This window comes from Apodemus sylvaticus, chromosome 22 (assembly GCF_947179515.1).
Source record: "Apodemus sylvaticus chromosome 22, mApoSyl1.1, whole genome shotgun sequence".
Taxonomy (NCBI): Eukaryota; Metazoa; Chordata; class Mammalia; order Rodentia; family Muridae; genus Apodemus; species Apodemus sylvaticus.
This window is the reverse complement of record NC_067493.1, coordinates 9,701,753-9,845,931: the sequence shown is the minus strand read 5'-3', so window position 1 is coordinate 9,845,931 and position 144,179 is coordinate 9,701,753. Positions and strand designations below refer to the sequence as shown.

Below are 144,179 nucleotides of genomic sequence, written 5' to 3'. Positions count from 1 at the left end.
TACTCTGGCTCGTTTCCTGAGACCATTGGCTTGTAAAATTGTCTTCCAGCCTTTTACTCTAAGATAATTTTTGTCTTTGACATTTAGGTGTGTTTCCTGTATGCAGCAAAATGTAGGGTCCTGTTTCCTTATCTAGTCTGTTAGTCTATGTCTTTTTATTGGGGAATTGAATCCATTGATGTTAAGAGATATTAAAGAATAGTGATTATTACTTCCTGTCATTTTTGATGTTATTTTTATATTTGAATGGTTATCTTCTTTTGGGTTTGATGAAGGAAGGTTACTATCTTACTTTTTCCAGGGTGTAGTTTCCCTCCTTGTATTGGAATTTTCTCCTATTATTCTTTGCAGAGCTGGGTTTGTGGAAAGATATTGTGTAAATTTCGTTTTGTCATGGAATGTCTTGGTTTCTCCATCTATTGTGATTGAGAGTTTTGCTGGGTATAGTAGTCTTGCTGACATTTGTGTTCTCTTAGAGTCTGCATGAGATCTGCCCAGGATCTTCTAGCTTTCATGGTCTCTGGTGAGAAGTCTGGTGTGATTCTGATAGGTCTTCCTTTATAAGTTACTTGGCCTTTTTCTCTTACTGCCTTTTATATTCTTTCTTTGTTTAGTGCATTTGGGGTTTTAATTATTATGTGGTGAGAGGTATTTCTGCTCAGGTCCAGTCTGTTTGGAGTTGTGTCGGCTTCTTGTATATTCATAGGCCCCTCTCTCTTTAAGTTGGGAAAGTTTTCTTCCATAATTTTGTTGAAGATATTTTCTGGCCCTTTCAGTTGTAAATCTTCACTCTCATCTATACATATAATCCTTAGGTTTGGTCTTGTCATTGTATCCTGGATATCCTGGATGTTCTGGGATACAAGCTTTTTGCATTTTGCATTTTCTTTGACTGTTGAGTCAATGGTTTCTATGGTATCTTCGGCATCTGAGATTCTTTCTTCCATCTCTTGTATTCTGTTGTTTATATTTGCATCTGATTTCTTCTCAAGGTTTTCTATCTCCAAAGTTGTCTCCCTTTGTGATTTCTTAGTTGTTTCTACTTCTGTTTTTAGATCCGGGATGGTTTTGCTCAGTTCCATCATTTGTTTGTTTGTGTTTTCCTGTAATTCTTTTTTTTTTTATTCGATATAATTTATTTACATTTCAAATGATTTCCCCTTTTCTAGCCCCCCCACTCCCCGAAAGTCCCGCAAACCCCCTTCTCTTCCCCTGTCCTCCCACCCACCCCTTCACACTTCCCCGTTCTGGTTTTGCTGAATACTGTTTCACTGAGTCTTTCCAGAACCAGGGGCCACTCCTCCTTTGTTCTTGTACCTCATTTGATGTGTGGATTATGTTTTGGGTATTCCAGTTTTATAGGTTAATATCCACTTATTAGTGAGTGCATACCATGATTCACCTTTTGAGTCTGGGTTACCTCACTTAGTATGATATTCTCTAGCTCCATCCATTTGCCTAAGAATTTCATAAATTCATTGTTTCTAATGGCTGAATAGTACTCCATTGTGTAGATATACCACATTTTTTGCATCCACTCTTCTGTTGAGGGATACCTGGGTTCTTTCCAGCATCTGGCAATTACAAATAGGGCTGCTATGAACATAGTAGAACATGTATCCTTATTACATGGTGGGGAGTCTTCTGGGTATATGCCCAGGAGTGGTATAGCAGGATCTTCTGGAAGTGAGGTGCCCAGTTTTCGGAGGAACCGCCAGACTGATTTCCAGAGTGGTTGTACCAATTTGCAACCCCACCAGCAGTGGAGGAGTGTTCCTCTTTCTCCACACCCTCTCCAACACCTGCTGTCTCCTGAATTTTTAATCTTAACCATTCTGACTGGTGTAAGATGAAATCTTAGGGTTGTTTTGATTTGCATTTCCCTAATGACTAATGAAGTTGAGCATTTTTTAAGATGTTTCTCCGCCATCCGAAGTTCTTCAGGTGAGAATTCTTTGTTTAACTCTGTACCCCATTTTTTAATAGGGTTGTTTGGTTTTCTGGAGTCTAACTTCTTGAGTTCTTTATATATATTGGATATTAGCCCTCTATCTGATGTAGGATTGGTGAAGATCTTTTCCCAATTTGTTGGTTGCCGATTTGTCCTCTTGATGGTGTCCTTTGCCTTACAGAAACTTTGTAATTTTATGAGGTCCCATTTGTCAATTCTTGCTCTTAGAGCATACGCTATTGGTGTTCTGTTCAGAAACTTTCTCCCTGTACCGATGTCCTCAAGGGTCTTCCCCAATTTCTTTTCTATTAGCTTCAGAGTGTCTGGCTTTATGTGGAGGTCCTTGATCCATTTGGATTTGAGCTTAGTACAAGGAGACAAGGATGGATCAATTCGCATTCTTCTGCATGCTGACCTCCAGTTGAACCAGCACCATTTGTTGAAAAGGCTATCTTTTTTCCATTGGATATTTTCAGCCTCTTTGTCGAGGATCAAGTGGCCATAGGTGTGTGGGTTCATTTCTGGATCTTCAATCCTGTTCCATTGATCCTCCTGCCTGTCACTGTACCAATACCATGCAGTTTTTAACACTATTGCTCTGTAGTATTGCTTGAGGTCAGGGATACTGATTCCCCCAGATTTTCTTTTGTTGCTGAGAATAGTTTTAGCTATCCTGGGTTTTTTGTTGTTCCAGATGAATTTGATAATTGCTCTTTCTAACTCTGTGAAGAATTGAGTTGGGATTTTGATGGGTATTGCATTGAATCTGTATAGTGCTTTAGGCAAAATGGCCATTTTAACTATATTGATTCTACCAATCCATGAGCATGGGAGGTTTTCCCATTTTTTGAGGTCTTCTTCCATTTCCTTCTTCAGAGTCTTGATGTTCTTGTCATACAGATCTTTCACATGTTTGGTAAGAGTCACCCCAAGATACTTTATACTGTTTGTGGCTATTGTGAAGGGGGTCATTTCCCTAATTTCTTTCTCAGCCTGCTTATCCTTTGAGTATAGGAAGGCCACTGATTTGCTTGAGTTGATTTTATAACCTGCCACTTTGCTGAAGTTGTTTATCAGCTGTAGGAGCTCTCTAGTGGAGTTCTTTGGGTCACTTAGGTAGACGATCATGTCGTCTGCAAATAATGATAGTTTGACTTCTTCCTTTCCAATTTGTATCCCTTTGACCTCCTTATGTTGTCGAATTGCCCGAGCTAGTGCCTCAAGTACAATATTGAAAAGATAAGGAGAAAGGGGGCAGCCTTGTCTGGTCCCTGATTTCAGTGGGATTGCTTCAAGTTTCTCTCCATTTAGTTTGATGCTGGCTACCGGTTTGCTGTATATTGCTTTTACTATGTTTAGGTATGGGCCTTGAATTCCTGTTCTCTCCAAGACTTTAAGCATGAAGGGATGCTGAATTTTGTCAAATGCTTTTTCAGCATCCAATGAAATGACCATGTGGTTTTGTTCTTTGAGTTTGTTTATGTAGTGGATTGTATTGATGGATTTCCGTATATTGAACCAACCCTGCATTCCCGGGATAAAGCCTACTTGATCATGGTGGATGATCGTTTTGATGTGTTCTTGGATTCGGTTGGCAAGAATTTTATTGAGTATTTTTGCATCGATGTTCATAAGGGAAATTGGTCTGAAGTTCTCTTTCTTTGTTGGATCTTTGTGTGGCTTTGGTATCAGCGTAATTGTGGCTTCGTAGAAGGAATTGGGTAGTGTTCCTTCTGTTTCTATTTTGTGGAATAGTTTGAAGAGTATTGGTGTTAACTCTTCTTTGAAGGTCTGGTAGAATTCTGCACTGAAGCCATCTGGTCCTGTGCTTTTTTTGGTTGGAAGACTTTCTATGACTCCTTCTATTTCTTTAGGCATTATGGGACTGTTTAGATGGTCTAGTTGGTCCTGATTTAATTTTGGTATTTGGTATTTGTCAAGGAAATTGTCCATTTCCTCCAGATTCTCCAGTTGTGTTGAGTATAGGCTCTTGTAGTAGGATCTGATGATTTTTTGGATTTCCTCAGTTTCCGTTGTTATATCTCCCTTTTCATTTCTAAGTTTGTTAATTTGGATACTTTCTCTGTGCCCTTTGGTCAGTCTGGCTAAGGGTTTATCTATCTTGTTGATTTTCTCAAAGAACCAGCTCCTGGTATTGTTGATTTTTTGTATGGTTTTCTTTGTTTCTACTTGATTGATTTCGGCCCTGAGTTTGATGATTTCCTGCCTTCTACTCCTCCTGGGCGAAATAGCTTCTTTTTGTTCTAAGGCTTTCAGGTGTGTCATTAAGCTGGTAATGTATGCTCTCTCCATTTTCTTTTTGGAGGCACTCAGGGCTATGAGTTTTCCTCTTAGCACTGCTTTCATTGTGTCCCATAGATTTGGGTATGTTGTGTTTTCATTTTCATTGTGTTCTAAAAAGTCTTTAATTTCTTTCTTTATTTCTTCCTTGACCAAGGTATCATTGAGTAGAGTATTGTTCAGTTTCCACGTGTATGTGGGCTTTCTGTTGTTTCTGTTGCTATTGAAGACCACTTTTACTCCATAGTGATCAGATAGGAGGCATGGGATTAGTTTGATCTTCTTATATTTGTTGAGGTCTGTCTTGTGACCAATTATATGGTCGATTTTGGAGAAGGTACCATGAGGTGCTGAGAAAAAGGTATATTCTTTTGTTTTAGGATAGAATGTTCTATATATATCTGTTAAATCTAATTGGTCCAAAGCTTCAATTAGTTTCATTGTGTCCCTGTTTAGTTTCTGTTTTCCTGAGCGGTCCATTGAGGAAAGTGCAGTGTTGAAGTCACCCACAATTATTGTGTTAGGTGCAATGTGTGCTTTTAGTTTTAATAAAGTTTCTTTTACGAAAGAGGGTGCCCTTGCATTTGGTGCATAGATGTTCAGGATTGACAGTTCTTCTTTTTGTATTTTTCCTTTGACCAGCAAGAAGTGTCCCTCAGGGTCTCTTTTGATGACTTTGGGTTGAAAGTCAATTTTATCTGATATTAAAATGGCTACTCCAGCTTGTTTCCTGAGACCATTTGCTTGTAAAATTGTCTTCCAGCCTTTTACTCTAAGGTAGTGTTTGTCTTTGACCCTGAGGTGTGTTTCCTGTAAGCAGCAAAATGTAGGGTCCTGTTTACGTATCCATTCAGTTAGTCTGTGTATTTTTATTGGGGCATTAAGTCCATTGATGTTAAGAGATATTAAGGAATAGTGATTGTTACTTCCTATCATTTTTGACGTTATTTTTTAAATTTGAATGCTTAACTTCTTTTGGGTTTGATGAAAGGTTACTATCTTGCTTTTTCCAGGGTGAAGTTTCCCTCCTTGTATTGGTGTTGTCCTCCTATTATCCTTTTTAGGGCCGGGTTTGTGGATAGATATTGGGTAAACTTGGTTTTGTCATGAAATATCTTAGTTTCTCCCTCTATGGTGATTGAGAGTTTTGCTGGATATAGTAGTTTTGTTTGGCATTTGTGTTCTCTTAGAGTCTGTATGAGATCTGCCCAGGACCTTCTAGCCTTCATAGTCTCAGGTGAAAAGTCTGCTGTGATTCTGATAGGTCTTCCTTTATATGTTACTTGGCCTTTTTCTCTTACTGCCTTTAGTATTCTTTCTTTGTTTAGAACATTTGGTGTTTTGATTATTATGTGACGGGAAGTATTTCTGTTCTGGTCCAGTCTGTTTGGAGTTCTGTAGGCTTCTTGTATATTCATGGGCATCTCTCTCTTTAGGTTAGGGAAGTTTTCTTCCATAATTTTATTGAAGATGTTTGCTGGCCCTTTAAGTTGTAAATCTTCACTCTCATCTATGCCTATAATCCTTAGGTTTGGTCTTCACATTGTGTCCTGGATTTCCTGGATATTTTGGGTTACAAGCTTTTTGCATTTTGCATTTTCTTTAACTGTTGAGTCCATGGTTTCTATGGAATCTTCAGCATCTGAGATTCTTTCTTCTATCTCTTGTATTCTGTTGTTGATATTTGCATCTCTGTCCCCTGATTTCTTCCCAAGGCTTTCTATCTCCAAAGTTGTCTCCCTTTGAGTTTTCTTAGTTGTTTCTACTTCTGATTTTAGATCCTGGATGGTTTTGCTTAGCTCCTTCACTTGCATGTTTGTGTTTTCCTGTAATTCTTTAAGAGATTTTTGTGTTTCCTCTTTCATGACCTCATCCTGTTGACCAAAGTTCTCCTGTATTTCTTTAAGAGATTTTTGTGTTTCGTCTTTCATGACCTCAGCCTGTGGACCAAAGTTCTCCTGTATTTCTTTAAGTGTTTTTTGCATTTCCTCCTTGTTGGCTTTTGTATTCTCCTGGTTTTCTTTCAATGATTTTTGTGTTTCCCTTGCAAGGGCTTCTAACTTTTGATCCATTTTCTCCTGAATTTCTTTATGTATGACCTTCATGTGTTCCTGTACCAGCATCATGACCAGTGATTTTAAATCCAAATCTTGTTTTACTGGTGTGCTGGGGTATCCAGGACATGTTGGTAGAGGAGAATTGGGTTCAGATGTTGCCATATTGCCTTGATTTCTGTTAGTGACGTTCCTACATTTGCCTTTTGCCATCTAGTTCTCACTGGTGTTAGTTTATCTTCTCAGTGCTGGACTCACCAGTGCAAGCTGCCCCTTCCCAGTTGGCCTCTGGTGCACAGCTTACCTCCTGCACTGCTTGTAGACAGGGTGCTGCTGCCCAGGCTGTTCTGATCCCAAAGCAGGCACCCGACGCTCCCGCTGGGGCCCGCTGGATTCACTGGAGCACACTGACTTCTCCCAGCTGGCCGCCCGGAAGCCCAGCTAGCCACTTGCAGGACTTGGAGATGTAATGCTGCCGCCCAGACTGATCTGGATCCGGAAGCGGAGAGAGTAGAGCTAAGGGCTTCTGCCTGAGGCCTTGCCCCAGATTGTGTCTGTGGAGCAGATGGAGCCCGTGTGCACTCCCAGGGAGTGCCGACGGTGTATGCTACTGTGACCTCCCCTGTGTTCCGCTCACTCTGCTGGGCAGCCGATCTGCCAACCGGGCTGTCGCACACAAGGTTAGCCTGGCCGCCCAGTCCCTGAGTCCAGGCAAAAGCCTGGGAGGCCAAGGTCCGAGCAAAGTTCCCCTAGGGCTATGACTGTTAATTGGGTCTGCCAGGTGACTAGGATGGCGGGCGTGCGCGCCCGCGCTCCCTGAAAGCGCCGGGAGAGTCTGCTTTGCTAACAATCACCTGGGCGGGTTGACTCACAGATGGCCCACCAAGCCGCCCAGTTCTTGGGGTCAGTCCTGTGCCTTTTGGGGCCTGGACCCCCGCTTTGTTAGCCTTAGGCTATGCCTGTTACAGGTCTGCCCGCCTGAGCTCTCTGTCGTCCTGCAGGCAAAATGGCGGCGGCGCGCTTGCAGGCCTGGGCAAAAACCTCCTGGCTGGGTTGGCACCCCGATGGCCCCCCGACCCGCCCAGGGCCTGGGTGCAGGCCAACGCCCGTCGGGCTCAGACCACCGTGGTGTTGGCCTCGGATTATGTTTGTGTACCTCAGTCCGATCCCTGGAGTATGGAGCCAAGATGGATGCACCTCTCCTGACAGGTGGGAGGCCGAGTTCTGAAGTGGCCTCCGTGCAGGAAAGGCGCCGCACAACTGCAGCTGCTTGCTGCCCGGCTGGTCAGCGAAGGTCAGTGGTCGTGGGCGCAGGGCCTAACTGGTCCCTGTGACGCCTTGGTTCCACTGCTGATGGCCCTTCAGCTGGAGCAGCCACTGCTGCCGCTGCCGCTGCCGCCGCCGCCGCCGAAATCCGAAAGACTCCTGTAATTCTTTTAAGAGATTTTTGTGTTTCCTCTTTCATGACTTCTGCCTATTGACTCAAGTTCTCCTGCATTTAAGTTTTTTTTTTTTTTTTTTTGTTTTGTTTTTTGCATTTCTTCTTTACTGGCTTCTATCTCTTGAGCCTTATTCTCCTGCATTTCTTTTATGATTTTTGTGTTTCCATTATATGGGTTTCTAACTTATTCATGTTCTCCTGTATTTTTTTTTTAATTTTTTTTATTCGATATAATTTATTTACATTTCAAATGATTTCCCCTTTTCTAGCCCCCCCCTCCCCGAAAGTCCCGTAAGCCCCCTTCTCTTCCCCTGTCCTCCCATCCACCCCTTCCCACTTCCCCGTTCTGGTTTTGCTGAATACTGTTTCACTGAGTCTTTCCAGAACCAGGGGCCACTCCTCCTTTCTTCTTGTACCTCATTTGATGTGTGGATTATGTTTTGGGTATTCCAGTTTTCTAGGTTAATATCCACTTATTAGTGAGTTCATACCATGATTCACCTTTTGAGTCTGGGTTACCTCACTGAGTATGATATTCTCTAGCTCCATCCATTTGCCTAAGAATTTCATGAATTCATTGTTTCTAATAGCTGAATAGTACTCCATTGTGTAGATATACCACATTTTTTGTATCCACTCTTCTGTTGAGGGATACCTGGGTTCTTTCCAGCATCTGGCAATTATAAATAGGGCTGCTATGAACATAGTAGAACATGTATCCTTATTACATGGTGGGGAGTCTTCTGGGTATATGCCCAGGAGTGGTATAGCAGGATCTTCTGGAAGTGAGGTGCCCAGTTTTCGGAGGAACCGCCAGACTGATTTCCAGAGTGGTTGTACCAATTTGCAACCCCACCAGCAGTGGGGGAGTGTTCCTCTTTCTCCTCTCTCTTTCTTTTATGATTTTTGTGTTTCCATTATACGGGTTTCTAGCTTATTCATGTTCTCCTGTATTTTTTTAAGAGATTCATTTATGTCCTTTTTGTGTTCTTCTAGCAGCATTATGACCTGTGATTTTAAATCCAAATCTTGTTTCTCTGGTGTGTTGGCACAACCAGGACTTGCTGATGTTGGAGAGTTTGGTTCAGATGTTGCCATATTGCCTAGATTTCTTTTAGCATTCCTGCATTTGCCCTTTGCCATCTTGTTCTCTGGAGTTAGTTGGTCTTGTCTCTGGCTGGTGTTTGAGCGTCCTGAGGGTCTCTGGGGCTATTTCTGCAACACTGGATGGCTGGGTTTCCTCTGTAGCGGATTCCTCTTGGATGCCCTTGTAGCTCTAGTGTGCTTTGCCCCAGAATGTGTCTGTGAACCAGATGGTGCCCGTTTGCTCCCTCAGGGAGTGCTGACTGGTGTATGCTGCGGGGACGTTTTTTGTGTGTTGATCACTCTGCTGGGCAGCCAATCTCCCAACCGGGTTGGTGCACACAAGGCTAGCCTTGCTGCTCAGGCCCTGAGTCTGGGCAAAAGCCTGGGAGGCCAAGGTCCTAGCAAGGTTCCCCTCAGGCTATGACTGTTAATTGGGTCTGTCAGGTGGTCAGATTGGCGGGCGTGCATGCGCTCCCTGAAAGTGCCGGGAGAGTCTGCTGGGCTAACAACCTCCTGGCCGGGTTCACACACAGATGACCCACCGAGCAGCCCAGTTCTTGGGGTCAGTCCTGGGCCTGTTGGGGCCTAGACCCCTGTTATGTTAGCCTCGGGCTATGCCTGTTAGCTGGCTTTGCCTGCTAGAACTCTCTGGCGTCCTGTAGGTAAAATGGTGGCGGCGTGCCAGGCCCGGGCAAAAATACCTCCTGGCTGGGTTGGCACCCCGATTGTCCCCCAAACAACCCAGGGCCTGGTTGCAGGCCAACACCCATTGGGCTTAGTCCCCGGCGATGTTGGCCTCAGGTTATATTTGAGTACCTCAGTCTGTCTGATCTCTCTGGAGTCTGAGAACCAATATGGAGGCGAGTCTCTCGTGACTGGTGGGAGCTAGAGTTCTGAAGTGGCTTCTGTGCGGTGAAAGGCACTGTAAATCCGCCACTGCTTGCAGCCCGGCTGGCCAGCGATGGCCAGTGGTAGTGGGCGCAGGGCCTGCCTGGACCCTGTCACCTTGGTTCCACTGCTGATGGCCCTTCAGCTGGACCAGCCACTCCTGCCCTCTCCTGTATTTCTTTAAGTGATTTTTGCATTTCCTCCTTATTGGCTACTATCTTTTGACCCATATTCTCCTGAATTTCTTTAAGTGATTTTCGTGTTTCCTTTGTAAGGGCTTCTAGCTTTTGATCATTTTTGTCCTGAATTTCTTTAAGAGATTTATTTATGTCCTTCATGTGTTCCTCTAACAGCATCATGACCAATGATTTTAAATCCAACTCTTGCTTTTCTGGTATGTTGGGGGTATCCAGGACTTGCTGTTGTTGGAGAATTGGGTTCAGATGCTCCCATAATGCTTTGGTTTCTGTTAGTAATGTTCCTACGTTTGCCTTTAGCCATCTAGTTCTCACTAGTGTTAGATGGTCTTATTGTCACTGGCTGGTGCTTCAACCTCCTGTGGACCTTTTAGGCTATTTCTGCGACACTGGATACCTGGGTTTCCTCTGGCCCAGATTGCTGATGTGCTGCCTACCTCTTTTGTGCCGTTGGAACCCTGTTGAGTCTTGCCCCAAGTAATGTTATACTTGAGTTGTCTCAGTGAACTAGTTGCTCCCGACTGCTCTGTCATGAAGATAGCAGTGGAGAGTCACTCCCTCTGCTGATCCCCACTTAGGACACAGGCCCCATGACAGGCTGGCTGGTAGATGAACCGCCTATGTGCTCAGGTCCTGGGTGCAGGCAGACCCCTGGCGGTTTGCACCCCCAGAGATCTAACCTCTGGATATCTCAGTACCTGGCGCTGCTTTTCTGCCCCGGCAGGCAGAGAAGATGGCAGCGGGGAGTCACCCCCTCTGCTGATCTCCACGTAGGACACAGGTCCCACGACAGGACAGCTGGCAGATGAACCGCCTATGTGCTCAGGTCCTGGGCATAGGTAGACCTCTGGCAGTTTGTGCCCCCAGAGATCTTAAACTCAGGGTATCTCAGTACCTGGGGCTGCTTTTCTGCCCTGGCAGGCAGGGAATATGGCAGCGGGGAATCACCCCCTCTGCTGATCTCCATGTAGGACACAGGCCCAACCCCACCCCCATTTTAGCCCTTTGTTCTAGGTTTTTAAACAGTGTTTGTTACAGGGCTTCAGTTCTGGGGGCAGAATGAGGAAATACTCAAGTAAAGTTGCATGCTTTATCTAGGAGAGTTTTGACTGCCTGTATGTTAATCAAACCTAGCAGGGTATGATTAAAGGTTCTACAGACTTCAGACTCCATATTTTTAAGGGCAAGTTTTGCTTCCAAGTGTTGTGACATCCTAGAACCCTTATGTGGGTGTGTAGACCTGGAGACTATCCATGTTTTAGATAACGTTTAAGTCATGGTTTTATTTTCACAATACATTCTGCCTTCTAACATGGTTTTTATCTTTTTTTTTTCTAGTGCTTTTAAGATCCTGTGGTACTAGTTCCTTTATTCTTACTTTTGTCCCTTTCCCTGCCCTAACTATCTTTAGGCAGTTAACTGTCATCTCCCACCCCTTTTACCTGTGAATTTTTTACTTCTTTTCATCCATTTCTCATCTTACAGAAATCTGCTTATGTATTCTGTGCTCAGCTACTTTCTGTCTGTAAAGATTCTCAAATATTTATAATGGCATTTATTCATCAGACTGTTTATAATCTTTAAAGAGAATGACAATTATCTCTTCTGTTTTAGCAGATTATATTTGATCAGATCTCAATTTTTAGCCACTCAGGAGGATAACTATGAGGATGAATCAATAGAAACATTTAACAGATGTTTGTATAGTTACAGTGATAAAAGTGTGTGGTGTGATGTGGGGTCAATTTCTGACCTTTATCATTAGAAGTCAAGGACTTTCATTTTTTAGAAATGTGTTCTCTGTTTTTTGGCAAATTCAGAATATTCTTAACTAGAAAACAAGTTAATTCTGTTTGCATATATTTGCAATTATATCATTTGCAAAGTAATAGCAGCCAATGGAAAAATGCATCTTTTAATACTAATTTCTCAAACACACCAAGAGTCAGTAAACTTAACACTATATGTCTTTTTAATTAAGTGTTTTCTTGTTTATAATATCTTCCCTGGAGTACTATGTATTAATACGGCCAATGCATGTATCTTCTAGCTACTTATAGTGATTTACTTACAGTGGTTTTAAAACTATTATTTATTGAATGAAAAATGGTTGATATTTGACTAGTGATTGTTTACAATCATGCTTTTCTTCTTATAACAATATTACATGGGGAAAGATTACAGATTTATTTTATATTATATTAAGTTATTATTGGTTGAGTTTAATATAATGGACTATGCACAGATACCATAAAATTGCAATCAGGTAGCAGAAGATAGTAGGGAAATATATAATTCATAAATATAAAAATAAGTATAAGAAAAAGCATAAAGTTGGTAAATTTAAGGTGAAAAGTGGATCATGCTAGTATATATTTTCAGGAAGAACTTTAAGTAAGTGTCATGTGTTATAGCTATACTGGGTCAACAACTTCCATGATTGGAGAACTAGGTGACTAAACATAGAGGATAAACTATGCGGTTTGGTGAGAATGTTCTTCAGACTTTGAGTTTATGTCAGTGTGAGGAATGCATCTTTGCCACACTATGTAAATCAGAAATCATGGAAATCAAACCTGATGCTACCAATAAGTTACCACAATTAAATTGCACTGTGTCAATCCAGTCACAACAAACTTTTATAAACATACACTTTTATATAAAACATCGAACAAACTTATTTAAGATGGATAGCCTAAATCTGTTGGATTATTAAAAATTCTTATTATTATAATAAAACAGATTAATATGGGTTGTGTAAGGCATCAGTAATGACTAGTAACTGCTTGCATACCTTTATCTATGGAAAATGTTTTTTTTCCCTATATTTTGTTTACATTCCAAATGATTTCCCTTTTCCAGTTTCCCCCTCCCCATAAGTCCCATAAGCCCTCTTAACTCCGCCTGTTCCCCAATCAACCCCCTCCCACTTCTCTGTTCTGGTAATCCTCTACATTGCTGTATCAAGCGTATGGAAAATGTTTTTGTGTCTATCAAGGCCATGTCCTCTCCTTGACAGTATGAATTTTGTTAGGATGAGAAACAGTTTATCAATGATACATGTTAAATATTTACTCCTTGATGAGGATTTTCTTTTTTTCTTAGATATATTCTTTATTTGCATTTCAAATAATTTTCCCTTTCCTGGTTCCCCCTTCCCCAAAAGTCCCATAAGCCCCCTTCCCTCCCGTGCTCCCCAATCAACCCCGCCTGTCTCCCTATCCTGGTATTCCCCTATACTGCTGCATCAAGCCTTTCCAGGACCAGGGGCCTCTCCTTCCTTCTTCTTGGACATCATTTGATATATGAATTGTGTCTTGGGTATTCCAAGCTTCTGGGCTAATATCCACTTATCAGTGAGTGCATACCATGTGTGTTCTTTTGTGATTTGGTTACTTCATTTAGGATGATATTTTCCAGTTCCAACCATTTGCCTAAGGATTTCAGGAATTCATTGTTTTTAATAGCTGAGTAGTATTCCATAGTGTAAATATACCACATTTTCTGTATCCATTCCTCCACTGAGGGACATTTGTATTTTCTAACTATTGCAATACAGCATAAAGTTGGACTCATGTTAGGAATGAAGCAGTCAAGACCTCGGCCTTTCCTATTCCAGGTGCTATTTATTTCCATACACAGAGCATCAGTATTGGAAGGATTGCCATCATTAAAATCAACTAGAACACACTTGTCTCAGCTAGGGGTTCCATTGCTGTGAAGAGAAACTATGAGCAAGGTATCTCTTTAAAAGGCAAACATTTAATTGGGGTTGGCTTACACATTGAGAGGCTTAGTCCATTATCATCATAGAGGAAGAATGGCAGATCCAGGCAGACAGGGTGCTGGGGAAGAAGCTGAGAGTTCTATATCTTGGTCCAAAGGCAGTCAGGAGAGGACTGTCTTCCAGGCGGCTAGGAGGAGGTTCTTAAAGTCCACCTCCACACTGACACACTTCTTTCAAGAAGGCCACACCTAATCTAACCTCCTAATAGTTCCACTCCATGGACCAAGCATATTCAAACTACCACAGCACTGAACAAGGAGGGGCATATGGGAGGGTTTAGAGGGGCAAAGAAATTATAATCTCAAAATATAAAAGAAATAATTTAATAAAACTGAATGACAAGAAACATGTTTTTTAGATTTATTTTTATAGATTTTTTAAAAAGATTTATTTATTATATATACAGAGTTCTGCTTGCATGTATGCCTACATACCAGAAGAGGACACCGGATCTCATTATAGAAGGTTATGAGCAATCATGTGGTTGCAGGGAACTAAATTTAGTACCTCTGGAAGAGCACCCAGTGCTTTTAACCTCTGCGTTATCATTCTAAGTCTGAAGATGGCTAGAGTATATATGTATATATGTGTATATATGTATACACATAGTAAAGAATACCTCATTTTTGTGTTATTTTCAAGGAATAGATTTTTTCATTCATAAAAGGATGCAAGTAGATAAAAAAAAACTACCAACTGGGTTAGAAATATTAGTTGATACAATAAAACATGTTAAGCATAAGTATACCACTAGTATTATAATCATAAAAGTACAAGTTAGAAAATATGGTATTTATTTGTCATTTAGTATGAAATATGTTGGTTATCATAAAGATGAATGTTAGTTTTTAAATCATAACTCAGTATGGAAATGAAGATTTGACTAAATCTGCACAAGCTTAGAAAAGAAATAGTGGAGTTATAATCCCAAGTCTGTAGTTTAACTTCCCCAATGTTTTCTGCAATATCAGTGGTGATGTTTGCTGTAAAGATGGGAAAAGTTGCTTTCTTGGATTATTAGAATATTCCTGGGCAGGAACATGCTTTTTTTTTTTTTTGTTGTTGTTGTTGTTTTGTTTTGTTTTCAGAGACAAGATTTCTTTGTATGGTTCTGGCTGTCCTGGAACTTACTCTGTAGAACAGGCTGGCCTCAAACTTAGAAATCAACCTGCCTCTGCCTCCCAATTGCTGGGATTAAAGGCATGAGCCACCACTGCTTGGCTGGGGAGGGACATGCTATGGAGCATTATGGTAATGTTTGTGCGTTCATATACAGAGGAGAAAAAGAAAGTAGGGAAGGGACAATCAGAGTATGAGAAACAGAAGAATCTCTGACATCCAGGGATGTGGGGAAATGTGACCTCTTCTGGGTCCCAAAATATCCTGAATAGAGACTGAGAAGACAGTCTTGAGGCCAAGTGCATTGCAGCACTGGCAAAACATGTAGTGTGCTTCATAGGCTAAGATGATTCTAGCACAAGATTATATGATAATATGTTCAGGATCTTCTAGTCATAAAGTCCTGTCACTATGTGCTCTGCTTCATTTGCATACTTCAGAGGCTCTATTGAAGAGCAGTCTCAGAGCTCTTTTCACCTCCTTGTTCCTCAGTGGGTAAATGAGAGGATTAAGGAATGGGGTCATGACAGTATAGAAGAGAGAAATGAACTTTTCATTTGTGTAGCATATGACTGTTTGGATGAAAATGGCTGTGATGATCCTGTAGAAGAGGGATACCACCATCAAGTGGACTCCGCATGTACCCAGGCTCTGCACCAAGCCTGGAATGACTTGATTCTGATAACTGCCTTGGGTATATTTCTACAGGACATCAGTATCAGTGAGGGAAGCAAGACCAATGAGGTTTCAAAGACTTGGACCTCATTGGAGTGAATGTCCACACAGGCAAACTTAATTATGGTGAGGAACTCACAGAAGAAATGATGGAGCCACAGGTGGCCACAATGTGGGAGCCAAAGAGTGATTGTTCCTTGGTATGAGAGCATTTCCTGTTCCACTGGGCCAAGAGATTCCTTTCATGTGCTTGCTATATCAAAACATCCTTTCACTTGTGTCTGCCTCAGGAAAAAAATTCTTTTCACATGCTTTAGCAAAACATCATTTCACCTGTGTGCCCCAGCAAACATCATTTGACATAACGAACTTTCCAAAGAAACTAGAAGTTTACACTTCAATACTCTTTTACCCACATTACTTGCGAATGTGTATTGCAATGACTCATTGGTCTGGTATGAATCTACTGGTTTCTGCTACTCTATCAATAGTAAAACCTCATTGGGACACCTCTTGGATATCCTAATATTGCCCCGTGTCATGGAGATCCTGTAGTTCTGGAAATATACCTTTGTCCTGTTCATGAACCCAGGCATTCATCAATGGGGTAGGTATTGAAGTGGGTCAATTCAAAGTCCTGGATCTGGGACTGAAAGGTATATGAGCTGGTTAGCTCACTGGATCTCCTGCTCTCATCACCTCAGAACCAGCTCATCAACAGCACCTGCAACCAGGGTCAGCTTTATCCTGCTGCCCTGGCAAGGTATAAGGTCTTCTATCTGAGTGCTGCAACAGGTGAGTGACAGGGACAGTTCTCCTGCTTTCATGGCCTTATTGGGGTCAGCATTTCCATCCACTGCTGGAAAAGAAGGTAAAAGGGAGGGGAGGGACTCTCTCTTGCAGATGACACAACCTATTGGATAAAAGGCAGTGCTGGCTCTCCCACACTCCCTTGGGGCCGGCTAACTGGAAACCCACGCATTCAGGACAGCTCTACTGTGCTGCCCAGGTTAGGTGTAGGGCCTGTTCTCCTGAGCCCTGCAACAGATGAGGGACTTGGAGAGCTCTCTTGTTTTCATGCCCCTAGGGATGCCTCTCCCATGGTGTCATGGAGAGGGGTGGGGCCAGTTCTGTACAGCCCTCAGCCAGCAACATATCTCAAGGGTGGCTGCCCAGTCATGGATATCCATCTGTTCTTTGGTGATAAGAGATCCCTGATGCAGTAGAGTCATAGACCAAGACATGGACCCTGTTGGCAGCACAGGCCAGAAACCTACCACGGTCTTAGGTGGCATTACTAGCTACTCTCACTCAGGCTGTTTGACACTACCCTTAAATTTCCAATTCTGCCTCTTTTTATTGTGCCCACATCCTTATATTTCTTTTTCTTTTTTATTTCTCTACCACTTACTTGTCTCCTTTAGTGGTACCTGGGGTCTCTGGGTGTCTGTGGTCATCTCAGGAGTGATCTCAGGATTGCTATACCCTGCTTGTGCCCCATGGCTCCTGGAATGGGTCATCTGGGACATGATCTGTCCCTGCTCAGACTGCTGGTCATCTCAGGCTAGCTCCCTAAGCAAGACCCATGGCACTTGTCTGATGATTTTCTCAGGCTCTCTTTTTGTTCTAGGAATGTTAGGCTACTAATTATTCAGATGTTTGTAGGTCTTTCCTTTTTTCCCCCTTCTGATGCACATGTTATAGAGCAGCCACACCTGCAATGATTCTAGGGCCAGATCTTTTAACTTTCCTTCACCCAACAGCTGACAGAAACAAATGTTGCAATCCACAACCAACGTTAGCTGGAGATTGGGAAATCTTTTGGAAGAGAGAGGGGGAGGAATTGAGGACTGGATGAGATTAGGAATTCCACAGGAAGACCAATAGAGTCAACTAACCTTGACATTTAGCAGTTCCCAGAGACTGAACCACAAACCAGAGAGTGAACATGGACTGGACCTAAGCCCCATGACATATGTAACAAATGTGTAGCTTTGTCTTTATGGGAGTTCCCCAAGAATGAGTGTTACTTTCCCTGAATCTGTTGCCTGTCTGTGGACTCTGTTCCCTAAATAGGACTCACCTCAGTGAGAGAGGTTCCACTAAGTCTTGTAGTTACTGAAGTGCCAGGAGGAAGAGGGCATTATGATACCCAGAGGGTAGGAAGTGGGGGAGAACTTTATTAGGAGAAGAGGGAGCACTGATATTGGGATGTAAATTGAGTTAATAACTAAACAAACACATTTTAAAAAGACAGAGATAATCCATCTAAAGACAAGTTTTGGGATGGTCTCCACTCCAGTTGTTCAGGACCCACATGAAGACAAAGTTTCACATCTGCTACATAGGTGCTGGGAGGCCCAGGTCCAACCTATTTATGTTCTTTGATTGGTGGTTCAGTCTCTGAGAGCCCCAGTAGTCAAGGTTAGTTCTCTGTGGTCCTCCTGTGGAACTTCTATCCCCTTAGAGGCCACAATCCTTTTCTTTCTGTTCTTCCATAAGAGTCCTAAGCTCCATCCATGGTTTGGATGTGAGTGTCTGCATCTGACTGACTTAGCTGCTGAGTAGAGCCTCTAATAGGGAAGCTATGCTACATTCCTGTCTGCAAGCTTAACAGAGTGTCATTAATAGTGTCAGGGATTGGTGCTTGTCCATGGGATGGGTTTCAAGGTGGGCTGGTTACAGGTTGGCCATTCCTTAAGTCTCTGCTCCATCCCCTGTTCCTGAATTTCTTGTTGGCAGGATAAATTTTGGGTCAAATGGTGTCCCTATCATTCCATTAGGGTCCCTGCCTGGCTACAGGTGGTGGCCTCTTCAGGTTTTATATAATCAATGCTGTGAATCACAGCGAAGGAAATTCCCATTTATTCTTGGGCATCTTCCTTATCCCAGGTCTCTGTCTCTTCCTGGATATGTTCCCTACCTCCCCACCCCTCTATCTAGGCTGCCTTGTCTGGCCTCAGTAGCAGAGGATGTGATTAGCATCACAGAGACTTGATATGCAAGGTGGGCTCCAACCTACACAGAGGAGAAGATGGTGGGGGAATGTTGGGAACCAGAGAGCTTGGCCTCAACACCCCCAGCTGAGCTTTTTGTACAGGTTTCTTGAGAGCAAAACATTCCATGGCTTAGCTTGATTCCTGCCTTCCTGCCCAGTGTGGTATGGACTTCCCAGGTGCCTGACCTATGACTATAATTGTTTTTTCCTGTTCCCTTCCCTGGCCTCTAGTATATATATTGCTGGTCTCTCAGTAAAGCTTTGGCATTCTCCTTGCAGAATGACCCATGTCTGTGTTTTTTGTTAATCCCCCAGGCCTACGCCCGATACTCGGTACCGTGGCAGCGCAGGCGCTGTCAAATGGAGGTCCCACCGAGATCGGGAAAAAGAGGAGCACCTGACAGGATCGTTCCAAGAAAAACCGGCCGGCGAAAGGAAGAGGAACGTATTGGGGAATATATGTTGCAAGAAACAAAGTAAAAGTGACTTCAGGATGGCGTCATGGGGATAACAAGTTCTACCTTAAAATTGGTGGATCAACTGGTGGTTCTGCTTAGGTAACAGGTATTGGGTTCAAGGTTAAAACAGCTAGGGTGTGAAAGCAAATTGGGATGGTGAATTTTATTAGGCAAATTGTCAGCAGTCTAAAACTGCATCAGGTAAGAGGAATGGGACATAAAATAAAATAAAATGAAATGAAATATAAAATATAAAATATAAAATATATAAAATATAAAATATATAAAATAAAAAATAAAAAATAAAAGAGTAAAAAACAAAAAACAGATTTTAGAAACATGGAAGAGAAAGAGAGAGAAGGAAAATGGATTCAAAACTCTCTTGGAGACAAGGGGAAACATGGAGACGTCCTGTTTCCTATATGGACCCTACTGGAGATATTATTAGTACTGGTTACAAGTGCTCTTTCCTCTCTATGTATTGTCTTTGGTGCACCAATTTGTCCACATGTGTCTGTCCTTGTTTCGTTGTTTGAATGATTGTCCTATGTTTCATGTTGAAAATAAAAAATGGTAAAAACTTTATTTCATGTTGAAAAGAAAAATTGGTAAAAACTATCTACTGGAGGTCCATCTCTTGATCCAGTCTCAGTTTACACAGCAGAGGCTGATTTAAGCTGCCCTGCATTTAGCTAGGAGTCAAGCACTGCTAGAGAAAAGCTGCTTTTTAAAGGGCCAGCAGCTTCTCAAGTTCTAGGGCAAGTAGGCTGATGGTTATTTCTCCTATTGGGTACAAAGTGCTTTTTCTCTTGAAATTGCAGCTAGAAAAAAAAGGTTGGTTTAAATTTATAAGAGTTGTGTAGTTGCTTCATTTTTGTTTCTGAATGGTCTTAAAGATATAAGTACAGTGGCCCCTTTCTAAGGAGAAAATGGAGGCAGCTCATCACCTAGTACAAGAACAACTTAAGGTAGAACAATATTACCTTAAATCTTACATTAGAGAATAGTTTATGCTAGATAGAACTTAATTTTTTGACTCCTGTCTTGTACTTTGCAATGATTCCTTGAATACTAAACTATGTGTTTTAGTCCAATTCTTCTGTAGTTTGAAAAGTCTGTAATGAACGGAAAGAAGACAAGAAGAAATTGAATTGTTCTAGCAGATTGTGTGTACTGACAAACTACTGAGAGTATGAAGATGCTGCTGTGGTTGAAGAGTTTCTGGAATTGTGTCTATGCCTCTAAGTAATGAAGGGAGATTCCCTGTCACCATGTATTACCATCAGAGAGACTTTGGCATTATTGCTACCCCTAATTAAAAAAGGTCTGGGTCTATGGCACTGGGGTTTTTGGCTTGTGGAGCTGCCACATTGGGATTATTCCTGCTAAACTATATGCGCAAACAACAAAACCAGTCCAGAGCAGTAATTGAACAAGTTCTTAGGCACAGGATAATACATCTGCTCAAATTTGGCTCAGCCTGTAGTGAGAATAGTTAGTCTATGATGGGCAACTCCTTTGCAGTCCACACCAACCTAAGACAGGGGCTCTGGGACCGGCAGAGATTCCCAGAGATGGGTAATGGGAGTTGGACGGAAGGTGTCCTAAGACAGCTGCTATTCATTCTTAAAAAAATAAAAAAGGGGGAGTTGTTGGGAACCAGAGAGCTTGGCTCAACACCCTCAGGTGAGCTTTTTGCACAGGTTTGTGAGAGCAAAACATCCCATGGCTTAGCTTGATTCCTGCCTTCCTGCCTGGTGTGGTATGGACTTCCCAGGTGCCTGACCTATGACTATAATTGTTTTTTCCTGTTCCCTTCCCTGGCCTCTAGTATATATATTGCTGGTCTCTCAGTAAAGCTTTGGCATTCTCCTTGCAGAATGACCCGTGTCTGTGTTTTTTGTTAATCCCCCAGGCCTACGCCCGATACTTGGTACCGTGGCAGTGCAGGCGCTGACAGGGGAAGGATTTGGGAGGGGTGAACTTGAGGGGGCAGTCTGTAAAGCGAATTAAATAAATACTAAATTAATATCAACATAAATCTACGTGAAGGTAAGAAGCAGTTGTGTGTGTTTAATATTATCATATTAGAGAAAAAAGTTGTCTATGTAGAAGACCGGTCAACTTAAGCACTATATTTATAAAAATAGCATTTACTGGAGATGAATAAATGGCTCAGTGATTAAGAGCACTGTCTGTTCTTCCAGAGAAGCTGGGACCAATTCACAACTCCCATGTCACAGCTCATAACTGGTTGCAATTTCAGTCTCAGGGGATCTGACTCCCCCTTCAGCCTCCTGGGCACTAGGCATATATGTGGTACACAGATATACATGCAACTAAAACACTCATACATATTAAACAAAAACTATAAAAACAAAATGACAGCACTTGGTCCATATAATTTGATTTACATTAATATTTAAAATGATTATCAAGTCAAATAAACATTTATTGTTCTTTAATGCAATCAAATACATGAAAGTGATATCACCACAAAATATATCTAATATCACTTAAAATCTATCTAAAATGCACTATATGTACAAATTAATGAACATTAGTATATTCACATATTGCTTAAAAATAGTACTTTCCACATACTTCTTAAGGTTTTATAAATATTGTAGCTTGTGCTTAGTTTGTTGTTGCTTTGTACATATGTCCTTTTGCAGGTATTACCCAATAAACTCATACAGAATACACTACAGGAGCTCAGGGTCTGTTCTGTTGGCTCTCTTTAGTTGAATATAGGCAGGTTCCTATTTGGTTTTGTTCTTATCTGATCATTTTTCCTTATGTATGTTTCAAGGATAGTTTTGCTCTTACAGTGTTTTATGTTTTTTATATGCATATGAGTTCTCTTGGGAAGAATCTTGCATTAAATTTCTTGTTTATAATATGCAATGGTATGGTGGGTAAGAAGGGATTCTAGTTTTAACAATATTTTATTTTTGAAGATAATTTTTGAAGCTATTTCCTGATACCAGCACTATCACTGTTGTAGGTTTTCCAATTGTCCAAATGAACAGAAACTATTCAGGGACAAAGCATGCCTTGCCATTTCACTATGTTATTTGGTCTCTTTGAAGGAAGAAATCAGGAGAAGGGAATGTAGGAAGGGGTACTCTGTAAGGGGAGTTAGGAAGGGGCACAGCGTTTGGCACATAAGTAAATTAATAAAATATATAAGTAAATAAACAAATATAAAAATAAAAAAGCAGAAATCAAACTGTACAGGAAAGTCAGATTTAATTAATAAGAAATAGTACTAATGTTCTACATCTTACCCCAATTCCTGAATTTTGTATTCTATCATCTAATGACTATCAAAATCAGGAAATTGAAAAAAGTACATTACAAGTCCTATGTTATGTTGGCCTAATTATGACAGCAGGGTTTCTAGTACTGTACATCTTCTATTCCAGTATCCAATCCAGAAATCCAGTTGACATTTAATTATTATATATCCTAATTTATTCTAGTCTGTTATAGTTCATTAGCATTTTTATCTTCTGTGACCACACCTTTAAAGAGAAATAATTACCAATTTTGCTAGACTGTCACTGAATTTGGATTCATCAAGTGATTCTCTTTTTTATATTGAGGTTGTAACTATTTGGCAAGTACTAAAGAGTGTTTCCTGCTTTGCTTATTTCAGTTCAAAATTAGGGGGATGTTCTGTATCTTAAACTACTGGAGCAATTAAATTATTTTAAACTATTTTCCTTTTGTATTTACAAATATTTTAAAGTATTTTTCTTTTGTAATTCCTTTAAAAGTAATAGAAGTCATAAGAGAAGTACTTAGAGACTATAGAAATATTCTGTGTCTCTTCAAAACATTAGGCACTGTATTCAGCATCTCAGTGAATTTTCCCCAACACTTTGGCCTTAAAGGTCTTGACTATGTGTAATTAGGCTCAGAACAATGCTTCTCAGGAGTAGATAATTATTGCCCTTCCGTTTAGGTGAATCCTGCCTACAGCAGTACTGCAGTTTTAGTGTAATGGAATTTTTTATTATTTCTTTAAAACTTACTGCACACTTAATTGAAATTTTATCTTCCCTTCATTATACACATATTCAAGATTATAATTTTATTTTGTGCATTACAATAACTTCTACCATTAATTATGCTCAAAGTGCTTCAACTTTGGCCACTGAAAACTCTTCCAAGTTGGCTCCTGTGTGTTTTCAGCATGTTGCACGTACTTCATGATTTTGATGGCTTGTTGTCTTATTTTTGAGATGACCCTACTCCTTCTCCAAGGAACTCTGTTTTTTTTTCATGGAATGACAACCAGAATCCCATTATCTGATGCTAACTGACCTTTTATATTAGCCTTCCATCACTTATAAACCCACTTCAATTACTCTAATGCGCGTGCACGTGTGTGTGCGTGTGTGTGTGTGTGTGTGTGTGTGTGTGTGTTTATCATTAACTATGATGTTGAGAATCACCTGGCTGGAGTTCTTTTCTCCTACCCTGCTAGAAATCATATATTGGGGGTGGGAACTACAACTGTAGCCACAATTTTAGGCCCTGGGTGCTCAAAGCCTTGAGTGTGGACTGATCTAATGGTACACAGAGCAGAAGTAACAATTCACTGCCCTGAGAACTACTTAGCTCTTCCAGTTCAATGCAATGGGTTTACATGTGTTGAGGAATATGGAATTGTCACATAATGAGCTGAGATCACTTAGAAGTAATTTGTCAGAAGATCTCCAAATGTATGTTGATTCATCTGCATATACATAAACTTATAAGTTTTATAAAAATCTTGCAAATATATACCAATAAATATTTGTTTGCCTTTGTTTCTTCTCCTGTAATATCACTAATATTTCCTTTGAAATCATACATCTTAGAAAATACTGATAATTAATTCTCATACTTTTTCTTTAATGGTTTGTAGCATGTAGTTACAAAAGTTGACATTTTGCATTATTGGAATGTTTACATATTCTGCAAATATAATCCACAAAAGATCTATGTAATTCTACATTACATGTGTATATAATTACATCTGAAGAATTTAATGACTTTTATGAGAAGAAATACCCTGCCTTATAAAACTATTAAGGTGTTAAGTAACCATGTTTTGAGAACCTGTGTAGAGTGCAGAGTTAACAGGCATATCAGGGGCTCAACAATAGCTAAGAATGGATACAGAAAAATTTTAAGACTCCTGATAAATTAGCATGTGATTTTCAACTCTGCCCAGATGAAAATGTTTGAGTACTGGACTAACCTACTAAAGTTATTTAGCAGCAATCATACTTTTTTAATTGCATTATTTCCAATTAAAAATATTGTCAAGTACAGAGAATACTCTAAAACAAAGTTCTGTTTCTAAAAGATTGTTTTAAGACAGCCAGGAAGATCACAGTGGTTTTCTTTGTTTGCTTTGACAGACTGTGCACTTGTTCAGGAGCACTTTGGGATCCTCAGTTACTTATTGTCAGAACTTTCTTCAGGCCCAGAGTTCTTCTCAGTGCTCCCTTTACTTCCTTGTTCCTTAAGCTATAGATGATGGGGTTCAGCATGGATGTCACTGCTGTATAGAAGAGGGCCAAGAGTTTATCAATTTCTGGTGAGTGGCTAGATTTGGGCCTCAAATAGTTAATAGATCCTGAGCCATAAAAGAGTGTGACTACAAGTAGGTGGGAGGAACATGTGGAGAGAGCTTTATGGCGCCCCTCAGGGGAAGGCATCACCAGCACTACAACCAGAATTCTGACATAGGAATAAATGATAAGCAAAAATGGACTAGATATACAGAGGATTGCCACCACAAAAATGGCAGCCTCATTTTGGGATGTATCTCCACAGACAAGTGCCAGGACAGGTGGAAGGTCACAGAAGAAGTGATCTATCTCACAGGGTCCACAGAAGTTCAAGGAAAAAATAAAATTGGTTTGTCCTAACCCGACAATGCAACCTGTTCCCCATGAAACTATTGCCAAATGGGCACATACACCACGACTCATTTGGGTAGCATAGTGGAGTGGGGAGCATATGGCCATGCATCGGTCCAAGGCCATGGCTGCCAATAGGAAGCACTCAGTTATACCAATAATTGTGAAGAAAAACATCTGTGTAGCACATCCCTCCTGAGAGATCCCTCAGACCTCACTTACAAGGCTCTGCAGCATCTTGGGTATGACAGAGCAAGTGTAGCCAATTTCCAGGAGAGACAAGTTGGCCAGAAAGAAGTACATGGGTGTGTGTAGGACTGGACTGGTGCAGATGGCAAGTGTTATGAGTGCATTTCCTGTCAGTGATACTAAGAACATGAGGAGGATGAGGGTGAACAGGAGGAAGCATTCTCCAGGGACCTCAGAGAACTTGGCAAATGCAAAGTGTTTGACAGACAAACCGTTCTCTTGCCACAGAGAGCAGTTGACACTCATCTGGAAGACAGAATAGTAAGTCATTAGAAGGTTTCTTGCAGATGAGGGAAATTTATCCTTGTAATACTTTTAGATCCTCAGTTACATCAGAGACAGAATCTTTAACTGCAGTCATAAAATCAAAACTTAGAAATGATTTATCCTCACAGATTTTCACATCTAATACTTTCTCTCTTCACATTAGTTGATATTCCAAAGTGTACTGAGCATTGAGCAAAGTGTAAAAATATTTACAGAAGATGATGGAAACTTATAGTCCTGGCACTGATGAAGCTCAGGCAGAAGGCTTACCATGGGTATAAGTTCAGCTCACGTGTTGTGTAAGCTATCATTCAAATAAAAGAAAAGGAAAAGTATTAATTGTATCTCAATTCTTTACACATTTTTTCTCATTAACTAGTTATCAATGTTACACAGAAAAATTCATGAACTCACAGTCATCTCTATGATTTCCTGTTGTCTCATATACAGTCACTTCAACCATTCTCTGTGTGTATTGGGCCCAGATTATTCTGTGATTGCTATTTCTAGTATTCATATCCATGCATTAAAAGTATTGTTTCCCCCAGACTCATAGTTTTTGAAGGGAAAGTAAAAGCAAATAACAATTCAATAAATGATTACTGTTTTTAGTGAATAGTAAAGACATGGCACATACTGATGTCTGGGCAGTAATGAAATGGTCAGAGAAGCTTCTGAAGATTCATAAGCTGAGACATGAGAGAGAAGGATAAATTAAACAACACAATAGCCCTTCATGCCATAATCCTCAACATGGCAGCTGATTTCTGTAACTTAATAGTTCCTATCTCTATAGAACATGTTTTCTTAGTAAGGGTATCACTGCTTATGCCTTATTTCTGTTTTCTTAACAGAGTTCATTATATTCCATGGATCAGACCACTGAGTTAAATAAAGAAAGAAAAAGAGTAAAAGAGATGGTGTCTTCGTATGTAGTCCAGGCTAACCTGAAATTCCTAGTTCTTCTGTTGCATTCTCCTGAATGCTAGAATTCTAAGAGTAAGACATGGTGCCTGGCTTGATAGAAAGTTCTTTCTAACCTTCCATTTCAACAGACCTTACATTACAATTCCATCAAACTATCTATATTTCTCTATACTTATTATCTATACACTTCATTCCTCTTTGCTCATTTTTGCACAGGGTAGCAGCCGTGTGCTTGGTTGGTTGCTTACATGAAAAACTGTTTATTCCCAGCATAGCCTTGTCTGTTTTCTGGATTCTACCCATCTTTTCTGCCTATAGTTGCACTCGGTTTTTCACACTATAACTGCTAAAGTAGCCTTTAGTATTCTAGTGGTGACTACTCATCTCTTTCATAGTGTAGCCTTATACAGAGATTGAGTATGGACTTCCATGTTCTTATCATTATGTTTACCATCTTTACCAGTCCATGAGTTCTCATGTAATGAGAATTTCCAGTGTTTAGCTTATTCTGGCTCCTTAGGTATTCTACCTGTCTCTGCCCATTTTATTATCTGAAGTTCAGTCTCATGACCCTCAAATACTGGAGATGTAGTGAACTTATTTTTCTTTCAGTCTGATAACATTTTCTTTCAAATGAGATGACCTTTATTGTTTTGTGGGGTGTATGTGTCTTTGCTGAAGTTTGGGTCTTCTTGCCAAAAATCTGAATATATCATATTTTTCCTGACAAGACAGGACATATCACCAACTTCTATTCATTTGATAGAATGAAATGCCACAGGTTATGCTATAGTGTATGTGAGTAGATCAGCTCATGGTTGATCTACAAATCAAATGTGGGCTTCAGTATTTCCAAATTATAAATAAACATGCTACCCATATTCATTAACACACATTAGACATATACATATATACAAGCCTCAAACAGGTGTGTGCCTGTGTATTCATGCAGAAACACAGACACAGGGAAGCACAATAGAGTAGAGCAAGGCAAGATTGTGTGTGATTTAAAATGTTATTATTAACAACAGTGCCGGGAACAGCATTTATTCATACTCTGCTTCTCCATTTGGTCACTTATAAAAGGGGTTAAGAAAAAAAGGTGTTCCGCATGAGGTTGCTAGAGTGATTATTAAGTTAATTTTCCAAATCACTTAAGTTGATCAGGTACTGAATGCTTATCAGCTATATAGGACATGAACATGTGTGTGTGTCTACCCATAACCACTTGAGATTTACCTTTGTGTATACTCTGCTTTGGGGAACTTCTCACCATAATACATAAGTTTTGTTCCTATTAACTAATTGATCACCAGATTATTTTTCTATAGGGGATAATGAAAAACACTCCCCCCAAAATAAAAGAAAAGAAAACAAAAAAACCCCTCAAAACAATACATAGTTTTTGTATCCTGGGTGGTATGTAGTTGTATATACTAGCTTATTATAACTATTAGATTAGATATGTACCCATTCATGCAAAACTTCTAAAACTCTAAGTATAGAGAACACAGGTCTGACTTAAAGCTCTGACCACTATGAAGCAGGAAGTTTGCTGTACTTACTTGATGTCTCTGTGGACTCTGCTCTAAAAATTTGCTGAAATGCTGAGGATTCTATTGTGAAGCATTTTACACTTATTTTAATGTACTGTAAACATTTCTCTGTATTAAATTAAAACAAAACAAAATAAAACCCCAAATGGATAGCTCTTCCAAAGCCAACATAGAAATGGCTATTTTTTAACCTGAAATATTTTTCAAGCACGTCGCCTTTCATTACTAGTTTCTGCATTCTGTATAGGTAGCTCTGTAGTTAGAGAGTAAGGCTTGCTTCTCTGTTAAATTTCCAGAAACTCAGCTCAAGACCCAGAATGTTATATTTCCATTTAAATTTGTATCATAAGAATGATTTTCTCAGAAAAAGTATCAAGATTCTTGAGAAACAAGTGTCACAATACTCTGATGTAGATATCTCATCTGCCTCTCATTTCTTATATTTTCTTGACCTAAATTGTGGGTGCACTATTTCCTTGTAAGCTCCACATGATGTAATCATCCCCATCTTTCTAGTTGAGCTGTTTGAACTGGTTTCCTATCAACAGTCAGCTATATTTTATACATAGATTTTCAGGGTTATAAAAATCAAGTGTGTGCTAAGCTCTGGTAAGATTCTGGTAATAAGAATATCATATTACAAACATTTTATTGGCAATTGTATCTATGCAAGACATGGTGTATGATATGAGAGGACACTGAACTCTTACTGTCTTGGTTTTGCATCCCCTGACCTCCCAGGCTCCTCCTATTCACTCACCATTTATTAGCACAACACAATAGAAACAGTGGGATCACTTGACTAGATTACAATGTACAGTATAACTTGAGTATTACAGAATTAAGTGAATTCTAATTTACGATGATATAAGTGATTAACACAATACACAGCTGTTTTTGGAGAGGGATACTGGAGTCTGCCTGAACTTTAACAGTCTTCAAAGGAAGAGACAATAATTACTTAGAATAACAAGAATGGAAAATGTTTTGAGTATCAGATATCCTTTTATATCCTTTAATTCACTCTCCTCATGCTTAATCTTGAAAAATTAATTATGGCACCTAACTCAAATCACAGTAAATGAAGAGATAATAAGATAATTTCTATTTCTGATTAGCCACTTCAAGGTTTCTCTTCATCCTCTCCTTACAACATACATGGAACACACAGCATTCCCATCTTCTTCTCTACATTGTTTTGAAAAGCTTTTGTTATAGTCAGATACCATGCCTGAGGTCAAGAAGATTGCTTCTCTTAGGAGAGAACACCATGTCCTTCCAGGCAATGTCCAATATCACACACACACACACACACACACACACACACACACACACACACACACACACACACACATTCCCCATACTCTCTACACACTTACTTTACTATCTCCATTATATGCATTTTCTTCTTTCCTGGAAAACAATGAGCTATAAACATATTATACAAAAATCTTGTCTTCTGAGTCCTTCCTATTACTCTCCCCAGGAGACTCACAATCTCGTCTCACTGGTGAGTTTCAGGAGGCTTCTTGTTGTCCTCCTGAGAGTCCTTATGGACAGGACAATAGCTCTGTGCAGGGGAGCAGAATTCTGCAACAGCCCTTTCTCCTGAGAAAAAGTTCCATCACAGAACATCTGAATCATTCCATCTACAAAGCAATATTGCAATAAGTTAATTATCTTTCTACTGAATCAAAATTGCCACACTGATTACAAAGATCCAACATAAGGTCTCCTGCAGAAAAAGTCATATAAACCACAGCTCTTGTTCATGTTTGGGCACTCTGAGTTTTGTGTTTATATGATGAATATTATATTCTTATCTTGTTAGTGATAGCTGAGTAAAATTTTCATTCACATCATAGTATGTTTCATCATACTGTGGGTTTGCTGTGGATGCTAATTATTTTTTGTTACTAATTATCATTTGTTTTTTTAAAAAAATCATGAACATATTTTTGATTTTATGAAATGAATTTTTCATTATCTACAATAATTTTTGTCACTGATATTATATACTTACTGATTTCTAAGAAAAATTATTCTACTAATACTGAGTCCCTACTATTGTGTGGTAGGTGATTGTTGTTCTTATTACCTCATCTTTGTTACAGTGAGGTTGGTTTAAGTTTTATTCCTGGATGGAGGAACAAGTGACCTTATTTGGGCAACAGAAATAGAGGCATTGTTCCATGTTCTACTATGTTCTACTATATTTTAGAAGAGTTTGAGTGTTATTGTTTATTCTGTATTAAGTGGTTGACAGAATCCATCAAAATGTGTGGGATGGAAGCCAGATGAGGGAATATAGAGTGCTGACCATATCCTAGACACTATCCTAATAGGGCAAGAGTGGAGCCACTCTCTACTCAAATAAACCTTGAGTCTTCTCAACCACATAGAGACTACAGCCAGGTCTTAATAGCACCAGTTAGGCTTCTATTTCCCCAACAGAGGACTGGCTTCTCAGAAATCATATGATGGCAGTCCTTCTAACTGATAGGCTCGGAAAATTCCTGCCTCCTCCAGAGTGCCTTTGCATTTGAACTGCCATGCAGCATTTGCAGTTGCAGGTCTTCAATCTGGTCTACATGTGTAAATTAGGTGCATTGTCTTTCCCGTCCCTTTTTATCTCCCCTAGCCCCTGTCTCCAGCTTTATGAACTAGCCCTGTCATTTCACTTCACAAGCTGTCCTCTGATACAGTCTCCTGGAATTTTTTACCAACCATACCCACCACCACCAAGAGCCTGATCCTAGCTCCTCTAAGCTCCCAGAGACCACTGGGTAAGGACCCACAAAAAAACTTAGCTGTTCAAAGATTTTACTTCATGAGCATCATTTTAGGTAAATACAGATCTTGTGTTTCTACATCAATCCGTTTCAGGTAGGTTTTATTTCAAGGACTTTGCACATATAATGACATAAGGGAAATACTACAACAAAAGAATGAAATTAATTTATTTTTATATCATATCATATCTCATATCATATTTTATCTCATATCGTATATCATATCATATCTATCATATCATATCATATCATATAGTGTAAGACTCTACCAGTCTTAACTTACCAGACACCCTGAGTGGACCACACATAGAGGAAATCATTGCAAAACACAAGAGTAATTTAATCAAATCCAGCATGCTGGGTCACCCTGAACACAGAGACAGAACAACCCTGCACCTAGTGCTGGGAGAGCCTTTATACCCTCCTCAGGTCTGCTGCCATTAAGCACAATGTGATTGACAGAACAGTGTTACATTTAAACTAATTATCTGTTAAGTGATAAGGTAGCTGGGCAGTGGTCAATCCTTCAGAATGTGTCCCCATCCTTAAGTCCGTCTCCCTCTCCCCTTTGTGGTCTGAGGAATATAACTTAGCCTCTGACTGTTTTAAAGTTCCTGTATTAATCCTTTACATAGTATATTAAAACTAGAAATCAGTCGGAGAATACAGAGGCTACAAAATCATTTGGATTCAAACAAGACACATTTGGGAGACTAGCCAATCATTGAAAGGATCAGGAAGTAATTTGAAAGTCCCTAGACTTAAATTCAAGTTAACATATAACTTTCACAATTTTACACAAACACATAAATGCACTCCTGAGAGGAAATTCTGAGATGGAACTTGCATAAGAATAACTGATATTAAATCAATCATGGGACTTCTGTTAGGCTGTCAGGGTGATACTCCCCAAAAGTGTTTGAGTTGAGAATATCTACGAATGAGCCTTAGCTGATGTTCATCAAGCCTTGTGATAGGGAGGTCTGGCTCAAGTTGATTGAGGAAGCCAAGGCTGAGAGAGTCCCTTCTGGAGCTGATATTTTATTTCAACAGTAACTAGATGTAGTTTTTTGTGACTTCCTCAAGACATCAGTGTTTGCAACATCCGGTTCTGACATGATGGCTGTCCAGTTGGTTTCATGCCTTATATTCTTTGCCTTAGTTAGGTTCCTAGTGCTAAAATCAAACACTTGGACCATTAGCAACTTAGGGAAGTGGAGGTTTATTTTATCTTACAATTTTTAGTCATTCAACCAAATCATTCAACCAAATCAGGGAAGGAAGTCAAAGCAAGAATCTGAAAGTAAGAATAGATACAGGGGGCCTGACTTACTCAATCATGGTTTGCTCAGTGTGCACCCAGGACCACCATACAAGAAGTGATACCACCCATTTTTTTTCTGGACTATTGGTTTTTTTTTTTTTTTTTTTGTTTTGTTTTGTTTTTTGTTTTTTTGTTTTTGTTTTACTACATTCTTTATTTACATTACAAATTCTTTACACTTTCCAGTTTCCCCTCCCCATATGTCCCATAAGCCCTCTTCTCTCCACCCATTCCCCATTCACCCCCCCTCCCATTTCTCTGTCCTGGTATTCCCCTCCAATGCTGGATCAAGCCTTTCCAGGACCAGGTCCCTCTCCTTCCTTTTCATGGGAAACATTTGATATGCTAATTGTGTCTTAAGTATTCAGAGCTTCTGGGCTAATTAATATCCACTTATCAGTGATTGCATTCCATGTGTATTCTTTTGTGATTGGGTTACCTCACTTAGTTGGAACCTTACAGTTCCAACCATTTCCCTAAAAATTTCATGAGTTCACTGTTTTTAATTGCTGAATAGTATTTCATTGTGTAAATATACCACATTTTCTGTAACCATTCCTCCATTGAGGGACATCTGGGTTCTTTCCAGATTCTGGCTATTATACATAAGGTTTCTATGAACATAGTGGAGCATGTATCCTTATTGCCTGCCAGGTAATCCTCTGGGAATATGCCCAGGAGTGGTATAGATGGGTCCTCCAGAAGTGTCATGCCCAGTTTTCTGAGGACCCACCAGACTGATATCTAGAGTGGTTGTATCATCTTACAATCCCACCAGCAGTGGAGGAGTGCTCCTCTATCTCCTCATCTTCCCCAATACCTGCTGTCTCCTGAGTTTTTAACCTTAGCCATTCTGACTGGTGTGAGGTGAAATCTCAGTGTTGTTTTGATTTGCATTTTGCTAATGACTAATGATGTTGAAGATTTCTTAAGGTGCTTCTCAGCCATCCAGATTTCATTAGGTGAAAATTCTTTGTTAAGCTCTGTACCCCATTTTTAATAAGGTTATTTTGTTCTCTGGGGTCTAACGTCTTGAGTTTTTGGTATATATTGGATATTAGCCCTCTGTCTGATGTAGGGTTGGTGAAGATCTTTTCCTAATTTGTTGGTTGCTGTTTTGTCCTTTTGACAGTGTCCTTTGCCTTACAGAAACTTTCTAATTTTATGAGGTCCCATTTGTCAATTCTTGATCTTAGAGCATAAGCTATTGGTGTTCTGTTCAGTAACTTTTCCCCTGTGCCCAGGTCCTCAAGGGTCTTCCCCAGTTTCTTTTCTATTAGTTTCAGTGTGTCTGGTTTTATGTGGAGGTCCTTGATCCACTTGGGAGTTGAGCTTAGTATGAGGAGATAACAATGGATCAATTTGCATTTTTCTGTATGCTGATCTCCAATTGAACCAGCACCATTTGTTGAAAAGGTTATCTTTTTTCCACTGGATGTTTTCAGCTCCTTTCTCGAAGATCAAGAGGTCATAGGTGTGTGGGTTCATTTCTGGGTCTTCAATCCTATTCCATTGGTCCACTTGCCTGTCACTGTACCAATACCATGCAGTTCTTAACACTATTGCTCTGTAGTATTGCTTGAGGTCTGGGATACTGATTTCCCCAGAAGTTCTTTTACTGCTGAGAATAGTTTTAGTTATCCTGGTTTTTTTTTTTTTTTTTTTTTTTTTTTTTTTTTGTTATTCCAGCTAAATTTAAGAATTGCTCTTTCTAACTCTATGAAGAACTGAGTTGGGATTTTGATGGGGATTGCGTTGAATCTGTAGATCGCTTTTGGCAAGATGGCCATTTTAACTATATTAATCCTGCCGATCCACGAGCATGGCAGATTTTTCCATTTTCTGAGGTCTTCTTCGATTTCCTTCTTCGGAGACCTGAAGTTCTTGTCGTTTAGATCTTTCACTTGTTTGGTTAGAGTCACACCAAGATACTTTATATTGTTTGTGGCTATTGTGAAGGGTGTCATTTCCCTAACTTCTTTCTCAGCCTGTTTATTCTTTGAGTATAGGAAGGCTACTGACTTGTTTGAGTTGATTTTATAACCAGCCACTTTGCTGAAGTTGTTTATCAGCTGTAGGAATTCTCTGGGTTTTTTTTGTTTGTTTGTTTGTTTGTTTGTTTGTTTTTTGTCACTTAAGTATACTATCATATCATCTGCAAATAATGATAGTTTGACTTCTTTCCAATTTGTATCCTTTTGACCTCCTTATGCTGTCTAATTGCTCTAACTAGAACTTCAAGAACTATATTGAAAAGATGTGGAGAAAGAGGGCAGCATTGTCTAGTCCCTGATTTTAGTGTGATTGCTTCAAGTTTCTCTCCATTTAGTTTGATGTTTGCTACTGGTTTGCTGTATATTGCTTTAACTATGTTTAGCTATGGGCCTTGAATTTCTGTTCTTTACAAGACTTTTAGCATGAAAGGATACTGAATTTTGTCAAATGCTTTTTCAGCATCTAATAAAATGACCATGTAGTTTTTTTCTTTGAGTTTGTTTATGTAGTGGATAGCACTGATGGACTTCCGTATATTGAACCATCCCTGCATCCCTGGGATGGAGCCTACTTGATCATGGTGGATGATCGTTTTGATGTGTTCTTGGATTCGGTTGGCAAGAGTTTTATTGAGTATTTTTGCATTGATATTCATAAGGGATATCGGCCTGTAATTCTCTTTCTTTCTCGGATCTTTGTGTGGTTTTGTTATCAGCTGGGTAGTATTCCTTCTGTTTCTATTTGGTGGAATAGTTTGAAGAGTATTGGTGTTGAGTCTTCTTTGAAGGTCTGATAGAACTCTGCACTAGAACCATCTGGTCCTGTGCTTTTTTTGGTTGGAAGGCTTTCTATGATCCCTTTTATTTCTTTAGGGGTTATTGGACTGTTTAGATGATCTATTTGATCCTGATTTAATTTTGGTGTTTGGTATCCATCTAGGAAATGGTCCATTTCCTCAAGATTCTCCAGTTGTTTTGAATATAGACTTTTGAAGTAAGATCTGATGATTTTTTGAATTTCCTCAGTTTCTGTTCTTATATCTACCTTTTCATTTATAATTTTGTTAATTTGGATACTTTCTCTGTGTCCTTTGGTCAGTCTGGTTAAGGGTTTATCTATCTTGTTGATTTTCTCAAAGAACCAGCCCCTGTTTTGTTGATTCTTTGTATGGTTCTCTTTGTTTCTACTTGATTGATTTCAGCTTTGAGTTTGATGATTTCCTGTCTTCTTCTCCTCCTGGGTGAAGTAGCTTCTTTTTGTTCTAAGGCTTTCAGTTGTGCCATTAAGCTGCTAGTGTATGCTCTCTCCAATTTCTTTTTGGAGGCACTCAGGGCTATGAGTTTTCCTCTTAGCATTGCTTTCATTGTGTCCCATAGATTTGTGTATGTTGTGTCTTCGTTTTCCTTAAATTCTAAAAATTGTTTGATTTTTTTCTTTTTCTTCCTTGACCAAGGTATTATTGATTCTTGTTCAGTTTCCATGTATATGTGGGCTTTCTGTTGTTTTTGTTGCTATTGAAGACCACGATCACTCCATAGTGATCTGATAGGAGGCATGGGATTGTTTCGATCTTCTTATAATTGTTGAGGTCTGTCTTGTGACCAATTATATGATCAATTTTGGAGAAGGTACCATGAGGTGCTGAGAAAAAGGTATATTCTTTTGCTTTATGGTGAAATGTTCTATAAATATGGCTATATTCAATTGGTCCAAAACTTCAATTAATTTCACTGTGTCCCTGTTTAGTTCCTGTTTTCCTGATTGGTCCATTGAGGAGAGTGGAGTGTTGAAGTCACCCACAATTATTGTGTTAGGTGCAATGTGTTCTTTGAGCTTTAGTAAAGTTTCTTTGACAAATGAGGGTGCCCTTGCATTTGGAGCATAGATGTTCAGGATTGAGAGTTCTTCTTAGTGAATTTTTCCTCTGACCAGCATGGAGTGTCCTTTTGTGTCTCTTTTGATGACTTTAGGGTGAAAGTCTATTTCATCTGATATTAGAGTGGCTACTCCTACTTGTTTCCGGCTTGTAAAATTGTCTTCCAGCCTTTTACTCTAAGGTAGTGTTTTCCTTGACACTGAGGTGTGTTTTCTGTATGTAGCAAAATATGGGGTCCTGTTTATGTATCCAGTCTCTTAGTCTATGTCTTTTTAGTGGGGAATGGAGTACATTGATGCTAAGAAATATTAAGGAATAGTGATTATTACTTCCTGTCCTTTTTGATGTTATTTTTTATATTTGATTGGTTATCTTCTTTTGGGTTTGATGAAAGAAGGCTACTATCTTGCTCTTTCCAGGGTGTAGTTTCCCTCCTTGTATTGGTGTTTTTCCCCCTACTATCCTTTGTAGGGCTGGGTTTGTGCAAAGATATTGTGTAAATTTGCTTTTGTCATAGAATATCTTGATTTCTCCATCTATGGTGCTTGAGAGTTTTGCTGGGTATAATAATTTGGCTGGCATTTGTGTTCTCTTAGAGTCTGCATGAGCTCTGCCCAGGATCTTCTAGCTTTCATGGCCTCTGGTGAGAAGTCTGGTGTAATCCTGATAGGTCTTCCTTTATATGTTACTTGGCCTTTTTCTCTTACTGCCTTTTATATTCTTTCTTTGTTTAGTACATTTGGGGTTTTGATTATTATGTGATAGGAGGTATTTAAGTTCTGGCCCAATCTGTTTGGAGTTCTGTAGGCTTCTTGTATATTCATGGGCATCTCTCTCTTTTTAGGTTAGGGAAGTTTTCTTCCATAATTTTGTTGAAGATATTTGCTGGCCCTTTAAGTTGTAAATCTTCACTCTCATCTATACCTATAATCCTTAGGTCTCGTCTTCTCATTGTGCCCTGGATTTCCTGGATGTTTTGGGTTACAAGCTTTTTGCATTTTGCATTTTCTTTCAATGTTGAGTTCATGGTTTCTATGGTATCTTCGGCATCTGAGATTTTTTCTTCTATCTCTTGTATTCTGTTGTTGATATTTGCATCTATGGCCCCTTATTTCTTCCCAAGGTTTTCTATCTCCAAAATTGTCTCTCTTTGCGATTTCTTCCTTGTTTCTACTTCTGTTTTTAGATCCTGGATGGTTTTGCTCAGGTCCTTCACTTGTTTGTGTTTTCCTGTAATTCTTTAAGAGACCTTTGTGTTTCCTTTTTTTTTTTAATGACTTCTGCCTGTTGATGCAAGTTCTCCTGCATTTCTTTAAGTGATTTTTGCATTTCCTCTTTATTGGCATTCTATCTTTTGAGCCATTTTCTTCTGAATTTCTTTAAGTGATTTTTGTGTTTCCCTTGTAAGACTTCTAACTTTTGGTCCATTTTCTCCTGTATTTCTTTAAGAGATTCATTTATGTCCTTCTTGTGTTCTTCTAATAGCATCATGACTAGTGATTTTCAATCGAAATCTTTTTTTTTCTGGTGGGTTGGGGGTATCCAGAACTTGCTATTGTTAGAGAATTGGGTTCAGATGCTGCCATATTGCCTTGATTTCTGTTAGTGATGTTCCTACATTTGCCTTTTGTTATCTGGTTATCTCTGGCGTTAGTTGGTCCTGGTGCCATTGGCTGGTGCTTGACCCTCCTATGAGCCCATAGGGCTATTTCTGTGCCACTGGATGACTGGGTTTCCCCTGGCACAGATTGCTGATGTGCTGCTCTCCTCTGCGGCCCTGGTGTGTCCTGCCCCAAGCAATGTTATACTTGGGTTTTCTCTGTGAATCAAACCTGGTGCTGCCAATCTGCTCCGTCAGGGAGGGAACATGACAGCAGGGATCCAGCAGGCACCCCTCATGGCACAGGACCCATGCCTGGCTGGCACACAGAAGAACCTTAGATCTACCCAGGTCCTGGGTGTAGGCAGCAGCCTGCAGCTTGGCGGTCTTCTTCCCCAGAGAACTTAGACTCTGAATATCTCGGTACCTGGGGAGCTTGTTCTGTCCGATCGGGAGCAAAGATGGTGGTGGGGGGCACCTCCACGCTCCGACTTCCCAGTAGGGCACAGGACCCACGTCTGTCTGGCCCCAAAAGAACTGCCCATCTGCCCAGGTCCTGGGTGCAGGTAGCAGCTCACAGCTTGGTGGGCTGCATTCCCAGAGATCTTAGACTCAGAATATCTTGGTACCTGGGGCCGCTTGTCCTGTCTGACTAGGAGCGAAAATCGTGGCAGGGGAGGTGATATTACTCATAAGGAGATGAGTCCTCCCACACCACTTAATCAAGAAAAAAAAAAAAACCAAGTTTGCCCACAGTTAATCTGGTAGGCACATTTTCTCAATAGAGGATCCCTCTTTCCAAATAACTATAGCTTGTGTTAAGTTGACATAAAACTCACCAACATAGTTTTTACTCAAGGAACCCTGGGCATCAGGAGCATATCTAACAGCTATGATTTAATAATTTAAGAATGTGGATAACACTGTCAGTATACCTACTCTTATTTCTCTCCAACAGATTCCACATATGAAAATATATCCCTGTGATATTCAGGTTATGGGACCTTTAAATTATGCTCTGATTATATACAGACTACAAATTATATCAATAAAGGCAACTATATCCATGAGAATCAGGCCTTTAGTCTTGCTCAGAGTGAGAAATTTATTTTCATTTGCTTCACAGTCCTAGTTCAGAATGTGACTTGATAGCCTCATATTAAAGACCTACCTGTACAGAAACAGTGATTATAATGCAGTTTCCCAGAAGATTTTGCTCTTGGTCACTCTCATGCCTGATGATAATTGCCCTATTAGGAATATAGGGATCCCTAGGCCCCAGTTTAGACTGATATCATTTCCTGGGGCAGTGACACACTTCAGTGTGCCAGGGCTCTGGACAAAGCACTAACATATGATATTTGGCCTTAAATTCTAAGATTCTTTTTAAGAATCTAATTTCTGGAAATCATCATCTTCTCAGCCTGGGAAAGTAAATGAAAGGATGAGGGGACAAAAGCTTCAGAGGTGAGGAAATAATAGCCATACATTTTTCTTTTGCTCATCTGTCTGTACTACAAAATCACTAGCTAAGAAACCAATATTATTTTCATTAACTGCCAAGTCAGCTTTCTTTAAATGATTCAGCTAATGATTAACATGTCTCTTATGCTAAGCATTTAAAGTGTTTAAAGTGTTTCTGATTAATATAGCAAATTACATTTGACTATAAAATTGGATTTGAAATACTTCATATTTTATAGTTACCTTTAATCTGAAAAATATACATTCAGCAATATATCTCTATCTCTATCTCTATCTCTATATCTACATATATAACTCCTATATTTGGAAGGATTTCTTTGTGGCTTATATTTCTTCAATTCTTTCCAATTTTACATTTTTCTGAAGAACAAAAAATGTGAAGTTCTTTCTGATACTGCAATAGTGTTGGATGTGTATGGGCTACTGAAGAGACAGTCTATGGTTCATTGTGCTCATGTATATGTACAGTAACTATATTCCCTGGAGTTTGAATGATTGTCTTTTTGGAAAAATATAAAGAATAAAACACATTGCATTCTTATTAAATACTTACATTTAAAATGTGAGTAAAATAAGATGTTCATGCCCTCGAGTTTATCTACAAGGTTGTGTTAAATAAATATATTTGGACATGATGACCATATCAGAGGAAAAACTTGAAAATATGATATATAGTAGTTGCTATTCAAACAAATACTCTAACATATCTATGAAATTTTATTTTACATCACTATAATATTAAAATATGGTTTTACACCATTTTTGAGGACATTCAAGTACACTGACTGAAGAATGTGGAGAGCACAAAGTTAGGGACGAAACACATTTGTTTTTCTTTCTTTCTTTTCTTTTCTTTTTTTTTTCTTCAAGACAGGGTTTTTCTGTTTAGCCCTGGCTGTCCTGGAACTCACTCTGTAGACAAGGCTAGCCTCGAACTCAGAAATTCACCTGCCTCTGCCTCTCAAGTACTGGGGTTAAAGGCATGTGCCACCACCACCCAGCACACATTTGCTTTTCAACAAAAATGTATTAATGAATGAGTTCAGGTTCTCGAATCTGAATTCTGTGAATGTATGACATGCAAACTATTGTCCAGGGATGAATTTTCATATGTAGATTCTGTTGGAGAGAAATTAGTGTTGCTACTTTAATAGTGTTAGCCACATTCTTCGATTTTTATATATTTAATTAAAATTTTTACATTTTAAGTTTATTTTTCAATAAATGTGAATATATATATATATATTTTATATATAAATTTTTTTATTCGATATAATTTATTTAATTTCAAATGATTTCCCCTTTTTCTAGCCCCCCACCCCCACTCCCCGAAAGTCCCTTAAGCCCCCTTCTCTTCCCCTGTCCTCCCTCCCACCCCTTCCCAGTTCCCCGTTCTGGTTTTGCCAAATACTGTTTCACTGAGTCTTTCCAGAACCAGGGACCACTCCTGCTTTCTTCTTGTATCTTATTTGATGTGTGGATTATGTTTTGGGTATTCCAGTTTTCTAGGTTAATAACCACTTATTAGTGAGTGCATACCATGATTCACCTTTTGAGTCTGGGTTACCTCACTTAGTATGATGTTCTCTAGCTCCATCCATTTGCCTAAGAATTTCATGAATTCATTGTTTCTAATGGCTGAATAGTACTCCATTGTGTAGATATACCACATTTTTTGTATCCACTCTTCTGTTGAGGGATACCTGGGTTCTTTCCAGCATCTGGCAATTATAAATAGGGCTGCTATGAACATAGTAGAGCATGTATCCTTATTACATGGTGGGGAATCCTCTGGGTATATGCCCAGGAGTGGTATAGCAGGATCTTCTGGAAGTGAGGTGCCCAGTTTTCGGAGGAACCGCCAGACTGCTTTCCAGAGTGGTTGTACCAATTTGCAACCCCACCAGCAGTGGAGGAGTGTTCTTCTTTCTCCGCACCCTCTCCAACACCTGCTGTCTCCTGAATTTTTAAACTTAGCCATTCTGACTGGTGTAAGATGAAATCTTAGGGTTGTTTTGATTTGCATTTCCCTAATGACTAATGAAGTTGAGCATTTTTTAAGATGCTTCTCCGCCACCCGAAGTTCTTCAGGTGAGAATTCTTTGTTTAACTCTGAACCCCATTTTTTAATAGGGTTGTTCGGTTTTCTGGAGTCTAACTTCTTGAGTTCTTTATATATATTGGATATTAGCCCTCTATCTGATGTAGGATTGGTGAAGATCTTTTCCCAATTTGTTGGTTGCCGATCTGTCCTCTTGATGGTGTCCTTTGCCTTACAGAAACTCTAACCTTATGAGGTCCCATTTGTCAATTCTTGCTCTTAGAGCATACGCTATTGGTGTTCTGTTCAGAAACTTTCTCCCTGTACCGATGTCCTCAAGGGTCTTCCCCAGTTTCTTTTCTATTAGCTTCAGAGTGTCTGGCTTTATGTGGAGGTCCTTGATCCATTTGGATTTGAGCTTAGTACAAGGAGACAAGGATGGATCAATTCGCATTCTTCTGCATGCTGACCTCCAGTTGAACCAGCACCATTTGTTGAAATGGCTATCTTTTTTCCATTGGATGTTTTCAGCCTCTTTGTCGAGGATCAAGTGGCCATAGGTGTGTGGGTTCATTTCTGGATCTTCAATCCTGTTCCATTGATCCTCCTGCCTGTCACTGTACCAATACCATGCAGTTTTTAACACTATTGCTCTGTAGTATTGCTTGAGGTCAGGGATACTGATTCCCCCAGATTTTCTTTTGTTGCTGAGAATAGTTTTAGCTATCCTGGGTTTTTTATTGTTCCAGATGAATTTGATAATTGCTCTTTCTAACTCTGTGAAGAATTGAGTTGGGATTTTGATGGGTATTGCATTGAATCTGTATAGTGCTTTAGGCAAAATGGCCATTTTAACTATATTGATTCTACCGATCCATGAGCATGGGAGGTTTTCCCATTTTTTGAGGTCTTCTTCCATTTCCTTCTTTAGAGTCTTGAAGTTCTTGTCATACAGATCTTTCGCATGTTTGGTAAGAGTCACCCCAAGATACTTTATACTGTTTGTGGCTATTGTGAAGGGGGTCATTTCCCTAATTTCTTTCTCAGCCTGCTTATCCTTTGAGTATAGGAAGGCCACTGATTTGCTTGAGTTGATTTTATAACCTGCCACTTTGCTGAAGTTGTTTATCAGCTGTAGGAGCTCTCTAGTGGAGTTTTTTGGGTCACTTAGGTAGACGATCATGTCGTCTGCAAATAATGATAGTTTGACTTCTTCCTTTCCAATTTGTATCCCTTTGACCTCCTTATGTTGTCGAATTGCCCGAGCTAGTACCTCAAGTACAATATTGAAAAGATAAGGAGAAAGGGGGCAGCCTTGTCTGGTCCCTGATTTCAGTGGGATTGCTTCAAGTTTCTCTCCATTTAGTTTGATGCTGGCTACCGGTTTGCTGTATATTGCTTTTACTATGTTTAGGTATGGGCCTTGAATTCCTGTTCTCTCCAAGACTTTAAGCATGAAAGGATGCTGAATTTTGTCAAATGCTTTTTCAGCATCCAATGAAATGACCATGTGGTTTTCTTCTTTGAGTTTGTTTATGTAGTGGATTGTATTGATGGATTTCCGTATATTGAACCAACCCTGCATTCCTGGGATAAAGCCTACTTGATCATGGTGGATGATCGTTTTGATGTGTTCTTGGATTCGGTTGGCAAGAATTTTATTGAGTATTTTTGCATCGATGTTCATAAGGGAAATTGGTCTGAAGTTCTCTTTCTTTGTTGGATCTTTGTGTGGCTTTGGTATCAGCGTAATTGTGGCTTCGTAGAAGGAATTGGGTAGTGTTCCTTCTGTTTCTATTTTGTGGAATAGTTTGAAGAGTATTGGTGTTAACTCTTCTTTGAAGGTCTGGTAGAATTCTGCACTGAAACCATCTGGTCCTGTGCTTTTTTTGGTTGGAAGACTTTCTATGACTCCTTCTATTTCTTTAGGCTTTATGGGGCTGTTCAGATGGTCTAGTTGGTCCTGATTTAATTTTGGTATTTGGTATCTGTCAAGAAAATTGTCCATTTCCTCCAGATTCTCCAGTTGTGTTGAGTACAGGCTCTTGTAGTAGGATCTGATGATTTTTTGGATTTCCTCAGTTTCCGTTGTTATGTCTCCCTTTTCATTTCTAAGTTTGTTAATTTGGATACTTTCTCTGTGCCCTTTGGTCAGTCTGGCTAAGGGTTTATCTATCTTGTTGATTTTCTCAAAGAACCAGCTCCTGGTTTTGTTGATTTTTTGTATGGTTCTCTTTGTTTCTACTTGATTGATTTCGGCCCTGAGTTTGATGATTTCCTGCCTTCTACTCCTCCTGGGTGAAATAGCTTCTTTTTGTTCTAGGGCTTTCAGGTGTGTCATTAAGTTGGTAATGTATGCTCTCTCCATTTTCTTTTTGGAGGCACTCAGGGCTATGAGTTTTCCTCTTAGCACTGCTTTCATTGTGTCCCATAGATTTGGGTATGTTGTGTTTTCATTTTCATTGTGTTCTAAAAAGTCTTTAATTTCTTTCTTTATTTCTTCCTTGACCAAGGTATCATTGAGTAGAGTATTGTTCAATTTCCACGTGTATGTGGGTTTTCTGTTGTTTCTGTTGCTATTGAAGACCACTTTTATTCCATAGTGATCAGATAGGAGGCATGGGATTAGTTCTATCTTCTTATATTTGTTGAGGTCTGTCTTGTGACCAATTATATGGTCGATTTTGGAGAAGGTACCATGAGGTGCTGAAAAAAAGGTATATTCTTTTGTTTTAGGATAGAATGTTCTATATATATCAGTTAAATCTAATTGGTCCAAAGCTTCAATTAGTTTCATTGTGTCCTTGTTTAGTTTCTGTTTTCCTGATCGGTCCATTGAGGAAAGTGCAGTGTTGAAGTCACCCACAATTATTGTGTTAGGTGCAATGTGTGCTTTGAGTTTTAATAAAGTTTCTTTTATGAAAGAGGGTGCCCTTGCATTTGGAGCATAGATGTTCAGGATTGAGAGTTCTTCTTGTTGTATTTTTCCTTTGACCAGCAAGAAGTGTCCCTCAGAGTCTCTTTTGATGACTTTGGGTTGAAAGTCAATTTTATCTGATATTAAAATGGCTACTCCAGCTTGTTTCCTGAGACCATTTGCTTGTAAAATTGTCTTCCAGCCTTTTACTCTGAGGTAGTGTTTGTCTTTGACCCTGAGGTGTGTTTCCTGTAAGCAGCAAAATGTAGGGTCCTGTTTACGTATCCAGTCAGTTAGTCTGTGTCTTTTTATTGGGGCATTGAGTCCATTGATGTTAAGAGATATTAAGGAATAGTGATTGTTACTTCCTATCATTTTTGACGTTATTTTTTTAAATTTGATTGCTTAACTTCTTTTGGGTTTGATGAAAGGTTACTATCTTGCTTTTTTCAGGGTGAAGTTTCCCTCCTTGTATTGGTGTTGTCCTCCTATTATCCTTTTTAGGGCTGGGTTTGTGGATAGATATTGGGTGAACTTGGTTTTGTCGTGAAATATCTTAGTTTCTCCATCTATGGTGATTGAGAGTTTTGCTGGATATAGTAGTTTTGGTTGGCATTTGTGTTCTCTTAGAGTCTGCATGAGATCTGCCCAGGACCTTCTAGCCTTCATAGTCTCAGGTGAAAAGTCTGCTGTGATTCTGATAGGTCTTCCTTTATATGTTACTTGGCCTTTTTCTCTTACTGCCTTTAATATTCTTTCTTTGTTTAGAACATTTGGTGTTTTGATTATTATGTGACGGGAAGTATTTCTGTTCTGGTCCAGTCTGTTTGGAGTTCTGTAGGCTTCTTGTATATTCATGGGCATCTCTCTCTTTAGGTTAGGGAAGTTTTCTTCCATAATTTTATTGAAGATATTTGCTGGCCCTTTAAGTTGTAAATCTTCACTCTCATCTATGCCTATAATCCTTAGGTTTGGTCTTCTCATTGTGTCCTGGATTTCCTGGATATTTTGGGTTACAAGCTTTTTGCATTTTGCATTTTCTTTAACTGTTGAGTCCATGGTTTCTATGGAATCTTCAGCATCTGAGATTCTTTCTTCTATTTCTTGTATTCTGTTGTTGATATTTGCATCTCTGTCCCCTGATTTCTTCCCAAGGCTTTCTATCTCCAAAGTTGTCTCCTTTTGAGTTTTCTTAGTTGTTTCTACTTCTGATTTTAGATCCTGGATGGTTTTGCTTAGCTCCTTCACTTGCTTGTTTGTGCTTTCCTGTAATTCTTTAAGAGATTTTTGTGTTTTTTCTTTCATGACCTCAGCTTGTTGACCAAAGTTCTCCTGTATTTCTTTAAGAGATTTTTGTGTTTCGTCTTTCATGACCTCAGCCTGTTGACCAAAGTTCTCCTGTATTTCTTTAAGTGTTTTTTGCATTTCCTCCTTGTTGGCTTTTGTATTCTCCTGGATTTCTTTCAATGATTTTTGTGTTTCCCTTGCAAGGGCTTCTAACTTTTGATCCATTTTCTCCTGAATGTCCTTCATGTGTTCCTGTACCAGCATCATGACCAGTGATTTTAAATCTAAATCTTGTTTTACTGGTGTGATGGGGTATCCAGGACTTGCTGGTAGAGGAGAATTGGGTTCAGATGTTGCCATATTGCCTTGATTTCTGTTAGTGACGTTCCTGCATTTACCTTTTGCCATCTAGCTCTCACTGGTGTTACTTGGTCTTGTCAGTGCTGGACTCACCAGTGCAAGCTGCCCCTTCCCCGTTGGCCTCTGGTGCACAGCTTACACTCTGCACTGCCTGTAGACAGGGTGCTGTTGTCCAGGCTGTTCAGATCCCGAAGCAGGCACCTGAAGGCTCCCGCTGGGGCCCGCAGGATTTATTGGAGCACACCGACTTCTCCCAGCTGGCCGCCCGGAAGCCCCCACTAGCCTCTTGAGGGACCTGGAGATGTGGTGCGGCCACCCAGGCTGATCTGAAGCGGAGAGAGTTGACCTGAGGGCTTCTGCCTGAAGCCTTGCCCCAGATTGTGTCTGTGGGCCAGATGGAACCCGTGTGCACCCCCAGGGAGCTCCGAAGGTGTATGCTGCTGTGACCTCCCCTGTGTTCCACTCACTCCGCTGGGATAGCCGATTTCCCCAACCGGGCTGGCGCATACTAGGTTAGCCTTGTCGCCCGGGCCCTGAGTCCAGGCAAAAGCCTGGGAGGCCAAGGTCCGAGCAAAGTTCCCCTAGGGCTATGACTGTTATTTGGGTCCGCCAGGTGACCCGGATGGCGGGCGTGTGCGTCTGCGCTCCCCGAAAGCACCGGGAGAGTCTGTTGTGCTAATAACCTCCTGGGCGGGTTGACACACAGATGGCCCACGAAGCCGCCCAGTTCTTGGGGTCAGTCCTGTGCCTTTTGGGGCCTAGACCCCCGTTTTGTTAGCCTCAGGCTACGCTTGTTAGCAGCCTCTGCCCTCCCGAGCACTCTGGGTCCTGTAGGCAAAATGGCGGTGCGTGCGCCGGCCAGGGCAAAAAAAACTCCTGGCTGGGTTGGCGCCCCGATGGCCACTCGAACAGCCCAGGGCCTGGGTGCAGGCCAACGCCCGTCAGGCTCAGACCCCTGCGGTGTTGGGCCTAGGATTATGTTTGTGTACCTCAGTCTGACCGATCTCTGGAGCCCGGAATCAAGATGGAGGTGAGTCTCTCCTGACTGGCGGGAAGCCGAGTTCTGAAGTGGCTTCCGTGCAGCGAAAGGCTCCGCAGAACCGCAGCTGCTTGCCGCCCGGCTGGTCAGCGAAGGTCAGTGGTCGTGGGCGCAGGGCCTAACTGGACCCTGTGTTGCCTTGGTTCCACCGCTGATGGCCCTTCAGCTGGACCAGCTACTGCTACCGCCGCCGCCACCGCCGCCGCCGCCGCCGCCGCCGCCACCCTCCTTCAAATGTGAATATATTAACATATAAATGTAAGCTTTGAATTAGATAATTTATGAAACATTATGTTATCACACAGTATATTTATTTAATAGATGCCTTTAGCAACATTTGCTAGTTAAGAAAGGAAAGTGAGAAAGGGTAAGAATTTAATAAAATAGTAAAGATATCAGCTTATTAAAAGTACATTTATGTCTATTCTGTTGTTTTAAAATAATCATTCATTTTAGATAACAAGAAAAGGATTAAAAATAACATTTATGCTCATTAAATGTTTCCTTCCCCTGTTAAGACATGTGGTCTACTCTGTGAAAGTGGGCTCATGCGCAAATTTGCATGGTTACAAACAAAGCAACTGAGGTTTCAGGAGGGATGCTTAGTGGTTGACAGTGCTGCTAGGCAGATGTTCATGTGGAAATAGTACTGACATGTGGGTAGAAGTTGGCAGGTATAACTGAAATAGTTTTAGGGAGAGACACAGGATGAATAAAGAAGTTAAAACTTGATTTGGTAAGAAGTAACACAAGTGGGATATCATTCTGAGAACAGAAAGGAAGACAAATATTTTACAAAACCCTGAATTGATTGATAGTGTATGAAGTTGATTACTTTTTATAAATAATTTTACATTGCTGAACGTCCTATTTTTATGACTATAAGAGGTTAAGTAATGAAGAGTTATAGCCAAAAGATAAGTGATCACCTATAAGGCTTCCTATCTACGATAGTCATGAAAAATCTTAGATAAATAATCAAATTAAATAGGAAATTAAGGGTTTTAATCCAGATACAATGTACATTTCTATGAAAATGGTATCATGTAGCACAGAATCATGTACAATGTAAACACAAATATTTAAAGGATCTATGTAAAGTAAGAAATCCATTAGACTTATATCCCCTGTTGCTTGTATACTATGAAACTAAAATAATAAGGGAAATAGTTAATAAAGCACAAGTTCAAAGAGAGCTATTAAAAATGAAAAATTGAGTCATAGGTACTGTATCCTAAAAAGAAAATGCACAATGCTGACACAATTTTACAACACTCTAAAATTATTCAAAACTAACAAGAATACTCTACATTGATTGTTAAAATACTCCAGACTGCCTGTTACCATATTATAAGAAAAATTCTGGCAAAAAAACAGTCCATACATGATATCTAACAGTTAAGTCATTACGGTTGTGCACTTTGTTCTTAGCATGGTGCTTTTTAAAATATAAATGTAAGGTAGAGAAATAGAATAGCTTACAAATTCTCATTTAAGGTAGAGAAGTACAGTATCATGTCCTTTTATTTTTTTTCCTCCCCAAATGCACCTTTGTTACTTTTCCTATGGACACAATTGGATACCTCCAAAGACCTTGTTTATATCTTTGCAATCTCTCTTTCTACCTGTTGCTGATAGTCTTACAAGGTGGGGAAGAAAAAGGCAAATTTCCTGAAAGAACAATTGAGGCAACTTAGAAGAATTGGGCAATCATTGATTGTTGAGTGTTTTCTACATGTTCTGTTTTATAGCTCTGAGCCTTTCTGGAACATTTTTTTCTTTACTTTTTGAGATTGTAATATAATTAGATCATTTACCCATTCTCTTTCCTTCCTCCATATCCTCCAATATACTCCTCTTATTCTCTTTCCAATCCATGGCTTTTCTTCATTAATTATTACATGTATACCTACATTTACAAATGTCTATGTGTGTGTGTGAGTGTGTGTGTGAGTATGTGTATCCTGCTCAGTCTGTATAATGTTACTCCTATGTGTTTTTAGGACTGGACATTTGGAATTGCTTAACCAATTGGTGTCCACTTCCCTGGGTAAGACAATTTCTCTCACCTCATTCCTTTGTCGTTTGTAGTTCTATGTGTAGCTCTGTACCTTTAATAGTTCTCAGTGTACTCTGTATTCTTTGACTTTCCTCCTTGAAGAACCTCAGTCTCTCTCTCTCTCTCTCTCTCTCTCTCTCTCTCTCTCTCTCTCTCTCTCTCTCTCTCTCTGTGTCTCTCCTTCCTGCCTTTCCCCTGTATAGAACATATCCCATCTTCTACTTCCTTTAGAGTCCATGTCCCTCAAGAGGATTTCTGATCACATTACATTGCTCTTTATCTAACATGTATTTCTGCACTTGTTACCCTCCTTTTCGTGAGTAGAGTGATGACAATTAACAAGAGCTCGGGTGGTGATTTCATCCTGGTGGGCTTCTCTGATCAGCCACAACTTGAGAAGATCCTCTTTGTGGTGGTGCTGATCTCCTACCTCCTGACACTGGTAGGCAACACTGCGATCATCCTCATTTCCTGTTTGGATTCTGCGCTCCAAACGCCCATGTACTATTTCCTTACCAACCTCTCTTTCATTGATATCTGCTTTTCAACCAGCATTGTTCCTCAGCTGCTGTGGAACCTCCATGGCCCAGCCAAGACAATTACTGCCACAGGCTGCGCTATTCAGCTTTATGTGTCTCTGGCTCTGGGGTCCACTGAATGTGTCCTCCTCGCAGTTATGGCATTTGATCGCTATGCTGCTGTTTGCCGACCACTTCACTATGCTACAGTTATGCACCCACGGCTCTGCCAGTGTCTTGCAGGTGTGGCATGGTTGAGTGGAGTGGGCAACACACTGATTCAGGGCACCATCACCCTCCGCCTGCCTCGCTGTGGGAACCACAGGATTTATCACTTCATCTGTGAAGTTCCTGCCATGATCAAGTTGGCCTGTGTAGACATTCATACCAATGAAGTGCAGCTATTCATGGCTTCCTTGGTGTTACTCCTCCTTCCCCTGACACTCATCTTGGTGTCATATGGATACATTGCCCAAGCATTGATGAGGTTAAGGGCAGCTCTAACCTGGGGTAAAGCTCTTGGAACCTGTGGATCCCACCTGGTGGTAGTAGTACTATTTTATGGCACAATCACTGCTATCTATATCCAGCCTAACAGCTCCTATGCATACAGTCAGGGAAAGTTTATCACCCTTTTGTATACCGTGGTTATTCCTACTCTAAACCCCCTCATTTATACTTTAAGAAACAAAGATGTAAAGGGAGCTTTGAAGAGGTTGGTAAGGAAAGATAACAGCACTGGAAAGAAAATTCTTTCCAGGTAGAGATGTAGATCTGTCTGTCCTCACAAAAATAAAGGTGCTGATCTAGATGCATTACCCAGGGTCACCATGAGACCCATGCTCTAAAACTAAACTCACCAGCCTCTCTGGATTGCTCCAAGCCAGGAAACTACTCCCTTAATTATCATACTCAGAGATGCCCCATCTAGACCTGACAATCAGATTAACTAATAAATTGAAAACAACATTTGCTGTTGTCAAGACTCCTGCAATTCTTTTCTTTTACTTTCTTAATGATCACTCTTTTATTAAGAATTTTCGTTCTTATTAGATTAAGTATGTCTACTAGTTTATCTCTCTCATATAAAGATAAAGTATATTCACAGCTAGCTAGAAGTCGTTGAGGTATTCTTTCCTAGGATATTTTTGTGAACCCAGTGAAATATGGCCTCCTATATCCTTGGACCAATGTCCTTTGTTAATGTTCTAATCTAAAATAGACACTTGGGTTTTCCCTCACTGGTCTACTCCAGTGGCTCTATTAGTGGAGTTTTGTTAATTTTTACATCCAGTGCTTTTGCTAAGTGAGATTTTCAATAACATTTCAATTTTTTTCTACCTAAGTATTTTCATTGGATGGTGCTTCCTGAGCTTTGATTTCTTAGATTTTATTCAGAATATTAGGTGATTCTTATCATATGATCTTAGGAATCCAATTCATCCTAGGCTAAACCAGACATGAAATTTGAGCCTAATCTGTTTGGAGAGAGAGAGGGAGAGAGAGAGAGAGAGAGAGAGAGAGAGAGAGAGAGAGAGAGAGAGAGAGAGAGAGACCCTTTGAATATTCTAATGTCTGTAGTGAATATAATTTTCCTATGGAAAATGTAGGATGGAGAGAGTCTGAGTTATTTGTGCTTATGATTTTTAATGGAATCTGCTTCATGCTTCTGTGTTTCCACTATGATTAATCTTACTGATAGTGAAAATCTTCACAGTTTCACAGCATTCTGATTTTTTTTAAAAAAATAAATATCTGTTGTAGGCCCAATATTTTTCAATATCTGAGAAAACAAATTGATGTAATAAAGTCAATCTACTACACCATTATTTCCGGTGGGTATTTTTCACTTTTATAAAACATGTACTCAAGAGGAAATAGAAAGGGTTCATGAATTCTGAGGTTCTCAGATTCAGTTTTCCCTAGTTAGTTTTTAAAAGTCTTTAAGTGTCTACATAATGTGAAATCCATGTTCTTTTCTATTTGTATAGTTAGGCTAAGCAAAGGAGACATGAAAACCTTATAGAATTATAAGATGAGCAAATTAAGGAGAAAATGTAGCTCTTAAAACCATATGAACTTAAAAGTCACACCAATTATCTTTATTTTTGTCTTATTGACATTCAAATGTTAAATGAAATAATCTATTAATATAAATTATTAATATAATGTATTAAATCTATAAATCCATTAATATAAATCTAATATATAAGTCAAGCTTGATTATTAAAATTGATTGAATAGCTTTCATAGCACTGTCATGTTTATAGTGAAATTGCTAATGTGCTGGTAATTTCATTTACATCTACAATAGAGTTTACCCAATATTTAGTGCTTCTATCCTATTCCAAGGCTCCAGATATTGCTACACAGCCAACACTATTAACTAAAATCAAAGGAAAGATACACTAGTATGATCCTAATAGATAAACATATTTCAAATAAAAATCAAGCATTTTCACTTCTGATTTAATATAAATACAAAGATCTAGAAATTGAGAGTGTGAAGTATTCAATATTAAGAAAGCAGGATAGATCAGTGGTTCAAAATGGAGGGTCAACCATGAATAGTTGACATTCATTGTATCTCTTTCATTGGTTCTTTAATTTTTGATGTATCCACATTTAATATATGTAATATATTTTATTGATGCATATGTGTGTGTATGTGCACATGTCTACAGATGCCAGAAGAGTTACTGGTCTCCCTAGAACTGGAATTGTCCAGTATGTGCACTGAGAACAATGTGAACAAAACTCATCCCTTGATGAAATTTGGTATTATCAACTTCCCTCTTAAGAAATATTTTTGATAAACCCCTAAGGTTTTGTTATATTTTGCTTTCATCTTTATTGTTGCTATTTTGGATAACAAGAATTGTTTTTATGATTAAATTTGTTTTAGACCATTTTGCACATGTATTAATGCACATTAACTACTCTCATTCATTGTAATTTTCATTGGCAATGGAGGAATATGCAGCTTAAATTCCATGTGTTACTAAATATTAGAAAGCTTTTCCTTCTATTGATTCCTAGTGCTATGCCATTGTGATCAGAGAAGATATTTAAATAATTTTAACACAGTTTTTATTAGTCAAGACATAGCTTCTGTCCTAAATTTTATTTATTCTGGCTAATATTTGTGCTAGTCAGTTTTTATAAATTTTAAGCAAACTTGAAACACCTGGGAAGAAATTATATCAGTAGAGAAGTTGCCTCCATCATACTAGCCCATGGCATATTTGTGGGGAATTTTCTTGATTTTAATTTTTGGAGGAGGACCAAGAGTACATAGCTGGTACCATTCTAGGCAGATGAGTCTACGTTTTGTACTAAATATATCTGAATATGGGCCCAGAAAGAAGCCAACAAGCAATGTGCTTCTGGAGTTTGTTTTAGTCCCTGTCTATAGGTTCCAGCTCTGAATTCCCACTATGGCTTCCTTTGATGACTGTTAGCTTGAAGAGTAAGATGATATAAAAGACGTAAATGATACTTTTATTTCCTCAGATTATGAGATAAGATGAGCAGTGTACCCAAGCTGTTTGGAAACATTGCTTGGGTTGAGCCCAGAGCATTTCCTTCTCTGTCCTAACTATCCCTAGGTCTAGGCCTGAAAGCTTCTACCTCCATATGATCTAATCTTCCAAGCTGACTGATTAAATACACCTTCTCTTGGCTTCTACTGAATTGCTCTCTTGACCCCATATTAATTTTAGCCATGTGTTCTAACCTTCTGTCTCCTTTTCATTCTCTGGTTCACTCTGTCTTCACCTGTGTCTATCTTCTTCTCTCTGGAACCTGTCTTTGTGAAACTGTCCTGCTGAAACTCTTTATGCACACACTTTACCACGACACCACTACCTTTCTTTTTTCCCCATTAATTTATTTATACACTTTACATCCTGATACAGACCCTGCCTTCTCCCAATGCTCCCCTCACATGCCCCCTCCTCCATCTCTTCTTTTCTTTACCCCTGTCTCTTGCTGCTCTTAAACAGCCTCTCCTTCTTGTCTGTTCTCATGAGAGTTTGGTAAATCTTATTTCTGACTTATTCTGTCAAAATTTTCTCTGATTCGTCACTTTGTCTTCCCCTCAATTAGACTTAGTGTCACTTTCAGACATGACCACTTCCTTCTATAAAATGATCTTATTTTCATTCTTGTGGATAAAAGGTGTTCAGTCTATATTATAGCAAGATCACATGGTAATCCAAGGCATTTCTGTATTCCACCTATGTCATGTAGACCTAAAAAAATCTTTGGATGTTTTTTCCCTTGCCATATGAGTTATGTTGCTGAATTAAAATTCCTCCACTTCTTCCCCCTATCAATCCCACAAACTTAACACTCTGAATATCTTCATGAAGATCAGTAGATGAAATAACCCGTCAAAAGTGAAATCCAGATAATCTTTCATTCAGCAAATGTCTACTTCAGCATTAAGGTTTTCCAGTCTTCAAGGTTTTCCAGCATCAAGGTCTGCCAGTTTAATGAAAAATCTGTTAGTTTTTAGACAGTTTGTTGAGCTATTCTATGATCAGTTGATGGAATTGTGGGGTGATTGTGATCAGCTTTATGTGTCACCTGCATTGCTGTCTTTCTGTGTCTCTTTCTTCTTTGAGTTTGTGGTATCACTGGAAATTTCTCTTATTCAGGTTGGATCTTTATCAATTTTGATGGAACCCATAGTCTTTCATCACTTGTGGAAATACAAAACCTCTTCCCCAATGTTACATATTCCCTGACTCCCATTTTGAGGGTAAAACAGCTTTAAAGTACGCAAATTGATCTAATTAAGTATTTTCTTCTATAATCCACTGTCTTTCAGCAGCTTCTTATACAGCAGTTGTTCCTGCCTCACTGGCATTTAAAAATTAATAAAATAGTTAATTAAAAAGTTAATAAAGCATTATTCAATCTATTTCTGGGAGTTCCTCTTCCCCTTTTCTGTTTATCAAGCATCTCCTTTAGGTACAGTTTGATCCTTATGAATCCACACATATCAAGAGGTAGCATTTTTTTTATCCTTTAAAATAGACAGGCACTCACATTCTATGCCTATCTCCATACATCTCAAGCCACATTTCTTATCTATTTAAATACAGAAACAATCCATAAATCAATTAAAATAGATATCTATTTAAGGAATATTAACCTGAGCTCCCATTATTGCAGTAGTGCTCCTCCCCTTAGGTTTATGGTTATATCTGACACATAAGGTTGTAATCTTTCTATTTGACTTTCTGGACCCACACATTTAACTTGTCTTATGCTTCATTTTACTTAGAACAGTGTTCCAATCCCAACAAACTGTGTAGATACTTTCTGAAAGGACCAATGTGGATTTCAAGATTTTTGTGAAATTAAAGTTACACCAGCTCCTATCAAAACCTTCAATTTCAATAGCGTTTAATTTTAATTTTTCTCTTATCATTGATAAGTTAGCAAAACCAAAAACCAAAAACCAAAAAACAACAACAACACCAAACCCTATCTTTTAGTACTTTCAAATCCTCCTGTTCTTTGTTTTGTGGTTTCTTTGCCTTTGACCTAAACAAGCAATAGAAGCTGAGCAGTCTTGTCTTCCACTTTAAGCTATGAATTTTTCTTTATATAAATGATAATCTCAGTTTCTCCTTTGAAGTCTTCATCTATGATTCCTGGATGCACAATGAATCCTTGAGATGTTAGGCTACTTCTTCCTATAACTATTCCAACTGTCTTTGGGGGTAGAGGTCCATGAACTCCAGTGAGTATTTTACAGCATTGAGTGTGTAGATAGTGTGAGATAGTGTGAGGTTTTTACTTATTGCTAAGTCTAGAGCAGCATGCATTAGATCTCCAAGACATAGTTTAGTTTTCTCTAGGTCTGTGGATTGCTGACAGGAAATACCTGGCTCCTGTTGTTTGTTGCTGGGATATGGGTGAACCCTCTTAGGGACTTTGCAATATTTAAAAGATTATCTTATAGAGAATTAACCGTCAGTAAGGAATTGCTTTACATATCTCTTGCTGATCTGCATTCATTAGTCCAATTCCTACCCTTAGCACACCTATAAGTCCAGGAATGCTGAGGTCTTCTAGGGAAGTCTCTAAGAACCATTGATTACAATCCCTTTTCAAATGACCTCATATTCCACAGTTAAAACAATGGACTTTTTTACATGTAAGATTATTAGCCATTGCTTGTCCAATTACATAGTCATTATTATCAATATCAGCAATAGTCCTAATCCATTTATCCATAGGTGCTGATCAAACTTTTAAAGATCTAAGATTTTTTTTACATTCTGCATTTGCATTTTTAAAAGCTAAAATTTCAATTAATACCTGTCCCCATTTGGATCTGACATTTCCTTGTTTATAGTGGTTATTAATCTATGTAAGAAATCAGTAAAGTCTCTCTGGGCTTTTCACAATCTTCGGGAATAACAGGGACCTTTCCCCCTTATTCCTCGACCTTATCTCAGGCTCTTAAACCTACTAAAATATAATAGAGTCATCAAATTGCATTTGCTTTCATAAATCAGCATATTGAACTTCACCTAACAATGATATTTCACAATATTAACACCTGTAGAGCAATTAAGATTTTCCATAATTTCTGCTTCTTCTCACTATGAGTTCAGTCATTATAATTGAAAGTGAGGTAATTTTTCTTGTTGTATATCTACTTTTTCTTATCGTACAGTTTTCAAGCTTTTTTTTTGAGGTGAAATATATAGAGATTGTAATTGTAAGTAGGGAGGGATTGACTCCAGTGGTCACAGTTTCAATAAGTATTGTGGTGCCTTTTTCATGTTAAGTTTCTATACCCTCAATTCTTACTTTTGCTCTCAAGGGATATGGAATGGAATTTCCCATTTTTTTTAATGCAAGAAGAGTTTGCCTATATAATTACTTTCTATCATTAAAATTGTCTTTTGAGGTGGCTGTTTCATTATCTCTAATCCTCCTGAAGCTACAAAGTCTCCCTACTCTTTGGGCAATTCTACACACCCACATGGAAGCAATAGAAGGTCAAACTCCAGAGAGATTAGAGACAAATAGTTAGAAAGAACATAGAGTAAAGAGGTAGCTATTAAATCAGGCTTTAGAATTTAGAATCATACCTTGTGGGTGACAGAAGCCAGCAAAACTAAATGATGTGTATATGCTTTAGTAGAGTTATCTATGGTGTGGAGCAGAAAAGCATATAAGGCAGTGAAGGGTATGCTGGGGGTGTGCATGCTATGGCTGGCCTACTCCTGTCCTTTCTTCCCCTCATTCTAGATCAGGCTTCTAGCTACCACTTTGTAATAAACTTACAAATTCATCAATTTTAGCTTAAAGACAAAACTTTTAGACACAGTGTTAGTGTCAGAGACCAAAAAAAAAAAAAAAAAAAAAAAAAAACCTAACAGAGATTGGAGTGAAATAAGGAGAAATAGGGAATGGGGAACCTCCTTCCATTTCCCACAGTTGACTGCAGTATTTGTGAAGGTCCCAAATCATACTGGTATCTAGGGTACCACTAGTCAGCTGTCCCGACCTGCAGGACAGTCAGCAGGGGCCTGGAACTACCTAAGGAAATGGTGAGAGACAAGACAGACACGAAAAAACCGAACAGCAAGACGAAATTCCGATCAAGCTGTCAAACTTTAATTTTCACACAAGGTGTTATAAAGGCAAGCAAGCAGGTATGGGGAGGGGTGAAAGGGGAAAGTCATTGTATTCGGGGAACAATCTCAGGGGGCTAGCATCATTCTTCAGGAACAGTTTCTCAGAATTGTCTCTCAGGGTCTTAGCTAAGAATTGGCAGTTGCAGTAGAAACTTGGCATCATATTTCAATCATGGGGAGGTGAAGTGGAAAGGAGTTGCTGTGGTAACTTAACCACAGGTGAGCTTTGTTTGTTCGAGCCCACTCGGGTGAGCTCTGTATGTACTGACCATCTAGCTTACTTGGCTAATCTTTAAACTAGTACATTTTCTTCTAAATGCAGCCTAGAGAAAGCCAGCTGGAAATGGCTGAGAGGAGGGGGTTTTTGAGATCTCTGTGAGAATGGCTCCTGGCATCTCTCCCTTCTCTGTATTAAAGAGAGCAGAAGTCAAACAACCATTGATGAGAAGCAGATGAGGTACCAAGATAATGGAGCAGGGCCTGTCTTAGGATCACCCCAGTCTCGTCAACCATCATCCTTGCCCATCCCTGGGTATCTCCACCAGCCTCTAGAGACCCCTGTCTTAGGTGGATGAGGTCCTGGGAAGGTGCCCGTCATCAGCAACTGCTCAGCATCTTTATTGTTTATTGGTGCCTCCAGCTTGTGGGCTCCTTCTGGAGTCCCAGCTGGAATGGTTGTGACAGGAACGTTCTCTCTGGCTGGGCACTCGAGTGTGCTGTTTGGGCTGTTCTGTAATTGCCCTGGGAGGCTGGGTAGCCATCTCTCAATCCTCCATAGCCAAACGCTGGTAATATATCTGAATGGGCTTGGCTGCCAAGTCATCTACCCGCTTTTTAGTCAGGGCAGTGAAGCATTGAAAAGCCCATGGTCCAAAAGAACATAAAAACAATAGACCTATAAAGGGTCCTAGGATACTAGGCAAAAGTGTAGTGAGCCATGGAGAGGTGGAAAACCAGTTTTTATATCAACTTTCTTTTTGTTCTTTTTCTCTCTTACGTTTTTCTAGTCCTTCTCTGACTTTTTTCATGCTATCTCTTATAACTCCTGTTTTATTAGCATAGAAACAGCATTCTTCTTTTAAAGCTACACAGAGTCCACCCTGATGAAGGAACAGGAGATCAAGTCCCCGCCTAGGTGACACTTAGCTCTGTGTACCTAGAGTTAGAAAGAACAAGGGAAGAAATACCTGTCCCTGCTCCCACAGCTCCGCGGCCAAGTAGGACAGAGATAGTAATAGCAGAGATAGATTCTCCGTGGGAGCAGCTCAAAGAGGTGGAGTCTCCAGTGGATGTGGATCGATCCCACCGGTGAAAAAATTCCTCAGAATGGTAATAAACTAAATGAGGAACCATCTTAATAAGGAAGCAAAACTCAGGGCTCTCTCCCTTCTCGTGATTTTGAAAAACCGAAGCAGAGAGGCAAGGTGTACGGCCATCAAGGCACGCCCACCAGGTTCAGGGTGGGGGTGGGGATAAAGTAAGTGCCAGGAGGGGGAAAATAGATTTCATTATACAAGTGAGCGTAAACTGAGGGGACACTTGTTCCACTAGAGATTACACAAAGTCCCAGGCCAGATATTTGGGTTAATGAAAGACCTGGCCAAGCACTCTTCTGCCAGCGGCAGTTCTGTGCATCATCAGCATGGAGGGGATCACCGAGAATGGCAATTCCTTCAAAAAAGGGTGGTTGGGAATGATAGCATAACCAGCAATCTTCAACAAGTTCACGGGAAGTTTCATTTAAGGTAAGAGAGGTCTGATTAACCAAAGAAAGTACAAGATTTTTAGTGGGAGCTGGCTGTACAGGCAGAATAGTGGCTGATGGCTTAGCTGGTGGCTGGAAGGCAAATACAGAAGGTAGGGAAGTGTCTTTAAGAGAAGGAACACGGGTGGTGCCCTGGTCAGTTCCTTTAAGAGGAACAGGACGAGGTACCAACACAGGATTAGGTCCCATTGGCACTGGCTGGGCATGATATACAGGCTCTTTAAGGAGCTTAATAGAGAAAATAATGCCTGGATCAAAGCCAAGTACATAGAGGCGAAGACCCCATTCATAACCTATTTGCCAATGTAGATTGGGAGATTTTGCATGGGTGGTGAACGTAATTCATAAAGGTGTGCACCATCCCTTTGTAGAGGGGTTAGAGGCCTGGCAGGACTCATCATATTTTTGAAAACTAGCTGAGGGTGTAAAATTGTGTTTTACTTGAATGTAATCTCATGAGGAGAAGTCCAGAGGCTCTCCCAAGGGTCCAAATCAACCAAAATAAACCCTGTGGATGTCTTAAAGAAAACAAATGGTAGGCCACATTCTATTTGATCTACACTTGAAATCTGTAAAATTTAAATATATGGCCTTTTGACATCCTGAAGGGGGGCAATCAGTAGTAGCAAGTATCTCCCCTTTAATCTGTTTATAATTTGCCTAATTTTTAGTTAAATAAAATCGCCATGCAAAGAAGTATATTGAGTCTATAGATGTCTGTTAGTATGTTGAGTCTATAGATGTCTGTTATATCAGCATTAGTAGGAGGCATCCACAGGTGTTGAGGATTGTGGCCATTTTTAATGATTATAATCAGCTTCATTCTTTGTCTCAGCATTAGCATACTCTGACAGCTAGCATGTTCCTTCAGCATCCTGTAGAAAAAACACAAACATGCCCTCTTCTCTACACTCAGAGTTCCCTGGCATTAAAATTTAAAAATTTTTATGTTATATAGAGATATGATTCTCCCCTCTTTTATATATAAAAATATTGTTGTAAAGTTCTATGGGCCTGTTCCATAATATTTTGTCCTTGAGGGTTATAAGGAATCTCAGTAATATGACTAATAATAAATTGTTAATAAAACATCTCGAATGACTGACTGCAAGTACTTACAGTAGCTTTCTCCAAGTTATGTCTCTTAATATTATTTTGCATTTACCTTGAGAACATCAGATGCTAAAATCCTCCTGTGGCAAGCTTAAAGCAGTGTCTTAGCCCAATAATTTATCTTAACACCTTTGCAAAATCATTTACTTAAAAAATTTAAAAGGTCCATTGTGAAGATCAAGCCATTTCTTGAGGAAAAACTTTTCAATGAAATTATTTTATTGGATTTTTAAAGTTAGCTTATGTTCTTTTAAAATTAGAAGCAAATGTTTTTATAATTAGCAGGATCCACAAAGCAAAAAAAAAAACAACCCTCTAAATCTATTATAATCTTGTATATAGAAGGCAGGCCAAATTTTAATGCCTTCGTAATTTCTATATAGCCTTATTAATCTTTCACAGATCTAAGTTTAAACGGTATTTTGAACCACATCTATATGAATCTGTTAAAAATGTTCTTATGGCCAGAAACTCTCTACGTGAGGCCTGTAAGACAAAGCCAGACCTGCATCCACCGGTCCTGCATGGAGTAGCCTGTAACCAGACTCCATCATATGAAGGTCAAATAACAAAAGGAACCTGTAATATTAAAGCATAACTACAATTTCTGAAAGCAAAACCCAGTTTTAAACAATCTTTTCTCCTTAAAATTAATGGCAAACATATTACTTTCATATTGCAAAGTTTGTCTATCAGCTTGTGTGTTTGCATGTATGACAGTGTAACTTATTGAAGAGACATTATTTGAAATCTTATTTCTTATAAGTCTGACTTCTAGGATAAGAACCACATAAAACATTATGTCAATGTAGAAATATCTTAGAGACCCGTTTTTCTTGGATGCCACATTATGCCACATGTTGCTTAAGATAGCTCTAACCCTGAATTATCAGTTTTAAACTTACCTTTTGTAACCATCATTATATCTTTTTAAATTATATCCAATAACTTATGAGCCAATACTCTATAGTCAAGACATGTAAAACATTTATACCTTTAAGATCAATTAGAAATAAAAATGAAGCGATTACACGAATCATAAATTTAAAACAAACAAAATTTTTGTTTTTCTTTTCAGCTGTAATTTCAAGGGAATAAACACTTTGAATCCAATCTTAACCATTGTAGAAAATTTTTCTAGAAGTATTTATTAGTCCTCTTGTCCTAGGACTGCTGGCCCTTTAAGAAGCGGCTTTTTTCCAGCTGTGTTTGACTCTTAGTTAAGAATGTGAAGCACCTTAAATTAGCTTCCACTGTATAAACTGCAACTGTTGGCAGTATAAACTGCCAACAGATAATTTTTTTTATCATTCTTTTTTCTTTTTAACATAAAGCATAAAACAACAGTCATTCAGCCAATCAAAAAGACAACATAAATTGACACACATATGGACAGGTTTTGTGCACCAAAGACAAACAATAGACAGAGAGGAAACTTGATGTCCCAAAGAGATTCAAATATCCTAACCAGAACTAAGGATAGCTCCAGTAGGATCCAGAGGGGAAGCAGGACATCTTCTGCTTTCCTCTCTTCCCCAGGAGAGTTTTGAAATAGCTTTTAACCATTTTTTTTGATACCACGTCCTGCACGTGGAAAAACTGCTTTTTTGAAACCTGCTTTTTTTCTCTCTCTTGTTTAAGATTTAACTCTTTATCTTCTTTTTCTTCTGGGAATTCTGCCAGAGAAGGGAGGGAGGCACAGTGGTAGCCACTGATAGATACTCCCCAGTGACCTGCTTTTTTAATCTCTATTGGGTTCATAAAAGAAAAAAGAGATTTAGAGAATGTGATATACAATGGTGTAGGGAAGGGGGGTGCCTAGGCGGACGCACACAGACATGGTATAGAATAAAGTTTATTCAGAACTGAGGGTGAGAGTAAATGTGGAGGCAGAGAAAGACACAGAGAGAGTGTAGATTAGTAGAGACTGGCCATGACCATGTGGAGAGAAGTGGGAGGGGAGGACAGCCCAGGAATTTCTTTGCAGTCCAGGACTTACACTTTAACCATGAGTGGTTTTTACTTTCAATTTCTCCGACCGCAGCTTCAGCTGCCTCTTACTTCCAAAGAACAATTTCTCCCCCTGAGAGCCTGGTTGGGGCAAGCTGGATAAATTCCTCAGGTGTGAACCAGCCCTCGGTGGAAGACTCTAAGTGCCAAAGTGAAGGGAGCAGTCCACCTATAGGCTGTGACTGTGGACTTCAACTTTTCTAAAATTTTAAAGTCAAGGGGCTTGTAAGAGTCCTGAAGTTAGGATGGCCACCTGTCTCGCTAACTCTCCTAGCTCCTTTAAGAGGGCTTCTTGCATCTATCTGCCATTTGGCAGAGAGAAGAAGTTTCTTTACTGGCTCTCCTGCTGGCAGCTTTCTCCTCCAAGTTGGCTTCCTCCGGTGATAGAGTGACAACACCTGAATTATGACTAGATTTCAAAGTTTGTAGAGAAAGATAGACTCTGGTCTTTTTGAGAAATTAGGGAAAAGAGCAGACATAGACAGAGACCATTTTAAATGTCCCTCCTCTGTATCTATCAGAGGCGAGAGGGATAACAGAGCACAGAGATAGTGTCCAGACGAGCGCTTTTTCAGAGAACTAGATCCTGGAAGCAAGAAGAATTCTGAATAATGTCATTAATCAGAGACCAGTAGTCAAAGGCAGTAACAGGAACTCCCCCCGACCCCCCGACCAAAAGTTGCATAGTAATCTCTAAAACAATTATGTACTCTAGCCCATGTTTTCTTATCTATGGTTCCTTCCTCTGGGAACCGGGGACAAAATTGTCCGACATAATACTTACAACCCCAAGTACTTCTCAAAGAAGTACCTAAGATCTCCTTTTCTTAACCCAGCCCCTTGTGTCTCGATCCTTAAAAGAGGCTGAATAAATTCTTGCCCCATGGGGTCTCACCTTCCAAGACATTGTTGCTGTGGCGATTTTTCCCTGGTCAAGCCCTGGGCCTTGACCTAATCAGCTCCTGGAGCTGCACTCGAAGGGCCCATCCTCCTTTTTCCACAGCCTCCTTCCCGTTAGACAGCTCCACAGTGCCTCACTACTGGGTGCCAGAGTGTCCTGACCTGCAGGACAGTCAGCAGGGTCCTGGAACCACCTAGGGAAAGAGGAGAGACAAGACAGACACGGAAAAAACTGAACAGCAAGATGAAATTCCAATCAAGCTGTCAAACTTTAATTTTCACACAAGGTGTTATAAAGGCAAGCAAGCAGGTATGGGGAGGGGTGAAGGGGGAAAGTCATTGTATTCGGGGAACAATCTCAGGGGGCTAGCATCATTCTTTAGGAACAGTTTCTCAGAATTGTCTCTCAGGGTCTTAGCTAAGATTTGGCAGGTGCAGTAGAAATTTGGCATCATATTTTGATCATGGGGAGGTTAAGTGGAAAGGAGTTGCTGTGGTAACTTAACCACAGGTGAACTTCGTTTGTTCGAGCCCACTTGGGTGAGCTCTGTATGTACTGACCATCTAGCTTACTTGGCTAATCTTTAAACTAGTACATTTCCTTCTAAAAGCAGCCTAGAGAAAGCCAGCTGGAAATGGCTGAGAGGAGGGGGTTTTTGAGATCTCTGTGAGAATGGCTCCTGGCAGTCAGCCACATTTTGGATTGATTATCTAAATGATATTGAGGCCAGTTTTGATCACAAAGCAAATAAATTTGGGACCCTCCAGGAAGGGTGCCAGGTGAAGAAGATGGAGGCTTTCTAAAAGGTATCCAAAGTGGGGGAGGCAGAAGGTAAGGATGATGTGAAGAAGAGAAGGAAGGTCCTAAGGAAGGACCTGTCCAGGTAGTCCCCGAGACTCAAGAAGGATTAAGGAAGACACAAACTGTTCAAGGGAAGAAAACTAAGTAACATAAAGGCATACCTATTTTAATAACACCTAACTTTTCAATGGAGGCTCTAAAAGTCAGAAGGGTCTGAACAGATGTTCTATAAACTTGAGGACATAACAGATGCTAGCTCAGACTACTATGTCCAGAAAAAAAACTATCAATTATAGTAGATAAATAAAAAAATCCATAATAAGATAAAATCAAAGCAATATCTATCTACAAATCTATCTATACAGACGGTTTTAGAAGGAAAACACCAATCTGAAGAGGTTAACCACACCCAAGAAAATACAAGCAATAAATATTCCTAGAGCACAAATTAAAAGAGGGCAAAAAATAGCATCATAACAACAAAATAACAAGAATCAATAAATCAGTAACTCTCAACATTGTCTTAAAAGAAGACACAGACTAACAGATTGGATTAGAAAACAGGATCTATCCTTCTTCTGCATCCAGAAACCAAAATTACCATAAATAATAGGTATTATCTCATGGTAAAATAAAGTAAAAGTATATCCTAAGAAAATGGTCCCAAGAAACAAGCAGGCATAGCCATTTTAATATCTGACAAGATAGACGTGTAATCAAAATGAATTAGAAGATATAAGAAAGAACACTACAGCGGGCAGTGGTGGCTCATGCCTTTAATCCCAGCACTTGGGAGGCAGAGGCAGGCAGATTTCTGAGTTTGAGGCCAGCCTGGTCTACAGAGTGGGTTTCAGGACAGCCAGGGCTATACAGAGAAACCCTGCATTGAAAAACAAAAACAAAAACAAAAAACAAAAACAAAAACAAAAAAGAAAGAAAGGATACTTCATACATAGCAAATGAAAATCCAGATAGGATACTTCATTTATTAATATCTATGCACCAAACACAATGGTGTCCAAGCCCATAAAAAGAACACTACAGCTAAAATCTCATATTGATCCTCACACATTGGTATTTTATGATTTTGTTACCCCACTCTCACCAGTAGACAGGTCATTGAGACACAAATGAAAGACAGAAATACTGAAATTAATAAGGTCCTAAATCAAATCAGTTCACCAGATATCTACAGATCTTTCCATTCAGACTCTAGATATCTTTTCTCCTCAGAAGCCCATGGAATTTTCTCCAAATTTTACCTATTAGTACACAAAGCAATTCTTAGGAGATAGAAGAACAAATGAAATAATACTCTGCATCCTATCTGGCCACAGTGGATTAAAGCTGGATATCAAAACAATAGAAATGACAGAAAGTATACACACTCATGGAAGCTGAACAACTTTAGGCAATATGCCCAAGTCCATAGCTAACACCAATTTAAATGGAGAGAAGCTCAAAAACATTTCCACTAAAACAAGGATTAAGAAAATGTCCACTACCTCCATACCTATTCAGTATAGTGCTTGAAGTCTTAGCTAGGGCAATTAGACAGCTGAAGGAGATCAAGTAGCTATAAATAGGAAGGGCTGATACACAAAATGACTGATAGCATGCAGAAGACCTGGACAGATTTAAACTAGACAAAATCCTAGCAGTGAGAATGAGAGGTAGACACAAAGTCCCACCCCTTATCAATAAGCTGTTTGCAATTGATACTTGCTTGGAAAGGGAAGTTAGATTTCCCTCATGAAGCTACTACTCCACTATGCTCCAGGAAAAACCTAACACAAAACAGCCTCCTTGGTGTGTGTGTGTGTCTGTGTGTCTGTGTGTCTGTGTGTGTGTCTGTGTGTGCGTGCGTGCACGTGTGTGCACACTTGTCATTTTGCTTTAGTTTTTACTGAATTTTCTCTTTTAGCTTACCTGTTTTCATTTTTCTGGGCGGGAGGTGTTGCTTTGCTTTGCTTTGCTTTTTATTTTACAGAAAGGAAGATCCTGAAGTTAGGTGGGTAGAAAAGTAGAGATGATATAGAAGAATTTGGAGCAGGGCAAAGAATATGATCAAAATATATTATATGAGAAAAATTAATAACAAATTTTAAAAAGTTCCCTGTAAATAAAATAAATGACTATTCCCTCAAAGAAATTGGAAACAGGATAATAACTTAAGCTTAATAATAACCATGATATTATTGAATAACAAATATTGTAATGGTTATTTCCTAGAGTGATAATTCCAATAATAATTATCAAGAAATAGGACAAAAATAATTTTAATATATACCCAGTTATGTTATTCAGTATATTACTTTGTATTCTTTACATGCAAAAAATCACAATGGAGGCAAATCTAATAAACATTGCAATCTAAAATTAAAAATATATTCTAAAGGAGACTGTAAGTAACATAAACCGTCAGAAGCATTTTATGGGGCTCTCTTTGCATTACTGTTGTCCACAGCAATGCAGATCATTACCACAATCACTCATTTATCAACAATACAACTAAATGTAAAAATGTATCTTTATAATATGCAAAATACTTGAAAGGAGGAAATGACATTTTCATCTTGGTTGCTTATGGCTCAAAATGACTAAATTTCAAGCAGATTTCTTTATGCTTTTTAATTACGTTCCTAAAGTACCCCTTCCATTACTTTTAATGTATTAGGGAATAAGAAAGAATATTAAAAAAAAAAAACCATTAGCCAAGACAGTTAACCAAACTTAGCATTTACTCAAATCTATATTATTATTATTTTTTGTACTTGTTGAATTATCAGACCATTCCAATGACCATTAACTATTACCTTGATTATATATAGTTAATAACAAGTGATCACAATCAGGCTCTATTTTTCTGGCTAAAGGAACAAGGGATGTGGTTAATCCTGCTGTGGAACCAAGAACTGGATTGATATAGGATCTGCTTTTGTCTAATCCAAGTTCCACCCTTGCTTTTGTTCTCTTCCAAGTACCTTCTTCATTGCTTCCTTGACATCCTTGTTCCTCAAGGTATAGATAAGAGGGTTCAGCATTGGCGTTATAAGTCCATAGAACAGTGCCAAAAGCTTGCCCTTCAGTTTGGCTGTGCTGCTCTTGGGTGCCATGTATGCATACCCACTGATGGCAGAGCCATAGAACATGATGACCACCAGAAGATGAGACCCACATGTGTTAAAGGCCTTCTTTCGACCTTCAGAAGATTGTATATTTATGACTGTTCTGACAATGTTGATGTAAGAGAAAAGAATTAACCCAAGAGGGATAACTTTTATGACAACCACAGCAGCATACATCTCTACTTCATTGACCCAGGTGTCAACACATGATAACTGAAGCATGGCAGGCACCTCACAGAAGAAATTCTCTACCTGGTATTGGCCACAACGAGGTAACAAAGATGTCAACACTGTTTGCACCAAGGAGTTACTGAAACCAGTTATCCAGGCTACTGCTGCCAGCTGCTGGCACAGCTGAGAGTGCATGATAACTGTGTAACGCAGAGGATGGCAGATGGCCACATAGCGATCAAAGGCCATGATGGAGAGAAGCACACATTCTGTAGATCCTAGGCTAAGGAAAATGAACAGTTGTGCTATGCAGCCCACATAGCTGATGCTTCTCTCATGGCTCTGAATATTTTTCAGCATCTGGGGGACAGTAGAAGTGGTATAGCAGAGATCTAAAAAGGAAAGATTGGCCAGGAAGAAATACATAGGGGTGTGGAGTTTAGGATCAAGGAGAGATAAAATGATAATAGCTGAATTCCCGAAGAGAGTCACTATATAGAAGATGGAGATGACCACAAGAAGAGCCATTTCAAGACATGGCCATTCAGAGAAGCCTACCAAAATAAAGCCATTGGTGTGATGGGCAGTGATATTGAGGCTTCTCATTGTTGAAATTCCACTTGCTGGAAATGTCAATACTAGAATTTTGAGGTTCTGGTCATCGTGTTTTTGCAACTTAATACCTCATGAAATAAAGAACCTGGATAGGGGGTACTGAAACAAAATCATGAATATATTTCATTTGATTTCCTCAGTAAGTAAAAGAAAACACAGTTGTGTTTGTATAGTCTGTCAGCTATTCTTTTATTCACAACTTTCATAAGTGAAGAGTTTTAAAAAGTCAAAATAGCATACGCATGGTGACTCACACATGTAAACATTCCTGTGAGAGAAATGCCAGAACAGGCTGCAGAGTGAGGCTGTGTCTCTCCTAATTGATTTCTCAATCCCCCAAAGCAAAACATAAATAAACAAATAAAAATGTAAATATAGTAAAAATGTATATTATAAGATACTGTTATCATATGTTGTATTTGCTAAGACAAAAGAATATGGAAACCTCACTGAAACTTCATTAAGTTTGTAATTGATCTTATTTTCCTGCAGGTTCTTAATAATTTTGCATAGTAGAATATAGAAATTACTACCTGTGAAAGGCAGTATCAGTTGGTGGTGATACCATCATCTGTCTTTTTATTGTAGGACCTCCTTTCTGCTCATTATAATTAAGTCAATGCGAAAAAACTTCCAGGACTCAGGACAATATGTTTGTGGAATTAATCCACAGTGATGTTTTGCCACAGGCTAATTAGGAGTTAACATGACTAAGACTGATGGTATAAAATGTTTCTTATTTTGTTTATGTCAAAAAGTGTATATATATATAAATAATGGTTTCCAGAGAAAAACTCACTGTTTCCGATCTCATTATACTTCTACATAAGGAAAATCTCACAAGCTTTCTTACAATTATGCTTTACCTTCATGTAATTTTACCAGTGGCAGAATGTATTTTATATTGAGCTTTATGCAACAAAGAGAAAATGGCTTTGAAGATATTTTTTTAAAATTCTGGTGTTTGTATTGTAAAAAATCATCAAACATGAGACTAGGTGCACATATGCAATTGATTGCATGTATGTGTACATTGTGCAGTTCATTTTTCTTTGTGTAAAATAAACATATGATTCATATGAGAAAATTTCACTGTAATACACAGTTGAAATGCAAGATTATATATATATATAAAATATTACTTAAATATTATATATTTAAATATATATATTTAAATAAATATTACTGTTAATTTATCAATCATTATACATAAAGTGACTCTTGGCAAAAAAATGTGTAACACTTTACAGATAATATTTAATGCAGTTTAGGAATAATTTTTATAGTAAAATAAAATATATGTATAATTCTATTCCTTCAGTTACTGTAGAATTTTGGACAGTTTTAAGTGGATTTTTATCTTATTATTTTATCTATTTTTACAGATGAAGTTCTACATATTGTCTATAAGATGACTAAAAAGTATGTTGTCCATGACTAAATACAAGGACTAAACTTTCTTATAACATTAAATCCTTATAATTTTTGTTGAAAACACTTTACATCTGTTAGCATTTTTCCTTTTTAAAATTTTTCATTGCTTATTTTATTTCAAATGTTATCCCCCTCCCCAGTTTCCCGCCATAAACCCCCTCACTTTCTCCCCTGCTTCTATGAGGGTGCTCTTCCCCCACTCCTGCCTCACCTCCCTAGCATTCCCCTGTGCCAGGACATCAAACCTTCACATGACCGTGGGCCTCTCCTTTCCTCTCTGATGTCCAACAAGGCCATCCTCTGCTACATATGCAGCTGGGGCCATGGGTCCCTCCATGTGTATTCTTTGCCTGGTGGTTTAGTCCCTGGAAGCTCTGGGGCGTCTTGTTGGTTGACACTATTGTTCTTCCTATGGGATTGCAATAATATAAAGTATTTTACCATCTCTAGTCACCCCTTTGTATGATCGATCCCATGTACATGTCTTGTTTCACTGAAATTTCTCACCCTTTGTTCATCATCTCCTCAATTCCATTTCCACCTCTTCAGCACTCCAATAACCTGTGTTGTGCTCCAGTTCTCTCAGGTCTTACATATTGTTATTGTACAGAAAGCAACAGTAATTTATTCACAATATCTTAGTACATGACACAGACACAATATAAAATATGGAATGTTTCTCACATTTTTGAGATACATTCATGAAAAAAACACAAAGATAAAAAATATTGATATTTTCTTTGCCTTTCATATTATTCGCAATTTTATTTTAAAATTGGGTTCTTCTCCACATTTCACTTAGTGATTATGCATTTTTCTTCATCTAATCAATTACAATAATTGTGGTTAAACAGTTGCTATAGAAATATTTAATTCTATTGAGGGGTTTCTATCCTGCCTTAGACCATTTAGCTCCTGGATAAAAGATAAGACACATGTGACCTTAGCTGTGACTCACAGCATTGGGGGTATGGAACCTGCAGAAGCCACCTCCTGTAGTCAGGCAGGAAACCCAGTGGAGGAGTAGAAACACCAGTCCATACACAAACCTTTTGAACCCGAAAATTATCTGAAGACACAGGGGATGGAGCAGCGAATGACCAGTCAATAACCAGCCCAACTTGAGACCCATATGGGCAACTACTAATCCTTTACACTATTAATGATATTCTGGTAGGCTTGTAGACAAAGGAAAGTTGTCCTCTGAGAGGCTCCACTCAGCAGCTTACTCAGGTAGATACAGACATCCACAGCCAAACAGTGGATTGATTTTTGGGAACGCTTATGGAAGAAGAGGAGAAAGGATTGCTGAACCAGAGGGAATAGGAACTCCACAGGAAGACCAACAGAGTCAAGTATGGACCCTTTGGGCTGAACCACCAACCAAAGAACATTCATGGGCTAGCCCTAGACCTCCCTGCACACATGGAGCAGATGAACATCTTGAATTTCATGTGGATCCCAAAAAACTGGAATGGGGACTATCCCAAAAGCTGTTGCCTATATGTGGGATACGTTCTAGCTGGACTGTCTTGTCTGTCCTCAGTAGGGAAAGGAAGCACTTAGCCTCACAGAGACGTGAAATGCTAGGGTGAGAGTATATGGAGGGGGGATACCCACTTAGAGGAGAAGGGGAGGGAGGGAAGCATCGTGGAAGGGGGTGAACAGGAAGAGATCAGTTAATAGGATGTAAAGTGAATAAGTAAAAAAAAAATTAAATGTGAAAAAAGACACCTATAAATTTTACATTTGTAATAAGCCTTTAGCACAAGATCTTGCCAACTATCTACTCTCTTATGTTATTAGAATTTACATTCCTTTCAATAACTCTGAACTATATTTTATCTGGGCCACTCTTAACTTTATTTCCCAGTACTCAGGGCCACATTTTATGGCTCACACGACCGTTGGTATCTTTAAGTGCCAGTTAGACATAACTTGAGGGCAGAGTCACAGATCAACATGTAGACTCTAGGTGTTGGTGGACTGTAATTAGTATTACAATAGACAGCAACTATGAAAATTATAAGGTATGATACATATTTTAAATGTCTAGTCTATTATATTTGGCAAATTATATTTATTTAGATAAAATATTTTATCACCTATCATACCTTAATGAGTTTATAGTTTTGTATCTCAGTTATCTTTGATTTTAACTTGTATACCACCCTAAAGCCACTTTTTAGATCTAGGATATCTTTTTAAATGTTAAGTAATTTAAGTTTAATTGTGAGACTATAACAAATCTTCAACACTATCAGAGATTTAAGAAGATATTTGAGTATGCAAAAACATAACTTCCAAAAGTTAAAAAACTGGCAGAGACAGATGACTGCATGGTCTACAGAGTGAGTTCCAGGACAGCCAGAGCTACACAGAGAAGCCTTGTCTCTAACCGCCCCCCCCCCCAAAAAAAAAGATATCTACCAATGTAAAATTGCGGCTATAAAATGCCTTTCTTTAGGAGGACATTTAATAATATATCACTATTTGTCTAATTTCTAAAGTAATTACTATATTCCCCCTTTTTCTTTCTAACCCACATCCCTTTATCTAAGAAAGAAAGAATGCTAGAGAATAGGAAAGGAAAGACATAAATTTCTTTATTTAGTCTCTCTCTGTCTAAAATTATAATTATCTTTAAATTATTTCTTAAAATGAGAACATATTTGTAATTTACAAAATGACCAAAATCATTGACCTTAATTCAAGGGATCAAACCTCAATACATAGTTACCTCCAAGGAACATTGTAGTCCTTATTACTGATGTTTGTCATACTTGATATTGTGGATTTAATTTTTCCTGTTAGGATCTATGATGAAGTCAACAGGGGCTGTTTCTTGGACTAGAGAAAACACCAATGCATTGCATCTTAGCAACTTTATATCCCTTACAACTGAATAACTGACTAGGAAGGATATTGTAGAAATTCAATGACATGTTGTAAGAGAATAGAAATAGAACAAAACAAAATTATCAATATGAAAATTTCAAATCAATCAATATCCCTAATGGCAAAGAATGTTTTAGTCACTAGCTTCCTTGTGGCTCAACACTTTCATAGTAGATGCAAGAAGAACTACTTGACAAATTGAGTAGATGGACAATCTAAGTATCATTTTAATTAGCAGATTATACTGATAAAATAGATCTTTGTCTTGAAAATACTAATTAACATTCCTGTTTGATTTGGCTGAGATCAACATGAGATCTAATATTTCATGAAAAGGGAGGTGTAAGACTCATTTGTCTTCATTCATAGTCTTTGTACAATGCAGCAAATCTGGAAATAGCTCTGGGAAGTGGAGCAAACCATAAAACCAGATTTCACTTAGGGCAAAATGTAACGTCTACCTCTTTAAAGAGGTAATTCATTACTAATTTTAAGGAAAACACAGTCAGAACAAGTAAAAATGAAGGCTAAGTTTAATAGTGTTTTCTGAGAAATTTTCCCAACTGGCTTTTACTATTCAGAAGCAGCTTTTAAGGCAGACTACCACTCAGCACATATGAAGGTTTACTTAGAAAATAATATATTTACATGACCTTAAACAAATTATTGACATCAACAATTTTAAAAAGTTTTTTCTCATACTTTCATTCTTTTAAAAAATACCTTTTTTGTCTTTACTTTTAAGCATTGAAAGATCTTTCCTGTTGTTCTTTGCAGCTCTAAACCTTAGTGGTGTCTAACCCTCACTACAAATTTGGCTCTTCTCATAAGTCAGCTTTGCTTATAATTTGCTTTTTAGCCCTTGTAGATTAGTGACATCAGGGCCAAGGGTGCTAGAATTTTGACCTCAGGGAGACAGTCCCTCTGTTGCAATTAAGCACAGTTCATGGAAATAAGAATTTAGGGGAAAATATGAAAAATAGCAGCATGAATTGTTTACAAAGCTTAAATTCTACATGTTACTTCCACTGGGCTTTCATCCCTATGTAGTAAATCTTATTATCTAACTTATTTTTATGTCCCTAATCTATTTGCATAGTATGCACTGAAGCCAATTCCAGATTCAAGGACAATTTCAAATCCAAAGATGCTTCCCAACAACTGTGTCTGACCTTCTCAGTACACCCTGAAACACTTTCCAGCCACAATGCCCTCAAACACTATTGAAACTGTGCACTACAGCATACAGCTTTTGAAATTTAGGTATCAGCAGCATGTAATTCATATAATTTGTGACTGGCTTATACATTTGCAAGTATAATTTATTCTCTCCACATATGAACAGAAGATGTGCAATTGTTACTTCTGGTTACATGATGTTAAAAGAACTGAATGAATGCACAATTTTTATTTTTGTGTTAAATCCATGAATGAAATTTCTTATGTAAATGTTAATGCATATCTAGCTTTAATAAAGATTGTTAGCCAGGTTACAAAATGTTAAAGTAATTTATGATCCAATCATCATCAATCTTCATTTCCTCAAAATCTTCCTTGTTTTGTAATGTCATGTTTTTAAAAATTATTTATTTATCTATTTTGTTTTGTGTATAAGAAAAACCATTTTAATTTGCATTATACTGTGAGTGTGAATTTTTTCAAATTTGACATTTATGTTATCCTTTTTATGTTTTATCCATTCATTTTTCTCTCTGATTTTTGTCCTTTATTGACTTCTAAGAGTTCTTTACATGTTCTTGATATAAATATACTTTTGAAATATTATACACTAATATAACATTCCACTAAAGTACTCTTTTTTTGCTTTTTAAATAATGCCCTATAAATATTAATGTAATTAAAAATATACAAGTCAATAGAGTGTCCTATAATGACCGTGATGTCTCTCCATACCATGTCCAGCAACAATTAATACATAGCCCAGGTTGCCTAATATATTTTCCCCACAATACCCATAATAATTATTTTAAAGTCTCAAGATCATTTACTTCATATGTATATATTTCATCATTAATTAAGAAAAGCCAAGTTTCTAAAATGTACTTAAGAGCATTTGGTACTCTTATAGAGAACCTGGGTTTGCTTTCCAACATGCATGTCAGGCGGCTTACATCTGCCTGGGATGTTGTTTTAAGAGTGCTTCACTCTCTTCTGGCACTGCTTAAATATGGTGCACATAAGTTTAACACACACATATATCTAAAAATAAACTATTTTAAAACTAACATTTTTGATGCAAAAAAGCAATACTTTTTAATGTTAAGCAACTCAAGTATTCATGTTTATTTTATTATTTTTTTGTACTTAATGGTCATTTACTATTTCAACAAGTTCACTTATAAACATACCATATGCACATATGGGGAGAAAACAGGCTTGGTAGACACAACAGAATAACAGAAATAATCACAAAGAAGACTGCCTACATCCTCTGCCTTTCTTTTTTTTTTTTTTTTTTTTTTTTTTTTTCAGTTTCATGAGATTCCCATTTATTTTTTTTTGTCTTTTTTTTAATTTGATATAATTTATTTACATTTCAAATGATTTCCCCTTTTCTAGCCCCCCCCCACTCCCCGAAAGTCCCGTAAGCCCCCTTCTCTTCCCCTGTCCTCCCTCCCACCCCTTCCCAGTTCCCCGTTCTGGTTTTGCCAAATACTGTTTCACTGAGTCTTTCCAGAACCAGGGACCACTCCTGCTTTCTTCTTGTATCTCATTTGATGTGTGGATTGCACTCACTAATAAGTGGTTATTAACCTAGAAAACTGGAATACCCAAAACATAATCTGCCTTTCATCTGCATAGACTAGAAGGCAAAATGAGAGGTTACACGGGATCAACAACAGATGCAGAAAATAAATCTGAACCATTCTGTCTTAAACACAAGAACTTGCTACACTCCAGAAGGCTACCGCAGGCACTAACGACCTAAGCTGAGCCTTCTTGGCAAGGGTGATCTGAGGAAGCCTCAGGCTTTCCTCTTCCAGATGAAAAGTTTTTAACTCAAAGAACTAAAAGCAACAACATCAGCCACACGCTGTCAGCAGCCAGCTTCTTCCAGCTCTTCGTCATTATTTAAAAGTCTTCATGGAGGAGGCATGTGCCTCAACGCTGGACAAGTAGTTCCCTCCAACTCATGAATCTCACAACTGACTGAGGTACAAAACAATGCAGCAAAAGCCACCAAAAGGGTGAGGAAATAAGGTGCCAGAGAATGTATTCCATTCTGGGTATGTAACCAAGTAATTGGTGATAGGAAATGATAGGACTCAACTATGACCCCACTGGGGGCAGGGGCTAGGTAGGGCACACCCATGGGACAGTTGGAGATAATTCTGTTTCAAAAGTACTTCAGGGACATGACTCAGTACTCTATGGTTTTAGGAATGCCAGTAACTAACTTCAGAATTAAAATCCTGTATAACACTAAACACTGGTTTTAGTGTTTTGTGAGTAAAGCACAGAGCTTTATGAATGGTGACATTATGAGCAAATGGCATTACAGCACAGGATGTAAAATCAGAGTCACGCTTATTAAAGTGACACCATACAGCATCCACACCATGTTGTCACATATTCCATCCATCAGAGATGGCAAACAAGCATTGTACTGGCTGGTTTTGTGTGTCAACTTGACACAGGCTGGAGTTATCACAGAGAAAGGAATTTCAGTTGAGGAAGTGCCTCCATGAGATCCAACTGTGAGGCATTTTCTCAATTAGTGATCAAGGGGGAGGGCCTCTTGTGGGTGGTACCATCCCTGGGCTTGTATTCCTGGGTTCTATAAGAGAGCAGGCTGAGCAAGCCAGTAAGGAACATCTCTCCATGGCCTCTGCATCAGCTCCTGCTTCCTAACCTGCTTGAGTCCCAGTCCTGACTTCCTTTTGTGATGAACAGCAATGCAGAAGTGTAAGCTGAATAAACCATTTCCTCCCCAACTTGCTTCTTGGTCATGATGTTTGTGCAGGAATAGAAACCCTGACTAAGACAAGCATACATTAGCTGGAAATGGGCTGTGCTAACACGTCCCCAAGGAGTAGCAAGGAAGCATTGTAGGTGCCACTTCTGCTACTTGAAAACTGTCTCGCGTGGAGATCTGTTGAAGACTTGAACTGACCAAGAGAGAGCTGCCCAGCAGGGTGGCAAAGCAGCATGCATGCGCTGGGCTGGGCACAGACAGAATGCATGCTTCCTGGGAGCACTCTGGAGAAACAGGACTATGCAAAGAAGAGGGCGGGGCCTTCACTGTGCCATCCCATCTTTGTGAAGGGGGCAAAGGGGGTACTGTTTGAAACTAAAACATGCCAGTCACAAAGCTGGAATTGGAAACTTTAAAACATTTAAGAACAGAGTTTTTAAAATGTGGAACATATATTCTCTAATATTGTAAATACAAATTTTTGTCAGAAAGCCAGACTGTGAGCTTTCCAGTGTCACACGTCTGGGGACTAGAAATGTTTTAAGCTCTTCTGTCGTGAGCGGATCAGGACTGAGAACAAGGCTGGACCCCCACTAACATGAGGGAATAGAACAAATCCCTGAAATGCTCTACCCAATCCCATTTCTCACTCAGAACCTGAGAGTCTGTGGACAGACAGGGCTACCGCTGTTGAAGAAGAGCCTCTCCAGGAGTTGCAGCTTGGGCCCCAGAAGGCCTGAGACAGAAACATTCTAAATAAGGCTCTCCCCAATTCCCCTCACCATATACTTTCTTTACAGAAGAATAACAAGAAAATAAAACTGGGCAGATTCCCGTAGCATATTTTAAAGGGGTGGGGGGAGGCCCTCTTCATCCCGCACAGCCAATCCTGCCGGTACCTAGGAGCTTCGAGGGGTAGGTTATGGGGTCCTCACACCATAGCCCTGCAAGAGTCACATGGGTTACCAACTCCTAGGGTAACATGTAGCCGAGGTCTAGATTGAGAATCCACAGTTAAAGAAGCTGCGACTCTTCTCACCGCACTTACACACATCCCACATCAGCAATGTTATTATTGGCATAGCAAAGAAAGCCGTCCCTCAATTCAATATTGCACCTAACTGAATGGAAAATGCCCGTTTATTTGGGTGTGTTTACCTAAAGTCATCCAAGAGTCCCTACGAAAGACTTGGTGCAAGCTGGTACCCGCAAGGACTCACACTCTCGCTCACAGCATACCGTGGGCTTTCTCTGTGGTACCATGCAGGTCAGTCACAATTATTAGATTACCACCTTCAAAAGAACTACTTAAATTATTATGAGAGACACTTGTCACAAACAGAAATGCCCTTCAAATCAAATTATCGCACACAGGACTAACGGAAGCGATGCGCAGAAAATGTTGAAGGCGCTAGAAGACCCAGAACAAAAGTGCCCAGGGCCATGCCTGTGGCTGCGCTCCCCCCCCATCCCCCAAGCATGCCCAGAGCCAGGTCACTGTCATTGTCTCGGTACCATTCACAGATGATGTATTGGTTGGCAGGATGTTGTCCATAAACTACTGCATACGGGTTTTGGTAAGCACTGTGTACGCCTGCCCATTGGCGGCATAAACAACTTGAGTTCCTGCGGGGTATGCGCCACTGTAAGGACCTTAGCCTTAGACCTCAGGGGTTGGTGTAGCATAGGTGGTGTAGGGAGGCAGCAACGAGGCCACTGCAGACAGGATTGCTGAGCCAACGTAAGCTGCGTTCGTTCTGGAATCCTGCAGTGTAAACTTCCATGCCAAGTAATCGTCTGTGCTCTCTGTACAGAGACTGATAGTCTTCCCATCTCGGCAGACGATCTGCAGCAGACAGTCTCTGGGCTTCCCATCTGGTGGTTGGATGTCCCCACACTCATGCCCGGTACGGATACTGATGCAGTCCACACGCATGTGGACCTTACCCTCAATGATCTACCGAGTCTGGTCAGCATAGTAGATCAGGTGACCATCTGACCACAGGTCGAACCAATTCTTCCAACGTTTCAGAATGGTGCTCTGCTGAAGTAACCATGCACTCTTCACGAACGCCACCTCTTCAGTTGAGATGGTAAGTGGTTCCCGGCTCCCTGCCCCTGCCAGATTCCTGGCCTGGAACACGTGTAACACTTCCCACACAGGAAATGTGACCTGTGGTCATGTTGGCCCAGAACTGTGTATTTTATTCTTATGAAAAGTTCTTAATACAGTGCCTAATTTATTAAAATATTTGTTTTTGAATGATATCTTTGTGTCATTTATGCACAATTTTATCATCTTAAGGCTACTAAAGCCTTTTCCTCTATGTTTCACTTACCTGTAAATAAAATTTGTTGGTAATTTGACTTTTATGCCTGTGTGGCAGGGTTATTTCCCACCCCTGCTTTTTTCTAAGTGCATATTCTATTTAGCGATTACAACATCAAAATATCATCCCTGCCCTATTTTAATGCTGTGACTCCTTGTGATAAGTAACATGAATATAATTGTTTAATTATTATCCAGCATCAGAAGGTCTTATTTGGTTTTGCTTTGCATTTTTTCCTGTCCAGGCATAAACACAACCCAATACAATATTATCTCAATTAGCTCTGCCTCAGAGACATTAGTAGTTCTTCAACCACAATTTCATTCAAAGTTTGTCTGGAATACTTTTGGTTCTTTGTATTTACATAAGCTTTTAAGATCAATCTAATAATTTAAAAAATCTACAAGGACTTATTTTTGTATTATTCTAAGTGCCTATTTTCATGTTGATACCATGTTGTTTCAATAGCTAAAGTTGTGCAATGTATTTTGAAGTCAGGTAGTATGGTTTTTGTTTTGTATTGTTTTGTTTTTGTTTGTCTTTTCCTTGCTCAAATTTTTTTCTATGATCATTCCAGAATTTTGTGGCTAAATGTGAATTTGGGGATATTTTTATATTTTTGTGAGCAATATCATGGAAATTTCTGTAAAAATTACATTTAATCTATGCTTTGGATAGATTGTATATTTCAATAATATTGAGTATTGATAGTTTGTGACCATAGGCTATCTTTACATTTACTGGTGACTTCATTGATCGATTATATCTTACAATTTTTCAGTGTGAAGATATTTTATAATTTTAGTTAAATTTGTTCTAAAAACCAAATTGCTTTAAACATTATTATGGATTATTTTCCTAATTTTATTTTTAAGTATTTTGTTATTAATGTATATAAAATAAACTTTTTATATTTATTTTGTAGTCTGTAATTCAACTGTATCAAATGATTAGATTTAATAATAATTTTCATGGTATTTGCAGGTTTTTCAATTAGATCATTTGCAACCAGGAACAATTTATTAGTTTTCTTTCCAACTCAGAAAATGCATTTCTTCCTCTTACTTAATTGTACTGGATAAAACATGTAGTTTTATATTGAATATGTATGGTGAAAGGGGACATCTTTTTGTTTGTCCACATATTAAACCAAAATATCTGAAAATGTCTTTCTTTGTTATGGTGATAGTTCTTCATGTCATATAGCCTTTACTATGTTGCACATTCCTTCTAAATATATTTGTAGTTTTTAGCATGAAAAATTTTACCACATAATTTTTATTTATATACTCCAGATTTTATTCCACCCCCTTTTGTCACCCTCCAACTGTTTCATATCCCATACCTCCTCCCCATACCCTGTCTCCATGAGGATGTCCCCACCTCCCAACCTCCACCCCACCTGACCTCTAAACTCCCTGGGGCCTCCAGTCTCTTGAGGGTTAGGTGCATTATCTCTGATTGAGCCCAGACCCAGAAGCCCTCTGCTGTATATGTGTTGGGGGCCTCATATTAGCTGGTGTATGCTGCCTGTTTGGTGGTCTAGTGTTTGAGAGATCTTGGAGGTCCAGGTTAATTGAAACTGCTGCTCCTCATATATCCTAGCCACCCCTTATCCCAACCCTATCACCTCCTCTTTCCTACAGATCTACTGTTAATCTGTTTCCCTTTTAAAAAGTACAGGCCTCCCAGCAATATAATCTAAACTCAGCATAGCATATGTAATAAGACTAGACCCAAAGCTTCATATCAAAGTTGGTCCAGGAACCCAGAAGGAGCCAAAGGGTCCTGAGAGTAGGTAAAAGTCAGAGATACACTCACTCCCATTGTTAGGAATCCAAGAAAAAATCCCAAGCTAAAGAAGCACATCTTGTATGAAAAGAGTCTGGTTCAAACTCTGTGGTTGCAGCTTTAGTCTCTGTGAGTACCTACGAGCCCCAATTAGTTAATTCTATGGTCCATGTTCTCCTGGTGTTTGCAACCCCTGTGACTCCTACAATCTTTCTCCAAGCTCTTTTCTTCAGAGTTTCCAGAGCTCTGCCTAATGTTCGTCTGTGGGATGGATCATAAGCAAAGAGGTTTATGAATGGGCTATGCACCGATTCTATAAGTATAGAAAAGTATCATTAGAAATCATTTCATTAACTATCTTTTTTCCCAATAAGTTTGGTTGTACCATAGGTGTCTGAGCCATTCAGCTTCTGGATACTGGTGATCTAGGTAGTGTCTAGAATGAGCTTGTGGTTCTGTTTTCAATTTCTTTCCTAAGGGGGTGTGGGGGGGAGGTTGTCTAGGCATTGCTCTATGCCATACACAGAAGTATGGAGCAGTGGATCTGGGTTCAGTTTTCTGTTTTCTCCCTTGGGGTGTTTAGGCATCACTGTACACAGGTAGGGAAAGAATGAGTCAGAATCCATAACGGGTGTGTCAGCAGGATCCTAGTCCAGCAGTGAATACCAAAGGAAGAAGGTCTTCTCTGAAAATATTAGTGTTACAGCTCTTTTAGATAATATTCAATGACACAGCTCTCTTAAATATATCCAGTGAAACATACTTCTTAGATGATATTCAGTGAAATGCCTGTTCTCTTTACTCAGGGTTAACAATGCTTATATAAACCGTAGAGAGTGGGAAAGTTTCATTGACTGAGTCTTAAGGTTCTGGGGATACCTCATTTAGATACAGAGGCATTCCTGGAAGTTGAACCTGTAATTTACCAAGAATTACTTGACATTCCTCAGGGAGTATGTCAGGTTTGGGCTCACCAGATATGATAGAGCAGAGAAAGTCCTGATGGGAAAGGAATCCTCCATTTTATACCAAGCTCAGGGGAGCTGTCCAGACAGGGTAGACTATGACATTTAAATAGCAGGATCTTCTAATAGGCTTCCTTTCATGGCATAGGGCTCAGGTTAGACCAGTCATTGGTGAGATATTCCCACAAACTTTGAGCCACCATTTTCCCAGCTCATCTTGCAGGCGGGAGAAATTGTAGGTCACAGATTTTTGTGGCTGGGTTGGCGTCCAAGTCTTACCACTGGGAGTCTAGCCTGGTTACAGATATGGCTGGTTCAGGCACCACAGTGTCCTTTCCTAGAAGTCCTTGCTAGGGTCAACCTCAAGAGTTCTGGAAATTTCCACTGCACTTTCAATACTACTCCTTGAAATTATTAGTTTTCATCAAAAGTTTAACTTGTCCCAAATATATTTAACTACTGAGAAGACCACATAACTCTTTTACATTTTGCTTTCGAAATATTTCTTATTTACATTTCAAATGATTTCCCCTTTTCTGGCTCCCCACTCCCCGAAAGTCCCATAAGCTTTCTTCCCTCCCGCTATTCCCCCATCCACCCCTTCCCACTTCCCTGTTCTGGTATTCCCCTATACTGCTGCACTGAGTCTTTCCAGAGCCAGGGGCCACTCACATTTTGCTTTCTTATGTTGTAATTTATCATTAAGATTATACAAACTATGCCTCCATTTCATAGGTTGACTTGATTCTGAATTAGTTCATTTTATTTATGCATTTCTTGATTTGTCTATATTTTCACCTAAACTCATTAATAATATTAACTATAATTTGTCATTCCTACAATATCTTTTTTGGATTTTAGAATATAGGTTATTTGAGTTTATATATTTAGTGAATTTCATTCTCTACAATCCTAAAGAATTTAAGACTGCCAAAGCTACCACTTCAACATTCAGTTTTCTGAGTCATGAGGGTGTCCTGTCCCTTCATTTTTATATGTTTGCATTTTCATAATGTTTGACCTTTCTAAAAAAAACTTCTCATATTTACAGTTTAAAATAAATATTTAAAATAAAATAGTGCTTCCAGCACTATTCTAAATTACATTGCTTATCTTAATTTTTTTCTTTTTAAATTAGTTTTTACTAATATGTCAAGTATTTTGGAATATTGCTATGATATAAATGACCTTGCTAAATAAGTTCATTAATTCTGCTGATTTATCTACAGATTCTTTTTCAAATTTGTTTGCACACAGTGTTTATTTTTCTTTTCAAAATCTTTTCATCTTAGTTACATTCTCTTTTCTCACATCATTGACCATGTTCTTTTGAGAAAAACTAGAAGATGGTGAAAGTAGTTATCCATTTTTTCCACACACTCAGAAGGAAAACATCCAATATTTGCCTTTGAGTTTGATTATCTGTTGAAAATTTGTAAAAACAAACAAACAAACAAAATCAATAAAAAAACAAAAACAGCCTTTTATATGTTCAGTATTACTTTTTATAAATTCCTGAGTTTAATCAAATGATTCCTATCCCTCTGTACAGAACTCATAGAATTGTTTATTTATTTGATGGATTGGACCATATTACATAAGTGTTAAGGCTCCTCTTGCTTTGCTGAATAAACATTACTTTATGGTGTATATTTCCTTTTTACATATCATAGGATTTCTTTTTATGATGATTTTACATGATTACTAGTTCATTAAAATGGTCTAATTTCAAAAATTATTTTCAATTTGTAGATACTTTCTCTCAGTTTATATTCTATTGCTTGAATTATATGTGTATGTGAAATCCAACTAAACATTTATTTTAAAAATCCTTGATAAACTATAAATATTATATATTTTACCTTTAGTACTGCATTTTTAAAAAAAAAATTTATAAAGGATAACATTTAATTGGAGATGGCTTACAGGTTCTAAGGTTCAGTCTATAATCATCATGGCAGGAAGCAGGGCAGTATCCAGGCAGGCAGGGCCCTGGAGGAGCAGTTTTACGTCTTGATCTGAAGGCCGACAGGAGAAGACAGTCTTCAGGCAGCTAGGAGACAGGTGTCAAAGTCCCCCAACAGTGACACACATCCTCCAACAAGGCAGATTTCCTAATAGTGCTACTCCCTGGGACAAGCATATTCAAACCACCACATTCTGCATTCTGGCCACTATAGGCTTGTTCAAACACATGAGTCTATGGAGGGCATACCTACCTATAGGATAATTAAAAAAAAAAAACAATTAGTCCAAATTCCAAAGTCCCATACTCTGTAACAGTTTCAATAATGTTACAAGTCCAAAGTTCAAAGTCTCTTCTGAGATTCATGCAATCTCTTAGCTGTAATCCCCTATAAAATCAAAAAGCAGATAACATAGTTCCAACATCACAGGGCATATATTGCCATACCAAAATGACATTATAAGGAAATCCTGGAAAAAAGCAAGACCAAAAGCCAGTGGGCAAACTCCAAAATTCTACATCTCCATGTCTGATGTCAACTCTTTTCTGCTTTGTAGATTGCAACACAATTATTTCTCTTTGGCTGGTTCCACTCTGTTAGCAGATTTCCTCAACAGGTATCCCACTTCTCAGACATCACTACTATCTTGGGGTATCCAAGGCAACTTTAACTTTATAACTTCTTGTTACAGTGTCTGGGATCTATATGTGATCTCTGGGCTCCTCCACAGGGCTCGAGTCTCTTTTTTAGCACTACTCTAGGCTCTGATTGAATCCACTCCACTGCTGCTGTTCTTGGTGGTCATCCCACGGTACTGGCATCTCCAATTCACTGGAGTCTTCTGCTGCAACTATGCTTTACCAGTAGCCTCTTATAGGCTCCCTTCATGGTGCCAAGCCTTAACTTCTTTGCACAACTCCTTGAGTCCTGGGCCATCAACTTCAAATGAGGCTGCACCTTCACCTACATCCTTCCCTGGCCTCTCATGATATCAATCGTCAGCTGCTCTCCATGACCCCCTTTATACCTTCAAAACTAGTACCATCTGGGTGATTCTTATATATCGCTAAGTCCACCGCATCATAAGGTACATCCTTGCCTATATACAGAACACAGCTTCTTTATGCTCCCAGAAAACACTTTCCAGAAGATTTTACCCCAATGATCTGGCTTCTTCTTTTTTTAAAAAATATTTTAGGGAAATTTAATAAACAATGATCTGAGGTTCAAGTCAATAACTTGTCACAGGAGAAAGACTTGGCCAGGATTCCTGATTTCCAAGTTGAATGAAGCTCCCTCTCTGTGTGCTAGTCTGCAGCTGTTAGAGCAAGCTAGTTGCTGGCTCGAGGTAGGGTGCTTTCCAAGATGTCCTGCTCTTGGAGTTCTTACTGTGGACAGCAATGCTGTAAAGCACATGGAGAAAGGAGAGACTGTGTTTCCCTTTCATGTCACTAGGAAATAAAATAAAGCATGTTGTGGCCCAAAGGTGTGAGCCCCATATTCTGGCTGCTGAGACTTTGTTGTGAAGACCTGCAAGTACCACATTATCCCAGTTTACAAGCCAGCCTAGGAATCCATACCAGAGTTTTATCTCTTGACATCTAGTAAAAATTGTCTAGATCTTTGCCTGTAATAACCTATGTTCCCCTGTATCATCACCTTCTTCGTGGGGCTCCTGTGGATCTGGCTTGGCTCTTTGAAGTTCTGAACCATGTTGGCTAAGGACTGAGGCTGCTAAAGCATGCAGGGACGTTGAAAAAGAAAGAAGCTCAACTGGGGGTGGTAGCACACACTTACTGTTCCAGCACTAAGGAGACCAAGGCAGGAGTCTCCCCACAAGTTTGAGGCCAGACCAGATTATGGAGTGAGGTCCTGCCTCTAGAAAAAAAATTCTCAGGCCTGGAGAGATTATGGTTCAGTGGTTAAGAGCACTAGCTGCTCCTTCAGAGGATGCAAGTCACAGTTGTGCAATCATTTAAACACAGCCTCCATTCTAGTGACTACATGGAGAATTTGGAAACACACCTGAGAGCTTTGACAGGGAATGTTCCCAACAAGACTGTGTGTTCCTTGTCCAGATGTGGCTGACTTCAGACTCAGGAACATTAAACTAATACAAAAACAAGACTCAGCAATGCACGTGCTGGGCTCCGTGACAAGAGGCCATGAGCAATGGAGATTGTATTTCACCTATTGTCATGGTGACCAAACCAGGGTGGATTCTGGCAGAAAGAGAAAGAAATAAAACCCAGAAGACAGTGAGTTCTAGGAGTCTGGGCGCAGGGAAAGCCAGACCAGAGATGGAGATGACTGGGAGACTCTTTCTTTTTTCTTATTTTGAATAAGAGTGTTTTGATTGCATGTACGTCTATGCACCATGTACATGCCGGATGCCCATGAAAACCAGAAGACAGCATCAGATTCTCTAGAATTAGTGTTACAGACCATTGTGAGCCATCATGAATACCGGGATTGATCTGGCTTCTTCTTAATCCTTGATAATATGCTAGCTCCAGCTAACCAGCATCAATTGTCCCAGTAGTCCCTTCTATTCTTGACTCTAAAGCCAGAGACAAGTGGCCAAAACTGCCGGAATTCTGCTGCTTGCTGCTTCTGGAACATGGGCCCCTTGTTCTCTTTAATTATCACCAGCTTTACACTTTCCAACTCCTTCACTGCCTAAATTTGGCTCTCCTGGAACATGCTCTGTAGACCTTGAACTCAGAGATCTGCATGGCTCTACTCCTAAATGCTGGGATTAAAGGCACGTATCACCATACCCGGATTTAAGTTTTTCTTTATCTAGAACTTGTTCTGTCCCAGGCTGGCCATGAACTCAGAAATCTGTCTTGCCTTTGTCTCCTGGGATTAAAGGTGTGTACTACCATGCCTGGACTTAAGCTTTTCATGGCCCTATTAGTTCATTTATATCATTTTTATTCAGCATGTTGATCCTTTCTTTAACATTTACTCCATTGTTTTTGTCTTCCTGTGTATTTATTTAAAAGAGAAGCATTGCATTTGTTTTATTTTTATCATTAATTTCCACTCCCAAGTTGTAGTACTTTAATCTTAATTTTCTTTTTCATCACATATTCTATGAATTTCATATTTTTAGGTTATGAGTTTATATAATAGTTTCTTTCTTATATTTTTCTTTTATAATGATTAATGGCCCTTATCTTTTCCTTAACATTTTAATTCAAATACAAGTGTCACTTGCTTTCTTTTTTCTTATAACATTACCCTTCCTTATTTAGTTATTATTATTATTGAATATATAGAGATGACATATTCTTTAACATTACGTTTAAATGAATTTTTTCTAGGAAATGGTTTTCCAAATACTATTACTAATGATAAATGTAATGCATATTTTAAAGCATAACAATGACTCTAGAGACTGGGTGTACAGCACACCTATAATCCAATGTGTTCAGAAGGCTGATGCAGAAGGATTGCAATGTAGAAGCCAGCTTGCATAAAACAGTGGATTTTAATTTAGCCATGACAATTTAGTGAGATATTGTCTCAAAAGTAAAAATAATATAATTGACACAAAAGATGTAGCTCAATGGTAGAGCACTTGCCTAGAACAAATAATGCCCTGATGTTTCTTCATACCCTAGATTACTTTTACAAATGATGATATCTTTTTGCCTAGGTTCTTAATCAGTCAACTGTGAATTTATATGGCAGGTCTATTTGCAATGTAGACTTACACTTTTGCAATGATCCAACTATAGACTACTTTTTTCAAACAAAGATCCTTTCTGTGGTTTCTTGTCACCTTAAACAAACAAACACAAAATCAGCTGTAAGAACTACCCTGTTAATATGATTCATCTCTATTGCTGTTGCTTTAAAGATAGCCAGTTACATAACTCCTAGGTTATATTCAGAGCAGCACAGAGGGTATTTGCAGCAAGGATATATGTCTCTCTCTTCTGTCTCTCTGTCTCTGTCTCTGTCTCTCTCTGTCTCTCTGTCTGTCTCTCTCTCTCTCTCTCTCTCACACACACACACACACACACACACAGACACACACACACACATTTATTTTGAGAAAAGTTTTTACTATATAGGTTCTGACTTTCCTGGAGCTTGCTCTGTAGTCTAGGTTGTCCTCAAACCCACTTGTGTCTTCCTCCCAAGTACTGAGACTAAAGATATGCACTACGACATCCAGATGAATACCCCCCCCCCTTTGTCCATTATTGTATATCTATTTGACTTTTGTTAATTGAAACCCTTTTGTTCTGTATTAAGATCCATTTTAATGACCAGCTTTTAAAGTGAAATTTGAATTTCTATTTTATTATTCTTTGTGTGTCTTGATTTCTTAAATAGAAAAGTAATTTCTTTTTAGCATATTAATCAATTTTAAATACACTTTAGGATCATTAGCAATCACTAAGAGAAGTAATAAATATTTCTGGAATGAAAATTTCTAGGAAGCGTAATCTTCATGAAAATATTTTAAGTAATGTTGTGTGTTTGGCAAGTTGGTCAAATAATCAACATCAAAATTCCCAGTTTTCCGAATCTGTGAGAAGTATCCTAATATCATTCTCTGAAATAGATGTTCTTTACAAGAATCATGAATATGATATTTAATGAGATAGACTAAAAGTAACACAAGTTGATGTGGTATCTGTAACTTCTTTCTGTATGAATCAGGACTTTCTTGAAATTGTGACAATGTAAAAATAAATTGGATACAGAAGCCTATAATATTTCATGTTATTAAATCATCCTTGAATTGAACATTTAAAAATCTATCCAAGAACTTTACTCATTTGTTATGTGAGTTGGTAATTAGATGCATAAAGAGCCTTGATATTGAACTTCTCAGTAGCTAGAATTTCCAGACTTTATAAGCTCCTCAGTTTGTGCTTTGTTACAGCCTAATGTATGATAGTTGCTGCAGAAAGAAATATTATGCTGGCCCTCAGGGCTTCAGTCCTTTTCCATTACACAATACCAGATCAAGTTCACCACTCCCTGCTCATTCCTCCCCACTTCCCACCCCTTCCACTTTCCCTCCCAAGTCCCTCCCTCCCTCCCCACTTGTGATTGCTTTCTTCTCCCTCCCAAGTGGAACTGAGGAGTCCTCACTTGGGCACTTCAGTTTGTTGAACTTTTTGAGTTCTGTGGCTAATATCCACTTATTAGTGAGTACATACCATGCATGTACTTTTGGGTCTGAGTTACCTCACACAGGATGATATTTTCGAGTTCCATCCATTTGCCTGCAAAACTCAGGATGTCCTCGTTCTTAATAGCTTAGTAGTATTCCATTGTGTAAATGAACCACATTTTCCCCTCCAGAATGAACCAGAGACCTGGGAGGTGAGAGACTCTCAGGGACTCAAAGGGAGGGACCTTAGATGAAATGCCCAACAGTAGGGAGAGGGAACTTATAGAGCCCACCTCCAACAGGAAGATAGGCCATCAAATGAGTGAGAGGGGGACCATCCCACAGTCACAACTCTGACCCATAATTGTTCCTGTCTGAAAAAATTACAGGGATGGAAATGGAGAGGAGCCTGAGGAAAAGAAGATCCAGCGATAGGCCCAAAGTGGGATCTAGCTTAAGGGGAGGTCCCAAGGCCTGACACTATTACTGAGGCTATGGCGCACTCACAAAAAGGGACCTAGCATGATCACACTCCGGAAGACCCAAAAAGCAGATGAAAGAATCAGATGCAGATTTTTGCACCCAACCAATGGACAGAAGCAGCTGACCCCTGTTGTTGAACTAGGGAAGGCTGAAAGAAGCTGAGGAGAAGGGCGACCCTGTAGGAGGGCCAGCAGTCCCAATTAATCTGGACCCATGAAATCCCTCAAACACTGGACCAACAAACAGGCAGCATACACCAGCTGACATGAGGCCCCCAACACATGTAGTAGAGGTCTGTGTTTATTAAGGAATGCTTCACCTAACCCTCAAGGGACTGGAGGCCCCAGGGAGTTTAGAGTTCAGGTGGGGTGGTGGGTGGGGACAGCCACGTGAAGACAGCAGGGTGGAGAGGAGGTATGGGATGTGAAACAGTGGACTGGGGTGCGGTGGGGTGGATAAAATATGGAGTGTAAAAAATTAATTAAATTAAAAAGAAAAGAAAAATATTATTTCATGAGTTCTAAGCTAGTTTCCAAACTGAGCAGTTCACAGACCCAGATTCTAACAACTGAGAAGAAAATGATGCCTTTGAAAATTATGTAGGAGAAAAAACAAGATTTTTCCCTAAATTTTCCCTAGAAGGACATTTAATTACTTCATTAGAGGGCCATACATGAAGAAAGGGATTATTAGTAGTGACCCTATAAATCTGTCAGGTCTTGATGTCTGGAACCTTATAAATTGGTCTATGACTTCCAGAGAAATGGAAATAAAGGATTTGTAATTGACATAACTATTTTCTTAATTTAAAAACTCAATTATTGAATTATATCTTGTGCATGAAGGAAGAGTAGAACAACCTTTCATAAAGTTGACATCTTTTAATTGTAATCTGTATTCTTAGTATTTTTAGTTTGCTTTGTAAAAACAATAACTTTGTGTTCTTATACATGAAGATTTAGTATCTCTCAAGGATAAGCCGCCTTACTGGTTGTACAATGTGGAATTGTCACTCTTTAAACCATATGCACATCACCAACAAAAGCAGACTCAGATGTGCATATGGTTTAAAGAGTGACAATTTGTGTCACTCTTATACATGAGCTAGTAATAGTGAAATTTCACATTTGACACATGTCTGATAATATAAGGGGAGAAACCCAGTCTATAAATTTCAAAATGGTAATCATCCAATGACTAAATCTTCTAACAATAATTAGCTGTGCGTATTTCTTTGCTTAGGGATGTGGCCCTGTGAAGATTTTCCCCTTCCAAGTTGCCATTTTGTTTAAGCAGTACTTTATAAGAGAGACTATTTCTCAGGAGAATTCCTGATATTCTGACTCTTACAATCTTTCTGTTCCCTCTGCTAATGTTGTCTCTGAGACATAGATACAAGAACTATGATGTAGATGGATATGTTAGGACTAGGCACACCATGATCTGTTGTTCTCTGCAGTATGTCCAATTGTGGTATTCTGGAATGATCTCCTTTTCCTTTTTTTTTTTTAAATATTTTTATTTTCTATATTCTTTGTTTACATTCCAAATGATTTCCCCTTTCCCGGAACTCCCCTCCCCATATGTCCGATAAACCTTCTCTCGATCCATTCTCCAATCACCTACCTCCTTTTTCCCCCTCTGTCCTTATATTCCCCTCCAATGCTAGATCAATCCTTTCCAGGATCAGGACCTTCTCCATACTTCTTCATGGGAGTCATTTGTTATGTGATTTGTGCCTTGGGTATTCAGGGCTTCTTGGCTAATTAATATCCACTTATCAGAGATTGCATTCCATGTGTATTCTTTTGTGACTGGGTTACCTCACTTAGGATGATATTTTCCAGATCAAACCACTTGCCTAAAAATTTTGTGAATTAATTGTTTCTAATTGCTGGGTAGTATTCCATTGTGTAAATATACCACATTTTCTGTATCCATTCTTCCTTTGAGGGGCATCTGGGTTCTTTCCAGCTTCTGGCTATTATAAATAAGGCTGCTATGAACATAATGGAGCATGTGTCTTTATTGCATGCCAGGGAATCCTTTGGGTATATGTCCAGGAGAGGTATAGCAGGGTCCCCCAGAAGTGTCATGTCCAGTTTTCTGAGGAACCACCAGACTGATTTCCAAAGTGGTTGTACCATCTTACAGCCCCACCAGCAGTGGAGGAGTGTTCCTCTTTCTCCATATCCTCACCAACACCTGCTGTCTCCTGAGTTTTTGACCTTAGCCATTCTGACTGGTGTAAGGTGAAATCTCAGGGTTGTTTTGATTTGCATTTCCCTAATGACTAATGATGTTGAGCACTTCTTAAGGTGCCTCTCAGCCATCTGAATTTCTTCAGGTGAGAATTCTTTGTTTAACTCTGTATCCCATTTTTTAATAGGGTTGTTTGGTTTTCTGGAGTCTATCTTCTTGAGTTCTTTATATATATTGGATATTAGCCCTCTATCTGATGTAGGATTGGTGAAGATCTTTTCCCAATTTGTTGGTTGCCGATTTGTCCTCTTGATGGTGTCCTTTGCCTTACAGAAACTCTGTAATTTTATGAGGTCCCATTTGTCAATTCTTGCTCTTAGAGCATATGCTATTGGTGTTCTGTTCAGAAACTTTCTCCCTGTACCGATGTCCTCAAGGGTCTTCCCCAGTTTCTTTTCTATTAGCTTCAGAGTGTCTGGCTTTATGTGGAGTTCCTTGATCCATTTGTATTTGAGCTTAGTACAAGGAGACAAGGATGGATCAATTTGCATTCTTCTGCATGCTGACCTCCAGTTGAACCAGCACCATTTGTTGAAAAGGCTATCTTTTTTCCATTGGATGTTTTCAGCCTCTTTGTCGAGGATCAAGTGGCCATAGGTGTGTGGGTTCATTTCTGGATCTTCAATCCTGTTTCATTGATCCTCCTGCCTGTCACTGTACCAATACCATGCAGTTTTTAACACTATTGCTCTGTAGTATTGCTTGAGGTCAGGGATACTGATTCCCCCAGACTTTCTTTTGTTGCTGTGAATAGTTTTAAGTATCCTGGGTTTTTTGTTATTCCAGATGAATTTGAGAATTGCTCTTTCTAACTCTGTGAAGAATTGAGTTGGGATTTTGATGGGTATTGCATTGAATCTGTAGATTACTTTTGGCAAAATGGCCATTTTAATTATATTGATTCTACTGATCCATGAGCATGGGAGGTTTTCCCATTTTTTGAGGTCTTCTTCTATTTCTTTCTTCAGAGTCTTGAAGTTCTTGTCATATAGATCTTTCACTTGTTTGGTTAGAGTCACACCAAGATACTTTATATTGTTTGTGGCTATTGTGAAGGGTGTCATGCATACCAGGCAGTTTTTAACACTATTGCTCTGTTGTATTGCTTGAAGTCAGGGATACTGATTCCTCCAGAATTTCTTTTGTTCTTGAGAATAGTTTTAGCTATCCTGGGTTTCTTGTTATTCCAGATGAATTTGAGAATTGCTTTTTCTAACTCTGAGAAGAACTGAGTTGGGATTTTGATGGGGATTGCATTGAATCTGTAGATCACTTTTGGCAAGATGGCAATTTTAACTATATTAATCCTGCCAATCCACGAGCATGGCAGATTTTTCCATTTTCTGAGGTCTTCTTCGATTTCCTTCTTCAGAGACCTGAAGTTCTTGTCATATAGATCTTTCACTTGTTTGATTAGAGTCACACCCAGATACTTTATATTGTTTGTGGCTATTGTGAAGGGTGTCATTTCCCTAACTTCTTTCTCAGCCTGCTTATCCTTTGAGTATAGGAAGGAAACTGATTTGCTTAAGTTGATTTTATAACCACCCAGTTTGCTGAAGTTGTTTATCAGTTGTAGGAGTTCTCTGGTGGAGGTTTTCGGGTCACTTAAGTAGACTATCATGTCATCTGCAAATAGTGATAATTTGACTTCTTCCTTTCCAATTTGTATCCCCTTGACCTCCTTATGTTGTCTAATTGCTTTAGCTAGAACTTCAAGTACTATATTGAAAAGATATGGAGAGAGAGGACAGCCTTGTCTAGTCTCTGATTTTAGTGGGATTGCTTCAAGTTTCTCTCCATTTAGTTTGCTGTTGGCTACCGGTTTGCTGTATATTTCTTTCACGATGTTTAGGTATGGGCCTTGAATTCCTGTTCTTTCCAATACTTTTAGCACGAAAGGATCCTGGATTTTGTCAAATGCTTTTTCTGCATCTAATGAGATGATCATATGGTTTTTTTCTTTGAGTTTGTTTATGTAGTGGATTGCATTGATGGATTTCCTTATATTGAACCATCCCTGCATCCCTGAGATGAAGCCTACTTGATCATGGTGGATGATCGTTTTGATGTCTTCTTGGATTCGGTTGGCAAGAATTTTATTAAGTATTTTTGCATCAATATTCATAAGAGAAATTGGCCTGAAGTTCTCTTTCTTTGTTGGATCTGTGTGTGGTTTTGGTATCAGCGTAATTTTTGCTTCATAGAAAGAGTTGGGTAGAGTTCCATCTGTTTCTATTTTGTGGAATAGTTTGAAGAGTATTGGTGTTAGGTCATCTATGAAGATCTGATAGAACTCTGCACTAAAGCCATCTGGTCCCATGCTTTTTTTGGTTGGGAGACTTTCTATAACCCTTTTTATTTCTTCAGGTGTTATGGGACTGTATAGTTGATCTATTTGATCCTGATTTAGTTTTGGTGTCGGATATCTGTCTAGGAAACTGTCCATTTCCTCCAGATTCTCCAGTTGTGTTGAGTATAGACTTTTGTAGTAGGATCTAATGATTTTTTGAATTCCCTCAGTTTCTGTTGTTATATCTCCCTTTTCATTTCTAATTTTGTTAATCTGGATACTGTCTGTGTGTCCTTTGGTTAGTCTAGGGTTTATCTATCTTGTTGATTTTCTCAAAGAACTAGCTCCTGGTTTTGTTGATTCTTTGTGTGGTTCTCTTTCTTTCTACTTGATTGATTTCAGCGCTGCGTTTGATGATTTCCTGCCTTCTACTCCTCCTGGGTGTAATAGCTTCTTTTTGTTCCAGGGCTTTCAGGTGTGTCATTAAGCTGTTAGTGTATGCTCTCTCCATTTTCTTTTTGGAGGCACTGAGGGCTATGAGTTTTCCTCTTTGCACTGCTTTCATTGTGTCCCATAGATTTGGGTATGTTGTGACTTCATTTTCATTATGTTCTAAAAAGTCTTTAATTTCTTTTTTTATTTCTTCCTTGACCAAGGTATCACTGAGTAGAATATTGTTCAGTTTCCATGTGTATGCGGGTTTTCTGTTGTTTTTGTTGCTATTGAAGACCACTTTTACTCCATAGTGATCTGATAGGAGGCATGGGATTAGTTTGATCTTCTTATATTTGTTGAGGTCTGTCTTGTGACTAATTATATGGTCGATTTTGGAGAAGGTACCATGAGGTGCTGAGAAAAAGGTATATTCTTTTGCTTTATGATAGAATATTCTCTATATATCTGTTAAATCTATTTGGTCCAAAGCTTCAATTAGTTTCATTGTGTCCCTGTTTAGGTTCTGTTTTCCTGATCGGTCCATTGAGGAAAGTGCAGTGTTGAAGTCACCCACAATTATTGTGTTAGGTGCAATGTGTGCTTTGAGCTTTAATAAAGTTTCTTTTTTGAATGAGGGTGCCCTTGCATTTGGATCATAGATGGTCAGGATTGAGAGTTCTTCTTGTTGTATTTTTCCTTTGACCAGCAAGAAGTTTCCCTTAGAGTCTCTTTTGATGACTTTGGGTTGAAAGTCAATTTTATCTGATATTAAAATGGCTACTCCAGCTTGTTTCCTGAGACCATATGCTTGTAAAATTGTCTTCCAGCCTTTTACACTAAGGTAGTGTTTGTTTTTGACCTTGAGGTGTGTTTCCTGTATGCAGCAAAATGTAGGGTCCTGTTTACGTATCCAGTCGGTTAGTCTATGCCTTTTTATTGGGGCATTGAGTCCATTGATGTTAAGAGATATTAAGGAATAGTGATTGTTACTTCCTGTCATTTTTGATGTTAGTTTTTAAATTTGATTGGTTAACTTCTTTTGGGTTTGATGAAAGGTTACTATCTTGCTTTTTCCAGCGTGAAGTTTCCCTCCTTGTTTTGGTGTTTTCCTCCTATTGTCCTTTGTAGGGCTGGGTTTGTGGATAGGTATTGGGTAAACTTGGTTTTGTCATGGAATATCTTAGTTTCTCCATCTATGGCGATTGAGAGTTTTGCTGGGTATAGCAGTTTTGGCTGGCATTTGTGTTCTCTTAGAATCTGCATGATTCCTGCCCAGGATCTTCTAGCCTTCATAGTCTCAGGTGAAAAGTCTGCTGTGATTCTGATAGGTCTTCATTTATATGTTACTTGGCCTTTTTCTCTTACTGCCTTTAATATTCTTTCTTTGTTTATTACATTTGGTGTTTTGATTATTATGTGACGGGAGGTGTTTCTGTTCTGGTCCAGTTTGTTTGGAGTTCTGTAGGCTTCTTGTATATTCATGGGCATCTCTCTCTCTTTAGGTTAGGGAAGTTTTCTTCCATAATTTTATTGAAGATATTTGCTGGCCCTTTAAGTTGTAAATCTTCACTCTCATCTATGCCTATAATCCTTAGGTTTAGTCTTCTCATTGTGTCCTGGATTTCCTGGATATTTTGGGTTACAAGCTTTTTGCATTTTGCATTTTCTTTAACTGTTGAGTCCATGGTTTCTATGGTATCTTCAGCATCTGAGATTCTTTCTTCTATCTCTTGTATTCTGTTGTAGATATTTGCATCTATGTCCCTTGATTTCTTCCCAAGGCTTTCTATCTCCAAAGTTGTCTCCTTTTGAGTTTTCTTAGTTTTTTCTACTTCTGATTTTAGATCCTGGATGGTTTTGCTTAGCTCCTTCACTTGCTTGTTTGTGCTTTCCTGTAATTCTTTAAGAGATTTTTGTGTTTCCTCTTTCATGACCTCAGCCTATTGACCAAAGTTCTCCTGTATTTCTTTAAGTGTTTTTTGCGTTTCCTCCTTATTGGCTTTTGTATTTTCCTGAATTTCTTTCAGTGATTTTTGTGTTTCCCTTGCAAGGGCTTCTAACTTTTGATCCATTTTCTCCTAAATTTCTTTAAGTATGTCCTTCATGTGTTCATGTACCAGCATCATGACCAGTGATTTTAAATCCAAATCTCTTGTTGGATTTAAAAAAACCAGTTGTTTTTCTGGTGCGATGGAGTATCCAGGACTTGCTGTTAAAGGAGAATTGGGTTCAGATGCTGCCATATTGCCTTCATTTCTGTTAGTGACGTTCCTGCATTTGCCTTTTGCCATCTAGTTCTCACTGGTGTTAGTTGTTCTTGTCAATGCTGGACTAACTAGTGCAAGCTGCCTCTTCCCAGGTGGCCTCTGGTGCACAGCTTACCTCCTGCACTGACTGGAGACAGGGTGCTGTTGCCCAGGCTGTTCAGATCCCAAAGCAAACACCTGAAGGCTCCCGCTGGGGCCTACTGGATTCACTAGAACACACTGACTCCTCCCAGCCGGCCTCCTGGAAGCCCCTCTTGCCTCTTGCAGGTTCTGGAGATGTGGCGTTGCTGCCCAGGCTGATCTGTATCTGGAAGCTGAGAGATCTGAGGGCTCCAGCCAGAGGCCTCAGGACTGGATCCTAAGCTCCGTGCCACCGGAGCAAGCTGTGCTCCCAGTCTGCCTCTGGGTGCACACCAGGTCTCCTGCACTTCCTGGAGACCAAGTGCTGTGTCCCAGGCTGTTCAGATCCCGAAGCAGACACCTGAAGGCTCCCTCAGGGGCCCGCTGGATTCACCAGAGCATACTGACTCCTCCCAGCCAGCCTCCCGGAAGCCCCTCTTGCCTCTTGCAGTACCTGGAGATGTGGTGCGGCCCCCCAGGCTGATCTGGATCCAGAAGCGGAGAGATCTGAGGGCTCCAGCCAGAGGCCTCAGGACTGGAACCTAAGCTCCGTGCCACCGGAGCAAGCTGTTGTATTTGTATTCTTAATCTCTATATAAGATAAAAATTGGAACAAACCAGGTACACCCTATAAAATATAAACTCTGGATTTATTTTGCAGATAACGATTGATGAACCCAACTTGGTATCCTTTCATTTTTGTTTACAGGTAAAATTAAGTGTGCAAATTGCTGGGAATAGATGAAAGGAACTTGTATTAAGGACTGCCATTTTGACTTCAGATTCCATTTTATCTAAGGTGACCAACTCCCTCTCCAAGCAACAATAGTTCCCTCAAACATAGCTGCTACCAACTCCCTATCTAAGCAAAGATAATTGTCCCACATGAAATGTCCCCAACAACAGAAAGAACAAGTGAATTTGAAAGTCTGGGCAAAACCACTTACATTCAATGTCAACTGACAATGATGGAAAACTTGGGAAAGTCTTTAATCCATAAATTCTGCTTGGTAATATATAATATATATAAACGTAACATGGCTCAGATGCTTTTGGGTTTTATGCTTATATCCTGCTTCAGCCTGTACTTGGAGCTGCCAGAAGAGAAAAAGTCTCCCATGTCCTTGTCTGGTGGCCCAGATTCATCAGCAACTCTGGGAATAATGAAAGATTCATGACCCCCCTTGTGTATTCCCACCTCTTCCTCATGGTGCACAATGGGTAAGCTGTAACAAAATATACCCGTGGATTTCCCATATTTTCAATAGATGGATATTAAAAGGTACATTTATCCATAAGGCCACATTAGTTTTTCATACTACAATATGATCCATAAATTTACTTTAAGAGGCAGTGCTGAGAATTGAACACAATATCTCACACATTTGATGCCTAAGCTTTAGGCACCTTTTGTTCTGAGATAGAATTTTACAAAAATTCCCAGGCTGACCTGGCACTGAATATTGTTCAGGAAGGATTTGACTGTGCTGGACTCCTGGTCAACCTCTCAAGTGGCTGGGGACACAGACCTTGTCATTGGACCCATTGATGATCAAGGAAATTATAATTCTTGTAAATGGATAGATCGAATTGGATAGATAGGCAAAAGCTCCTACATTTTACCTCTTTAAGCTTCAAGGATTTCTCTTTGAGGCCTCTGGACTACCCACTCACTAAATGATATCCGTGAAAGTCAGAGTGAGCTGAGGAAACTCTCTGTGATGTGGTTTAGACTCACAGATAAAGCTATATGTTGTTGGCAGTGCATAATATGCTGCAGAGGGAAGCTGACAGCAATTTGCCAACCTCTGGAACCCCCTTCCCCTCCTCCTCCCCTCCGCTTCCTCCCCCTCCCCCTCCTCTACCTCCTCCTCCTTCTCCTCCCCCTCCCTCTTCCCCTCCCCCTCCCCCTCCCATCTCTCCCTCCCCTTCCCCTCTTCCCCTCCTCCTCCCCCCTTCTTCCCCTCCTCCTCCCCTTCCTCATCCCCCTCCCTTTCCTCCTCCTTCTCCTCCTCCCTTCCCCCTCCCCTTCCCCTCCACCTTCCCCATCCTCCTCCCTCTCCTCCTCCTCCCCCTCCCTCTTCCTCTCCTCCTCCTCCCCTCCCTCTTCCTCTCCTCCTCCCCCTCCACCATCCTCTTCCCCCTCCCTCTTCCCCTCCTCCTTGCCCTCCCATCTCCCCCTCCTTCTCCTCCCCCTCCCTCTTCCCCTCCTCCTTCCTCTCCCCTCCCCCTCCCTCTTCCCCTCTTCCTTCCTCTCCCCTCCCCATCCCTCTTCTCTTCCTCCTTCCTCTCCCCTCCCCATCCCTCTCCCTGATCTCCTCCCCCTTCTACTTCCTCTCCTCCCCCTCCCCTCCTCCTCCCCCTCCCTTCCCCTTTCCCTCCCCCTTCCCTTCCTCCTCCCTCCTCCTCCTCCCTCTCCTCCTCCCTCTGCTCCTCCTCCTCCTCCCCTTCCCCTCCCCTTCCCTTCCTCCTGCCCCTCTTCCTACCCCTCTCCTTCCCCTCTCCTCCCCTCCCCTCTTCCTACCTCCTCCCCCTTATCCCCCTTCCCCTCCCCTTCCCCTCCCCAAGCTCAAGAAAGATTTTTTTCTGTAGGCAAACCTTTTCTGATCCCAAGAGAGGTAATACAGGCTAGACTTCCAAACTCCATCATCTCTACTCTTATATATGGTCTCAGCAATGAATGCAAAGGGCAGGATGCTTGTAGGTCTAAGAACACTGGGCAAAGTGGATGTTTCTAAGTTCATCATTGATTAGTGGATATTGGAGAAGTCTGAAAGTAAGTGTGAAATGTGGCACTTTATGGAGTATTAGGTCATATTTCAGATAGGAACATAGAAGATGTAGCATAGGTAATCTTTCCATTTTTATGTTAGTTTCCAAAGGTGCATGTAAATAATACCATATAAAAGAAAACGTGATTCACAGTAAAAATGCTTCTATAAAGAAATCATATTTATAGGTATACATCACACAAACACACACACATATGTTTGAGTAAAAAAAATTTCTAAATTGAAAACTTGAACAGAGTGATTTGTTTACAGATATTTGAAGCATGAAACTGGAACTAGAAGAGTGGTACAAAAGATGAGTTTAAAAGTAATTTAAAACAGGGGGAGAAACCAGATTAGGAGACTGAGGATGAGTCAGAGAGATCAGTAGAAACCAGGAGAGTACTGTGGGTACCTTGAAAGTCAGACAAAGGGTTTGAAGTAAAAACTAAGGATTTTCAATTGAATAGCCTTTTGGAAAAGTCAAGTAATAACTTAAGGACTGAAATTTAAACCTGACATTGATGAGAGTTATTTTGTGAAATACAAGCATAAATGCTTGCTTTAATGGGGTTAAAGAAAGCATAGAATTAAAACTATTTGATTAGAAAGTAACTAGGGGTTGAGCCAGGAGCTTTTGGATAAACACATCCTAAGAAATAGAAAAGTAAGGCAATAGCTCTAGAAGCCAAGGGATTGTCGCATATTACTATGTAGCCCATCTGAAGCTAAGTCTTTAGATTTAACCTCAGATGCTGAAGTAGTTTTTAGATAAAGTCAGAACAGAGTCTCAGTTCCTCTGAGATCCAATGGGAATTATATATTTTCTAGATAAATAGGTTTGAGATTAGTACAATAGCAGGGATTGGTTTCAGATGATTACATTATCATTTAGAATATTTAACATGGGGATTGACAGCATGAGAGGCATGCCATTGCCTGATGGTAGGAAGGATTGTCTCTAGGAAAGAGTGTGAGAGTAGATGTAATCTTGTATGAAAATAACCTCCCAATTGTTAGTACAAAGATGGAACAGTCATATTGCTTGTATGATAGAAAGAACACTTCATTGTTTAAAATTCATTGCTGCTAATTGTAGCATCAGTTGTTTGAAACACAGACTCTCATATCTCACCCTTAAGTCAGAATCTCTTGGGTGGAGTGTGACTTAACAGCATCTTCAGGTGAGTGTGCATTGTGACACCTGTAGATTTAATGTATCTCCAGGTGAGTGTTAGCTTTGTGAAACTTGGACATTCTCATTATCATTTAAAAGCATATTCCTAAAAACTCATATCTCCTCATTCTAAACCATTTATCTGTTGGTACAACTACATATGCAAGCATCCAGAAGTTAATAAATATGTAAATAAAAAGGAAAAGGAAAAATGGATATTGTGTCATACCTACATGGATCTTCTATCATTTACACACCTCATCATTTACAGTTAGTGTAACATAACCTAGCCTTTTTTTGAAGTTTACTTATGAGTTTCTTATATGTTCTTTTCTCTATAGTATGAAAAGACAACTACAAACAACTAAAATTATAAAATCTTCTCACACGTGGGGGTTTAACTTCCCACATAGTTGTGGGAATAACATTTCTAATGCATCACAAAATGGGCCCACTCCACCCCCCCATCCTCCTTTGGTCCCTTTTATAGTTTTTAAGGCTTTATATACATTCACACGAATTCAAGCACATACACATGTACTTTACAATCTAGAACCTGCACATGAGATTTTTGCTTTTCTGAGTTCGTATCATTTCATTTAGTACAATTAATTTCAAGACCATTCACTTCCTTGGAGATTTTATCTCATCATTCATTATCAGTAATTAAAATCTTATTATGTACATTACCATATTTGTTTTTATTGAAAATAGATTCTTCTCTTATACAATACATCCTGACCTCATTTTTCCTCTCTTCAGCTTTCCTTTCTCATGTTCCACACTACACCCCTCCCACATCAGATCCAATCCTTCTCAGTTTTCCTTCAGAAAGGAGCAGGCCTCCAAGATAAAAACCTACACACAACAAGATACAAAAAGACAAGGCAAAACTTCTCATATTGATGTTAGAAAAGGCAATCCATTATGAGGAAAAGTGTCCCAAGAGCAGGCAAAAGCATCACAGACATGCGTATTCCCATTGGTAGGAATCCCACAAAACTACCAAACTAACAGCCATAAAATATACATGGTGGACATGGTGGAGAACTATGCCAGTCCTGTGCTTGCTGCTTCATTCCCTGTGAGCCCATATAAACAGCTGATTCAGTGGGCCATGTTCTCCTTGTGTCCTACATGACCTCTCACTCTTCAAATCTTTCCTCTCCCTCTTCCACTGTTTACTTCTTTTGGATATGATTAGAGCATTTTTGTTTTAGAACTTTTAGGTGGGCTGTCAAGTTGCTAGTATGGATTGCTTCACTTATTTTATGCAGGCACTTAATGAAGTGAACTTTCCTCCTAGTAACACTTTCATTGTGTCCCATAAGTTTGGATGTGATGTATATTTATTTATATTGAATTATAGAAAGTCTTTTCTTTCCTTTCTTTATTTCCCTCTTGACTGATTTTTCATTCAGTAGAGAGCTGTTCAGTTTCCAAGAGAGTGTAGGCTCTCCTTTGATTTGTTACTGTTGATATCCAGCTTTTCAACCCATGGTGGGTTGATCAGATGCAGCAAGTTATTTCAATATTCTTGTATATAATGAGAGTTGCTCTATGTCTTCTATTTAAATTATATTTTATTATAAAGTACATGTATGCATGTTTGTATTTGTATATATACATGTGTGTCAGTGTACTCAGAGAGTAGAAAGGACATTGGAGAGCTTGGAACTAGAGTTACAGGTGCTTGTATGTCATTTGACATGGGTGTTGGAAGCCAAATTCAGGTCTTCTGGAAAAGCAGCAACACTCTTAAGTATTATGCTATCTCCTACCCCAGTGTAGAGTGTATAGGGGTATACCCCTATACACTGATCTCTAAGTCATAAAACAAGGATAAACTTTCTTATTATCTACATTGTACCTATACAGATAACCTGATTGTTGGCATGCAGTTAATGAACAAGATTACTTTTAGTATTCTTTCTAGTCATCATAGTAGCAGAATTCTGTGTACTACAGTGACATGATGAACTCCTTCCTAGATCTACATTGTCCATCCATTATTCATATAAAATAAAGAGTAAAAACCAAATAAGAAAAAATACAATGAAGAAAAATACTGCGGAGGTCTGAAAATGAGAAATCATAAAAAGAAAGTAGGAAAGAATATAAAATTCAACAAAGTGTTGGAGCACCCTTTCAGCTTGCTTCTTACTAATGAATAATATATTTTCCACCACAATTTTAAAATATTCTTTCATTTCCTTGGTGGGTTTTCAAATTCATTAAAGAATGGCTTTGGGACAGAGTCACATTTTCTTGTTCTGACTGTCCTTGTCCAGGTCATAGGGAGGCAACTTTCAGAAATCAACATAGCCTGAAGACCAGTAATTATCCCTACAAAAGGTATGTATTCTTTGACCCTTTTTACAGAAATTATAGCCTCCACTCTCAGGAAATTCATATTTAAGAGAAAAAATATATTACAGGAACTAGAAAATTCCTTCAGACAATATGAATATAAGCACCAGATATAAAAGGTAAAGTATTCAGTAACAGTTTAATGGTGAATAAGAAGAAAAAATTAAAACATAGTGTTGAAATCCTGGTAAATTTTGATTAAAGATAAAGAATTATAAGGTGAGAGGAACTATGATAATCAATGTTAACAAGGGCACATGATGTCAGAAGTGAGAATTAGAAAAACTGTGGGCAACCAATCAGAAAGACAAGACTGCCTATCTAGGAGTGGAACAGGTGGGTAGAGGCACACCTAGTAGTTCCCAGGAACCAGGCACAGTATAGTATATGTAATTAAAAGGAGAGACACCATGTAGTATTTCTCAGAGTTATGCCACAGATTATTAAGGCATTGTGATTATGGAACTGAGTCTGCCTATGGTGGAACTTTCGGTTGTCTTTTGGATTAGGTGAATACACATTGATTAGACACTAGTGGCTTAAGCAGAGTTACCAGAAGTCACAGACACACACACTTCCCACATCCTTCTGTGTGTTGTTCTCTGCTGTCTCAGATTTTATCAAGAGGGGTTCTTCTATCTTTTGCTTGACCTTTGATCCAAAATGAATCTTTTTTCATTAATTAGTTTGTAATATAATGCTGGCAACAGAAGCTAAGACAGAAAAATTTGTACTGAGAAATGTGAATGCTGCCTGCAGAAAAACTCAGTCAATGTGAACAGTGAGGCATGATCAAGCTGATGAGGTATTCACAGGACAAAATACTAGATAGAGCTTTATAAGCTCAAGGACTTATAAAGTTCCATACAAATTTTGGTTTCCAAGTATCTTCTTCTGAACAAAGAAATAACATAATTTTATTTTTTGAAGGAACTTCCTTGGAAGCACTGAGAATAATGCATTAGTTGATGCAACAGTGGTTACAGTAAAACAGCAGTACTATACTTTGCTGGATCAGCAACCAGAGTGGGACTCTAAGGATGGATTGTAACATTAATTGAAATTCAACTGTGAGCAAAGCAGAAAATTTATTAATATAAAGCCTCTACCTTCAAAGGATTCACAGTTAAACAGATTTATAGGAATATGGTTATTCAATCAAGTAACACCATGGTTAAATAGCATAGCTTTCACCTAGAGAATTCCAGAGAAACACTCTGTCTTTATATCTCCCTAGGGAGCCATTTTTAATGAACTTCAAGTCTTGTACCTCTTCCTTTGCTATTCTAGTTTCCAATGCTCAATCGATGCTTTGAGGGGGACCCATGTCCAAGGGATCAGGTCTGGGTTGATACCAATTGTTGCCTGCAGTGAGAGAATTGTCTTCATACCAATTTCTTCTGGTAAAACAAGACCCATAATGAACTGCAGTCAGGCTCCTGGCTTTATCCTCTTGGGACTGTCCAGTGACCCAGAGAAATGGCAGCCCCTTTTTAGCATCTTCCTAGGTCTCTACTTGCTGGGACTTTTAGGGAACCTGCTACTTCTGTTAGCTATCGGTGCTGATGTCCACCTCCACACCCCATGTATTTCTTCCTCAGTCAGCTCTCACTCATGGATCTTTGCTTCATCACCACCACGGCTCCTAAAACACTGGAGTCTCTGTGGACTAGAGATGGATCAATCTCATTCTCTGGATGCCTGCCTCAGTTTTATTTCTTTGCTGTTTTTGCTGACATGGATAACCTGCTTCTGGCAGTCATGGCTCTTGACCGCTATGCTGCTATCTGCCACCTACTGCGCTATCCAGTTCTCATGACTCCTTGTAGATGTGGGATTCTGGTCAGTGGGTCATGGGGAATAACAAATGGTTTGTCTCTGACCCATGCTTTGTTGCTCTCTCAGTTATATTTTCATACCAATCAAGAGATTCCTCATTTTTTTCTGTGAATGTGGGCCTCTCTTATTGCTTTCCTGCTCAATGAAATCCTGATGATAGTTTTGGTTGGAATTTTAGGAATTGCTGCACTTCTCTGTGTTTTATTTTTTATGCTGTGGCTAGAGTTCCATCAGCACAGGGGAAAAGGAAAGACTTGGCCACATGCAGTTCCCACCTCTCTATAGTCTTCCTTTTCTATAGCACAGTCTTTGCTGCCACCTGAAGCCCCCATCTACTTCTCACTCCTCTGGGGAGGTGTTAGCTGCTGTCATGTATACCTTGGTAACTCCCACTCTGAACCCCTTCATTTATAGTCTGAGAAATAAGGATGTTAAGAGTTCATTGAGAAGGATCCTAAACATGGAATAGTCTCAGTAATAAGGATCATCTATCAGGAAGGATCACATTCCTACATCATGCAAAGTAAGTTAGTTAATACCATGGCTCAGGGAATAATTACATGTTTGCTATGGCTAATCGTTAGTGTTAACTGGACTGGATTTGGAATCACCTTGAATACACATCTGGGAATTTCTATGAAGATGTCTCTGGAGAGATTTCACTGAGGAAGAAAGATACACTTTGAGTGTGGCATGATCCATTCTATAGAATCATCCTTGAATGATAAAGGGAAAAATGAAAGACTAGGACTATCATTATTCATCTGTGTTTGCTTGTTGATCATAGATGCAATGTAAGCTATGACCCCATCTTCCTTCTGTGCTTTCCTCATCCTGATGTATTTATTGTATTTTTCAAACCACGAATAAAATGAATCTTTCTTTCCTAAATTGCTTGGCAGGTATTTATGTTGCATGGAGTAAACAACTCACACTGATTGACATCATCTTTTAAACTAACATGAAAAAATGCTTAACTATTATCTTCCCCTTGTACATAGTTCTTAAAACCAAAAGGGAATCTGAGAAAGAGCAGAGTTACTCATCTCCAGTCCATTATGGGAGACTTTTCAGTCAAGACACTGAAAGTCCAATAGAAAATCTTCGCTGCTCTCCTTCTTAGGTCACATTTCAGTTGGTTTGCAGTAGAGAAGCCTTTTTAGTGCTTGCTGAATTTCCAAGTTCCTCAAGGCAGAGATGCCAGGGTTGAAGATGGGGGTGACCATTGTGAAGAGTATGGCAATGAGCTTCAAGAGGAGCTGGGAATGTACAGTAGAGGGTGCAATGTACAAGACAATGATTGTTCCATAGAATGTGAACACCACAGTCAGGAGTGAGGAGCATATGAAGATCTTGGTCCTTCTGGCTGCAAAAAATTCTCAGCACTGTTACCACAATCTGAGAATAGCAGATCAGAACCATCTAAAGGGTTCAGTCAGGAAAAAAATGAGAGAAAAATATAGTCACCTGGATCACTTGTGTATCTGAATAAGCCAGGACAATCTTGGGTGAGAAATCACAGTAAAAATAATCTATTAGGTTGTGTCCATAGAGCTTCAGTTGGGCCATCAGAACAATAACTAGTCAATCTACCATGATGCCAGACAGCCAGACTGTGAGCACCAACTCCAGGTACCATTGAGGCCCTATCAGAAGTGGGCATCATAGGTGGTGACCGATTTCAAGGTAGTGATCAACTTGATAGCCAATTTCTTTGAATATTATCATTACATATAAATGTATGTATGTGTGTATGTAGGTGTATGTATGTTTGTACACACATACATATACACATTTATAAAATCTACTGATTTCATTTTTGTTGTTTAGGTATAGTTTCAGGACTGACAACCCTGAATTAGAAAACCAATGAGTAGAGTGTTTTCCTGGAGGAGTCTAATAGTTCTTCCTCCAGAAGTTATTTGCTGTCTATAGTTCTTTGTCTAGGGGTGGACCCCACACAACTTTCCCCCTTGCATGTTGATATTCCATCTGTTCTTGTCTTGTTTATGGAGCCATTTCTAGTACACACTTCTTCAGAACAGATCATCTGGTATTCTGACTCTTACTATCTTTTCACCTCCTTATGTGATGCTTGCTGAACCATAGAGACAGGAGCTGTTATATAGACTTACCATTGGAGCTGAGATCCCTGTGATCAGTTGATTTTTTTTTAATTTTTTTATTCGATATAATTTATTTACATTTCAAATGATTTCCCCTTTTCTAGCCCCCCCACTCCCCGAAAGTCCCGTGAGCCCCCTTCTCTTTGCCTGTCCTCCCACCCACCCCTTCCCACTTCCCTGTTCTGGTTTTGCCGAATACTGCTTCATTGAGTCTTTCCAGAACCAGGGGCCACTCCTCCTTTCTTCTTGTACCTCATTTGATGTGTGGATTATGTTTTGGGTATTCCAGTTTTCTAGGTTAATAACCACTTATTAGTGAGTGCATACCATGATTCACCTTTTGAGTCTGGGTTACCTCACTTAGTATGATGTTCTCTAGCTCCATCCATTTGCCTAAGAATTTCATGAATTCATTGTTTCTAATGGCTGAATAGTACTCCATTGTGTAGATATACCACATTTTTTGCATCCACTCTTCTGTTGAGGGATACCTGGGTTCTTTCCAGCATCTGGCAATTATAAATAGGGCTGCTATGAACATAGTAGAACATGTATCCTTATTACATGGTGGGGAGTCTTCTGGGTATATGCCTAGGAGTGGTATAGCAGGATCTTCTGGAAGTGAGGGGCCCAGTTCTCGGAGGAACCGCCAGACTGATTTCCAGAGTGGTTGTACCAATTTGCAACCCCACCAGCAGTGGAGGAGTGTTCCTCTTTCTCCACACCCTCTCCAACACCTGCTGTCTCCTGAATTTTTAATCTTAGCCATTCTGACTGGTGTAAGATGAAATCTCAGGGTTGTTTTGATTTGCATTTCCCTAATGACTAATGAAGTTGAGCATTTTTTAAGATGCTTCTCCGCCATCCGAAGTCTTCAGGTGAGAATTCTTTGTTTAACTCTGTACCCCATTTTTTAATAGGGTTGTTCGGTTTTCTGGAGTCATATTCTTGAGTTCTTTATATATATTGGATATTAGCCCTCTATCTGATGTAGGATTGGTGAAGATCTTTTCCCAATTTGTTGGTTGCCGATTTGTCCTCTTGATGGTGTCCTTTGACTTACAGAAACTTTGTAATTTTATGAGGTCCCATTTGTCAATTCTTGCTCTTAGAGCATACGCTATTGGTGTTCTGTTCAGAAACTTTCTCCCTGTACCGATGTCCTCAAGGGTCTTCCCCAGTTTCTTTTCTATTAGCTTCAGAGTGTCTGGCTTTATGTGGAGGTCCTTGATCCATTTGGATTTGAGCTTAGTACAAGGAGACAAGGATGGATTAATTCGCATTCTTCTGCATGCTGACCTCCAGTTGAACCAGCACCATTTGTTGAAAAGGCTATCTTTTTTCCATTGGATGTTTTCAGCCTCTTTGTCGAGGACCAAGTGGCCATAGGTGTGTGGGTTCATTTCTGGATCTTCAATCCTGTTTCATTGATCCTCCTGCCTGTCACTGTACCAGTACCACACAGTTTTTAACACTATTGCTCTGTAGTATTGCTTGAGGTCAGGGATACTGATTCCCCCAGACTTTCTTTTGTTGCTGAGAATAGTTTTAGCTATCCTGGGTTTTTTGTTGTTCCAGATGAATTTGATAATTGCTCTTTCTAACTCTGTGAAGAATTGAGTTGGGATTTTGATGGGTATTGCATTGAATCTGTATATTGCTTTTGGCAAAATGGCCATTTTAACTATATTGATTCTACCGATCCATGAGCATGGGAGGTTTTCCCATTTTTTGAGGTCTTCTTCCATTTCCTTCTTCAGAGTCTTGAAGTTCTTGTCATACAGATCTTTCACATGTTTGGTAAGAGTCACCCCAAGATACTTTATACTGTTTGTGGCTATTGTGAAGGGGGTCATTTCCCTAATTTCTTTCTCAGCCTGCTTATCCTTTGAGTATAGGAAGGCCACTGATTTGCTTGTGTTGATTTTATAACCTGCCACTTTGCTGAAGTTGTTTATCAGCTGTAGGAGCTCTCTAGTGGAGTTTTTTTGGTCACTTAGGTAGACTATCATGTCGTCTGCAATTAATGATAGTTTGACTTCTTCCTTTCCAATTTGTATCCCTTTGACCTCCTTATGTTGTCGAATTGCCTGAGCTAGTACCTCACGTACAATATTGAAAAGATAAGGAAAAAGGGGGCAGCCTTGTCTGGTCCCTGATTTCAGTGGGATTGCTTCAAGTTTCTCTCCATTTAGTTTGATGCTGGCTACCGGTTTGCTGTATATTGCTTTTACTATGTTTAGGTATGGGCCTTGAATTCCTGTTCTCTCCAAGACTTTAAGCATGAAAGGATGCTGAATTTTGTCAAATGCTTTTTCAGCATCCAATGAAATGACCATGTGGTTTTGTTCTTTGAGTTTGTTTATGTAGTGGATTGCATTGATGGATTTCCGTATATTGAAGCAACCCTGCATTCCCGGGATAAAGCCTACTTGATCATGGTGGATGATCGTTTTGATGTGGTCTTGGATTCGGTTGGCAAGAATTTTATTGAGTATTTTTGCATCGATGTTCATAAGGGAAATTGGTCTGAAGTTCTCTTTCTTTGTTGGATCTTTGTGTGGCTTTGGTATCAGCGTAATTGTGGCTTCGTAGAAGGAATTGGGTAGTGTTTTTTCTGTTTCTGTCTTGTGGAATAGTTTGAAGAGTATTGGTGTTAACTCTTCTTTGAAGGTCTGATAGAATTCTGCACTGAAACCATCTGGTCCTGTGCTTTTTTTTGGTTGGAAGACTTTCTATGACTCCTTCTATTTCTTTAGGCATTATGGGACTGTTTAGAAGGTCTAGTTGGTCCTGATTTAATTTTGGTATTTGGTATCTGTCAAGGAAATTGTCCATTTCCTCCAGATTCTCCAGTTGTGTTGAGTACAGGCTCTTGTAGTAGGATCTGATGATTTTTTGGATTTCCTCAGTTTCCGTTGTTATGTCTCCCTTTTCATTTCTAAGTTTGTTAATTTGGATACTTTCTTTGTGCCCTTTGGTCAGTCTGGCTAAGGGTTTATCTATCTTGTTGATTTTCTCAAAGAACCAGCTCCTGGTTTTGTTGATTTTTTTGTATGGTTCTCTTTGTTTCTACTTGATTGATTTCGGCCCTGAGTTTGATGATTTCCTGCCTTCTACTCCTCCTGGGTGAAATAGCTTCTTTTTGTTCCAGGGCTTTCAGGTGTGTCATTAAGCTGGTAATGTATGCTCTCTCCATTTTCTTTTTGGAGGCACTCAGGGCTATGAGTTTTCCTCTCAGCACTGCTTTCATTGTGTCCCATAGATTTGGGTATGTTGTGTTTTAATTTTCATTGTGTTCTAAAAAGTCTTTAATTTCTTTCTTTATTTCTTCCTTGACCATGGTATCATTGAGTAGAATATTGTTCAGTTTCCACGTGTATGTGGGTTTTCTGTTGTTTTTGTTGCTATTGAAGACCACTTTTACTCCATAGTGATCTGATAGGAGGCATGAGATTTGTTCGATCTTCTTATATTTGTTGAGGTCTGTCTTGTGACCAATCATATGGTCGATTTTGGAGAAGGTGCCATGAGGTGCTGAGAAAAAGGTATATTCTTTTGTTTAAGGATAGAATGTTCTATATATATATATCTGTTAAATCTAATTGGTCCAAAGCTTCAATTAGTTTCATTGTGTCCCTGTTTAGTTTCTGTTTTCCTGATCGGTCCACTGAGGAAAGTGCAGTGTTGAAGTCACCCACAATTATTGTGTTAGGTGCAATGTGTGCTTTGAGTTTTAATAAAGTTTCTTTTACAAAAGAGGGTGCCCTTGCATTTGGAGCATAGATGTTCAGGATTGAGAGTTCTTCTTGTTGTATTTTTCCTTTGATCAGCAAGAAGTTTCCCTCAGAGTCTCTTTTGATGACTTTGGGTTGAAAGTCAATTTTATCTGATATTAAAATGGCTACTCCAGCTTGTTTCCTGAGACCATTTGCTTGTAAAATTGTCTTCCAGCCTTTTCCTCTAAGGTAGTGTTTGTCTTTGACCCTGAGGTGTGTTTCCTGTAAACAGCAAAATGTAGGGACCTGTTTACATATCCAGTCAGTTAGTCTGTGTCTTTTTATTGGGTCACTAAGTCCATTGATGTTAAGAGATATTAAGGAATAATGATTGTTACTTCCTATCATTTTTGACGTTATTTTTTAAATTTGATTGCTTAACTTCTTTTGGGTTTGATGAAAGGCTACTATCTTGCTTTTTCCAGGGTGAAGTTTCCCTCCTTGTTTTGGTGTTTTCCTCCTATTATCCTTTGTAGGGCTGGGTTTGTGGATAGATATTGGGTAAACTTGGTTTTGTCATGAAATATCTTAGTTTCTACATCTATGGTGATTGAGAGTTTTGCTGGATATAGTGGTTTTGGTTGGCATTTGTGTTCTCTTAGAGTCTGCATGAGATCTTCCCAGGACCTTCCAGCCTTCATAGTCTCAGGTGAAACGTCTGCTGTGATTCTGATAGGTCTTCCTTTATATGTTACTTGGCCTTTTTCTCTTACTGCCTTTAATATTCTTTCTTTGTTTAGAACATTTGGTAGTTTGGTTATTATGTGACGGGAAGTATTTCTGTTCTGGTCCAGTCTGTTTGGAGTTCTGTAGGCTTCTTGTATATTCATGGGCATCTCTCTCTTTAGGTTAGGGAAGTTTTCTTCCATAATTTTATTGAAGATATTTGGTGCCCCTTTAAGTTGTAAATCTTCACTCTCATCTATGCCTATAATCCTTAGGTTTGGTCTTCTCATTGTGTCCTGGATTTCCTGGATATTTTGGGTTACAAGCTTTTTGCATTTTGCATTTTCTTTAACTGTTGAGTCCATGGTTTCTATGGTATCTTCAGCATCTGAAATTCTTTCTTCTATCTCTTGTATTCTGTTGTTGATATTTGCATCTCTGTCCCCTGATTTCTTCCCAAGGCTTTCTATCTCCAACGTTGTCTCCCTTTGAGTTTTCTTAGTTGTTTCTACTTCTGATTTTAGATCCTGGATGGTTTTGCTTAGCTCCTTCACTTGCTTGTTTTTGCTTTCCTGTGATTCTTTAAGAGATTTTTGTGTTTCCTCTTTCATGACCTCAGCCTGTTGACCAAAGTTCTCCTGTATTTCTTTAAGTATTTTTTGTGTTTCCTCATTATTGGCTTTTGTATTCTCCTGGATTTCTTTCAATGATTTTTGTGTTTCCCTTGCAAGGGCTTCTAACTTTTGATCCATTTTCTCCTGAATTTCTTTAAGTATGTCCTTCATGTGTTCCTGTACCAGCATCATGACCAGTGATTTTAGATCCAAATCTTGTTTTACTGGTGTGATGGGGTTTCCAGGACATGTTGGTAGAGGAGAATTGGGTTCAGATGTTGCCATATTGCCTTGATTTCTGTTAGTGACGTTCCTGCGTTTGCCTTTTGCCATCTAGTTCTCACTGGTGTTAGTTTGTCTTGTCAGTGCTGGACTCACCAGTGCAAGCTGCCCCTTCCCAGTTGGCCTCTGGTGCACAGCTTATCTCCTGCACTGCCTGTAAACAGGGTGCTGCTGCCCAGGCTGTTCAGATCCCGAAGCAGGCACCCAAAGGCTCCCGCTGGGGCCCGCTGGATTCACTGGAGCACACCGACTTCTTCCAGCTGGCCGCCCGGAAGCCCCTCTAGTCTCTTGCAGGACCTGGAGATGTGGTGCCGCCGCCCAGGCTGATCTGGATCCGGAAGCAGAGAGAGTTGAGCTGAGGGCTCCTGCCTGAGGCCTTGCCCCAGATTGTGTCTGTGGACCAGGTGGAGCCTGTGTGCACCCCCAGGGAGCGCCGACGATGTATTCTGCCGGGACCTCCCCTGTGTTCTGATCACTCCGCTGGGCAGCCGATCCCCCAGCCGGGCTGGTGCACACAAGGTTAGCCTGGACGCCCAGGCCCTGAGTCCAGGCAAAAGCCTGGGAGGCCAAGGTCCGAGCAAAGTTCCCCTAGGGCTATGACAGTTAATTGGGTCCGCCAGGTGACCAGGATGGCGGGCGTGTGTGCTCGCGCTCCCAGAAAGCGCCGGGAGAGTCTGCTGTGCTAACAACCTCCTGGGCGGGTTGACACACAGATGGCCGACCAAGCCGCCCAGTTCTTGGGGTCAGTCCTGGGCCTTTTGGGGCCTCGACCCCCCCCCCCCCCCGCTTTGTTAGCCTCAGGCTATGCTTGTTAGCCGTCTCTGCCCTCCCGAGCACTCTGGGTCCTGTAGGCAAAATGGAGGCGCGCGCGCCGGCCAGGGCAAAAAACCTCCTGGCTGGGTTGGCACCCCAATGCCCCCCCCCAACAGCCCAGGGCCTGGGTGCAGGCCAACGCCCGTCGGGCTCAGACCCCTGCGGTGTTGGCCTCGGATTATGTTTGTGTACCTCAGTCTGTCCGATCTCTCTGGAGCCCAAAACCAAGATGGAGGTGAGCCTCTCCTGACTGGCAGGAGGCCGAGTTCTGAAGTGGCTTCCGTGCAGCGAAAGGCGCCGCAAAACCGCAGCTGCTTGTAGCCTGGCTGGTCAGTGAAGGTCAGTGGTCATGGGCGCAGGGCCTAACTGGACCCTGTGTCGCCTTGGTTCCACTGCTGATGGCCCTTCAGCTGGACCAGCCACTGCTGCACTGCTGCTGCTGCCGCCGCCGCTGCCCCAGTTGATTTTTGTTGAATGTTCAGTTGTGGTTTTCTGTGATAGTCTCTGTGGTAGTTTGAATATGCTTGGCTCACAGAATGGTCACATTAGGAGGTGTGGTGTTGTTAGAGTAGGTGTGTCTTTGTTTAGATAGGTGTGGCCTTACTGGTGGAAGTGTGTCACTGTTGGGGTGGACCTTGAGATCCTCCTTCTAGCTTCCTGTGAGACAGCTTTGGTTTGCCTTCAGAACAAAATACAGAACTCTTAGATCCTCCAGCACCATGCCTGTCTGGATGCTTCCATGCCTCCTACTATGATGATAATGGACTGAACCTCTGAACCTGTAAGCCACCCTCAATTAAATGTTGTACTTTATAAAAGATGGCTTGGTCATGTTGTCTCTTTACAGGAATGGAAATCCTAAGAAAATCTTAATTTGTTGTAAGGAGAGGCTTTTTTGATGAAGGATAGCACCTACATTTATCTGTGGGTAAAAGGATAAGATTTAGAATGTAGTTAGGAATTATGCTGGTTGAGCAAAGTGGCCATAGTAGATTCTATGGCCTCTCTAGCCCAGAGAAGCAGGCTAGGTTTCCGGTACAAGGTATGACTTTCCTGTTGATGAGTAGACTTTAAGTCCAATTAGACCACAGTGGGCTGCCACCCACATGTGAGTACCACTTATTTCACATTTGTATATATCTTTCCACACTGGCCATTGCTGTACAACAATAATAAAGAGCTGGAGGCTGCAACTGAATTAAGGAGCAGACCAGGGAGGCCATCTGAGAGCTATATGGTTAAGAGGAGGTGGCCATAGTGTAGGATCAAAATGGGATGAGTAGCTCATGAAACTGCCTTCCCACAAAAAGTCTAACACCTTATACTATACATGTCTCGATGTCTTTATTATTATTAAACCCCAAGCATCCTGGCCTCCAAAACCACCTTCAGGACAAGATGCTGGAAGCTGAAGACTGGATTGTCTAGTCTTTAGTAGAGGCTTGAATCCTGAAAATTTAGGCTCTAATGTCAGTGGTATAATGGACTTTTAAGCCTTTCAAAATCTACCCCCAGTGGCACCACATCTGCTCCAAGAAGTCTTCTTCTTCTTCTCCTCCCCCCCTCCTCCTACTCCTCTTCCTCTTGCTTCTCCTTCATCTTCTCCTTCATCTTCATCTTCTACTCCTCTTCTTCATCTTTCTCATCTCTTCCTCCTCCTCTTCTTCCTACCCCTCTTCCTCATATTCTTAATTCTTCTTTGTTTCTCCTTCTTTTTATTCTTTTCAAGACAGAGTTTCTCTGTGTAGCCCTGGCTATTTTGGGAATAACCCTGTCAACTAAGCTGGAATTGACCTGAGTGCTTTGTACGCCTCTGCCTCCTGAGTGCTGGGATTAAAGTTATGCAATGCCACCACCTGGCCAAGGCCTATTATCTTAATCTTTCTAAAATAGTTCTAATAGGCTGGGGGTTTGGGGACAAAGCCAAGATGGTATGGGCCAAGAGGTCCTTTCCATCTCTTCTGATCAGGAGCTGGTGCTGGCCAAAGCCCTCATGAAAGAACACTGGACAAAGCCAGATTCTAATTACAGATTCCAAAGTGCTCAACTGAACCTAAGGCCACCCCTATAGGTCCATAAAAACTCACATAATAAGGCAATAACCCCAGTACTTCACCATCATGTCACCACCTCCCTCCCTTTCCCTACATAAAGCCCCTAACTTTCCCAGCTACAAGACCTCACTTACCTCATCCTGTGAACCCAGTGAATGTACCAGAGAGCTGCTCCCAATAAACGTGACTTTATACTTTAATTTGTCTCAATTCAACTTATTTTCTAGATGAATACACCTACCAAGTTCTACCATCTACGGACCAATATTCAAATATTTGAGCATATATGGGCCATTCTTATTCAAACTATCAAATTCCACTCCATGGATTCCATAGCCTTGTGGCCACACCATATTACAAAATTCATTTAGTCTAATTTCAAAAGTCTCCATAGTCAATCACAGACTTGACACAGTTTAAAATTCCCATGTACAAAGTTTCTTCTATATCCTCTAGTAACGGCACAGGGGAAAAGTTTCTGAACAGAACACCAATGGCTTATGCTCTAAGAGCAAGAATCGACAAATGGGACCTCATAAAACTGCAAAGCAAAGGACATAGTCAATAGGACAAAACAGCAACCAACAAATTGGGAAAAGATCTTTACTAATCCTATATCCGATAGAGTGCTAATATCCAATGTATACAAAGAACTCAAGACGTTAGTCTCCAGAGAATAAAATAACCCTATTAAAAATGGGGTACAGAGCTAAACAGGGAATTCTCAACTGAAGAAACTCAAATGGCTCTAAAGCACCTAAAGAAATGTTCAGCATCCTTAGTTATCAGGGAAATGCAAATCAAAACAACACTGAGATTCCACCTTATACCAGTCAGAATGGCTAAGATGAAAAACTCAGGGGACAGCAGATGCTGGAGAGGATGTAGTGAAAGAGAAACACTCCTCCATTGCTGGTGGGATTGCAAGCTGGTACAACCACTCTGGAACAAAGTTTGGCAATTCCTCAGATAATTAGACATAGTACTACCTGTGGACCCAGCTATACCACCCCTGGGCATATACCCAGAAGGTGCTCCTACATATAATAAAGACACATGCTCCACTATGTTCATAGCTACCTTATTTATAATAGTTAGAAGCTGGAAAGAACCCAGATGTCTCTCAACAGAGGAATGGATACAGAAACTGTAGTATATATACACAATGGAGCACTATTCAGCTATTAAAAACAATGAATTCATGAAATTCTTAGGCAAATGGATGGAACTAGAAAGTGACATCCTGAGCGAGGTTACCCAGTCACAAAAGAACGCCATGGTATGCACTCACTAATAAGCAGATGCTAGTCCAAAAGCTCAAAATAAACAAGTTACAATTCACCCAGCACAGGAAGCTCAAGAAGGAGGACTTAAGTGAGGGTGCTATGGTTCCTCTGAGAAAGGGAACATAATACTCACAGGAGCAATGTGCGGAGCAGAGAAGAAGTAAAGGCCACCCAGAGACTGCCTTACCTGGGGATTCATCCTATAAAAAGTCACCAAACCCCGACACTACGACAAGAAGTGTATACCAAAAGGAGCATGCCATGGCTGCCTCCAGAGGGGCCCCGCCAGAGCCCTACACATACAGAGGCAGAAACTAGCAACCAACTATTGGACTGGGCTTGGTGTCCCCAATGGAGGATCTGGAGGGTGGTCTGGAGGAGTTGAAGGTGTTTACAGCCCCATGGGAAGAACAATAACTTTGGACACCCAGACACCCCAAGACTCCCAGGGACTGAGCCATCAATCAAGGGGTACACATGGTTCCAGGCAAAAATGTGGCAGAGGAATGCCTTGTTGGGCATCAGCAGGAGGAGTGGTCTTTGGTCAGGTAAAGGCTCAATAGAGGCCCCAACAAAGGGAAAAGGACAGGGGTGGGGTGGGGTGGAGGTGGGAGTGTGTCAGGTAGAGGGGCATATACATGGAGGCAGGGGGTGGGAGGACTGGTTGAGAATCTTTGTGGAGGGGGCTTTTGGGAGGAGGGAAATTGGGAAAGGGAAATTGGTAATGTAAATTGTTGGGAACCAGAGAGCTTGGCTCAATGACCCCAGCTGAGCTGTTTGCACAGGTTTCTTGGGAGCAAAACATCCTGTGGCTTAGCTTGATTCCTGCCTTCTTTCCCGGTGTGGTACTGACTTCACTTCCCAGGTGCCTGACCTATGACTATAAATGTTTTTTCCTGTTCCCTTCCCTGGCCTCTAGTATATATATTGCTCTTCTCTCAGTAAAGCTTTGGCATTCTCCTTGCAGAATGACCCGTGTCTTTGTTTTTTGTTAATCTCCCAGGCCTATGCCCAATACTTGGTACAGTGGCAGCACAGGCTCGGTCAAATGGAGGTCCCACCAAGATCAGGAAAGAGAGGAGCACCTGACAGGACCTTTCCAAGAAAAGCCAGCCGGAAAAAGGAATAGGAACATATTGAGGGATATATGTTGCAAGAAACAAAGTGAGTACAGGATGGCACCATGGGGATAACAAGTTCACCTTAAAATTGGTGGATCAACTGGTGGTTCTGCTTAGGTAACAGTTATTGGGTTCAAGGTTAAAACAGCTAGGGTGTGACAGCAAATTGGGATGGTGAATTTTATTAAGCAAATTGTCAGCAGTCTAAAACTGTATCAGGCAAGAGGAATGGGGCATAAAATAAAATAAAATAAAATAAAAAGAGTAAAAGACAAAAAACAGATTTTAGAAACATGGAAGAGAAAGAGAAAGAAAGAAGGAAAATGGATTCAAAACTCTTTTAGGGACAAGGGGAAACATGGAGACATCCTGTTTCCTCTATGGACCCTACTGGAGATATTATTAGTACTGGTTACAAGTGCTCTTTCCTCTCTATGTATTGTCTTTGGTGCACCAGTTTCTCTACATGTGTCTGTCCTTGTTTCGTTGTTTGAATGATTGTCCTATGTTTCATGTTGAAAAGAAAAAAATGGTAAAAACTTTATTTCATGTTGAAAAGAAAAATTGGTAAAAACTTTTTCTACTGGAGGTCCATATCTTGATCCAGTCTCAGTTTACACAGCAGAGACTGATTTAAGCTGCCCTGCATTTAGCTAGGAGTCAAGCACAGCTAGAGAAAAGCTGCTTTTAAAGGGGCCAGAAAGCATTCTTGTGTCTGCCTTCGCCCTATGGAGACTAGTCAGGCATGCTCTCTTGAATACCAATGCTAAGGTTAAGGATCAGATGTTCGAGATTAAAAGAACTTTTGGAGTAGCACAAGATGATGCCTCAAAGGAGTCTTTGAGGGCATCCGAATCAGAGAGTGAGACAGAATTATCTGTTGATGAGGAGGAGATTCTAGAAAAAGAGAGAGGAATTGAAATTAAAATTAAAGAAATGTAAAGAGCAAAGAGTGTTCACTTCCTGACCACCTAGTAAAAATCCTTTCTTTAAAGAAGAGGGGGCTTCTGCTCCTCCAGCATATGAACCTTATCTAGCCCTTGAATGGTGTTATGAAGAACCAACACCAAAAAGGGGAGTAGTTTTTTCTGAATCTATTTCTAATACAAAAGCAGCATATCCTGTGATTGAGATTCCTGATCCTGCTAATCCAGGACAGGTGATAAGACATCATGTGCCTTTGAGTTTTAAAGAGTCAAAGAGCCTAAAGGAATCTGTTTCTTCCTATGGACCTTTAGCCGCTTTTACCTTAGCCATTTTTGAGTCATATGCTACTTCTAATTTGACTCCTGGGAATTGGCAACAATTATGCTGAGCAGTACTGAGTGGGGGAGATTATTTACTTTGGAAAGGAGAGTTCCAGGAGCAATGTGTTCAGTTAGCCAGAATAAACGCAAATGCAGGATTGCCTCAGAGAAATGTGGAGATGTTAACAGGGACTGGACCCTTTGCTGGGCTTCATAATCAGATTCAATATGATCCTGCTGTATATGCTCAAATTTCATCTGCTGCTGTTAGGGCTTGGAAAGCTTTACCTAATAAAGCAGCTGGGGATCAATTGTCTAAGGTAATTCAAGGACCTTCTGAACCTTTTCAAGAGTTTGTGGATAGATTATTACAACCTACTGGAAAATTGTTTGGAGATGCAGATACAGCAATGCCTATAGTAAAATGCCTTTGAAAATGCAAACAAATATTGTAAAGAAGCTATTAGACCACATAGAACAAAAAGTTTGAATGATTATATTAGAATCTGCAAAGAAATTGATGGTAGTTATGTCATGGGGCAGGTTATGGCAGCTGCCATGCAAAAAGGTTCAAATGGAAATCTTGTTTGGGATGTGGACATTTTTAAAAGAGAATGTCCTAAAAATAGAGGGACTTCAGATCCTGAATTATGTCCTCGCTGTCACAAAGCACACCATTGGAGTAATGAATACAAAAGGCCGTCCCCTCTATCCTCTGGGAAATGGGGAAGTGGGCCCACTCCAGGGCCCTCAAACCAGAGTGTACGGAGCCATGAATACCCCTGCCATAACCCCTACACCAATTCAGCTTGTTCCTCAAGCCAACCCTTTCATGTCCAAGACCTTGTCAGAGGTACCCCAGGAAGTGCAGGATTGGACCTCTGCTCATCCACCAGAGCAGTATTGATGCCTCAAATGGGTCCTCAGGCCCTAGGCACTGGAGTCTACGGACCTCTACCATCTAGAAGCATGGGCCTTCTTTTAGGACGCAATATTCCTTATTGAAAGGAATAAGGATCCTTCCTGGGATAATTGATGCTGATTATACTGGAGAAATTAAAATTATGGTGTCTATAGAAAGAGGGGTTGTGGTTATTCCCCAAGGAGATAGAATTGCTGAGTTTGGGAGGACTACCTCCTACCAAAATTCTACACTAATAATGCTGTATTCAAGACTTCTAGGGGGAATCAAGGGTTTGGCTCCACTGGAGCAGGTACCTTTTCCTTAGACACACACCCTACACTTACTCTAGGATTGATGGAAAGCCTATGAAGGGATTATTGGATACTGGAGCAGATACTACTGTAATTTCAAAAGCCTTTTGGCCAAAGAACTGGCCTCTAGATGTATCTCAATGTACTTTACAGGGTGTAGGAAGAGCCACTGCTCCACTTAGGAGGAGCAAGCTGTTAAAGTGGAAGGAAGAGGAAGGCCATGAAGGATGGTTTCAACCCTTTAGTTTAGATCATTTACCCATTAATCTTTGGGGAAGAGATGTCCTCATGAAAATGGGGGCCATAATTACCACTCAACCAGTGCAAAATATGTTGGATAAACAAGGTTATATTCCTGGAAAAGGCTTGGGGAAATATTTACAAGGAAAACCTATAAGTGTGAGTAAAGAATCACTAGTACTTAAACATCCAAAAGATAAAACTGGATTGGGAAATTTATCTTAAGGGTCACTGTTAAACGCCTCCTATTTTCAAACCTCTACTAATCACATGGAAGTCAAATGAGCCCATGTGGATTGAACAGTGGCCCCTTTCTAAGGAGAAATTGGAGGCAGCTCATCACCTAGTACAAGAACAACTTCAGGCAGGACATATTGTTCCATCTACATCCCCTTGGAATACTCCTATTTTTGTTAAGAAACAAATCAGGCAAATGGAGGCTCTTACAAGATCTCAGGGAAATTAAGAAAACCATGATGCCTATGGGTCCTACTCAACCAGGGTTGCCTTCTGTTGCCATTCCTAATGATTGGCACTTGTTAGTTATAGACCTGAAAGACTGTTTTTTTTTTTTTTTTTTTTTTTACAGTGCCATTGTATCCCAAGGATTGTGAGCGTTTTGCTTTTAATATTCCCTCTATTAATTTCAGAGAGCCTGAACATCACTACCATTGGATAGTGTTACCTCAAGGAATGGCTAATAGCCCCACTGTGTGTCAAGTGTATGTGGCGACAGCTCTACAACCCTTAAGGAAAAAGTATTCTCAGATGTACATCATTCATTACATGGATGATATTCTTTTAACAGCTAGAGAGGAGAAGGTACTTCTTGCAGCTTATGCTGATCTTCAATATGATTTAAGGCAAGCTGGATTGATTATTGAGCCTGAAAAGGTACAAAAGGAATATCCATATCAATATTTATGCCATGAACTCTTACAAAAAGGAATTTGTCCACAAAAATTGAAAATTAGATTGGATACCTTAACATTGAATGATTTCCAGAAATTATTAGGAGATATATATTGGTTACAGCCATCATTGAGGCTTAATACAGGGCAATTAAAGCCCCTTTTTGATACATTAAAGGGGGATGCTTTACTCAACTCTCCTAGGAAATTAACAAAGGAAGCTAGAAAATGCTTAGAATTAGTGCAAAGAGCCCTTGAGGAAGCTCATCTAAATTATATAGATTATTCTAAAAAAAATACTGTTTTTGGTTTTTGCCTCTAAACATTCTCCCACGGGTGTTTTTTGGCAGGAGGGACCCATATTATGGGTACATTTGCAAGCTTCACCTTCCAAAATTGTATTGTCTTATCCACAGGCAGTGGTATCCTTACTGCTTAAGGCATATAAAATAAGCTTGCAAACATTTGGCAAGGAACCTGATGTTATGATTACACCCTATAATAAGGACCAGCTTCAAATATTATCACAAGGTTTTGCTGATTGGGCCTTAATTAGATGTGTTACCAATTGTTATTTTGATAGTCATTATCCAGACAATAAGTTGTATCAATTTTTTAAAACTCATCCAGTAGTCTTTCCAAAGAATTTTTCCTCTTACCCTTTGGATTGTGCTCAGTTGGTTTTCACTGATGGATCATCCAATGGGAGAGCTGCTGTTATTTTCAGGAATGAAGTGAAAGTTATAAAAATTCCTAATTGTTCTACACAATTAGCAGAATTAAAGGCACTTCAACTAGCCTTGAGTTTACTCCCTAATAAAGCATGTAATATTTATATGGATTAGTATGTATGTTTCCCAATTTATAGAACCATTAGAAACTGCAGCGTATGTGTCACCGGTTTCCTCTATTTATTCTTGCCTGTTGTAGGTGCAAGCTCTTCTATGACAAGCACAAACAACCAGTATTTGTGGGTCATATACGAGGACATTCATTATAACCTGGTCCCCTGGCACAGAGCAAACATAAAGCTGATTTATATACCCAACCTCCATTGGTTGCATTGAATTTGGCCACCAATTAATAAATTTCATCTTAATGTAAATTCTTTGAAGTTTCACTGTAATATTACTAGAGAACAAGCTGTGAAAATTGTTGCTCAGTGCCCTCAATGTGCTCAATTCATTTCACCCCCCAATTTGGAATGAATCCCCGAGGTCTTAAAGCAAAGGATATTTGGCAAATGGATGTGACTCGTGTCCCATCTTTTGGGAAACTATAATTTGTTCATATATATATTGATATCTTTTCTGGTATGATTTTTGCATCTGCACATAATGGGGAAAAGGTAAAAGATGTAAAAAAAAATCATTGTCTACAAGCTTTTGCTTGCATGGGAGTCCCAGATCAGTTAAAAACCAATAATGGTCCAGCATATACCAGCGGACCCTTTGAAAAATTTTGTTTGGACTTTCATATTATTCATAAAATGGGGATTCCATATAATCCACAAGGGCAAGCTATAGTGGAGAGAGCTAATCTTACTTTAAAAAAATATCTTGAAATAACAAAGGGGGAGTTTACCTCTCCACATGCTAGATTGTCCTTTGTTCTTTATACTTTAAATTTTTTATTAATAGATAGAGATAAGCTTTCTGCTGCAGACAGACATCGGAAAGGTGCGAAGAAGTCAGAGGGTTTAGTAAAATGGAAAGAGTTATCTTCAGGAGTTTGGAGAGGTTCTGATCCAGTGTTGATCAGGACAAGAGGTTCTGTTTCTATTTTTCCTAAAGATGCAGAAAGTCCTATCTGGGTTCCTGAGCACTGTGTGCGTTCTGTCATTATGAACACTGGTACAGATAGACACTCACTGGAGCTTTGTGGAAAATCCACTAGTCCTGATGCCAGTGGGGATAAGAAGTACTGTGTGGCCACTTGTGTATTCTACTAATAGGACTACAGAGAATTCTGCAGCTAAATTAGAAGTAGAACAGAGTGATATTACCTTACATCTTATATTAGAGAATAGTTTATGCTAGATAGAACTTCAATTCTTGACTTCTGTCTTGTGCTTTGCAATGATTCCTTGAATACTAAACCATGTGTTTTAGTCCCATTCTTCTATAGTTTGAAAAGTCTCATGAACAAAAAGAAGACAAGAAGAAATTGAATTGTTCTAGCAGATTGTGTGTACTGACAAACTACTGAGAGTATGAAGATGCTGCTGTGGTTGAAGAGTTCCTGGAATTGTATCTATGCCTCTAAATAATGAAGGGAGATTCCCTGTCACCTTGTATTAACATCAGAGAGACTTTGGCATTATTGCCACCCCTGATTAAAAAATATCTGGGTCGAGCAGCAGCAGCAGCGGCTGGTCCAGAGGAAGGGCCATCAGCAGTAGAACCAAGCGGACAGGGTCCAGGCAGACCCGGCGCCCACGACCACTGGCCATCGCTGGCCAGCCAGGCTGCAAGAAGCGGCGGATTTACGGTGACTTTCACCACACAGAAGCCACATCAGAACTCTGCCTCCCGCCAGTCAGTTACGAGGGCTCCATATTGGTTCTCGGTCGCCAGAGAAATCAGACTGAGGTACGCAAATATAACCTGAGACCAACATCGCAGGGTTCTAAGCCCGACGGGCGTTGGACTGCACCCAGGCCCTGGGCTGATCGGGGGGCCACCGGGGTGCAAACCGGGCCAGGAGGTTCCCCCCGCGACCCCCCCCCCCCGGGCCGGCGCGCGCACCACCGCCATTTTGCCTAAGGGAAGCCAGAGAGACCTAGAAGGCAAAACCAAACCAGCTAACAGGCATAGCCCTAGGCGGACATAGCAGGGGTCTCAGAAGGTCAGGCCCTGGACTGCCCCCAGGCTCTGGACTGCTCGTTGGGCCATCTGTGTGCTGACCCAGCCAGGAGGTTGTTAGCCCAGCAGACTCTCCCAGCACTCTCAGGGAATGCGCGTACGCCACCATCCTAGCCACCTGACAGACCCAATTAACACTCACAGCTGAGGGGAACTTTGCTCCGACATTGGTCTGCCAGGCTTTTGCCTAGACTCAGGGCCTGAGCAGCTAGGCTAGCCTTGTGTGCACCAACCCGGTTGGGAGTTCCGCTGCCCAGCAGAGAGATCAGCACGCAGAAAAGGTCCCTGCAGCATACAGCCTCAGCACTCCCTGAAGGAGTAAACGGGCACCTTCTGGCTCACAGACACAATCTGGGGCAAAGAACACTAGGGCTGCAAGGGCACCCAAGAGGAGGAAAGCACATCAGCAATCTGCAACAGGGGAAACCCTGCCCTCCAGTGTTGCAGAAATAGCCCTAGAGCCTCTCAGGAGGCTGAAACACCAGCCGGAGACAAGACCAATTAGCTCCAGAGAACAAGATGGCAAAGGGCAAACGCAGGAACGCTACTAACAGAAATCTAGGCAATATGGCAGCATCTGAACCAAACTCTCCAACATCAGCAAGTCCTGGTTATGCCAACACACCAGAGAAACAAGATTTGGATTTAAAATCACTGTTCATGATGCTGCTAGAAGAACACAAAAAGGACATGAATGAATCTCTTAAAGCAATACAGGGGAACATGAATAAGCTAGAAACCCATTTAATGGAAACACAAAAAACACTTAAAGAAATGCAGGAGAATAAGGCCCAAGAGATAGAAGCCAATAAAGAAGAAAGGCAAAAAAAAAAAAAAAAAAAAAAAAAAAAAAACTTAAAGAAATGCAGGAGAACTTGAGTCAACATGCAGAAGTCATGAAAGAGGAAACACAAAAATCTCTTAAAGAAATACAGGAAAACACAGACAAACAAATGATGGAACTGAGCAAAGCCATCCTGGACCTAAAAACAGAAGTAGAAACAACTAAGAAATCACAAAAGGGAGACAACTTTGGAGATAGAAAACCTTGAGAAGAAATCAGGGGCCATAGATGCAAATATAAACAACAGAATACAGGAGATGGAAGAAAGAATCTCAGATGCCGAAGATACCATAGAAACCATTGACTCAACTGTCAAAGAAAATGCAAAATGCAAAATGCAAAAAGCTTGTATCCCAGGACATCCAGGAAATCCAGGATACAATGAGAAGACCAAACCTAAGGATTATAGGTATAGATGAGAGTGAAGATTTACAACAGAAGGGGCCAGCAAATATCTTCAACAAAATTATGGAAGAAAACTTTCCTAACTTAAAGAGAGAGATGCCTATGAATATACAAGAAGCCTGCAGAACTCCAAACAGACTGGACCTGAGCAGAAATACCTCCCGTCACATAATAATCAAAACCCCAAATGCACTAAACAAAGAAAGAATATTAAAGGCAGTAAGAGAGAAAGGCCAAGTAACATATAAAGGAAGACCTATCAGAATCACACCAGACTTCTCACCAGAGACCATGAAAGCTAGAAGATCCTGGAAAGATCTCATGCAGACTCTAAGAGAACACAAAAGTCAGCCAAGACTACTATACCCAGCAAAACTCTCATTCACCATAGATGGAGAAGCCAAGATATTCCATGACAAAACCAAATTTACACAATATCTTTCCACAAACCCAGCTCTGCAAAGAATAATAGGAGGAAAACTCCAATACAAGGAGGGAAACTACACCCTGGAAAAAGCAAGATAGTTACCTTCCTTCATCAAACCCAAAAGAAGATAACCACTCAAATATAAAAAGAACATCAAAAATGACAGGAAGTAATAATCAATATTCCCTAATATCTCTTAACATCAATGGTCTCAATTCCCCCAATAAAAAGACATAGACTAACAGACTGGATAAGGAAACAGGACCCTACAATTTGCTGTATACAGGAGACACACCTCAGTGTCAAAGATAAAAACTACCTTAGAGTAAAAGGCTGGAAGACAATCTTACAAGCCAATGGTCACAGGAAACAAGCAGGAGTAGCCCTTCTAATATCAGATAAAATTGACTTTCAACCTAAAGTCATCAAAAGAGACACAGAAGGACATTTCTTGCTGGTCAAAGGAAAAATCCACCAAGAAGAACTTTCAATTCTGAACATCTATGCGCCAAATGCAAGGGCACCCTCATTCATAAAAGAAACATTACTAAAGCTCAAAGCACACATTGCACCTAACACAATAATTGTGGGGGACTTCAACACTCCACTTTCCTCAATGGACCGATCGGGAAAACAGAAACTAAACAGGGACACAGTAAAACTAATTGAAGCTTTGGACCAATTGGATTTGACTGATATTTATAGAACATTTCACCCTAAAGCAAAAGAATATAGCTTTTTCTCAGCACCTCATGGTACCTTCTCCAAAATCGACCATATAATTGGACACAAGGCAGACCTCAACAAATATAAGAAGATCGAACTAATCCCATGCCTCCTATCAGATCACTATGGAGTAAAAGTGATCTTCAATAGCAACAAAAACAACAGAAAACCCACATACACGTGGAAACTGAACAATATTCTACTCAATGATACCTTGGTCAAGGAAGAAATAAAGAAAGAAATTAAAGACTTTTTAGAACACAATGAAAATTAAAACACAACATACCCAAACCTATGGGACACAATGAAAGCAGTGCTAAGAGGAAAACTCATAGCCCTGAGTGCCTCCAAAAAGAAAATGGAGAGAGCATACATTACCAGCTTAATGACACAACTGAAAGCCCTGGAACAAAAAGAAGCTATTTCACCCAGGAGGAGTAGAAGGCAGGAAATCATCAAGCTCACGGCCGAAATCAATCAAGTAGAAACAAAGAGAACCATACAAAAAATCAACAAAACCAGGAGCTGGTTCTTTGAGAAAATCAACAAGATAGATAAACCCTTAGCCAGACTGACCAAAGGGCACAGAGAAAGTATCCAAATTAACAAACTTAGAAATGAAAAGGGAGATATAACAACGGAAACTGAGGAGATCCAAAAAATCATCAGATCCTACTACAAGAGACTGTACTCAACACAACTGGAGAATCTGGAGGAAATGGACAATTTCCTTGACAGATACCAAATACCAAAATTAAATCAGGACCAACTAGACCATCTAAACAGTCCCATAATGCCTAAAGAAATAGAAGGAGTCATAGAAAGTCTTCCAACCAAAAAAAGCACAGGACCAGATGGTTTCAGTGCAGAATTCTATCAGACCTTCAAAGAAGAGTTAACACCAATACTCTTCAAACTATTCCACAAAATAGAAACAGAAGGAACACTACCCAATTCCTTCTACGAAGCCACAATTACGCTGATACCAAAGCCACACAAAGATCCAACAAGGAAAGAGAACTTCAGACCAATTTCCCTTATGAACATCGATGCAAAAATACTCAATAAAATTCTTGCCAACCGAATCCAAGAACACATCAAAACGATCATCCACCATGATCAAGTAGGCTTTATCCCGGGAATGCAGGGTTGGCTCAATATACGGAAATCCATCAATGCAATTCACTACATAAATAAACTCAAAGAACAAAACCACATGGTCATTTCATTGGATGCTGAAAAAGCATTTGACAAAATTCAGCATCCTTTCATGCTTAAAGTCTTGGAGAGAACAGGAATTCAAGGCCCATACCTAAACATAGTAAAAGCAATATACAGCAAACCGGTAGCCAGCATCAAACTAAATGGAGAGAAACTTGAAGCAATCCCACTGAAATCAGGGACCAGACAAGGCTGCCCCCTTTCTCCTTATCTTTTCAATATTGTACTTGAGGTACTAGCTCAGGCAATTTGACAACATAAGGAGGTCAAAGGGATACAAATTGGAAAGGAAGAAGTCAAACTATCATTAATTGCAGACGACATGATAGTCTACCTAAGTGACTCAAAAAATTCGACTAGAGAGCTACTACAGCTGATAAACAACTTCAGCAAAGTGGCAGGTTATAAAATCAACACAAGCAAATCAGTGGCCTTCCTATACTCAAAGAATAAGCAGGCTGAGAAAGAAATTAGGGAAATGACCCCCTTCACAATAGCCACAAACAGTATAAAGTATCTTGGGGTGACTCTTACCAAACATGTGAAAGATCTGTATGACAAGAACTTCAAGACTCTGAAGAAGGAAATGGAAGAAGACCTCAAAAAATGGGAAAACCTCCCATGCTCATGGATCGGTAGAATCAATATAGTTAAAATGGCCATTTTGCCAAAAGCAATATACAGATTCAATGCAATACCCATCAAAATCCCAACTCAATTCTTCACAGAGTTAGAAAGAGCAATTATCAAATTCATCTGGAACAACAAAAAACCCAGGATAGCTAAAACTATTCTCAGCAACAAAAGAAAATCTGGGGGAATCAGTATCCCTGACCTCAAGCAATACTACAGAGCAATAGTGTTAAAAACTGCATGGTATTGGTACAGTTACAGGCAGGAGGATCAATGGAACAGGATTGAAGATCCAGAAATGAACCCACACACCTATGGCCACTTGATCCTCGACAAAGGGGCTGAAAACATCCAATGGAAAAAAGATAGCCTTTTCAACAAATGGTGCTGGTTCAACTGGAGGGCAGCATGCAGAAGAATGCGAATTGATCCATTCTTGTCTCCTTGTACTAAGCTCAAATCCAAATGGAAAAAGGACCTCCACATAAAGCCAGACACTCTGAAGCTAATAGAAAAGAAACTGGGGAAGACCCTTGAGGACATCGGTACAGTGAGAAAGTTTCTGAACAGAACACCAATAGCGTATGCTCTAAGAGCAAGAATTGACAAATGGGACCTCATAAAATTACAAAGTTTCTGTAAGGCAAAGGACACCATCAAGAGGACAAATCGGCAACCAACACATTGGGAAAAGATCTTCACCAATCCTACATCAGATAGAGGGCTAATATCCAATATATATAAAGAACTAAAGAAGTTAGACTCCAGAAAACCAAACAACCCTATTAAAAAATGGGGTACAGAGTTAAACAAAGAATTCTCACCTGAAGAACTTCGGATGGCGGAGAAGCATCTTAAAAAATGCTCAACTTCATTAGTCATTAGGGAAATGCAAATCAAAACAACCCTGAGATTTCATCTTACACCAGTCAGAATGGCTAAGATTAAAAATTCAGGAGACAGCAGGTGTTGGAGAGGGTGTGGAGAAAGAGGAACACTCCTCCACTGCTGGTGGGGTTGCAAATTGGTACAACCACTCTGGAAATCAGTCTGGCGGTTCCTCCGAAAACTGGGCACCTCACTTCCAGGAGATCCTGCTATACCACTCCTGGGCATATACCCAGAGGATTCCCCACCATGTAATAAGGATACATGCTCTACTATGTTCATAGCAGCCCTATTTATAATTGCCAGATGCTGGAAAGAACCCAGGTATCCCTCAACAGAAGAGTGGATGCAAAAAATGTGGTATATCTACACAATGGAGTACTATTCAGCCATTAGAAACAATGAATTCATGAAATTCTTAGGCAAATGGATGGAGCTGGAGAACATCATACTAAGTGAGGTAACCCAGACTCAAAAGGTGAATCATGGTATGCACTCAGTAATAAGTGGATATTAACCTAGAAAACTGGAATACCCAAAACACAATCCACACATCAAATGAGATACAAGAAGAAAGGAGGGGTGGCCCCAGGTTCTGGAAAGACTCAGTGAAACAGCATTCGACAAAACCAGAACGGGGAAGTGGGAAGGGGTAGGTGGGAGGACAGGGGAAGAGAAGGGGGCTTACGGGACTTTCAGGGAGTGGGGGTCTAGAAAAGGGGAAATAATTTGAAATGTAAATAAATTATATCGAATAAAAAAAATTAAAAAAAAATGTCTGGGTCTATGGCACTGGGGATTTTGGCTTGAAGAGCTGCCACATTGGGATTGTTCCTCCTAAACCATATGTGCAAACAACAAAACCAGTCCAGAGCAGTAACTGAACAAGTGTTTATGTCTTTGGCACAGGATAATACATCTGCTCAAATTTGGCTCAGCCTGTATTGAGAATAGTTAGTCTATGACGGGCAACTCCTTTGCAGTCCACACCAACCTAAGATAGGAGCTCTGGGACTGGCAGAGATTCCCAGAGATGGGTAATAGGAGTTGGATGGAAGGTGTCCTAAGACAGACACTATTCATTCTTAAAAAAATAAAAAAGGGGGAGTTGTTGGGAACCAGAGAGCTTGGCTCAACGCCCCCAGCTGAGCTGTTTGCACAGGTTTCTTGAGAGCAAAACATCCCTTGGCTTAGCTTGATTCCTGTCTTCTCGCCCAGTGTGGTACGGACTTCCCAGGTGCCTGACCTATGACTATGATTGTTTTTTTCTCCTGTTCCCTTCCCTGGCCTCTAGTATATATATTGCTGGTCTCTCAGTAAAGCTTTGGCATTATCCTTGCAGAATGACCCGTGCCTTTGTTTTTTGTTAACCCCCCAGGCCTACACCCAATACTTGGAACCGTGGCAGCACAGGCGCTCTCAGTAAATGAAGAAGGTACTCAATAAAAAAAAAAGAAATTTACGTACTTGAAACCCTGAATCATTAAAGCTATTGAAGTAAAAACAAAATCATTTCAACAGAGAATATAACTCATCACTGTATTTCAGATAACTGCCAATATAAAACTGTTAGTTTCCAGGGCTCAGCCCTTGTTCATTTTCTCATCTGGAGTCATTTCCTAGGTGGTTTCATCAATACTCAGGACATTACATATATAACTCACATGGCATCATGATCCAAATCTCTTTGTACCCCTGATGGTCAAGGGTAGGGGAGATGACTTCATAGAAGCCCATGGAACAGGCAGTCATAACTGACAAGCTCCGGCCACAATCTGTTCTCTAGCTATCTCTTGACCCACCCACAACAGACTCAGTGCATTAAACACATGGGTTTTCTAAGTTTTCATATTTTATTTCTTTTCATATTTACAAATTTTTCTTTTAATGACACAAACCACACCTTATAATTGGAAGATTAAAAAAATAAATCCAGCTGGTATGGGTTGGTTTACCTCGGGAGTGAATTCCACACCAGCCTGGGAACATACAGAGGAACCTCCACTCCCAGATGCCCAAACACTCCCAGGATCACAGGATCACAGGATCACAGGAACTTGGTCACATCAAGATCCCATGGTCCCAGAGGCAGCTTGACTCCTAGGAGCTCTGACACCCCATGATCTCAGAACCACAGAGACAGCTGGACTCAGAGCAGTTTTGACACAACCAGGATCAAAGGAAGGATAGGCTACAGTCACATGTTGCAAGGGCAGGTAGCATTAGAGATAATCAGATGGCAGGAGGCAAGCTTAAGAGCATAAACAACAGAAACAAAGGTAACATGGTGTCATCAGAATGCAAATCTCCCACTATAGCAAGTACTGGATATACCATCACGTCGGAAAAGAAATTTTCAGATCTTAAATCACTTCTCATGATGATGATAGAGGACTTTGAGAAGCACATAATTAACTTCCTTAAATAAATACTGAAAAACAGGTAGAAACCCTTAAAGAGAAAACACAAAAATCCCTTAAATAATTATAGGAAACACAAACAAACAGGCAAAGGAAATGAAAAAAACCATCAAAGATTTAAAAATGGAAATAGAAACAATAAAAAAAATCACAAAGGGGGACAAACCTAGAGTTAGAAACCCTAGGAAAAGGATCAGAAACCACAGATGCAAGCATCACCAACAGAATACCAGAGATAGATGAGAGAATCTCAGAAGAAGAAGATACCATAGACAACATTGACTGTCAGAATCTTTTGGTAGATGATTAATGCCTAGGGCATATGTTTGGATTTATACTTATTTAGAAAGGTGCAATTTTAAATTTATATATCAGTCAGAGTGGTCTAATTAAAGACCAAGAAATATTATGGTCTCATATACACCATTCAAATTTCCTTAGTTAAGAAGGTAGATCAATGACTAGAAATAGATCATGAGTTATAAATATCTCTCTTTTTTTCACATCTGAATTATGGCCAAAATTTATGGCTGTTTAGTGATTTTATTCTTCAAATACTCTTCAGGAAAAATTCTCAATGGAAAGTTATTAACGTATTTTCCACTAATGAGTAACTTTGGGAGCTGAATCTCCAAGGTCAAGAATTTCTTTCTGTAGGCAAACTCTTTCTCATCCCAAGAGAGGAAATACAGACTACACTTATCATCTCTACTTACATATATGGTCTCAGCAATGAATGCAAAGGGCAGGATGCTTGTATGTCTAAGAACACTGGACAAAGTGGATGTTTCTAAGTTTGTCATTGACTAGTGGATGTAGAGTAGTCAGAAGGTAAGTGTGCAATGTGGTATTTTATGGAGTATTAGGTCATATATCAGATAGGAACATAGAAGATGTAGTATAGGACAAAATTCCATTTGTATGTTAGTTTCCAAAGTTACATGTAAATAATCCCACATAAAAATATGTTTCACAGTAAAAATACTTCTATGAAGCAGCAATGTTATATATTACATTTATGCATACATCACACACACAGTTTGAGGAAAAAAAATCCTGAGTTGAAAACTTGAATATAGTGATTGGTTTACAGATATATGAAGCATGAAAGTAGAACTAGAAGAGAGATACAAAAGATGAGTTTAAAAGTAGTTTAAAATAGGAGAAACCAGATTGGGAGACTGCAGATGAGTCAGATCACTAGAAATCAGGAGAGTATTGTAGGTACTTTAAAAGTCAGACAAAAGATTTGAAGTGAAAACAAATGGTTTTCAATTGAGCTGTGTTTTTGAGAAATCAAATAATCACTTGATTGAAATTTAAACCTGATATTGATGAGGGTTATTTTGTGAAATACAAGCAAAAATAGTTGCTTTAAGAGCATTCAGGAAAGCACGGAATTAAAACTTTTGGATTAGAAGGCAAATAGGGATTGAGACAGGAGCTCTTGTCTAAATACATCATAAGAAATAGGAAAATGAGGCAAAAGTCCTAGAAGCCAAGGGATTGTCACTTATTAATATGTATCCCATTTTAAGCTAAGTCTTTACATGCAACCTCAGATGCATATTATATTTCAGATAATCTCAGTACTGAGTCTCAGGTGCTCTGAGTTCCAATGAGATCTATATATTTTCTAGATGAATAGTTTGAGATGAATGCAATAGCAGTGATTGGTTCCATTTGATTACAATATCAGTGATAATGTTTAACATGGGGATTGACAGCATGAAAGGCATGTTATTGCCTGATTGCAGGAATGATTGTCTCTAAACAAGAGTGTGAGAATAGGTGTAACCATGAATGAAAATAACCTCCCAATTTTTAGTACAAAGAAGGAAAAGTGATACTGCTTGTATGACTGCCAGAACAATTCAATTTTTAAAAATTTGGTGCTGCTGATTGCAGCATGAGTTGGTGGAAACACAGATTCTCATCTTACCCCAGTCTCTGAAGTTGGAATTTCTGTGGTGGAGTGTGACACCTGTGACTTAACAGCATTTCCAGGTGAGTGTACATTGTGACACCTGAGACTTAACAGCATCACAGGTGACTGTACAGTGTGACACCTGTAACTTAACAGCATTTCCAGGTGAGTGTACAGTGTGACACCTGTGACTTAACAGTGTGTCCAGGTGCATATACAGTGTGACACCTGAGACGTGAGTGTAGCATCACACGTGAGTGTACAGTGTGACACCTCTGGCTTAACAGCATGTTCAGGTGGGTGTCAGGTTTGTGAAACTTTGAAGTTCTCATTTTTATTTAGAAACATATTCCTAAAAACTTATTTCTCTGTATTCTAAACCATATATCCATTGGCACAACTACACATGTGAGCATCAGCAGTTAATAACCATGTACATGAAAATTAAAGGAAAAAGGATATGGTAGTCATCCTATATGCATCTTCTGTCTTTCAGATATAGCTCATCATTTTGGTTTTTCTTAAGAAAAAGCATCCTTCTGAGCTGTTTATATGTTCTTTACTACAAAGTATGAAAGGACAACCAGAAACTTCTAAAACTGTAAGATCTCCCCATATGTGTGGGAATTTAACTCCCCACATAGTTTGTAGGAAGAATGTGTCTTGTAATGTACCACAAAGACAGGGTCTCTCTCTCTCTCTCTCTCTCTCTCTCTCTCTCTCTCTCTCTCTCTCTCTCTCTCTCTTTCTACTTTGGTCCCCTTTATAATATTTGAGGCTTTATATACATTTACACCAATTCAAACAATATGTAAGCTACAATCTAGAATCTACATTGGAGAGAGAATATGAGTTTTCTGCTGTTCTGAGTTTATATCATTTCATTTAATACAATTATGTTCAGAACCATTCTCTTACTTGAAAAATTTTATTTCAGTATTCTTTATCAGTGATTACAATCTTATTATGTATGTACCATATTTGTTTTTATTGACAATAGATTTTTCTCTCATATAATATATCCTGACCTAAAGTTCCCCTCCCTTCAGCTTTCCCATCTCTTCCCCCATCACACCCTTCTTCAACCAGATCCCTGAGATCCTTCTTCTCAGGGTCCCTTCAGAAAGAAGCAGCCCTCTAAGATACAACAACCACACACAACAAAACAAGGTTCAAAAAGATAAGGCAAAACCGCTCATATTGAGGTAGGGCAGGGCAATCCCTTAGGAGTTAAAGAATTCCAAGTGCAGGAAAAAGCATCAGAGACACGCTTGCTCCTACTGTTAGGAGTCCTACCAACCACCAAGCTAACAGCCACAACATATACACAGAGGATGTGGTACAGGCCAGTGCAGGTCCTGTGCTTGAGCCATGTTCTCCTGCTGTCCTACAGACCCTCTCACTCCTAATCTTTTCTCCCCCTCGTCAACCATCTCATTCTCTTGGGCATGATTAGAGCTTTCTTGTTCTGCAGCTTTCATGTGGGATGTCAAGTTGCTAGTATGAGATCACTCCAATTGTTTTATGCAGGCACTTAATGATGTCAGCGTTCCTCTTAGCACTACTTTCTTTGTGTCCTATAAGTTTGGATATGCTGTGTATTCATTCTCATTAAATTCTAGAAAGCCTTTAATTTCTTTATTTCTGTCTTGACCCATTTTCCATTCGATGGAGAGTTATTTAGTTTCCATGAGTTCCTAGGTTCTCGTTTGTTTTTGTTGTTGTTGATATTCAGCTTCAATCCGGTGTGCTGATTAGACACAGCAAGTTATTTCAATGTTCTTGTATATGGGGAGACTTGCCTTTCATTCTCTTTTTAAATGATATTTTTATTGTAAAGTATATGTATGTGTATTTATGTTTGTATGTGCACATGTGTGTCAGTGCCTACAGAGACCAGAAACAGGATTAGAGAGCTTGGACCAGAGTCTTAGTTGCTCTTGTGTCACCTGACTTGGATGTGGGAACCAAACTCACACCTTCTGAAAAAGCACCAACACTCTTAATTACTGTGCCATCTTTCTAACCCTTACATAAATCTCAAAGTTATACCACACAACAATAAAGTTTCATTAATTATTTCATATTAGGTATACAGAAAACATAACTGTTGGCAAGGAGTTGATAAACAAGTTTATGTTTCTTTGTCTTCTGTTGGTAGTAGAGCCCTGTTTAGTACAGTAACCTGATGGACTCCTTCCCATATCCCCATTGTTAACCCATTCTTCTCCTAAAAGAAAGAGTAAAATCATGATTAAACAGAGAGTACAATGAAGAAAAATTCAGCTAAGGGGGATCATAATAAAAAGAAGGAAAGAAAGAAGGAAAGTAAGAAATAAAGTAAAATTGGACAAAGTATTGAGCACACTCTCTGTCAGCCTACATTTTTCTAGTACATAATGTATTTTTCTCCACACTTTTGAGGTGTTCTTTCATTTCTTTGGAGTATTTTCAAAGCCATTATTGTCTTTGTAACAGAGTCACATTTTTCTTATTCTGACTGTCCTTGACCAGGACGTAGGGAGGCAAAATCCAGAGTAGCCTCTTATCCTAAAGATTAGTAATAATTGTTGCAACATTCATGTTTTCTTTCACCTTTTACAACAGAAATTATGGCCTCTACTCTCAGGAAATTCACATTAAACCAAGAAGAAAAAAATATATGTCACAGAAACTACAAAATTCATTCTGGCAATATCAAACTAAGCACCAGATCATCCTCTGTGTATATTTAAGCAAAGATAAGATAATAAAAGGTAAAGTATTCAATAGTTTAAAAGTGGACAAGAAGATAAAATCTTAACATAGTCAAAGCCCTGGTCAAATTTGACTAAAGATGAAGTTCCTTAGGTGAGAGGATCTAGGGTGATTGGTGTTAATAAGAGTACATGACATCTGGAGTGGTTATTAGAAAAAGTATGGGTGACCAGCCAAAAAGACAAGACAGGCTAGCTAGAGTTAGGAGAGGTGGGCAGAGGTACACCCATGGTTTCCCAGTAATCAGGCACAGTGCAGTATATATAATTAATTGGAAAGAAGAGACACTAGATATATTTGAGCAAGATGTATTTGAGCACTAGAATCAATGCAAAACTAAAATGTTTGCAGCTTGCATAATAGTAATTAGAGTACAATGAATGTAGCCAGTTACCTGGCTGATACAATAAGCTTTTACTGAGTTGATAAGAAAATATCCAGTGAAGGTAAGTAAAGGTGATCAAGGGGCTAAAATGTAGAAGAATCTGTGGAGAACAGAGTTATAACACTGTATACATAGGTGGGAATGAAACAAATTCATAGATGTACCATGTGCTCAAGTCACACCAGCAGGGCAACATCTAGAGGAAATTTGTTTCTTTCTTGAAATACTAAATGAATGGGAAAATTCAGTGCCCACTTCATGATCAGTATTTACTATTTTTAGTGCCAAGCACTAGGCATACCTCAAAGAGTAAAGTCAGATTCTGCTGTGCTCTGTCATAATATGACTCATTTCCTTGTGAAAGGGGGCAAATAGTAACTTAATATCTTACTATATATTTCAATGAAATATATATGATTTTATTCTCCATATCACAAGATGGTAATTTATGATGGTACAAGGTCAATCTGCTAATCAAAAAAGCATAAGAGTTCCTCGGAATTAAACTGAGATGGTAAGGTTAAACCCTATGGTATAAAACCATGTATAATCTCTCTCAAGCATAGCAGAGTCCAGACTGATATAGTCGAAACTGAAACCAACTGTGGTGGAATATTTGGTTGTCTTTTGGATTAGGTTAAACACACAAAGATTAGACACTAGTGATTTAAGAAGTGTTACCAGAAGTCACAGACAAGCACTTCCCAAATCATCGTGTGTGTTGTTGCACTCTGCTGTCCATCAGAGTGGTTCTTCTTTTACTTCACATTTGATCCAAAATGGATCATTTTTCATTAATTAGTTTGTAATATTATGTTAGCAACAAAAATTGACAAAGATAAATAATGGTACTGAGAAGTGTGAATCTTGCTGATAGTTCACTCAATGTGGGCATTGAGTCATGACAGAATTTATGAGGCATTCCCAGTTCAAAATGCTTAGAGCCTTATAAAACACAGAAGAACTTACACAGTTTCATTAAAAATAGGTTTATCCAGACAACTTCTTTTAAACAAATAAGTAATATGACTTTATTATATTTTTGAAGGAATTCCCTTGGCAGCACTGTGAAACTGCATTATTTGAGGCTATGTGGTCACACTATGTCACTCAGAAAGCAGCAGTATTGTACTTTGTTTGCTGAAGCTCCACCTAGAGTGGTGACTCTGTTAGATGGACCAGAAGTGCCAGCAATGCTGGCATACTAAGGCTACATACTAAGATAAAGCTTCTGCTGTTAGTGGAATCACAATCAAACAGAGTCACAGGAAAGTGGTTATTCAATCAGTTAATACAATGGTTAAACAGCATAGTTTTCATGAAGAGAATTCCTGGAAAGCACCCAATAAATTGTCTTTATGTCTCCATAGGGAGCCATTTTAATGAACACTGAGTCTTGTTCCCCCCTTTGCTATTCTAGTTTCTATTGCTCAAGAGAGTCTTTGAGGAAGACTTATTGATGAGGGACCAGGTCTGGCTTGATGCCAATTCTTGCCTGCAGTGAGAGAATTGTCTTCTTGCCAATTTCATCTTTAATAACAAGACACAGGATGAACTGCAGTCAGGCTCCTGACTTTATCCTCTTAGGACTATCCGGGGAGCCAGAGAAATGGCAGCTCTTCTTTAGCATATTCCTAGGTCTCTTCTTCCTGGGCCTTTTAGGGAACCTGCTACTTCTGATAGCTATTGGTGCTGATGTCCACCTCCACACCCCCATGTATTTCTTCCTCAGTCAGCTCTCACTTGTGGATTTTTGCTTCCTCACCACCATAGTCCCTAAAACAGTGTTGGCTTTGTGGACTGGAGATGGATCAATCTCATTTTCTGGATGCCTGACTCAGTTTTACTTCTTTGCTGTTTTTGTTGATATGGATAACCTGCTTCTGGCAGTCATGGCCTTTGACCGCTATGCTGCTATCTGCCACCCACTCCTCTACCCACTTCTCATGACTCCTTGCAGATGTGAAGTTCTTGCCAGTGTGTCATGGGGAGTAGCTCATTGTGTGTCTCTGTTCTATACCTTATTGCTTTCTCAGTTATATTTTCATACAAATCAAGGGATACCTCATTTTTTCTGTGATTCTAAGCCTCTCTTATTGCTTTCCTGCTCAGACACTCACCTCAATGAGGTCCTGATGATGGCTTTGCCTGGAGTTTTGGGAGTCAGTTCAGTTTTCTGCATTGTAAGCTCTTATGGTTTTATTTTTTATGCTGTAGCTAGAGTTCCATCAGTAGAGGGGAAAAGGAAAGCCTTGGCCACATGCAGTTTTCACCTCTGTGTAGTCTTCCTTTTCTATAGCACAGCCTTTGCTACCTACCTCAAGCCCCCATCTACTTCTCACTCCTCTGGGGATGTGGTAGCTGCTGTCATGTATACCTTGGTAACTCCTACTCTGAACCCCTTCATTTATAGTCTGAGAAATAAGGATGTTAAGAGTTCATTGAGAAGGATCCTGAAGATTGAGAAGGATCAGAAATGATAATAATAATTCAGGAAGGATAACTCCACACATCACTACCACACATGCAACATGAGTCAGATAACGCCACTGTTCATGGGATAATTACCTGATTGCTATGGCTAATCTTCAGTGTTAACTGGATTTAATTTGAAATCACAGTGAACCACTAGTTTTGGCATTTCTTTGAGTATGTCTCTGTAGAGATGCCACTGAGTAGGAATAATCCATTGTGAGCTTGGCTGGCACCATCCAGTCCATAGAAGACACCTTGTCTGATGAACAAAGAAGAAAAACCAAACTTCCTATCATTATTTGCCCTGTTTTGCTTGTTGACCACAGATATAATATGTTGTGACCCCATCTGCCTGCTCTGCTTTTCTCATTTTGATGTATTGTATTATTCAAACCATGAATAAAAATGAAATTTTCACTTCTAAATTGCTTCTCTGGAATTTTGCCACAGCAACCAGTTAGGTAAAACATACAATGATCTGCTGGAAATCATACTATGCTGGGTTTGATCTTCTTTAATTTTTTATATTCATTTTCTGGATGCATGGATTTCCGCTGCAGTTTTTACAATCATTGCATAATTGTTGGAATTTGTATCAGTCGTTTAGTAAAAATACTCCCTGACATCCTTATTGGTTTTATTGTCTCTCCTATTCTGGGGATCTAGTGCATTAAAGTGTTTCAGTCTTTTTCTAATATCCTTACTTCTGCTGAGCTTCGATGACAGTGATAAATCCTCCTAAATGTAGTTTAATGTTCACAGCACTTAAATTACAAGTAAGAGGTTAGGATCCTGGTGAGTCTGACAAAATTCCAGATCAAAAGGAACAGGAAGAGAAAGAATATAACTTTATTCTATCTGTTAATGGAGGGTATATCACAGGATTCCTTTTAAAATAATTTATTATTGTTATTATCAAGTAGGTATATATGTACAATGATGCTTATGACATATCAGTTTGTGGGACAGCATATTGCAAATTGCATCAAGTTTGCATGCTCAAACTAAATAGAACCAAAAGGAAAGACTCCTTAAACATCATACTGCAAAAAATAAATGAACATTGTTCCAGATTTATGTTTGTATTGGTGTCTTGTTTCTATAATTATTTTGCATTAATCTTTAGCACCAGTCAGTGCTACATACAGTAACAGGTTACAGAATGACAATTCAGTACATGTCTTCATTTTGTGATGTTCAATCCAGAAGAGTTTATGCTGTATGCAGTCAACAACTCACAGAAATTCACATAATCTTTTAATCTAACATGAGAAAATTGTTTAACTATTTTCTCTCCCCTCCCCAGCATAGTTCAGCAGACCTAAAGTGGAATTCTGAGAAAGCACATAATTATTCCATCTCCAGCCCATTGTGAGACACTTTTCAATCAAGACACTGACAGTCAAATAGAAAATCTTCACTGCCCTCCTTCTTAGGTCACATCTCAGTTGGTTTGCAGTAGAGAAGTCTTTTTAGTGCCTGTTGTACCTCCTGTTTCCTCAAGGTATAGATGCCAGGGTTGAAGATGGGGATTAGCACTGTGTAGAGCAGGGAAATGACCTTGGAGAGGAGCTAGGAATGAACAGCAGAGGGCACAGTGTGTAAGACCATGAGTGTTCCAAAGACCATGGATACCACAGCCAGGAGAGAGGACCATGTGGAGAAGGCCTTGATCTTCCTGGCTCCTGAGGGAGTTCTTAGCACTGTCACCATAATCTGAGCACATGAGATCTGAACCAGCCAAAAGGCATAGTCAAAAAATCAAATGAGAGTAAAAAAAAATATAGTCACCTGGAATAGTTGGGTATTTTATCAGGCCAGAACTATCATGGGTGAATCAGTTAAGTTGGGACCACAGAACCTCAGCTGGGCCATCAGAACAACAACTACTCCATCTACCCTCATGCCAGACAGCCAGACAGTGAGCACCAACTCAAGGCACCACTGAGACACGATCAGGAGCAGGTATTATAGGGGGTGACAAATTTCAAGACAATGATCAATTTGATAACCATTTTTCTTTAACATTGTTACATATATATGTATATATGTATGTATGTATGTGTGTGTATGTAGGTATGTATGTTTATGCACACAGATATACAAAATTTGCTAAGTTCCTTTTTGATTTTTATGTATGTATACTTTTAATACCTTGGATTGGCAAACCAATTCCTTGGGGAGTCTAATACTTCTTTCTCCAGAATTTACCAGCTGTCCATAGTTTGTTGTCTAAGGGTGGAGCCCCACACAACTTTCCCCCTTGCATATTGATATTGAAGCTATTCCTGTATTGTTTATGGAGCCCTTTCTAGTGGACACTTTTTCAAAATAGATAATCTGGTAATCTGACTCTTACCATTGTTTCACCTTCTCCTGAGATGTTCACTGAATCATAGAGACAGGAGCTATGATGTAGATTTATCAACTGCTGCTGGGATCCCTGTGATAGCTTGATTTATGATGTATGTTCAGTTCGGTCTTCTGTGCTAATCTCTCTAGTAGTTTGAATATGTTTGGCTCACAGAGTGGCCCTATTATGAGATGTGGCCTTGTTAGAGTAGGTGTGGCCTTGTTCTGGTAGGAGTGTCCTGATGGAGAAACTGTGTCCCTGTGGGGGTGGGCCTTGAGACCCTCCTTCTAGCTTCCTGTGAGACAGCTATGTTTTGCCTTCAGAATAAGATGTATAACTGTTAGGTCCTCCAGCACTATATCTTTCTGGATGCTGCCATGCCTTCCAATATGATGATAATGGACTGAACCTCTGAATTTGTAAGTCAGCCCCAATTAAATGTTATCATTTATAAAAGTTGCCTTGGTCATGGTGTCTCTTTAGAGGCATGGAAAGCCTACCTAAGACAGTCTTCATTTTTTGTAAAGAGAGGCTTTTTTGATGAAGGATAGTACTTATATTTATCTGTGGGTAGAAGGATAAGACTTAGAATGTAGAAAGTAATAATGTTGATTTATACTTATTATACTTATTATAATTGCAGAACATTATACTTATTGTTATTACAGAACAAGTGGCCATAGCAGATTCTTTACTAAGGTCTATGACCTCACTACCCAGGGAAGCTGGCTAGGTTTCCAGTACAAGGTATGACTTTCCTGCTGATGAGTAGACTTTAGGTCCAATTAGACAGCATTTGGCTGCCACCAACATGTGAGTGCCAATTATTGCACCATTGTGTATATCTTTTCACATTGGCCATTGATGTACAACAATAAAAAGAGCTGGGTTGAAGAGCAGACCAGGGAGGCCATCTGAGAACTACATGGTTAAGAGGAGGTAGTCTGGGAGTAGGATGGAAATGGGATGACTAGCTCATGAGACTGCCCCAGAAAAAAAGGGTAACCCCTTATACTATACACATCTCCATATCTTTCCAAGCAACTTCATCCCTGAAACAACCTGTAGGACAAGATGCTGGAATATGAAGGCTGGATGTCATATCTGGTCTTTAGTATATGCTGGAGTCCTGAAGAATTAGGCTCTAATGCCAGTGGTAGAATGGACTTTCAATCATTTCAAAATCTACCCCTAGTGACACATGTGTTCCAGCAAGATCCTCCTCCTCTGCTTCCTCCTCCTCTTTATTCTTCTCCTCCTTGCACTCTTTCTCCTCTTCCTCTTCCTCCTATTCTTCCTCCTATTTATTTTTTTAATTAATTTATTTATTATATATAAGTACACTGTAGCTGTCTTCAGATACTCCAGAAGATAGTGTCAGATCTCATTAGGGATAGTTGTGAGCCACCATGTGTTTGCTGAGATTTGAACTCAGGACCTTCAGAAGAACAGTCAGTGCTCTTAACCACTGAGCCACCTCTCCAGCCCCTTCCTCCTATTTCTACTCCTTCTTCTTTTCTCCTTCTTCTTTTCAAGACAGGGTTTCTCTGTGAACCCCTAGCTATCTTGGAATTAGCTCTGTAGATCAACATGGCTGTGAACTGAGAGCTCTGCATGCCTCTACCTCCTGAGTGCTAGGATGAAAGTTATGCAATGTCACTACCTGGCCAAGGCATACTATCTTAATCCTTCTCAAATAGTTCTGATAGGTTGGGGGTTTGGGGACAGAGCCAAGATGATAGGGGTCAAGATGTCCCCTCCTTCTCTTATGACCATGAGCCCATGCTTTCAAAAGCAGTCACAGAATATTGGACAAAGCTAGCTCCTAGTTCCAGATTCCAATGTGCTCAATTGGACCTTGGAACATGGGGACCTAAAAACTCACATAATAATTCAATAACCCCAGTACCTCGTACCTTACCATCATCTCAGGACCTCCCCTTGCTCCCCTACAAAAAATCCCAAATGTGCCCAGGTATGAGACTGTACTGATCTCTTTCTGAGAATGCAGGGAACCCATCTAAGAACATCTTCAAATAAGACTTGACTTCATACTTTAAGTTTCCTCAGTTCAATTTATCACATAGGTTTATTACCAAGTTCTACAATTTGTGGACCAATATCTAAATATCTGAGCCTATGTGAAATATTTGTATTCAGTCCACTACATTCTACTCCATGGAGTACATCACCTTGTGGCCATATCATAATACAAAATGCATTTATTCTAATATCAAAAGTCTCCATAGTCTATCACAGTCTTGACACATTTTAAAACTTCCATGTCCAAAGTTTTTACTGAGACTTGAGGCAATCTTAGTTGTATCCTCTTGTAACTTCAAAACTAAATAACAAATTACATACTTGAAACCCTGAAGCAATAAAATTATTGAAGTATAAATAAAATGCATAACAAAGAGAATATAACCCATCACTGTATTTCAGATAACTGCCAATATAAAAGTGTTAGTCTCCAGGGCTCAGTCCTTGTTCCCATTCTCATTTTAGTAGTTTCATAAGTGGCTTCATCAATGCTCAGGACATTACATACATATAACTCACATGGCATCATTGTCCAAATCTCTTTGTACCTCTGACGATCAAGGGTAGAGGAGATGACTTCATAGAGGCCCATGGAGCATGTACCACTGAAAAATTCCAGTCAGAGTCTGCTCCCTAGCTGTCCACTGAACCAGACACAAAAGACCAAGCATATTAAACTCATGGGTTTGTAAGTTTTCATGTTTTATTTACTTTTAAATTTACATATTTTTCACTTTGATGACACAAACCACACCATATAACCAGATGATTAAAACAATAAAGCTATATCTGCATCCTTATTTTCAACAGAGAATTAAAAAGCTGCTCATAGAAACCTAAAATTTCACAAGGGATGAAGAAGTCCCAGATCCCCATGTGGTACAGGTGAGACAGGGAGGAGAGACAGGTATGAGGAACAGACTTCATCCTGAAGGTTATTCTGAGCTAGTCACTTTGTCAGTCTGTGCTAACAGGAGACAGCATGAGATGCCTATTATAGAAAGAGAAACTAGGGGAGTTGGATTCATAGTGGATAAGGAGGGATCTGAACATATTCTGTAAGACTCAGTCCCACACAAGGCAATTCTTTTATACTGGGGAACAGATGATATTCCAACTATTTCCTGGGAGTGGTGATGCTCTAAAGAATTCAACTCAAAATGTTCCATCCCTTAGAGTCTCCATAAGCCAGGAATCGATCTGTCCAAGCACAAGCTACAGCTTATGCCCTGCAAGATCTTACCTTGCTAAATGGTGAGAGAATCATCAGAGCCTTAATCACTGTTCTTGCCTGTGGTAGAATAATTGAGACTTGACCAGAAGCAACAAGTATTTATAAGCTGGCTGTGTTGCATCATGTGTTCCTGTCTACTCTATTCCACCCCAGGGATCATATGCAAACATACATACTGACAGTCTTAGTGTAACTAAGATTCCTGCCCGAAGCTAGGGATTGTCCTTGACCAAAGTCAAACTCAAACCACGTGCATGACTGCCCCAATATGGCTATGTACAAGTAACAGACTGGATACATAAACAGGACCCAACGTTTTGCTGCATACAAGAAACCCTCCTCAGTGACAAAGACAGTCACTATTTAATAGTTAAAGGTTGAAAAACAATTATCCAAGCAAATGGT

At 39.6% G+C, this 144,179-nt stretch overlaps 3 protein-coding genes and 3 pseudogenes across 3 annotated transcripts; 3 read left to right on the top strand and 3 right to left on the bottom strand.

The window, feature by feature from the left end:
* Positions 1–24,405: 24,405 nt before the first annotated feature.
* On the bottom strand, positions 24,406–25,395 carry LOC127673283 (olfactory receptor 10A2-like; annotated as a pseudogene).
* Positions 25,396–48,978: 23,583 nt separating this feature from the next.
* Positions 48,979–49,932, top strand: LOC127672331 (olfactory receptor 2G3-like). Its single transcript, XM_052167429.1, has one exon. It carries the CDS (start codon positions 48,979–48,981, stop codon positions 49,930–49,932), a length of 954 nt encoding a protein of 317 aa, XP_052023389.1.
* A 16,435-nt stretch (positions 49,933–66,367) lies between these two features.
* Positions 66,368–67,330, bottom strand: LOC127673282 (olfactory receptor 2B6-like). Its single transcript, XM_052168857.1, has one exon. It carries the CDS (start codon positions 67,328–67,330, stop codon positions 66,368–66,370), a length of 963 nt encoding a protein of 320 aa, XP_052024817.1.
* Positions 67,331–76,984: 9,654 nt separating this feature from the next.
* Positions 76,985–84,374, bottom strand: LOC127673281 (pleckstrin homology domain-containing family B member 2-like; annotated as a pseudogene).
* Positions 84,375–103,399: 19,025 nt separating this feature from the next.
* LOC127672336 (olfactory receptor 1G1-like) lies at positions 103,400–104,287 on the top strand (annotated as a pseudogene).
* A 32,905-nt stretch (positions 104,288–137,192) lies between these two features.
* LOC127672343 (olfactory receptor 1361-like) lies at positions 137,193–138,149 on the top strand. The gene has a single exon (XM_052167434.1). The coding sequence runs from the start codon at positions 137,220–137,222 to the stop codon at positions 138,147–138,149; it is 930 nt and encodes a 309-aa protein (XP_052023394.1). The 5' UTR covers positions 137,193–137,219.
* The last annotated feature ends 6,030 nt before the right edge of the window (positions 138,150–144,179 follow it).

Coding starts and splice junctions, on each gene's coding strand:
- LOC127673282 (XM_052168857.1), bottom strand. CDS start 67,330: ATGAGAAGCCTCAATATCACTGCCCATCACACCAATGGCTTTATTTTG.
- LOC127672331 (XM_052167429.1), top strand. CDS start 48,979: ATGACAATTAACAAGAGCTCGGGTGGTGATTTCATCCTGGTGGGCTTC.
- LOC127672343 (XM_052167434.1), top strand. CDS start 137,220: ATGAACTGCAGTCAGGCTCCTGACTTTATCCTCTTAGGACTATCCGGG.